Here is a 144,179-nt window from a genome sequence, read left to right as displayed (position 1 = left end):
GATGGACTGTTATGGACGAAAACCAGACGGACATATTAAATAATCCAGGACAAAGGACAATTAACCCATGGGCATAAAACTAAAATCAACACGTCAAACATCATGATTACGGAAGTTTAAATAAGCATAATTCTTTTATTTCATATTTAATTTCCTTTATTTTATATTTAATTGCACTTCTAATTATCGCATTTTTATTTATTGTTATTTAATCGCACTTTTAATTATCGTACTTTTTAATTATCGCAATTTTATTTTATCGCATTTTTATTATTCGCAATTTCATTATCGTTATTTACTTTACGCTTTAATTTAAGTCTTGTATTTATTTTATATTTTACATTAGGTTTTAACTGCAACTAAAATCTTAAAATCGACAAACCGGTCATTAAACGGTAAAACCCCCACTTTTATATATTATTATATATATATTTATATATTTTTGTACAAATATAATTATATAAAAATAAGTGTTTCATAAGCCCGTCTCCCTGTGGAACGAACCGGACTTACTAAAAACTATACTACTCCGCGACTAGGTACACTGCCTATTGTGTTGTAGCAAGGTTTTGGTATATCCCACTCGATAAATAAATAATTAAAACTTGTCATAATTTGTAGCATTCCGTATTAAAAATATAGTATATTTCGTAACCCCACGCTACGACATCAAGTTTTTGGCGCCGCTGCCGGGGAGTCGGCGAAATATTTATTTACATTTTTAGAAAAACAATATAAAATCTAAAAAAAAAAAAAAAAAAAAAAAAAAAAATTTTTAAAACCGAAAAAAAAATATACTTATATATATTTTTAAGATTTTTATTTACAAAATTATCAAATATTTCTATTTTTAGTTTTATAAAAATATAAGTTTTTATTTAAACTATATAAATATTTTATATTAAATTTTAAAACAGAAAAATTAAAAAATAGAAAAACAGAAAAAAAAAATAATAAGTAATCGGGCCAAGGTACTGTAGCAGCCCAACTTTTGGCCTGGATCCGAACACCATGCGAGTCGCATGATATTTCAACTGAACCCCATGCGAGTCGCATGAGGTCTTCTGACAGGCCACCATTCTACCCTAATTTCGCATTTATTACGGATTTTATTATTATTATTATTATAAACCCTAATCTATTTATTATTATTATATTTCAGTTTTTAATTAGTTATTATTACTTATAATTAGTTTTATTTTATTTAAAATTAATACTTTTATAATATAAATATAAAAATAATATTTTTATAAAAATATATAATTTTATCAACTTTTTATTTTCCTTTATATTTTGTATCTTTTATTTATTTTTAGCGTAATTTTTGTATTTTTATCATTCGTGCTTAGTTTTAAGTCTAGTTTTTGCCGTAGTTTCATTTTTATTTCTAGAATTTTTAGACTTTGCCGTAAAATCCCTTAAGTGCTTATTCCTTAGACTAAGATTTAGGTGCTTTAGAATTTTGCGACGCCGTTTTTATATTTTAGTACCTTTTTAAGTTATTACCATTTGGGATATAGTTTTTCTTTTAAGCTTTAATATTTTTAGACGCAACTTTTAATTCTTAGTTTTTAATTCCTTTTTAAGTTACGCCGCGCTATTTTCTTATTTTTATTTTTCGACGTTTTTCGACACGCATTCTTTTTCTTTCTTATTTCTCGACGCTTTAGTTTTTAGGACTTAGAAATTTTCTCTATTTCTTATCTAATATCTCAAACAGAAAGAAAAATTATTTAAGTGGTTAAATTAATGGACGTTGACAATTTTCTGCTTCGTAGTAATAGTTGGATTTGTTAGTGGCTGAGTTGTGAGCTTCCGATTTAAAGGGTTCTGGCTCCCTGCTGCATCTTTTGGCTATTCGAAACGTGGGCAAAAGCAGAAAAGTCTATTAATTGGACAACTTATTTAAGTTTTTCTATTTTTATAACTAATAGGAATTGCGCAAAACTGTAGCTAAAATTTGGCCATCGCAATAAAATGGAAAATTTTGAAAACAAGGCCTTGGAAACTCTTTTTGAACTCCAAAATCAATTAAATCAATACTCTCAAACGAGTGTTGATGACAATTCGGTCAGTCAATCTTGGATCGCGAACGACGAAACAATAACTGGTTGTGAAATCTGTGGAGATTATCACTCAACATGGGAATGTTACTATTACGTTCCTATGGAAAATTACGCACCCACGGAACCTGAATGGAACGATTATGAAGAACACAATTCAAATTGGGATTATTCCCAAGAATATATCCAAACTCAACAACCAGAAGACGAGGAAAATTACGTGTCCGAAAATTCTTTAGATTATATGAGAATCAAACTCGAAGAACTTGATGCTCAAAAGGAACAAATGAGAGAGTTTGTAAACCGGCAAGCTGAAACTCTATCAGATTACACACCTGTTGATCTGAGGAGTCGTGTGCAAGAAAATCTCAAATCATCGAATTTTGATGAATTCGGGAGCTCCGAAATCACCAACTATCCCGATGATACTTTTTATTCAGTCTTACCAAATTCACAACATATCGACACATTAGCCTCTACCGACGAAATAATCAATCCATCAATGGAGGATGAAGAAGAAGAAAGGGTGACAAATTGGTACTCTTGGGAAAACGATAACGTTGAAAATTTTACCCCCGAGGCCAAACCGAACTTTACCATCCCACAACTTTCCAACCCAATATTCTCAATAGACGAGTCATCTACTGAAGATGAACTTCGAGCTGTAATAGATAATGACACCTCAGATTTCACCCAATTGGGTAATAGAGGTGAAAACTTTAATCCCGAGAATAAACGGAAGGACACTTTTGGAATTGACCACCCTATAGATATAAGTATGTCGGTGTATATCGATCCATTTGACCAAGAACCAGAAAAGAGACATATCCATTTACTAAAAGCTACACTTAAAAAAGAATTAAGTAGTGACGATCGGGTGAGTCTAAACTTTAAACCCATTGATATATTATACACCACCCGAGATGCAAATAACTGGCTCACTATTTTAATTCGTGGAACTTATTCCACCGATTTCACATGTCGTCAGCTAAGTGTGGGGAAGTCTAACCCCACTTAACGTTAAATTAGGGGTTCGGGTTAGTGCATAACTCGTTAATAAACATGCATAATAAATTAGGGTAAAAGATGCATTTTCAAAGATTAGCAAACAGTTCAGAAAAGCAACCATTTTTGAAGAAAAACATGTGTGATAATACAAGAAGGAATGAACGATGAGGCGCGCCATCTATCATTCGTCGAGCTTTGTAAGTACAAACTAGGTATTCTTAATCACTTTTCTACACTAATCACCCTCATGAATTTATAATTAGAGTCTGATTTCATGCAAATGAGGGCATTGCATGATCTCAAGTGTGGGGAAGGGTTATAAATTCTCTCGGGTTTACACTTGGTTTATTTGCCAAATTTTGTGAAAATTTGAAAAAAATTTCAACTAAATGAATTTAAAATCATGTTTATACATATTTATGAACGATGAAAACTAGGTGTTAATACCGAAATTATCGTTACCTTAAAAAGGACATAAATTGAGAAACAACCCAAAACGCTTGAATTCATTTAAGAATGGAATAGAAGAGAATAAAAAGGCAAAGAAATAAACTAAGTGTGGGGAGAATGTACCAAGTTATTCAATTAAAAATTATCTATCACATGTTTCTGTAAAGTTATTGCAGGTGCTTTTGTTTTGAACTAAATTAATAGTTTTACCCGGTTTATTGTGATACTTTTGAAAGAAAGATGGATCTACACGATGAATCAATTCCATCATTAGAAGGAAGTAAAGTCTTCCGAAAAAGACACGCGCTTCTTGATTTAGGTCATGAAGTTGTCGTCCAGACCAGCTGTAGGTTGACGAAAAATCTAGAAAAGTCATCACTAAAATCGGCTGGAAATCCACGGACCTCAGCATCAAACAGGGTCGCCAAGTGGTCAGATTTATCCTAACCATGAGAAGGATTTATCTCGTACAATGGGGGGGCACCGTGCAAATTAGCTTGATAAGACTAATGAATCAGATCCCCAGAAAGGATAATCTCCTTAAAGATTAAAAATCAGCTTTTAAGACTGATATTACTCAATCCTTGAGATTGACCTTAAAGATTGAGAATTCAAACTCATGGAATTCAATGATATCTAAACTCGAGCTTGAACGAGAAAATATTTTGATCAAAAATACAAACCGATTTGTTTTCTGAAAATCCATTTTCAATGCGTTCATTACCATTGAACGTTAAATCCTAGGAATTCACCTGGAATTCATTAGGTCACCTGAACCAAATCGGGTGTCAACCGTAAGAACGGTGGTTGCATAGCATGGTCGGAGACTGGACCTTGTGCCAGACCGAAAAATCATAGGATGATCTTTACTATTGCTCCTACCAAGGATAGTACTAGCATCCGACATGTAATTAGACCATGAACAAATGCATGTCATTAGACATTGCCTTAACAGTTTCTTGTTCATCGCTTTCCTTTACAACCGGACGGTAGTTTATCGAAAGGTAATATACGGAACAAGTAAACTGGATGTGTGCTTTCCGATACCGGGATAGCAGTGGATTACACGAGCCTAAATGTTTTTAGCCAAAATATTGATCCACAAATATATTTTGCAACACCAATGGTGGGTTAAATCAGAAAACTTGTCTAGGGTAAAATCTAGCTTGAATTTTCAAAAGATCAAATGTTTTCATAAAGATCCAATTTCCTTAAGGATCTACATTTTTATAGTCATGTGGGACTGTAAACCGCCTTTCAAATGTGCACTTTGCTTTGGAAACCGAAAGTAAATCGGCTATTTGATTGCAAGTGTCATTGACCTAAACCCGAGGCAACTGTGGATGACACACCCACCTTTAAACCACATCGTTACTATCATTGTTTATACCGCCATATCAAAATCACTAATGTATAAAGTGTGAAGAATAAAGAAGTGATTTGTGTGATGTATTATATTATTTCAAGACTGTATTGCTTGAGGACAAGCAACGCTCAAGTGTGGGGATATTGATAAGGCTAAAAAGGAACATATATTTCATAACATTATCCCCCAAGAAAGACAAGATTTTAGTTGCAATTGTTCCATATTCAAGTAATATTCGTTTATATTAAATAAGTGCGAAGACAAAAGGCGAAAATGAAGATTTGAAGACGGAAAGGTCCAAAATGCTCAAATGTACAAGATACAATTAAAATGGTTCAAATTATTGATGAGGAACGTCTAAAAATAACAAGAGTACAAGTTACGAAACGCAAAGTACACGATATAAAATAGTACGCAAGGACGTCCGAAAATCCGGAACCGGGACCCGAGCCAAGAAGAAACGCCCGACGCAATGGACCAAAAATATCTAGTCTACTATGCACATAAATATAATATAATATATAAATAATTATTAAAATTATTTATATTTTATATATATTTAATAAATATGTCGACGAACAAGAAGACAAAAGATATGTGAGCTGTCCAGCGTGGCCATGCGAGTCGCATGGCAAATAGGCATAAACCCATGCGAGTCGCATGAGGATCAGAATCAGGCCTGGTCTATAAATTTGCCAGTTTTCGTTCGTTTTTAACACACACCACATACACAAATACATAATAATACTCCCTAGTATAATATAAATAAATATATATATGTATATATAGTATAGATTAGTGTTATATTAGATTAGAATGGGTTATGTAAAAGTTATTTTTACGGGTTTTTAAAGTCGAAATTCTGTCCGTGTAACACTACGCGATAAATACTCAATGTAAGTTATGTTCTCCTTTTTAAATTAATGTCTCGTAGCTAAGTTATTATTATGCTTATTTAAAACGAAGTAATCATGATGTTGGGCTAATTACTAAAATTGGGTAATTGGGCTTTGTACCATAATTGGGGTTTGGACAAAAGAACGACACTTGTGGAAATTAGACTATGGGCTATTAATGGGCTTTATATTTGTTTAACTAAATGATAGTTTGTTAATGTTAATATAAAGATTTACAATTGGGCGTCCCTATAAATTACCATATACACTCGATCGGACACGATGGGCGGGGTATTTATATGTACGAATAATCGTTCATTTAACCGGACACGGGAATGGATTAATAGCCACTAGAATAATTAAAACAGGGGTGAAATTACATTCAAGGGTAATTGGTGTAATTGTTAACAAAGTAGTAAAACCTTGGTTTACACGCAGTCGATAACCTGGTGTATTCATTAAACAAAGTATTAAAACCTTGTTACAATTCGAATCCCCAATTAGTTGGAATATTTAACTTCGGGTATAATAATAATTTGACGAGGACACTTGCACTTTATATTTATGACTGATGGACTGTTATGGACGAAAACCAGACGGACATATTAAATAATCCAGGACAAAGGACAATTAACCCATGGGCATAAAACTAAAATCAACACGTCAAACATCATGATTACGGAAGTTTAAATAAGCATAATTCTTTTATTTCATATTTAATTTCCTTTATTTTATATTTAATTGCACTTCTAATTATCGCATTTTTATTTATTGTTATTTAATCGCACTTTTAATTATCGTACTTTTTAATTATCGCAATTTTATTTTATCGCATTTTTATTATTCGCAATTTCATTATCGTTATTTACTTTACGCTTTAATTTAAGTCTTGTATTTATTTTATATTTTACATTAGGTTTTAACTGCGACTAAAATCTTAAAATCGACAAACCGGTCATTAAACGGTAAAACCCCCACTTTTATATATTATTATATATATATTTATATATTTTTGTACAAATATAATTATATAAAAATAAGTGTTTCATAAGCCCGTCTCCCTGTGGAACGAACCGGACTTACTAAAAACTATACTACTCCGCGACTAGGTACACTGCCTATTGTGTTGTAGCAAGGTTTTGGTATATCCCACTCGATAAATAAATAATTAAAACTTGTCATAATTTGTAGCATTCCGTATTAAAAATATAGTATATTTCGTAACCCCACGCTACGACATCACCTGCATTAATTACGGTTATTATTAATTAATTATTATTAAAATCTAATTATTATTATTATTATTATTAGTTTTAGTTTTAGTTTTATTTTTACTTTTTATTTAATTTGTTGTATTTAGTTTTAATTAGTTTTTATTAAATTGTAAAATTAGTAGTTTTATTAAATAATTAATATAAAAATAATATTTTTTATAAAAATTGTACTTTTTACAACTTTTTGTATATTTTTATATTTTGTACCTTTTTAATCGTTGTAGCGTAATATTTGTATTTTTTTTAGCTCATTTTTAATTTTAAACTTAGTTTTTGCTATAGTTATTTTTACTCCTAGATTTTTAGGCTTTGCCGTAGAATTCCTTAAGTGCTTTTTCTTTAGACTAAGATTTAGGTGCTTTAGAATTTTGCGACGCCTTTTTAAGTTTTAGTTTCTTTTTAAGTTATTTCCATTTGGGATTTAGTTTTTCCTGTAAGCTTTAATATTTTTAGACCTTTTACTATGTACCAATTATCATTCCAATTAGTAATTTCAATTTGCGATTATAATTTTAAGTTAGTTGTAGTAATAAGGTTAGGTTAGTAAAGTATTTTTTAAAGTTTTTATAAGTTTCTTTTATTTTTCCGTCACCTTTTATTTTTCAACCATTTTTTTCTTTTTCGACCTTTTTCGACGAACTCTTTTTCTCTCTTATTTCTCGCCATTCTAGTTTTTAGGACTTAGAATTTTTTCTACTTCTTATCTAAATTTCTTAAAATTACGAAAATTTATTTTAAGTGGTTAAATTAATAGACATCAAAATTTTCTGGTTCGTAGTAATAGTTGGATTTGTACGTGGACCGGGTTATTGGAGCCAAACAGTCCTCAATTATATTGAGACCAAACGAATCCTGCCCCTCTGCTGCATCTTTTGGCTATTCGAAACGTGGGCAAAATCAGAAAAGTCTATTGATTGGATAACTTATTATAATTTTTCTTTCCTTTTAAAAACTAATAGGATATTCAGTGAATGCACCGAGCAAGACGTTCATCACCTTTTGTACGTTCACCACCTGTAACTCGATCAAGACATCGTTTAACAAATATAACCGCCGTTGATTTTTCTTTAGAATCGTCATCCAGTCGACCAAGTACTTCAGTTCAAATTTCCGATAATCCATTTTTTGAACCCAACCTCACAATTGAGAATCCAGAAAATATTCAGGAACGGTTCATAGATCCTGAACCATTAAACTTTCCTCCGGAACCACCAATCATTCAAACAGAGATTGTTGAGGAACGAACTATTAAATCAGAATCATCTATTGATACCGAGTCAACAAATTCAATTATGGAGAATCTGGAACCTTTAAGTATGGAAGACCGAATGAGAGCTAAACGCACTGGCCAAGGTCACGCAATTACTCATCCAGACATTAATGCGCCAGATTATGAAATCAAAGGACAAATTCTACACATGGTGACTAATCAATGCCAATTTAGTGGTGCGCCGAAGGAGGATCCAAATGAACATCTACGTACCTTTAATAGGATCTGCACACTATTTAAAATCCGAGAAGTGGAGGATGAACAGATATATCTCATGTTATTTCCCTGGACTTTAAAGGGAGAAGCCAAAGATTGGTTGGAATCGTTACCTGAAGGGGCGATCGATACATGGGATGTTTTAATTGACAAATTTCTTAAACAATTCTTTCCTGCATCTAAAGCCGTAAGACTTCAAGCAGAAATTGTTACGTTCACACAAAAGCCAAATGAAACTCTATATGAGGCGTGGACAAGATATGGAAAGTTATTAAGAGGATGTCCGCAACATGGTTTAGACACCTGTCAAATAGTACAAATATTCTACCGAGGATGCGACATCACTACAAGAAAAGACATAGATATAGCAGCTGGTGGTTCTATTATGAAGAAAACCGAAACTGATGCTTACAAAATTATTGATAACACTGCTTCCCACTCACATGAGTGGCACCAAGAAAAAGACATCATTAGATCATCTAAAGCAGCTAGAGCCGATTCTAGCCATGACTTAGATTCCATTTCGGCAAAGATAGATGCTTTCGAGAGACGAATGGAAAAGATGACTAAAGATATTCATGCAATACGAATTAGTTGTGAGCAGTGTGGAGGACCACATTTGACAAAAGATTGTCTCAGTATTGAATTAACAATGGAACAAAGAGAGAATATTTCATACATAAACCAAAGGCCTGGAAATAATTATCAGAATAATTATCAACCGCCAAGACCAATTTACAATCAGAACCAGAATTATAACCGAAATATTCCATACAACAACCAACAAGGTCCTAGCAATCAACAAGTATCCAATAATACTTACAATCAGCAAAGACCGAATTTTCAAAACAAACCACCACAACAAACCGATGATAAAAAGCCGAATTTAGAAGATATGATGACGAAGCTAGTTGAAACTCAAACACAGTTTTTCACATCTCAAAAACAAACAAATGAACAAAATGCTCAAGCATTTAGAAATCAACAAGCTTCTATTCAAAATCTGGAACAAGAAGTAAGTAACCTAGCAAGGTTAATAGGTGAAAGAAAACCGGGAAGTCTACCTAGTGATACAAATGCTAACCCCCGGAATGAAACAGCTAAAGCCATTACCACAAGAAGTGGTACAACACTTAAATCACCTGAAATACCTGTAACTTCTGAGGAAACTATTCCTACTCCACAAGAACCACAACCTGATCAAGATAAGGAAAAAGAACCGGTAGTTGAAAAGGTTAATGAAGATAACACAGTTAAGGATAAACCTTATGTTAAACCATACCAACCACCACTTCCTTATCCGAGTAAAATGAAGAAAGAAAAACTTGAAGCCGAGCAATCCAAATTTTTGGATATGTTTAAACAGATAAATGTAAATCTTCCTTTCATTGATGTGATTTCAGGAATGCCAAGATATGCTAAATTCTTGAAAGATCTAATCTCAAATAGAAAGAAAATGGAAGAACTCTCGGCTGTTACTATGAATGCTAATTGTTCAGCAGTGCTGTTGAATAAGATACCAGAAAAATTATCTGATCCAGGAAGTTTCACAATTCCATGTTTTCTGGGTAGTCTTAGTTCAATAGAAGCATTGGCAGACTTAGGTGCTAGTATAAATCTAATGCCGTATTCACTATACGCTAAACTAGACCTCGGAGAATTAAAACCAACCAGAATAAGCATACAACTAGCCGATAGATCAATAAAATATCCTAGAGGGATAATGGAGAACATGCTAGTTAAAGTTGGTACTTTAGTATTTCCAGTAGATTTTGTTGTTTTAGACATGGAAGAAGATTCTCAAGTTCCTCTCATATTAGGAAGACCATTCTTAAACACGGCTAAAGCAATGATAGACGTGTTCGGTAAGAAACTGACCCTAAGTATAGAGGATGAGAGTGTTACCTTTTCAGTGGATAGAGCCATGCAACAACCACAATCTGCAGATGATACATGTTATTATATTCAAACTATAGATGCACATGCAGAATTATTAGAAGAATTTCCAGAATTACAAGGAACAGGAGAATGTTCTTTAGGAGAAGGTAATGAACCAATTGATGAAGCTGAAATGTTAGCTACACTTATAGCTAATGGATATGAACCAACAACAGAAGAAATTCAAATGCTAAAAGAAGAAGACAGATATCGATACAAATCATCGATAGAAGAACCTCCGAAATTAGAATTAAAGCCACTTCCAAACCATTTGGAATACGCTTATTTACATGGTGAATCTGAACTACCTGTAATAATATCGTCTTCTCTTACTGAAAATGAGAAATCACAGCTCATTTCTGTGTTGAAAGCTCATAAACCAGCCATTGCATGGAAGATTCATGATATTAAAGGAATAAGTCCTTCGTATTGCACACATAAAATCCTTATGGAAGAAGGTCATAAAACGTATGTGCAACACCAACGAAGACTAAATCCTAATATGCAAGATGTTGTTAAGAAAGAGATTATTAAACTGCTAGATGCAGGTTTGATATATCCAATTTCTGATAGTCCATGGGTAAGCCCAGTTCAATGCGTACCTAAGAAGGGTGGCATGACTGTCATTACAAATGAGAAAAATGAGCTTATTCCTACTAGGAATGTAACAGGATGGCGTGTATGTATTAATTATAGAAAATTAAATGACGCCACCAGAAAAGATCACTTTCCCTTACCTTTCATAGATCAAATGTTGGAAAGATTAGCCGGAAATAGTTACTATTGTTTTCTAGATGGATTTTCCGGATATTTTCAAATTCCAATAGCACCCGAAGATCAAGAAAAAACCACATTCACGTGCCCTTATGGTACTTTTGCTTACAAAAGAATGCCATTTGGACTTTGCAACGCCCCTGCAACCTTTCAAAGGTGTATGATGGCGATTTTTCACGACATGATAGAAGAATGCATGGAAGTATTCATGGATGACTTTTCAGTCTTCGGTGATACATTTAAATCATGTCTAGTTAATCTGGAACGAATGCTAATTAGATGCGAAAAATCAAATCTAGTACTTAATTGGGAGAAATGCCATTTCATGGTTAAAGAAGGCATTTTCTTGGACATAAAATTTCAAAAGAAGGAATCGAAGTGGATAGAGCTAAAGTAGATGTAATTGCTAAACTTCCACATCCCACCAATGTTAGAGGAGTTAGGAGTTTTCTAGGGCATGCCGGTTTTTACCGACGTTTTATAAAAGATTTTTCTAAAATTGCCACTCCTATGAATAAACTCCTAGAAAAGGATGCTCCATTCATCTTTTCAGATGAATGTATCAAATCTTTTAATATTCTTAAAGAGAAACTCACTAATGCGCCGATCATGATAACACCAAATTGGAATCTACCATTTGAACTAATGTGCGATGCAAGTGATTTTGCAATGGGAGCCGTTTTAGGACAAAGGATTGAAAAACGATTTCAACCTATATATTATGCTAGCAAGACATTACAAGGAGCACAAACGAACTATACAACTACTGAAAAAGAACTCCTTGCTATTGTCTTTGCTTTTGACAAATTTCGATCATATCTCGTTCTAGCAAAAACGGTGGTCTATACAGACCATTCTGCTCTTAGATACCTATTTTCAAAACAAGATGCTAAACCAAGATTAATCCGTTGGATCTTACTCTTACAAGAGTTTGATATTGAAATCCGAGATAAAAAAGGAGCAGAAAATCTCGCCGCTGATCATCTTTCTCGTCTTGAAAATCCCGAATTAGAAGTTCTGAATGAATCGGCCATACAAGACAACTTTCCTGATGAATATCTATTGAAGATAGATTATAAAGAAATCCCATGGTTTGCAGACTATGCAAACTACTTAGTTTGTGGATTCCTTGAAAAAGGATTATCGTACCAAAGACGAAAGAAATTCTTCAGTGATATAAAACACTATTTCTGGGAAGATCCACATCTGTTTAAAAGTTGTCCCGATGGAATAATACGCCGATGTGTATTTGGAGATGAAGCTAGTAAAATTTTAAACCATTGTCACACAGGACCAACAGGAGGGCATTATGGGCCTCAACTAACAGCAAGAAAAATTTATGAAGCTGGATTCTATTGGCCTACAATTTACAAAGACGCACACCTTCTTTGCAAATCCTGTGATGCATGTCAAAGGGCCGGAAGAATAAGTCAACGTGATGAAATGCCACAAAATGTCATCCAAGTATGTGAAGTATTTGACATTTGGGGTATTGACTTTATGGGTCCATTTCCAAAATCTCATAATAATCTATATATACTCGTAGCCATTGATTATGTATCTAAATGGGCGGAAGCACAAGCTCTCCCAACTAACGATGCACGAGTTGTAGTCAACTTTTTAAAACGTCTTTTTGCAAGGTTTGGAACACCGAAAGCTTTAATAAGTGATCGGGGTACTCATTTCTGTAATAATCAACTTGAGAAAGTTCTTAAAAGATATGGAGTAACTCATAAAATCTCCACCGCTTATCATCCACAAACAAGTGGACAAGTTGAAAATACCAACCGAGCTTTAAAACGTATTCTAGAGAAAACCGTAGGATCAAATCCGAAGGAATGGTCCATTAAATTGGAGGATGCACTCTGGGCTTTTAGAACAGCCTACAAAACTCCAATTGGAACCACACCTTTTAGACTTGTTTATGGAAAAGCATGTCATCTTCCAGTAGAAATTGAACACAAAGCATTTTGGGCTTTGAAAACATGTAATCTTGATTTACACGAAGCCGGACGTCTACGATTAAGTCAACTAAACGAATTAGAAGAATTAAGACATGAAGCATACGAAAATTCGTTAATCTATAAAGAAAGAACGAAGAAATGGCATGATAAAAGAATCAGAAGTTCAAAAGAATTTAAAGAAGGAGACAGAGTTCTTCTTTTCAATTCACGATTCAAGCTATTTCCTGGAAAATTGAAATCAAGATGGTCTGGACCATTCATAGTCAAAAGAGTTTTCCCATACGGAACGATAGAATTGATAAATTCAAATGGGATTGAATTTAAAGTTAATGGTCACAGAGTTAAACATTACATACATGGTCCGATGGAAGTCGACAACGAAGTTAATCACAATTTCAATACCACAGCTAACTAAGTGTGGGGAGAATCAAGTCTTTTAAAGGATAATATATATTTCTGTTAGAGTTAGATTGTCTGTTTTCGTGTAGTTCTCGAAAATGGAACACGTATGGTCTTTCCCTAGCAGACCCTAAAGAACTAGTCTTCTCCCCCCATTCTGAATTTTTATTTTTTTTAGGTTTTTACAAAATGAAGACTGCCTGTGAACTAAACCATGGTCTAATGCTACACGCTTTGATCACTAAACGTAATAATGACATACTACCGAGTGAATTAGTATCAGTAATCAGAGAAAGAATGGACGGAGTTAGAAAAGGATCCAGATGCGAAGATAATAAGTTACAATTTGGTAAAGGAAAATCAAAATCCGCAGCGAAAAGAAGAGCACGACACCTAGAAAGATGTCACAAATGCGGAAAATGGTCACATGGAGGTAAATGTTCAAATAATCAAACCTATTCAAATACCAAATTTGTTACTTTATGCAGAGACGGACCGTTCATATGTTTAGAAGAAAAGACAATGAATGCTCGAGGTTACGCCTATGCAGCCATGGAAAATCAATTAAACCGACTATCTTATGAATATAATAGATCATATAACTAAGAAGTCTATTTCACAGGTATGTCTGTACAGTTTTTATTTATTTTTAACCTTTTGATAATAAACGCTAATTTGTTCGCTAAAAAGTATTAAATTGGTATTAAATAAAATTAGGTTTGGCGACCGAAATTATTGATATCCTTCAAAAATTTATTACATCACTGCGAAATTTAACGTTTATTCTTAAGGTATAAATATCTTTAATCAATCAACCCAAAATATTTCAAAAATTCGTCATGAGTTAAATTAGGTCTTTGAACCGAAATTACTTTACCGAAAAGAGGGGCGCATATTTTTGATAATATTTGATTGATTAAAGTGGGATAAAAAGACAAAAAGATTTTTAATTTTATTATGTTTTTAAAATTAATATTTAAATCTTAAATTAATATTGTAAATTTTGTAAAAACAATATATTTAAAATTGTAAATATTTGAAAAATTAATATAAGTTTGGTATGAATTTATAATATGAATTTTTAAATTAAGTTTGGTGTGAATTTCTAATTTTTAAAATATGAATTTTTAATTTTATGCATTTCAAATTTTGAGTTTGGTGTGAATTTTTAATATTAATTTTGAATTTTATATTTAAGTTGTGTGAATTTAAAAACAAAAATTTACTTTATCTCATTAAGTTAAAAAATATGATTTTTAAAATTCGTCGTAAGTTGAAGACTAGGTCTTTGAACCGAAATTGCTTTACCCGAGGAAGGGACGAGAACTTTTATTATCATTATTTTTAATCTTACTGAATTAGAGTATGCCAAAAACATTGAAAAAACCCAAAAATCTTAGCTTTTAAAACAATCGCTACAAAAAGACAAATTTTAAAATTTTGTCGAAGGACGGACTAGGACATCGATCCGAAACGACCTCGTCCTAAATAACAAGGGAAACAAAATTTTAAAATTAAATACTTAATTGTTTTATAAGTTAAAGATTATTTAAAAAAAAAAAAAAAAAAAAAAAGCAAACTCCGCGACTCGCGGAGTTTGAAGTGCAAACCTCCGCGACTCGCGGAGGGACCAAAACACAGAAAAAAAAAAAATAAAAGAGCTGCACGAACTGATCAGTTCCACACACAAAAACAACTCGAAAACACTGCGAAAAACCCACGAAAAACCACCCAAAAACACCCCAAAAATCCCAATTTTTAACCGTTAATCACCAAATTTTTTGCTAAAATCATGTTGAGAAGGATGCTATCTAAGAATTACTCAAGAAAAACGGTAAATTTCTACACCTAAACACCATTAATTCGAAATTAGGTGTTCTTGAGCTATTTTTTCCCCAATTTGATTTTGATGCTTTTTAGTGTAATTAGACTTAAATTGTTTATGTATTATGCTTGTATAACCTAGATTGATGCTGTTTAACATGATTAGAAGCCTTAAACTTCAAATTTTGAATAATCTAGGGTTTGTGTTCTTGAGCAATTTGGGGCTTTTTGATATAAACAGGTTATGGCCGATTTTTGTCATGAATTGTTGCTAAATTGAGTAGTGTAACATGTCTAGGTAGTTAAATGATCCAAACTTTGAGCCTAAACATGATTTTGAAAATTAAAGTGGACTTTTTCAAGTCCAAAATTCATGAACTTGATTTTTGAAAGATAATGCCATTTGAGACTTGTTTATTTGCTAGTAATGATTATTTTGACATGTTATTTGAGTTGAATGCTTATGAACTTGGCGAAAATTTTCGTATATGCTTATTTGAAAAAGTGTAGATTTGATAAAAATGTGAAAATAAGCTTAAGTTTGATATAAATTGATAATGTCATTGTAATTATTTTGATTGATGATTTTGCTGACACTAATGCATATTTGGATGCACAAAATTTGTGTTTGATGTGTTTTGCAGAATGAAAGGGGTGAATCTTCATCCCAAGCCCGCCATGCTCCTGCTGAGAATTTGGAACAACAGGAGGTAGATAACTACTACAAGCAGGATGTACCTCATCCAGTCATGACCTTTTCAGATATGCATTTGGAAGAGTTGCACCCGAACCTGAGATTTGACAGACTTTGGATAGATTATCCAAAATATCAACGGGGTTTGCATACTCTTCACTCTAAGGTTGTTGAGGTACCGAGGGTCATAGAATGGGGACCCTTAGAAGCTGTAGAATTGGCCGGGCCAATTAGGGAATTACTTGTACAGAGGTATGGTAATTCTTCTTTTAATGACTGGATATGTTTATTCACCATACGCAGACCTGTATATAAAGTATGGTGTGAAGAGTTGTTATGTAGTATAGAGTTGAATGATCGGGTAGCTAGTTTAACCGATCGTTCTTTTATTAGATTTTTGTTAGGCGGTTCGATGCGCCACATGTCTTTACTGGACATGGCTCAGGCTTTACGTATATATACGCCTGAGGAATTAGCGTCTGCCGATTGTAGAGGATTGATACTAAACGGTAGAAAGATAGATGAGAATTTTGATACACACGGTGTGTGGAGTCAAATGACAAGCCATCACCGTTTCAAAGGGGGAAACTACTCTTATTTGGATATAGATAGAGCCGAATTAAGAGTGATACATAGGTTTTTAGCTAATTCGATTACACAAAGGGGTAAGAACAAAGAAAAAGTAAATGAACAGGATTTGTTTTACCATATGTGTATTCGAGACCCACACAGCGCTGTAAGTATACCATATTGTGTGGGTTATTATTTATCAGCTATGGTTCGGGGGATGCGTCCACATAACATAATAGGAGGTGGTATTTTTATTACTTTGATTGGTGAATATCTCGGTGTGGATATAAGTTGGGGGGGATTATTAGTAGAAGAGCCGGAACCCCGCGACACTATAGGTTTAAATGTATACCATGGTGCGAAAGTTTTGAAGCGGCGAAATAACGCCGCAGTACGATACCATAGTAGACATCCACAGGTGGAGAGAAACCAGGAACAAGGTAATGTAGGAGGGGGGAATGAGATGCAAGAAATGCATAGGTTTATAGCTTCTCAGGAATACGAAAATGCTAGACAGAGAGCATTTGAAGATTGGCAAGTTCATCAGAACCAGATCATAGCGCATTGCCAACATATAGGTAGAAACTATATTCCTACACCGAAACCCGTCTTCCCTCCTTGGTCGATAGAGATGCAGCCACCATATCCTACGTATGACCCTGCCGAAGCATTCTATAGGACTTATGGTTATGCGTGGAACCCCTATTGGTACCAATATCATCCTTAGTTTACTTATTTTTTTTTATTTTGTAATTTGTAATTATTGATATGTTTAATACTTTTGTTAATATTGTAATCATTTTTATAATTATCTAACTTTTATTCTTAGATTTTAATAATTTTTGAATGTGGGGTAATAAACCAAACTTCAAAAATATGTATATATGTTTGCAGTTTATCTTATGTACACAACAGGGTAAAACAACGCATTTTCAAAGACTGGCATTAAGTTCAGCAAAAGCAACTAATTTTGACGACAAGATGCAAAATATATGTGAAATAACAACAAGACGGAATGAACAAATGATGTGCACCATTTATCATTCAGCAAACAAACGCCAATATATTTGGAAACTTTGGTAAAAATTTAATCATTTTCACACAAATCACCCTCAATAATTTAAATTGTTACTGATTTCTTGCAAATGAGGGCATTGCAAGATCTTAAGTGTGGGAAGGGGTTAAATTCTTTCGGATTTTAAAAATTTTTACTTTATACACTTGGTTACCATTAAAAATACTAGTAAAGCAGTAGTTGTATTAGAATCTAGTGCTCTCTGATAAAAAAGAACAGCCCTAGTCTTATATACTGACTACCCAATTCTAGTAAAATTTTTCAATTAAATGAATTCAAATCATGTTTATACATATTTATGAACGATAAAACTAGGTTTTAACACCGAAATTATTGTTACCTCGGAAAGGACATAAATTGAGAAACAAACTAAAATGTTAAAATTCATTTAAAATGGAATAGAGGACGATAAAAAGAAAAATAAAAAGCCAAGTGTGGGAAAATTTACCAAGTTATTTTAAACATATGCCACATATATTTGTAACAAATAACTGAAAATACTTTTGCTTTGGACTAAACTAAACTGTTTTACCCAATGAAAGAAAAGAAGAGATGGATCTACACGATGAATCAATTCCATCATTAAAAGGAAGTAAAGTCTTCCGAAAAAGACACGCGCTTCTTGATTTAGGTCATGAAGTTGTCGTCCAGACCAGCTGTAGGTTGACGAAAAATCTAGAAAAGTCATCACTAAAATCAGCAGGAAATCCACGGACCTCAGCATTAAACAGGGTCGCCAAGTGGTCAGATTTATCCTAACCATGAGAAGGATTTATCTCGTACAATGGGGGGGCACCATGCAAATTAGCTGGATAAGACTAATGAATCAGATCCCCAGAAAGGATAATCTCCTTAAAGATTAAAAATCAGCTTTTAAGACTGATATTACTCAATCCTAGAGATTGACCTTAAAGATTGAGAATTCAAACTCATGGAATTCGATGATATCTAAACTCGAGCTTAAACGAGAAAATATTTTGATCAAAAAAATTACAAACCGATTTGTTTTCTGAAAACCCTATTTTCAATGCGTTCATTACCATTGAACGTAAAATCCTAGGAATTCACCTGGAATTCATTAGGCACCTGAACTAAATCGGGTGTCAACCGTAAGAACGGTGGTTGCATAGTGGTCAAAGACAGGACCTTGTGCCAGACCGAAAAAATTATAAGGGTGAGCTTTACTATTGCTCCTACCAAGGATAGTAATTGCGTCCGACACGTTATAGACCATAATCAAAAGCATGTCATGGGACATTGCCTTAACAGTTGCTTGTTCAACGCTTTCCTTTACAACCGGACGGTAGTTTACCGAAAGGTAATATACGGGACAAGTAAACTGGACGTGTTGCTTTCCAAATACAAGGTTAGCAAGTGGGTGACACAAAACCGGAAGTTTTGAGCTAAAATTTTCAAATCTGAAACCCACCAAACCCACAAAAATATTTTGCAAACACCGGTAAAGGGTTATTCCGGAAAACTTATCTAGGGTAAAAACTAGATTTAATTTTCAAAAGATCAAATGTTTTCATAAAGATCCAATTTCCTTAATGGATCTAAATTTTTATAGTCATGTGGGACTGTAAACCATATCGTTACTACCATTGTTTATACCGCCATATAGAAATCACTGATGTACAAAGTGTGAAGAATAAAGAAGTGATTCTAGTATTTCAAGACAATATTGCTTGAGGACAAGCAACGCTCAAGTGTGGGAATATTTGATAATGCTAAAAACGAACATATATTTCATAGCATTATTCCTCAAGAAAGACAAGCTTTTAGTTGCAATTGTTCTATTTACAAGTGATATTCGTTTAAATAATAAAAGGTGAAGACAGAAGACAGATTCGACGATTTGAAGACGCAAACGACCAAAAAGCTCAAAAGAACAAAAGACAATAAAAAAGGTTCCAATTATTGATAAGAAACGTCTCGAAATCACAAGAGTACAAGATTCAAAACGCAAAGTACAAGATATTAAATTGTACGCGAGGACGTTCGAAAATCCGGAACCGGGACCAGAGTCAACTCTTAACGCTCGACGCAACGGACTAAAAATTACAAGTTAACTATGTATATAAATATAATATAATATATAATTAATTATATTAATTATATATATATTATATATATATATTAAAAACCGTCGGCAGCAAGAAACTCCAAGGGTGTGAGCTGTAAATACATCTCCGCGACTCGCGGAGTTTTAAGGGCATTTTGCCGCGAGTCGCGGAGCCCCAATTTTCAACTCTGGCTATAAAGCCAACCGAATTCTGATCAAATTTATATCTTATTTTTCAATCTCTCTCTCAATATATACGTAATATATATATAATTTATATTTTAATTTTAATTTTAATTTTAAATCCTAATAATAAGGGTATGTTAGCGAATGTTGTAAGGGTGTAAGTCGAAATTCTGTCCGTGTAACGCTACGCTATTTTTAATCATTGTAAGTTATGTTCAACCTTTTTATATTAATGTCTCGTAGCTAAGTTATTATTATGCTTATTTAAAACGAAGTAATCATGATGTTGGGCTAATTACTAAAATTGGGTAATTGGGCTTTGTACCATAATTGGGGTTTGGATAAAAGAACGACACTTGTGGAAACTAGACTATGGGCTATTAATGGGCTTTATATTTGTTTAACTAAATGAAAGTTTGTTAATGTTAATATAAAGATTTACAATTGGGCGTCCCTATAAATTACCATATACACTCGATCGGACACGATGGGCGGGGTATTTATATGTACGAATAATCGTTCATTTAACCGGACACGGGAATGGATTAATAGCCACTAGAATAATTAAAACAGGGGTGAAATTACATTCAAGGGTAATTGGTGTAATTGTTAACAAAGTAGTAAAACCTTGGTTTACACGCAGTCGATAACCTGGTGTATTCATTAAACAAAGTATTAAAACCTTGTTACAATTCGAATCCCCAATTAGTTGGAATATTTAACTTCGGGTATAATAATAATTTGACAAGGACACTTGCAATTTATATTTATGACTGATGGACTGTTATGGACAAAAACCAGACGGACATATTGAATAATCCAGGACAAAGGACAATTAACCCATGGGCATAAAACTAAAATCAACACGTCAAACATCATGATTACGGAAGTTTAAATAAGCATAATTCTTTTATTTCATATTTAATTTCCTTTATTTTATATTTAATTGCACTTCTAATTATCGCACTTTTATTTATTTTTATTTAATCGCAATTTTATTTTCTCGCACTTTTATTATTCGCAATTTCATTATCGTTATTTACTTTACGCTTTAATTTAAGTCTTGTATTTATTTTATATTTTTCATTAGGTTTTAACTGCGACTAAAATCTTAAAATCGACAAACCGGTCATTAAACGGTAAAAACTCCCCTTTATAATAATAATATTACTTATATATATATTTGTATTTTTATAAAAGTAAACTAATATAGCGTTGAGCTTTGTTTAAAGATTTCCCTGTGGAACGAACCGGACTTACTAAAAACTACACTACTGTACGATTAGGTACACTGCCTATAAGTGTTGTAGCAAGGTTTAAGTATATCCATTCTATAAATAAATAAATATCTTGTGTAAAATTGTATCGTATTTAATAGTTTTTCCTAGTAAAATATAAGCTATTTTATATACACCTCGCATAACATCAGGATTTTTTTATGGTTTTATGATTTTTATGGTTTTTTTAATTTAACAAGAAAACAAATAAAATAAGAGCTTACAATCAAGCGCACACTTCCCCGACAGCGGCGCCAAAATTTGATCAGTGTCGAAGGGCCGGTCAAAAAATAGCCTAATTACTCTACTTTAGATAGGGTAAGCAGGATTCGTTCCACGGAAAGTTATGGTTAACTAGCAAGCAATTTCAAGATTGGTTTGTTTGTGATTAACTAAGATTAACTAAAGTAAAGACTAAATTAACAATTACTAAGCAAGTGCAAACTTTGAGTATTTAAGAGCATAAACAATGAACTAAATGAAAAGGTTGTAATCGATTGGATAAAAGCCTTTATTCCTTTACAATCCCAATTATGCATGCACTAGTTCAACAAATCCTTATGCTATCAATTTATCAACTAAACCTCATAGACAAGACTTCTTCAGTTTTCCAATTTATGATTATCTTGGGCACAAACAATGCTACTTACACACGTTGTCTTTATCCTATACTAAATTATAACTAGGTTGCATTAAGCACAAGATGTTAAATAACAATCACTTGTCTTGCAACAATCAATAACTTCCAAACTTGCGTTAATTGGTAATTTAAAAGATTCAATGAAGTTATAAACCAAAAGACATAAGGATTACAAAATCAAGAATCACATAAATAAATGAAGAACTAAGCATACAATAATTGTTCGTGCAAGGAATAAAGTAAAAGAGACTAGCCAAGCATGTTGGTGATGATGATCATAGTTGTTTCTTTAAGTTGCATGATGAACACCACTTAAATCCTAGCTTGAATCTTTGATTGATGATGATTGATGATGATTGATGATGTGATTTTGTGTGTTTTTAGCTCTCAAAACTGATGAAAAAGGTATCCAAATCGTAGCATAGGGTTTACTATATATAGGGATGAAGTAGGGTGTTTCCCCAAGTATGAAATTTCTCAAATCCGGGTCATTATCCAAAAATACGTCTAGCCGCAATTTGTGCCCAACGGCCGCAATTTACGCCCAGCCGCAAAAAGTGGGCGCCTCCTTATGCCCATTTCCTACCTGAAGAAATTCCTGACCACCTACCAGGCGCAATTTGCACCCCCAGCTTTTTCTCGTTTAAATTCCCTTTTCGCGTGTTTGTCTCGAATCGTTACTCGTTATGAAAACCTTATAAAATAGCTTTTTAAACCTCGAATACACCCATAAAATTCATCTCTTAATATCAAACATGATCGGCATTTATGAACTGATCAGTTCTCAAAATGACTCAACTCTCAATATATGGAACTTCAGGCGCTTCAAGCACAAAATAAGAAGCTACAACAAGAGAATGATTAGCTCAAGGCAAAAAAACGTTCTTTCAACTCAGAAAATTCCAAATCTTCAAGCTGAAAATAGTCATCTCAATTCCGTTCTTGAGCATGATTCAAGGACCATTCTACAACTTCGGAATGCTTTCGGTCATGTTCATATTCTTAACCAAACATTAACTCGTGACTTTGAAAAACACATTTTCGATTTTTGATGTTAATTCAACACTAATTTTAAAACAACAATGGTGTCAATGAGTACACAAGTTGAAATTATGGAGTGTACCAAGCTACATATTTCGTAATCAAAATGTTCGTCTATTACAATTTTGAAGAAGGTTTCTTCACCAAAGATCACTAAGGTTTCTAAACCTTGCAACCAAATCAACATAAATCGTCTGTTTCTGCAAACCTTTTTATGGAAAGATGGGGAACTCATAGTGTAACACCCCGTTTTTCATAACTTGTTGCTTGTGGTGGTGTTTAGGTTCCTAGACTCGAAGTTGGGTTTGTAAAACGTTAAAACTTGGACGTCATTTAAGTTACAAGGTATGTAATCGTATCTTTTAACCCCAAATAAAGTGTGAGTTAATGATTAAAAACCTTACCATTGGAAATCAGACCTTATTACGTTTCCAACGATATTTGATTCATAAAAAATGGAGTTACGGTCTAATAGATACGAACAAAACAAGTGTCAGAAAAATGGGAAAAATGGACCAGCCGCAATTTGTGGCTGGTAGGCGCATTTAGGGCGGCTGAGGTTCGACAGCAGCTAAATGGGCGCATTTTTGCAGCTCACTATTGCGGCCCGGCCGCAATTTGCGGCTGGAGCGTATTTTTGGTGGTTTTCTTGATATTTTGAGTTTTAATGAAGGGCTTTTTGGTAATTTCGCAAGGAGGCCGGATTTGAGGCCACAAATCTGATTCCACCTCATTTTTATCCTCATTTCATCTGATCCTCACCCTATCAAACTCTCTCATCTTTCTAGAGAGAGGAAACCCTTTTAGAGTGAGAAAGCTCAAATCAAGGAAGAAGAAGAGTGAGCCGGGTGAAAGTGCAAGTGTTAAGGTTGCTCATCTTGTTCCTAGCTACATTTTGATAGTGGTGGTAAGTTCTAACTCCGAATTTCAATTGTTTGATTTGATGTTCATGTTAGGGTTTGAACTTGTATGTTCTTGAGAAAACCCATCTAGCTCATTAATGGAAGTTTGAAGCTAGTAATTGGTGTTGTTGACCCTCGTTCGTAGATTTTGGGTTGGTTGATGATTTATCCATGTTTAGGACTTGTAATTCGGGTTTAATCACTAGATTTGGTGATTATGGAAGTATTGGAACCCATTTAGGTGTATTTGAAAGACTAATTTTGAAATGGGTCAAAATTAAGGTTTATGGGTCAAATTAGGGAAGACAAGTATTTAATACTTGTGTTTTGGTTTAATTGGCGTTATAGGACCATTTTCACTAGCGTTAAGTGATTATTGGTTACTTTGAGCTTTGGTTGTGCTTGGAAGTTCAATTGGGTCAAAATTGCACTAAGTGTCAATTTTGGTTGGTTTGTAATCCACCCTAATTGTGTTGTAATGTGATAAATGGAATAGGTACTTTCCATTTACGGTTGTGGATTATTTGGTTTGCATTCATCAAGGCGACAAGGTGAGTGTAAATATATTATATGCATATGTATGTGTAGGATGAATGTGGGTGGATAGAGTGATCTTCGTGTATTCGGGTTCACTCTACATATGTGTGGGAGAATGGACTTCCTGTATTCGGGTCCAATTGGCACGGTTGTACGTTTTGGGTTACCACCCTTGGTGTTGTGAATTCCGTGTGTATACGGTTTCACATTGGCTTGTGATTTGGGTAGTGAACCTCGTGTAGTCCAGATTCACTAAGGCACGTGTAGTACGGCCAACCCTATTATTTTTTGTTGATGTTGTTGTTATGGCTTAAGGTATGAATCTCTTGTAGTCTGGATTCACTAAGGCACGTGTATTCCGGGCAACCTTATAGTCGTGTAAATTGGGGTATGAATCTCGTGTAGTCCGGATTCACTAGGGCTCGTGTAGTCAGGCCATCTTCAATTCTAGTCGGGATGAAGGTAGCGAATCTCGTGTAGTACGGATTTACTAAGGCGCGTGTAGTCCGGCCAACCTTCATGTGTTTAAGGTTAAGGGGTTAACCTTGGTGTATTGTGTAAGTGTGTATTTATACACACACACACACACACACACACACATTTAAGAATAAATAGTTTGTTATATGTATGCATTTATATAAAAATGTTAATATATTTGATATATAGTTATATAAAATATTTATAAAATTATAGTATATATTATAAGTATATTTTATGTACAAAATCTTTATTTGTTGTAATATAATAATAATAATGATACTTGTAGTAAAAATGATATTAATAAAATTATAGTTGTAAAAATAATAATTTTTAATAATAACAATACTAATAATGATAATAATGTGTTATATATATATATATATATATATATATATATATATATATATATATATATATATAACATTATTATCATTATTAGTATTGTTATTATTAAAAATTATTATTTTTACAACTATAATTTTATTAATATCATTATATATTGTTGTGATGTAGCTATTCTTGCGAGTTTGTCTTGGTGGTACGTTATGTATAGCTTTGCTTAGTTATACAAGGATGCGGTATGTGTTTATTACTTGTGTTGGTGATACGTATTCATTTTATGCATATGTTTGTATATAGTATGTTTATCCTCACTAAGCTTTATAGCTTACCCTCTCGTTGTTTATAATTTTATAGATTCGCAAGGAAGAGGTGGCAAGGGTAAGCGTGGGGATTAGTGGATTATTGCGGGTTGCTTTGAAGACTTTGCTTTTGGATTCGATTTAGGATTGGGTAATGTTTTCCCAATCACCATGCTCGATCTTGAGTTGAACGCTTTGGGTCGAAAGTGTCTTTTGGTCGTGTTAAACGGGTCGTGGGATGTTATGCCCATTTTGACATCTAAACTTATGTAATGTATAAACTAAAGTTGTTTAAATTTGTTAAGTATTGGAAATGTTTTTTGAACATAACTATGGTGTCGTTGTTATCGAGATTAATGCGTTAAATGAAAGAATTTTTTTTCCGGTCGGTATAATGAAGGGTTGGGTCGTTTCACATAGGAATTGTGATCAATATGGATGGTTTGCTCATAAACCAAAACAACTAACTTCAAAGAAATTATTTGTTGGCTCGAGCAAAACATCATTTGTTAAAGTTGATCTTGTTGATTTATCATCACATGCTACCTCTTCAAAACCATTTAAGTACCGATTCAAAGAGTTACTTTCCCTTCAGCCACGATGTGTGATCAAACCTCGATGAAATGCAAGGTCAATTAATCAAATCGGCCGTGCCTACAAATGGTATGCCAACAACGATTTCAAATCGATTTGATTACATGATGACATATACACATATCAGAGTATGCCCATGACTTCAAAGTTGTAATTTGCTATATCAACCTAGGTTAATATTCACCTACCACTCAAGCTTCCACGATAAATCAATCAAAGTAGTAAAATAACCCGTGCTTTATGAAGGGAGAGCAAACAAAGACTCAACTTCCTAGGGGGAGAATGCATAAGTTGATATTAGACATTTCAACAATAAAAATTCCTTAGTGTCAACAAAATAAAGAATTTGCAAAGAGCGTTGTTTGTAGAATTATTCATGTAAAACAAAGGACTTGCAATGAGCTTTGCTTGGAGAATTTTTTCTTGCAAGTAAAGAAGCTTCCACAAGAAGAAGTTTCTACACGTTTAAATCATCAACTACAGCTATTTCAAGGGAGTGATTTCAAGACTTCAAAGAAATCTCCAGAGCTTAAGATTACAAAGATAATCTACCACAACACAATAATGGGAGAGAATGTTAGGACTTAAATATTGATGTGTATTGTAAGTAAAATTAGTGATGTAAGGGGGATGATATGGTAGTATAAATACCATCACCTCATTTGTTTAAGCTAAGCCATTAGTCACAATTGATACACAAAAAGTGCGATCGCTTCCCCTGTCCCAATCTCCCAACACATGTAACAAACTTACACTTGATGAACTATGGCACATAGTTCAACTCCATATTGTATTCATCTTCATCATAACAACTCATATGACCAGCCTTCATATACTTCCACATATTCATATACATACACACTTATACATCAATATATACACTCTATTATACTTCTAATTTGAACATATAAACATGAATTCAGTGAAATGATAGAATTACAGTACTAAACCTTTCCCCCATGTAATTGAAGATCGGATATAATCATGTAAAAATTTTGTGTCATTTTCTTTACCTATCTTATTGTATGCGTGTTTAGCATTCGATTTTTGTTGTGTGGGGTGATGATTAACTATTAATTCTATTAGAGTGATTAACTAGTAGGTTTGTTAGTTGGTGGAACTGCTTCCACAAGCGCGTAAATCCTAACAAGATTGATATTCAATTTGTTCAATATCTTATTGCCACGGGTCAAGCACGAGTTTAATTGCTTCTCGCTATCAGTGTGCGGATATATTTATAAAAGGCATGCTGACTTTGCTTAATGAGATTCTTATCAACTGCAGTGGGCTGTTAACAGAAGTTATCAAGATTTATTATTAGCTAGGCTCATTCTTGGGATAAACCCGTCTAATCTCCTTTATATGGACATGCTTGTACTCATTGGTCACTAAGCAAACATAGCTAAATAATGCAGGGTATGTTCATTTGGAGCAGTAGCAATTTAGGCTATTGAATCACAGGCTTTGGAAGTATTGGAATACAAATGGTCAATATACAAGACAACCATTTCATATCGAATCACATGTTAAGATTTCATAATTTTACCTTTATTATTCATCCATAAATATACATAATACTACCAACGTATTATATAATACTGCCAACGTATTAAATCATGAGTTACTTAATTATACATATAATCATTTCGCAAAAGCAAGTGTTACTCTTTAACTTGGATAAAATGGTAAACATCAATTTTACTTATTATATTAAAAGCTTTAGAAAAACAGATTATTAAGTGAAAAGTAAACAGATACTTACTGTTTAAAAATATAATGTGTAAAACATATTACAAAGTCATAGTAGTTCAGCAGTATTGCATCGCTTTAACAAATTAATCAATTAAAGTTCAAAAAGGACGTACTCCGATATAGTTACTTTAAGTTGGATGTACTCCAATATAATTTATATTTATATCCCTTGGATTGGAGTAACCAACATTGATAGTACATGAGATTTTGTCACATCCGGACATCCATGCCCATCTCCTTCCCGGTACATGAACTGAGCCATTCTTGAAAGGTTTGTTGCACACTCGATAAATTCTTTTGAAAATTTCGACTAGGCACCTGCTCCTGCTTCGTTAAGTTTCTTCCACGTCTTGTTGATTAACGTTTTAATATAACTTCTAGCTTCGTCTTCAGAAGCGCCACTCTCGTGCATATAGCATTGGATCGATTTTGGAACATCCCCTCTTGCCATTTCATCCTTAAACAAAAAAGGTTTCAAAATTTACTTATTATTATAATTAGTAATTAGAATGGATGCATTGAAACATTTTAGATTTATATGTAATTGAATTAGTCTATGAAATTTTCACATTGTGTAATCAAAATATGCCAAAATTAATGAGTATATACGTACCGAGGATGTCCCCAAATCATCAGCTAGTCTTAAAATCAGAGATGAGTAACGAACAATATTATCAGCTCGTTCCGTAAACTGTAAGATCTCTTCACTTGAAGTAACAGATGTTAAAAAGTAAACATGCGTGAGTATTACAGGCGCCGATATCGATACACAAGCATTGTCCAAGTATTCATCTAGCGTTGGCGTATATCCACTGTGGTACCATTGTGCTTCTACTAGGTATGATTTGCATAAATTTGCCCACTACAATTATTTTCAGCATTCCAAATTTAAAAAATTTAGATTCCTATCATCACAACTTTAACATCAAATAAATAGGTATTAAACAAAAAAAGGATTCATTACTGCTTTCTTTAGGTATGGAAGAATATGGAATCCTGTTTTTGTCAATGTGTTATAAGCGATGTGATTAATCGAGTTGTACAATCCAAAGAAACATATCTTCATATAATCTGGTAGTTCTTCAATCGCATTGATATCCCATCTATGTATTATAAACGTCCAACTCAAGAAATTTGTATAATTAATCTATTAATTAAAAGCATGCATGTATTTTTCTAGCAAAATATAGAATATTTTACCTGTGAATAACATCCGTAAATATTTAAGTTCGTCCAAAGTACCATACACATCATAGACATCATCAATTGTAGTAATTAAAGCGTTAACCTTTGTTAACGTTCTCCTTCCAAGACTAAACCGGGGTAGATAATTAACACCAGTAGTCCATAGAAAATTCTCCACCAATCGGTCACGAGCAAAGCTAAATTTCGTATCCCAGCATGTATTTTTCCACCAACTATCCAAGGTATAATAAATTTATAACACCCATATTAATGACGTACTACTACAAATAGAATGAATGAACAAAAATCTTATTGCTTTTACGTAAGTTAGTTACTTTATGGCATATATATATATATATATATATATATATATATATATATATATATATATATATATATATATATATATATATATATATATATATATATATATATATATATACTTGGTTTTTGAGCCCATGCGTTGCACGAGTGTGTAAAAAATCGTGCAAAAAGTGTAATTTGCAGTTTATATTGGTATGTAAATAGCGATACTAAAAAACAGGAAAAATATAAGAATTATTTAAGACCAGCGGTGTTGACAAATTTTAAAAATTCTTTTGAGTTTAAGAGCCCGTGGTGTTGATAAATTTTGAAAATTCCTTTTGAGTTTAAGAGTCCGTAGTGTTAACGAATTTTAAAAGTTCTTTTGAGTTTAAGAGCCCGTATTGTTGACAAATTTTAAAAAATGATTTTGGGTGGTGTTAGTAACTTAATGTCTACAATTATTTTTCTCACTATTATTATTTTTTTAACATTTTTTTGGGTAAAGGGTTACCCCGGTAAATATTATTAAAAATAATAAAAGAATGAGTACAATGAGAGTTCAATGTTGTAAGTGCGCCTTACAACCAAACAGCAAACCAACTAGACTAAACATAAATCATGCAAAATCTAGACCCCACTACCAAAACAAGATTAGGTTATGGCACTTTCCAACACTCCTTCATTACTCGAACAAAGGCATAATTCCGAAACTTGATAGACAATAACTTCATTCGAACTGTTGAGAAGATAACTTCATAGAGCTGGTCCACCGAACGAGCCTTTTGGCCATATAACCGGTTGTTCCTTTCCTGCCATACGTAGTAAACCAAGGCACCAAAAATGAGTTTAGCAACAACACCACGAGCAACATTGCAGTTTGCATAAGGGATTAGAATTTCCCGAAGATTTTTCCAATCGCTACTCCAGTTTGCAATCGCAACCACATGCGTGAACTTCTCGCATAATTGTTTCGAAACGGGGCAATCAAAAAATAAATGATCATGCGAGTCAGGTTGAGACTTGCACAAGGCACACGTCAAATTTACATTCAACTGTAAATTGCGTTCCCATGCCTTTAATTTATCCTGGGTTTTCAACCGTTCACCCATAAGAAGCCAAACAATAAACGCGTGTCGGGAATGCATTGGCTATACCAAATCACGCTACACCACGGGATCGTAGGAGCATGGGGACGAATTGTATCCCATACCACACTAACTGAAAAATCTATCCAATTACCACTACAATCTCGCCATTGAACTATATCAGATTGATCCGTAAGAATGGGAGGCGCAACATCTTGGATAGCATTAAATTCAGTATACCACGTACTCGGCCATTTCAATTCAGAATCATGCATTACATCGCACACCTTCTCATTTAAATTTTACCCTTCACGAACAATGTTCCGACGAGAAACAATTTCTACAATAGTCTCGTGAGGGTGCCAACGATCAAACCAAGCATTAGTGGTAGTCCCATTACCAATCTTATGAACAACATGCATATGAATAATGTCTCTAATATTAAGCATTTTCCTCCAACTCCAACTAGCATCATTAGGCATCATCACATCCCAAAAATTACGATTAGCCAAACTGTAAGTGTGCACCCACTTCACCCATAAAGATTGCTTATGGGATAACAGACGCCAAACATGGGAAGATAATAGCACCACATTCCATAGTTTGAGACGCCTAATACCGAGACCACCCTCTGTTTTTGGAAGGCACACATCATCCCACTTAACCTTAACTTTACCACGTTTCATCTCGCCTTGACACCACAAGAAACCCCTTGTCATTTTCTCGATCTCTTTGACTACCAAATCTGGGATAACAAACACCGAGTACCAATACAGTTGCATAGACTCGATCACCGACGTACTCAGTTGGACCCGACCTGCAAATGATAAAAACTTATTTTTCCAGTCATTAATACGATTTTTCACCATCTCAACCAACGGTTTACAATCACGTATGTGTAATCTTGAAGAAACCAAGGGAACACCCAAATAACGTACAGGAAGATGACCCACTTCAAACGGCATTAAGCTCAGGATTTGAGTTTTCACGTCATTGTTAACATTATCAAAGTAACCGGTGCTTTTAGGAATGCTAGGAGTAAGGCCCGAAACTCTCTTAAATTCATCCAATGAATCAAAAACAACTCTCGCGGATACAACATCTGCATGAGTAAATAAGAACAAGTCATATGCGAAACATAAATTAATGATTTTAAGCCTCTCACACTTTGGGTGATAACGGAAACCTGGCAAACGCCGAATATTCCGTTGTAACATGAGCGAAAGAACTTCCATCACAAGAGTAAATAAATAAGGAGACATTGGGTCTCCCTGTTGTAACATCCCGCCTTTTTCCGTTTAATTATTTAAAGTCCGTTATATGTTTATAACACCTCCCATTAATACGCGCTTTAAATTATCTCGTTTAGGTAATTCACGCACCCGATTAAAACTAGAGGGACCAATCTTGCCATGTGACCAAACTTTTGACTAGGTCAAAGTGGTCAAACCACTCCCATCCATTCATCTTTTTCATTTTCATTTTTCCTTTTCTCTTCATACTTTCCATTTTTCTTTTAATTCTCCAAACAAAGAAATCATCATCTAAATTCGTTCAAGCAAGCTTCAATCAAAACAAATTACATATTTGGAATCCTTGCAACTTCCTCTTCGATTCCATACCGATTTCATTACATTTGGGTAACTTTCTAAAATCACTAGATTTTGTGTTCTTGATGTTTTTAACTTATAAAGTTGTTAATTAGTGTCTATGGATCAAGTCTAACATGAATATATGATTTATTCGATTTTGTTATTTGAAGTAACTAACATGAACATAAACTTTGGTGTGTTTGATTTGGTGATTTGGTTAAATTTGAATGATGTTAAATGTTATAAATGCATGTATTAAATGTGTTCCTAACATCACTAGCTTCAATTTGGTGTGTAGGTTGTTTTAGAAAACTTTGTAAACATGATTAGTGATTTTGGTGAATTTGGGTTAGGGTTTGATAAGCTTGAAATGAATATTTGATGCATTGAATGCCATGAATTATTGTTAGTAAGTAGTTAGTTGTATTGTATGCTCGATTACCTACAAAACGGCGTGTTGTATGTATGCATTAAATGCCTAAATCTTAAATGTGCACTTATCAAATTTGAGTATTAAATGTGTGCATTGATTGATCATTTGATTTGAAAAGTCGGTTATTGCAAATAATGTTTTCGGTTGGTGAAATGTGCTTAGTTGTCTTCCTTGTCAAAAGAGCTTTCCAACGATATAAGGTGCGAGTTCTAAGTGTTTGCGGTTTGTGTTTTGTGCATGAAAAGATTTTGGTTTGAACTTAGAAAAACTAAAACTGGCCAGGTACCAGCTATCGTGTATTGTCGCGGCGCGACAATTGGGGGCCGCGGCGCGGCATAAGCTGTGTCCAGGTTCTGACCTCCTTGGTCAAAATAAGAAAAATATTTGGCACACTATGGACCTCCGATTCACATGAGACTTATTCTAACATGCTTATATATGAATAAAAACCTCAGAAAAATAGTTCGGGACCCGACCCGAACGTGTTGACTTTTTCGTTGACTTTGATCGACTAAAGTTTGACTTTTTGTCAAACTTAACCAAATGATTATGCAATATTTCTAATTTGTTTCTATACTTGTATCTTGCATGAAACTTGACAATTTGATTCACATGCTACATAATCGAGTCGTATTGAGCCATAGGACTAATTGAACATCTTTGACTTATCGCGTTTACCGTTATTGATACGACCTATTTGTTTAGGTCAAGACTAGCATTGTCCTTTGCACACGTTACTTTGTGAAGTCCTTTTCATACGTGCACTCAAGGTGAGATCATAGTCCCACTTTTACTCTTTTGAACTTATATTTTGGATGAGAAAACATAAACGTTCCTTTTTACTAAGTGAACACAAGTACAGGAAAACAAACATTCTACATACGAGTTTAGAACAAAATCCTCAATTAGATTATCATTAGTTACACTTGCCGGGTGTAAGCGAGAACTTATGTTATATGGCCATATGGGTTTGACAAACCCTCATTCGGACGGTTCGCTACCGTTATTCGGATGAAATATATTTTCGAGAAACAGTGTATGTTCTAGCACTATTGTGATGGGGTACTATGGAAGGAAACGTTAAGCTTTGATAATTGGGTGCTCATGAATATTAACTTTTAGAATGTATTACTCTTTTATCAATGTGGCAAATCTTGTGGTTCGACTTACATTTACTCACTTACTTATTTAAACCTATGATTTCACCAACGTTTTCGTTGACAGATTTCCTATATTTTTCTCAGGTCCTTGATCATTAGGTGATACATGCTTCCACACATTTCTTTTTGATACTTGCTTTGGATGTCGTGTATACTTGCATACGTGGAGCGTCTTTTGACTACTTTCAAATTGTGTCGCATATGTTTCATTTGTACTTTAAACTTTGTTATGTAACTAGTTGTCGAACTACTTTGTAAACCTTGAAACATCCATACTTATGAAATGAATGCGACATGTTTTCGGTCGAACGTTGTCTTAAAGACTTATGACCATGTAACGGGACCTAAGTAGTCGGCGCCGTCAAATGTGATTTGGTCGGGTCGCTACACCTGTCTAAGACCCCGTTTGCCCTTGAAGTACCCACATAAGTTACCATTAATGCATATCGAGAAAGAAGTAGATGAAACACACTTCATTATCCACTTTATCATTCTTTTATGAAAACCAAAATGCCCCAATATAGCCCTCAAAAAACTCCAATCATCCGTGTCATAAGCTTTTTGGATGTCAACCTTGAAAGCACACCGAGGTATCCCACTTTACAAGTGATAATTCCTCATTAATTCCTGGCTTAATAAGATATTATCGGCTATATGGTGACCCGGAATAAAAGTCGATTGGTTTTCCTGGACAATATCACAAAAGCACGAAGTAATACGGTTCGTAATAATTTTGCTAATGCATTTATAAATAACATTACAGCATGAAATCGGGCGAAAATCATTAACCTTACTTGGGTGTTGAGTTTTCAGCAAAAGATCAATAATCGTGTGGTTCAGTTCCGAAAGCAACTGACCATTAGTAAAGAAAGCTTTAATAGCTGAACAAACATCCTCTCCAACAATATCTCACGCCTCTTTGAAAAAAACTGAAGAGTACCCATCTGGACCCGGCGCTTTATCATTACCAATATTGAACATAGCCTCCCGAACTTCCTCGCTCGTAATTGGTCTCACCATATGAACAGCTTTGACCGAACTAATGCGTGAAGTAAACAATGAATCAGCATCATCGATGCCATCACAGTTGGCGGCCATACCAAGGAATTGTTCATAATGTTGCGTAAAAACACTAGCAACTCCAAGTAAAGCAAACGTGATAACCACTACACCACAGAAACGTTGTTCTTTTTAATATATAAATTATATACTACGTAATATTTAGAGTACATTGAAAATTTGTCATGGAACGTAACATTAGTAAAGTATAAGTTATATTATTTTGAAATTATTATATACAATTATTTTTTGAATAAAAGTATAACCTGCGAGTTTAATTTTAGAAAAAGTTGTTAGTCATTTCAGCAAAATAATGGTACTCGGGAGAGTCGTCATGTATAGTTAATATTATAATAGTTATATTTGCATGTTCATAAATATTTTAAGGACTTAAACTGTAAATTCAATTCACTTCCATATTTATTGCTAAAAAAGAAATGCTCCATTTATAGTGCATCGAAGCTCCGTTTTGAATACAATTTATGGCGTTTTGTTCGTAAAATTATTTCGAGTTGAACGGTTATGACGGTGGAACCTAACTCGCGACGAACAGAAAGATAGATCCGTTAAAAAAATTTGGCGAATTTTGTATCAGATAGATATACATAAAGACCATACTCATGTTCAATTTTTAGCAAAAATTGAAATAGATTGTATGTTCCAAACTAAATTACAAATTGTATATTCAAGTTGTTTCAGTTTGTGCAATTCACAATAGATAAAAGGAATGGATATTTTCTACTTAGGAAACGGGAATAATTACGTAAAAAAAAATACTAGTATATATAGTTTTATGTATTTAAATTTAATTTAATAATATATATAATATAGATATATAGATATAATATATACATACAAACATCCTAAAATAACTTTCAACCACAATTCAAAAAAAAAATTTGGTTTATATATATATATATATATATATATATATATATATATATATATATATATATGGGTATGATCAATGGGGAAGTACCAATCGGGGGGAAGAGGGGGGAAGCAAAAGTTTTTGTTCCGCTTCCCCCTGATTGGTTACTTCCCCCTTGATCCTACCACTATATATATATATATATATATATATATATATATATATATATATATATATATATATATATATATATATATATATATTTAATATCATAATTTTATATTCTACACATCTTACACCATTATTAATGGTGCCTTGGTGATTGGTTGGTGTGATAGAATTTTTTGTAGGATATAGTGTATCAGTGTTGATGTGACAATTGTAATAGAAAAATAGAGTTTGAAGTGGTGATAGGTCCCACCATTTTATTAATTTGATTGCCAAATATTTTAATTCGTGAACTCTCATTGGTCGAATACACCATCAAGCAAGTTTTTCTTCGTGTGATTAACACCAGTGGTTGTTCCAGGAAATTCGATCGTGGGGGCATAAAATTTACCGCAACAAGGACAAATCGTTAGAGCGACTCAAAAGAATATCATAAACGGTGAGACAAAAGAAAACCTTAATACAGTAAGATCTAAATATCTAAAAACCATTTAAATGGATGACAAAACATTGTAAAATTTTAAAAGAATGTAATAGGATGTTCAACATCAATAGGTGATTATTTTATTAATAAAAATATATTACACTAGTATAACAAGACAACTTGATTAATCATCAGAGCCGTCTCAATAATTTAAAGGCCCTAGACGAAAATAAAAATAAACCCACATATACGTTAAATTTTTTTACTACAAATAAAATAATACTTCAATTCATCTATTTATTTACTTACATTGTATTTAACTATTAAAAACAAAGTATTTTAACGTAGATTGACGATTTTTTATTTGATTTAATTAAATATATTGAGAAAAATATTTACATATTCAAAATTTTGAGCTCTTCTAAATTTTTGGACTCTAAGCGGTTGCCTATATTGCCTATGCTCGAAGACACCCCTGTTAATCATTTTTTACACTAAGTTGATGCTAAATTTAAAAAATATTGCTATATGTATCTAAAAATTTAGATTCAGAATCATGTATATAATTCATCTATTACATAGACTATATGAATTTTTTATTTGTATAGTTACCAATCACCAATAGATAAACGAGGTTAAGAACACATTTAAACATATGTGTTATATATGGCCAAAACTTATGGCCGACAAATTTAATAACACTTTTGATAAAGTGAAGTTTATTCGATTACAAATTCACGGATATTACTGTGCACCTAACTGCACAGTGAATTATTATACTATAAATATGCGATCGATTGTAATCAGTGTTGATACCAATTCACATATATAAAAAATTTTATTCTTCTCTCTTTTATCTATGCTCATATATATATTTATAAGAAGGCTTGTTGCTAAGATCAGCCATAAAGGTAGTTATAAGCCTACTGAATTATAACATGTTATCAGCACGAAGTGCTCCATATAATCAAGGTTTATCTAAGCAAGCACAAGTCACTAATCAAGGTAAGAAATTCTTTAACGATATCTTCTATTATTTATTAGTAAGGTAAATATTATTATCATCATAACTAACATTTATATTTATGTTATATATGGTCGGATATACCGCCTGAATTATATTTATGTAATTAACTTCACTAACATTTATATTTATGTTATATATGGTCGGTTATACCGCCTGAATTATATTTCTGTAATCTAAATATTATTAACTTCACTAACATTTATATTTATGTTATATATGGTCGGTTATACAGCCTGAATTATATTTCTGTAATTAACTTCACTAACATTTATATTTATGTTATATATGGTCGGTTATACCGCCTGAATTATATTTCTGTAATTAACTTCACTAACATATATATATATATATATATATATATATATATATATATATATATATATATATATATATATATATATATATATATATATATATATATATATATATATATATATATATATGTGTGTTATATATGGTCGGTTATACCGCCTGAATTTTATTTCTGTAATCTAACTCTTATTAACTTCACTAACATTTATATTTATATTATCTAACATTTATGATGACTTATGCAATTAATCATTATTTATTTCATGCATACTAACGTTTATTCTTAAATTTATTATTTATGCATAATATGTTTATTCTCTTAGTCTTCGTATTTATACTAAATGTATTTTATAGTAATCATAAAATTCTTTTATTAAAATTATTATTAATATAACGAGTACATAACAGTCGATAACGTCAACTGACGACGTTACAACGACTATATTTTTCAAATATAAAATAAACATCTCCGTTTTTCACATTTTCACAAATAAATCTTCATTTTCTCAGATTACCACTCTCAAAAGTTTTTGTAAAAATGATTCACACGAGGATGATTTTTCCTATTGTATTGGTCATATTAACTATCATCATTATTGCTAATATACCACCGGGTGAACATATATTCTATCCTGCCCTTGTGGTTTTATTATCATACCATTATTCTGTTGTTTGCTACTTATGAATTTAAAATGATTCTAATTTCATGTTGTTAGAAATTGATTATGATTATAATTTATGTTGTTCATTTTTCTGAAAATAGAAAATGTCAAACTTATCAAAACTTGAGTTTGATGCCCTGGACGTATCGGGAACAAACTACACATCATGGGTCATGGATGTAGAAATAAATCTTGGATCATTGGGCATTCTAGAAACTTTAAAAGAAAACAATACTTGTTCTGATCAAGATAAATTAAAATCAATTGCTTTTATTCGCAAACATATTGATATCACCTTAAAACATATGTATCTCACTATCAAAGATCCACATGTTTTATGGGAAAGTATCAAGAGTAGATTCGATAATCAAAAGGAAATATTACTCCCAGCTGCGAGGGAAGAATGGAGAAATCTAAGGTTCCAAGATTTTAAAAAGGTAAGTGAATACAGCTCGGCCATGTTCAAGATCCGTTCAAAGCTTCAATTCTGTGGTCAAGAAATAAGTGATGCTGATATGATGGAGAAAACTTTCTCCACAATGCATTCTGCAAACATAACTATACAAGAAAATTTAAGATTGCAGAATTACAAAACTTTTTCCAAACTTCAAACTTATCTCTTAGTTGCAGAAGTGAATAAAGAATTACTGATGAAGAATCAAGAATCTCGTCCTACGGGTGCGCAAGCATTCCCTGAAGCTAATGCTATTAACAATAATAATAATATAAAAAGAAATGCACCTGGACGAGGACGTGGGCGAGGTCGTGGTCATATTGGCTAAAACCATCATCATGGAAATTACCATAACAATAATAAAAATCATAACTATGTTCGAAATCACCCTTATGGTAATGGTCGTGGTGGTGGTGGTGGTCGTGGTCGTAATGGTTACGGTGGTTGTGGTCGTGGACAAAGAAATAATAATCCCCAAAATTATAAATTTCAACTACCATACAATCCCACAAATCATAATGTTGAAGAAAGCTCTTCAAATAATATTGAAGATTCTTGTTATCGATGTGGTAAAATTGGACATTGGTCTAAGAACTGTCGAACAAATCAATATTCTATTAATCAATATCAAGAATTCCTAAAGGGAAAAGGAAAAGAGGCAAACCTTGTGGATGACCTTGATACAAAAATCACTGAGCCAACAAGTGACTACTTTAATGAATAAATTTTCTATTATATGTCCATATCAAATAAATGGATGTAGATTTACAATCTATACCATATCTACTTTACTATATGTTTCCTTATTATGTACTTTCGTTTATAACATATTTTGAATGTAATATATTGATGAAATATGTACTCATTATTCGTTTCTCATATTTTGAAGTTCATGATGTACACTATTGGAGTGCAAAATCAGTCAAATGGTGGGGATCTTTGTATTGCAGACAGTGGTACCACACACACTATACTCAAATCTAAAAAATATTTCACTAATTTTAAAGCAACAGAAGGAACGGTACATACTATATCAGGTCCTGCGAATTTAATAAAAGGAATGGAAAAGGCAGAATTCATGTTACCAAATGGTACACATTTTCTGATAAAAAAAATGCCTTATTTTCTTCCATGTCAAAGAGAAATTTGTTAAGCTTCTCTGCATATATCAAAATGGATATGATTATCAGTCAGTGACTACAGAAAATGATAAATACTTAAGTATCACTGACAAGAAGCATGTGATTGAAAAACTACCAAGACTTAGTTCTGGTTTACATTATACATATATAAATGTACCAGAAGCACACATGGTAGTTAATGAAAAGGCATGTGATCCTGTAATGATCAATCTGTGGCATGAAAGATTAGGCCACCCAGGATCAACAATGATGAAAAGAATAATTCAAAATACACATTGACATCCATTGACGGATCAAAAGATCCCTCATGATGTACTTATCCCATGTACATCATGCTCACTTGGAAAATTGATAATAAGACCATCACCTCTTAAGGTTGAAAAAGAATCACCATTATTTCTTGAAAGAATTCAAGGTGATATATGTGGACCAATTCATCCACCATGTGGACCATTTAGATATTTCATGGTCCTAATAGACGCATCTAGTAGATGGTCTCATGTATGTCTATTATCAAGTCAAAACATGGCATTTGCAAAATTTCTTTCTCAAATTATTAAATTAAGAGCACATTTCCCTGATTATACTATTAAAAGGGTGAGATTGGATAATGCTGGTGAATTTACATCTCAAGCATTTAATGATTTTTGCATGTCTATTGGGATTGTTGTTGAACATCCTGTTGCCCATGTGCATACACAAAATGGTTTAGCCGAATCACTAATCAAACGATTGCAATTAATAGCTAGACCATTGATAATGAGAACAAAACTCCCAGTATCTGTATGGGGTCATGCAATTTTACATGCTGCATCATTAATTCGCATTAGACCAAGTGCAAGTTATACATATACTCCCTTGCAACTTGCTTTTGGCCATCAGCCAAATATTTCCCACCTTAGAACATTTGGTTGTGCGGTTTATATTCCTATCGCACCACCACAACGCACTAAAATGGGTCCTCAAAGAAGGATGGGAATATATGTTGGATATGAAACATCTTCAATCATAAGATATATTGAACCCATGACGGGTGATGTTTTTACAGCACGTTTTGCTGATTGTCACTTTAATGAAACATTGTTCCCTAGATTAGGGGGATAAATAAAAAATAAAGAAAATGATGTTTCATGGTGTGTGTAGTGACCCGAACTTTTCCATGTTTATATATATTAATTGAGATTGATATTTACATGATTAAATGTTTCCAACATGTTAAGCAATCAAACTTGTTAAGACTTGATTAATTGAAATATGTTTCATATAGACAATTGACCACCCAAGTTGACCGGCGATTCACGAACGTTAAAACTTGTAAAAATGACATGACGATATATATATATGGATATACATATGGTTAACATGAGATTATGATAAGTAAGTATCTCCATAAGTATATTAACAATGAGTTATATACATATAAACAAGACTACTAACTTAAGGATTTCGAAACGAGACATATATGTAACGATTATCGTTGTAACGACATTTAAATGTATATATATCATATTAAGATATATTAATATATCATAATATCATGATAATATAATAATTTAACATCTCATTAGATATAATAAACAATGGGTTAACAACATTAATTGAGATCGTTAACTTAAAGGTTTCAAAACAACACTTACATGTAACGACTAACGATGACTTAACGACTCGGTTAAAATGTATATACATGTAGTGTATTTAGATGTATTAAAATACTTTTGGAAGACTTCAATACATATATCAAAACACTCATACTTAACGAAAATGGTTACAGTTACTTTCCCATTCTTTTCTTTCATCAAGAATTCTAGTCGTATTCTTACCCGTATTATACACAGCTTCAAAACGTACTTACTATGGGTATATACCAATAGGAACTAGCATGAGATTCCACTCTTGATTATGTCATGTATGACTAATCAATTTTAACTTCTACCATGAGCTAGTCAACTAACTAGAACTCCTTTTAACCCCACTCACCACTCACCAATTACCACTCATCATTCACTCTATTTCACTTCCAATTCTCTTTCTAATTCTCTCTCAACACACACACACTATTATGAACGTATTTTTACAGTAGTTAATCATCATCTTCATCAAAAATCACTTCAATAATCAAGCTATAATCATCATAGGAAGAACACTTCAAGAACACTTCAAAAATCCCTTCAAGTTTACTAATTTACTTCCAAGCTTTCTAATCCATTCCAAGTAATCATCTAAGATCAAGAAACCTTTGTTATATACAGTAGGTTATCTTTCTTATTCAAGGTAATATTCATATTCAAACTTTGATTCAATTTCTATAACTATAAACTATCTTAATTCGAGTAAAAATCTTACTTGAACTTGTTTTTGTGTCATGATCCTACTTCAAGAACTTTTAAACCATCCAAGATCCTTTGAAGCTAGATCATTTATTGTCACTTCCAGTAGGTTTACCTACTAAACTTGAGGTAGTAATGATGTTCATAACATCATTCGATTCATATATATAAAACTATCTTATTCGAAGGTTTAAACTCGTAATCACTAGAACATAGTTTAGTTAATTCTAAACTTGTTCGCAAACAAAAGTTAATCCTTCTAACTTGACTTTTAAAATTAACTAAACACATGTTCTATATCTATATGATATGCTAACTTAATGATTTAAAACCTGGAAACACGAAAAACACCGTAAAACCGGATTTACGCCGTCGTAGTAACACCGCGGGCTGTTTTGGGTTAGTTAATTAAAAACTATGATAAACTTTGATTTAAAAGTTGTTATTCTGAGAAAATGATTTTTATTATGAACATGAAACTATATCCAAAAATTATGGTTAAACTCAAAGTGGAAGTATGTTTTCTAAAATGGTCATCTAGACGTCGTTCTTTCGACTGAAATGACTACCTTTACAAAAACGACTTGTAACTTATTTTTCCGACTATAAACCTATACTTTTTCTGTTTAGATTCATAAAATAGAGTTCAATATGAAACCATAGCAATTTTATTCACTCAAAACGGATTTAAAATGAAGAAGTTATGGGTAAAACAAGATTGGATAATTTTTCTTATTTTAGCTACGTAAAAATTGGTAACAAATCTATTCCAACCATAACTTAATCAACTTGTATTGTATATTATGTAATCTTGAGATACCATAGACACGTATACAATGTTTCGACCTATCATGTCGACACATCTATATATATTTCGGAACAACCATAGACACTCTATATGTGAATGTTGGAGTTAGCTATACAGGGTTGAGGTTGATTCCAAAATATATATAGTTTGAGTTGTGATCAATACTGAGATACGTATACACTGGGTCGTGGATTGATTCAAGATAATATTTATCGATTTATTTCTGTACATCTAACTGTGGACAACTAGTTGTAGGTTACTAACGAGGACAGCTGACTTAATAAACTTAAAACATCAAAATATATTAAAAGTGTTGTAAATATATTTTGAACATACTTTAATATATATGTATATATTGTTATAGGTTCGTGAATCAACAGTGGCCAAGTCTTACTTCTCGACGAAGTAAAAAAAAAATCTGTGAAAGTGAGTTATAGTCCCACTTTTAAAATCTAATATTTTTGGGATGAGAATACATGCAGGTTTTATAAATGATTTACAAAATAGACACAAGTACGTGAAACTACATTCTATGGTTGAATTATCGAAATCGAATATGCCCCTTTTTATTAAGTCTGGTAATCTAAGAATTAGGGAACAGACACCCTAACTGACGCGAATCCTAAAGATAGATCTATTGGGCCTAACAAACCCCATCCAAAGTACCGGATGCTTTAGTACTTCGAAATTTATATCATATCCGAAGGGTGTCCCGGAATGATGGGGATATTCTTATATATGCATCTTGTTAATGTCGGTTACCAGGTGTTCACCATATGAATGATTTTTATCTCTATGTATGGGATGTGTATTGAAATATGAAATCTTGTGGTCTATTGTTACAATTTGATATATATAGGTTAAACCTATAACTCACCAACATTTTTGTTGACGTTTAAAGCATGTTTATTCTCAGGTGAATATTAAGAGCTTCCGCTGTTGCATACTAAAATAAGGACAAGATTTGGAATCCATGTTTGTATGATATTGTGTAAAAAAACTGCATTCAAGAAACTGATTTCGATGTAACATATTTGTATTGTAAACCATTATGTAATGGTCGTGTGTAAACAGGATATTTTAGATTATCATTATTTGATAATCTACGTAAAGCTTTTTAAACCTTTATTTATAAAATAAAGGTTATGGTTTGTTTTAAAAATGAATGCAGTCTTTGAAAAACGTCTCATATAGAGGTCAAAACCTCGCAACGAAATCAATTAATATGGAACGTTTTTAATCAATAAGAACGGGACATTTCAGTGTGAACCTCAATTAATGTATCTTGATCCTCGCACAAAAGAATGCGAGATCGAAGTTCAAAAAATAATGCATATGCAAGAACTTGCGAATAAACTGCCTGATGCATTTACAGATACAAAAAGAGTGACTAAATCATATATACCAGCAGCAAATGTTCCAACTCGAATTGAAATTCCAAAAACTGGCAATAATATCTCTCTTGAGTCTTTGCCACGCCAAAAACGTGGGAGACCAATTGGTTCCAAAGATAAAAATCCTCGAAAAAGAAAATCAGCTGATAATGAGGTAAAAGAAAGTGTTCAAGAAGAACCACAAATCAATACTCCTTCTGCAGAGGAGATTGATGATGTAAATACGGAATTTTCAATCAATTATGCACATTCAAAAATAGTATGGAACCGAAATGAAATGAAAAATCTTGATGAGATATTTTCATATAATGTTGCATATGACATCATGATTGATGATGATGATCCAGAACCAAAATCTGTCATAGAATGTCAAAATAGACATGATTGGGATCATTGGAAAGGAGCAATACGAGCTGAATTTGAATCGCTCAATAAAAGAAAAGTTTTCGGATCTATCATTCTCACACCTAAAGATGTGAAACCTGTGGGATATAGATGGGTTTTTGTGCGAAAAAGAAATGAGAAAAATGAAGTTACAAGGTATAAAGCTAGACTTGTAGCTCAAGGTTTTTCTCAAAGACCAGGAATTGATTATGATGAAACTTATTCTCCTGTTATGGATGCAATTACTATTAGATACTTAATCAGTCTGGTAGTTTCTAAAAATTTAGAAATGCATCTCATGGATGTTGTGACTGCTTATCTATATGGATCACTTGATAGTGATATATATATGAAGATACCTGAAGGATTTAAGGTATCAGAAGCAACTAATGCAAAATCCAGAGAAATGTACTCAATCAAGTTGCAAAGGTCTTTATATGGGTTGAAACAATCGGGTTGCATGTGGTATAAACGATTAAGTGATTACTTGATATACAAAGGGTATACCAATAATCTTATTTGCCCATGTGTATTCATTAAGAAAACAACATCCGGATATATAATCATAGCCGTTTATGTCGATGATCTTAACATCATAGGTACAAATAAAGAGATCCATGAAACCATTCAACTTCTAAAGAAAGAATTTGAAATGAAAGATCTCGAAAAAACCAAGTATTGCCTTGGTTTGCAGATTGAGCATATGCCTAATGGTTTACTTGTACATCAAACAACTTATACGGAAAAGATTTTAAAACGTTTCAATATGGACAAGGCAAAACCATTAAGTACTCCTATGGTTGTTAGATCACTTAATGTTGACACTGATCCATTTCGTCCCTGTGAAGATCATGAAGATATCCTGGGACCAGAAGTACCATATCTTAGTGCAATTGTAGCTCTTATGTATCTTACAAATTGTACAAGACCTGACATTTCTTTTGCAGTTAATTTGTTGGCAAGATTCAGCTCAGCTCCTACCAAAAGACACTGGAATGGGATCAAACACATATTTCGATACCTTCGAGGAACTACTGATATAGGATTATTTTATTCTAGCAATTCAAAACAAAATTTAGTTGGTTATGCAGATGCAGGTTATTTATCTGATCCACATAAAGCCAAATCTCAAACTGGATATGTATTCCTAAATGGCGGTACCGTAATATCATGGCGTTCTCAAAAACAAACACTTGTTGCAACATCATCAAATCATGCTGAAGTGATTGCATTACATGAAGCTACTCGGGAATGTTTTTTGTTGAGATCAATGACACAACTCATTACTGATTCTGGTGGACTAGAACGCGATAAAAGCCCAACAACTATCTATGAAGATAGTGCAGCTTGCATAGCACAGATGAAAGAAGGGTATATCAAAAGTGACCGAACGAAACACATACCTCCTAGATTCTTCTCATACACTCAAGATCTCATCAAAGACAACCAGATTGAAATGAGACATGTTCAATCCAGCAAAAACTCTGCCGATCTTTTCACCAAAGCACTTCCAACTGCTATTGGCATGAGGCATGTTCAAAACGTGTGACGACTCAGCGATGTCTACTTGAGGGGGAGTCAACTCTATGCTGCACTCTTTTTCCCTTGGCTAAAGTTTTTTATCCCACTGGGTTTTTCTTTAGCAAGATTTTTAACGAGGCAGTAACATGTAGTTGATTTTTAATAAAACAAAATTGTCGTCCAAGGGGGAGTGTTATATATGGCCAAAACTTATGGCCGACGACTTTAATAACACTTTTGATAAAGTGAAGTTTATTCGATTACAAATTCACGGATATTACTGTGCACCTAACTGCACAGTGAATTATTATACTATAAATATGCGATCGATTGTAATCAGTGTTGATACCAATTCACATATATAAAAAATTTTATTCTTCTCTCTTTTATCTATGCTCATATATATATTTATAAGAAGGCTTGTTGCTAAGATCAGCTATAAAGGTAGTTATAAGCCTACTGAATTATAACAATATGGAGTTAGACATTTAGCATTTTCGTATTTAAATATATGTCTTTAAGTTAAACTATTTATCATTTAACATCAAAACTTCGGCATATTTTTACTTACAAGTTAACTATAAGAATAAGAATATAAATAAATATACGACTCCATATAGTTTTCTTGTATACTTATTAGTTGTAATTGTAATTAATTAGAGAGCCATAAATAACATAAAGGATCCATACCCACTTCACTTCCCACATCGTTGAGAGATGAAATTTTCTATTGAAGAAAATGTTTATATATTACTAGTGAAGAGACCCGTGGAATCACGGGTTTCTAAAAGAAAAATTGTTAAGTGATATGTTATAGTTGAATGTTATTTAACCAAAATAAGAATTTTATATCAATGTATTTTATCTATAAATAAATGAGTTTGTAACTATAAAATCGGCTAAAAACCTTAACAAATGATCATCGTCGTGTTCATCATGTCTTTTCTAAGATACCAACAAAGGAGCACAACACTAATATCAAAATAAAATTTACACTACTATTTGTTGCTACTATATTCTTACATTTATACTACCTATGGATCAGTTCTTACATAACTTAAGGTATACATGGAACTTTATATTCTCAAAAAGTGGTTGCTGGACAACCATTAGAGACATTATCTTCAAAGTATCATCACCCAACTTCTTAATGCAACCTTATTATCAACAACTAAACTAAATAAAATACTAAATAGGTCAACAATATAAAAGATGCCATATGTATCAGTGACAATTAATCAACCATTTACAGATAAATAGTAATTTACCTATTTGTATGTTGTTACCCATTCTGTCATTCAACTTTCATTCCAAATTAAAGCTTCAAACATGGCCAAATAGAATTAAAAAGAATCACAAATCAAGTATACATAAATAAAGCTAAACTTCACCTAGCATTCTGCCATTGACATCACTTATCCAAAAATTAAACTGAAGACATATTTATGAGGGAATCATCTTCATGTTTGCCTTCAATCAAACCACTCTTAAAATTGTTAAAATTTACTAATGACAAAGATTAGCATAACATACAAAAAAGAGTTATATGTGAAATGCAGTAGACCAGTAGTACAAACATCATTATTAAGAAACCTAGAGTAAAGATTTATTCTTTAGCAGTTATTTAATAACTTGATACATTTGACCACATAAAGTAAAACAAATCTTGAGACCAATTTGTGTTTCTTCTTCTCAAAATCAAATTCAGACATCCAAATGATTTATACAAACCCTAGAGAATAAAAACAAATAAAAAACAGAGATAGTAACCAAAACCCAGTGACATCATAGAATATCATGGGTTTTAGCTCTAATGTATAAAAGCTAAGACCAAAACTCACTGACACACACATATATACTATCGAATATAAAAAAGGACATACCTGAACCACGGTGAAATGAAATGTTTCTTCTTCTTCATGTCTAAACAAAATATTATCAACATAAATAACAGTCAAAAAATTATCAACATTATGGCATGCCCAATCTTTTTCTTGTTACACCTACATTTTATCCAACACAAAAGAAACGAAATAGTATATGATGGAACTTAAATCCAAACTTGCAAAATTAGACATCTAAATTTAGTCCCGCTTTGTTGCATAAAATTAGCTACTGAATTATTGCTGTACAATATGAAGTTTAATGATATTTTTTTTTTTTTTTTTTTTTTTGTGATATACTTGCAATCAATCACATGAACAATCTTGTGTTGTTGAACATCTGGGCTGATCTGAAAATCAATATATCATTTATCATATATCTATTTAAAATAATTCAACAATGAAAGCATATATTCATCTCAATTTAATACGGAGTATATGTTACTACATGATTGATTACTCGGCCATTAAAGTAATAATTTCAAAAATGTCAAACACACACCATTAAGAATAATGAATAGTGAGAATACCTGCTACCCTGCTTCAATGATCTTAAGATCTTGGTCAAAGGAACCTCCTAAAATCCAAATTTGTGAAAAACATCGATTCATTTCATGTTATTAGTACAGTTATTATTAAAATTTCATCAACAACTCCATTTAAAACTTCTGTCGAAACCTTAGAAGCGATTCAAAACAAACATGGAAAGAGACATTTAAATAACACGTATCAAATATGAAGTTTAGATAGGCAAATCAAAAGGGTCAAATGTCAAGAAAAAAAAAGTCAATACACACATTTATAAAATGTCAACGGGAGCTTTACCAACCCACAACACAGTTTGTATAACGAAAAATTTTAAACTTATAAAATGATATTTATTGCTCTCTTTACTGCTCTTTACACCAAATAAATTAGCTAAATTGAAAGGAAGCCAACTGATTATCCCAACCTCCCATTGAATCTGTTGGCTATATGCTAGAGATACTCTGATTTATGTACAAAAGGGACAACATTATAGATATGTTTTACTCCATTAACATATAAAAAATACCACACACAAGTCTCACCTTAACATTATGCAAACTATTTCCATCCTTCTTTTTAATATCCAAGTTGCATAGTCAACTAACATAAAAAAATTCTGTCATTTTATCAATCACTTGGCGTGCGTCCATTAAAATAAGAACTGAATTATATTATAGTAAGCATGAAAAATTAGCTAAATTTGAAGATAAGGCAGACAACATAACCATTTTTAGATGATACAGAGGCAAGCAAGCAAATGCATTGTTTTTTCATCGAGTATTACTCCCTGCATCATACACTTACAGCAACCTGTTAGTCTTCAGTTTTAAGATGGTAAAACATAAGAACTTTAATTTTTTAATAACACAAAGTGCTACAAAACATGTCAATTTCTAGTTATAAAAGTTTATGATAACTCATACCATATAGATTCATTTCTCTCAGGCATTTCTTCAAACACCTTACACGCAGATCCATAGTAGCTGTTTTACTTAACTTGCTCCACCTAAATTAATCCAAATAAAAAGAATACAGAGCATGAAATTTCATCTTTCAATTGTGTACTCCACATGTATCTTGCCACATCTAACTCAGGTTGCCACATCTAACACGCTTATGATTCAAAACAAACGTACCTTCGACCTTTAAGCTTATGAAAACCTTTATAATCGGAATGTTCATCCAGAAAGAATATAGATAAAAGAATGATTCAAAACAAACTTACCTTCAATATATTAACCTATAAATTGTATGTTCTTTGTCATCAGCGTCGGTTTAATTTTCTAGGGTTTATGTGAAGAAGACGAAAAGGAACGACCAAATTAAAGAAATCTTACATGATAAAAGAGTTTCTGGATGAAGATTCAATCGTCTGATGAAGATTTCGTCTAGATGCTGATGATTTCATCTGCTTTTGGTCGCCATTCTTTAAGAGGAAGATTCAAATTTTGAATGGAAGGGAAAAGGAGAAACCTTAGAAGCCCTAGCGTGCTTGTGATTTTGCAAATCTCAAAAAAATTGCCTGTCACTTTTCACTGCACGCAAAGTAAATTTTTTTTTTTTTAGATTTTTTTTACTGAAAAGATTTTTTTTTGGCGTGCAATTTTTTTCTTTTAATAATTTTTTGTTAGTTTTTTTTTAATAGAACACTTTAAATTTAATTCTAAGAAAAAACTTTTTATGATATCACCATCCTTGCCTCCTTTTTTTGTTTTTTTTAGGCATGGTATAAGCTTTTTTTATGACATTATTGACTTAGCCTAATATTAGAATAGAATAGAAGATAAAAATCCAAAGTTTGTATTTTTACATGGGTGCTCATATCACTCGGGTCATATACCTCTTGGGCAGAGTGCAAGTACAGAAAAACCTCTATGTAGTACTTACTGTATTATTTATGGGTCATAAGGGGTCATTTGACCCCACTTGCACCCACATGGGTCAGCCCCTGATTGACACCATTACGCCAACTTTTTTCTCCATCATGCCGGGTTAGTGGCGTGATGGAGTGGTGATTCTCTCATCTCCCACCATCACACTAGCGTTAATAAAGGTCTTATGCATTGTGTTTTAATTGTAAGAATATTGATTAATTGAGTACTAAATATTGACATAGTACGTACCTTGAAGCATGTTTTAAATCTTCCTGGTAGATTGCCTGCACCATATTAAAATCCAATTTTGCAAGCTCGATCAATGTAGGATTCACGCTACTCGATCCATTATAGCACTCTTTGATATACCATTTTTGCTTCTATTCTTGGTACTCTCCAATGCAACGGAAGCTCCAAAGCATGAGTTACTAATGATGATATATTTTTGTCCAAGTTTTTCAAATTTTCCATTAAATATTTGGTTGTGAATTCTCTCACATCATCAAAAATGCTTTCATCCTCAAATGAATGATAAGAAGCTTCATACAAGTTCAACATGCTCACCATATCCTTGTATGAGTATGGCTTAAGACTTTGTATTGTATCATTGAAGTCATCCAATATATCTAATTAATATATAAAAAGTTAATTAATTAATGTACTTTTATGGTCCGAAAAAGTAACTTAAATTACCCAATTTAACAATCAAGGTAACCCCCAATTTGTCTAATCTCGAAAAAGATTTAGATTTTTAATTTACTCATGAAAAGGAGTACGATTTGAAAAAAATGTTAAATTGGGGTAATCATCGTTAAATTCATTAACGATCGTTAGTCAAATTATATGGCTCAGCTTGCTATGTTTCAGACTTTGTTCCGTCCATGTTTTGCTTTGTGGTTTTACCAATAACGTTGCATTGAAGTGCCTTGATTTATAATAAAGTTCTTTGTTTTCCATTTAAAAAAGTTCATATTAGGCGTCGATTACTTAATAAATAATCCCTTTTTATATCAGGAAGTCGAAAATAACGGTACTTAAGGTAATCTTTTCTTTCTTCTCACTTTTAACAAACACAAAAATTTATTTACGCAAAATTACTCTTATTATTAAGTGTTAACAAATTAAATTTTACTCCGTTCATTTAAAAAAAACTCTATATCATACTATTTTTATTTTTTCCCGAAAATAATGACCCTTATTAACAGGAAAAAAAAAATCACACGAGTTTCAATTATGCCTCATTTATTTATGGAAACGTGATATTCAGAGGGTGTTTGTTTTTGCGTTTTGAGTTAGATTATTTGATTAGTACGTTTAGAAAACGCAGATAATTGTTTTATAGTGTTTGACAAATTATTATAAAAAGTTGATTATTTGCGTTTTCACCCATTCAAAACGCAGAAATCCTGCAGTAGGTGGCGACTTACTGTTTGCAAACGTGCTTTTCAAAAACCAATTCCGTCAATCAAATTTACCACCGTATACCTATAAAATTTAAAAAGTGTTGTGTATGTTTATTCATTATTCTCGGACTGTACATGTAACTAGCGTACCTTATTGTTTTTCCTACCCTAATAGTATTCAATAAAATTAAATATTTATATGAAATAAAATGTTGATTGTCAGACTTATATAAACAAGGTTCTGTACTCTAGTATACTCGAGTTCACTTTTGTAACTTTTGTATTGCTTTTCGGGAAAAAAAAAAATTTTTGTTTTAATTTATGATATTCGAAGAATGATTTAGGTCTAATTGGAGTATTATATGTTACCGATATGATAGAACAAAATATACTCGTATAAAATTCATCTTTTTTTATTCGTACCATCATTTATAAACATACGATCATATTTGTATTTTATCTGAAAACCGATTATCTGATTATTACGATATTAAACAGCATAATCAAATCCAAACACCATTTATCAAAATCACATTTTTCTACAGCTGATTTTTTTGATTATATTATCCAAAACGCATAATCAATTTTTAAAACGCAAATCCAAACACCCCTCAATATGAAAAATTATTTGTTAATTATACTCCTCATTTATTTATGGAAACGTGATATTCAATATGAAAAATTATTTGTTAATTATACTCGTATTTTATAATCAAACAAAAAGTCAAACGGAACAATAATTATAGTATAGATGCGGTGAAATTTATTTCTCTACTAGCCTTTAAAAGCTCGTGCGTTGCACGGAGGGCCCTATAAAGACTAAGTATAAGATTGGTAGTAACATAATAAGTAGTAACTATATATATGTATGATCGTATCACTATTTTATGCAATATTTTGATCATTAACTGGAGATTAATAGCCAAATCTCCAAATATCATATGCATGCATGTTTGACTTACTGAAATAATACGATCACCTTTCCTTAAATTCACTCCATAACAATTTGGTATACTCACAACCCACAAACAAATGATGGTACCACCTCAAAAAGAAAAAAGAAATAAAGTAACATAGTTAATGGCATAAGAGATAAAACACTAACATCAATAACAACTACTATGCTAGACTAAAAAGAAATGTATTTATAGATAAAAGGACCGCAATGTCTTCCAGCTATAAGCTATTGCGTTACTTGAAGTTAGTAGGTTTTCAACCTTGAATACTACATTTTAAAAGTACTGGTCCAGATTTCCTTGTTCGTTTTTTACAAATTTATAACCCTGCAAATAACATTAAAAGTAAGTGTATGTGTGCTAATAGTTTTATGAGCCCGTCTTTTGAACGAAAGTTTGAACACAATATTAAATAAATTAGAAAGTAATTACCCATATTTCAAATTCAAAAATCATAAAAGTTTTTTATATAAAGAAATGGTAGGAAATAATATTAATTTTAATACTACTTAGAGTAACTTTCAGCTCAGTGTTATGTTCCTTTTTTTTGCAAATCTTTTCAATTTGACTGTAATAAAAAAACATTGACCTAAATTGACCGTTTCATAAGTTAATTGGGGAAAATTGCCACCCAAATGACTCTATACCCCTTTCGTCAACAAAATATGTATGTAATTAATGACATGATATTCAAGATCAACAGCTGCAAAAAAAACATGTCTTTGATGCTCAGATTTCTCACCCGGAAGACCACCCGATCTCAAAATATCGCAAAGAACCTACAAACTATTGCCTTGTAGTATCTTCTCGATCTCGTGTAATACACGATTTACTAACATTTATGTGACTAGTTCTATACCTGCGTTATAATGATGGAATTAAATTAGTAAACAACATTAGCATGTATTTCAATGACCAATTATGATTACAAAAACAATATTCTTATATTAATAATCAAAATCTCTAAAAATTTAGAAGGTTTCCTTGAATCCAAAATAGTAAGGAATAGTTAAGAAATGGCCGCGTGTGATGCCCGGTACTAAATCATCATGTACGGACCATCAACAACAGGATCATTACAAGGTCAAACACTATATGCTATTTCAAAATACGTTTGCATTCATGATAAAAGGTGATGTCTTAACCAACATCAATGTTTAACAACCAAAAGCATGCTTCAATGAATAGAAGCAAGGATAATAGTATGTGACCCATAGGTCGTTACAAATCATAGTTTCAAAAGTAATAATGTTTATGAATGCAAGATAAACGTTCATGCGGTGACATCTCTAAAGCAGCGGGTGTCTACAGCAAGACTACAACAGCAGAAGCGGCTAACCTTAAGCACCTGGAAAAAACATGCTTAAAAACGTCAACACAAAGGTTGGTGAGCTATAGTTTAAGTATAACAGTATGTAAGGTAGGCCACGAGATTTCAGTGCTTCAACAGCGTTTCAAAACAGTATATAAAGTATATGTTTAACCGTGGGCACTTGGTAACTAACTTAACGTTTATAACCCCCTGAAAGTACACTTGGCGAGTGCGTATGATTACGAAGTATTAAACACCCATTAAATGCTAGCGCTACTAGCCCGAGTGGGGATGTCAAACCCTATGGATCCATATCTAAGATTCGCGTTCACCGGTTCAAAAACCAATGACTAAACGTTACCGAGCTAAGGGGAAAGTTTATGCCGTTGTATAACCCACACATATATAAAGTTTAAGTACTCGTGCCTAGTATGTAAAACGTAAAATGCGCATGTATTCTCAATTCCCAAAATAGTTAAAGTAAAAAGGGATGCTATAACTCACAGTGGAAAAGTAGTAGTAAAGTTGACTCGGGAAAAGTAAGCAAGTATGTAGGTCCGGAAAGTCCTCAACCTAAGTCAAAAGTTACTAAGTCAGTAAATCATTCCCGATAGGTTTAAAAGTATGTAAATTAGGTCTTTAGGGTTATCATCATTCATCATCAAACAAAAGTATAAAGTATGTTTCATTCTAGAAAAGAGTTTAAAACAAAGGCTGACTTCGGTCAGTCACCACGGCCTCTATACCTACTGAAATGAGGTGAGACCAGTGGCCATGGCTCCGTATATGAGTCCTTTAGTTGCTTTAAAAATTCTAGAAGCAAACTCGTCTTTGTTTGACCGTGGCGATGGTTTAAGTGCGAGTAGGTCATAATTTTCAGCACAACGTTAAAAGGACATAGTGACGTTCGAAGGGCCATAGATCCTAAACCGTAACTCGGATCAAGACGAGTCTTAAACGAAAAATTATCTACTCGAATAGAGATAACTGAAAATAAACTTTAAAGTAACCCAGGTGGTCGGGTCAAACTCAGAAACAGTAGCTAAAAGTGTTACGGTGGGTTCTTGGTGCTCGATGCTCATAACGGTTCTCATCCTTGATGCATATAGCTTCAAGTATACAGCTCATTGATGTGTTTGTATCATCTTTACCAAGTCTTGACCATCATAACACAAGTTTAGGTCTAAGATAATTAGCACAACTCAATTAAGTGTTGCAAGTAGTTTGATGAACCAAAGTTACATCAAGATCTTAGATCCGACACATATATGAACTCTAAAAGTAATATTGAACTACATGTAGCGACCCGACCAAATCATCATTGACGGCGCCGTCTACTTAGGTCCCGTTACGTGGTCATAAGTCTTTAAAACAACGTTTGACCAAAAGATATGTCGCATTCATTTCAAATGTAAAGGTTGTTCAAGTTTACAAGAATAGTTCCACCACAAGTTACGATACAAAGTTTTAAGTACAAATGAAACTTATGCGACACAATTTAAAAGTATCCAAAAGACGCTCCATGTATGCATATATACTCGACATCCAATGCAAGTATCAAAATAATGAGCGGAAGCATGTATCATGTATCGTTCAAGGACCTGAGAAAAACATAGAAATCTGTCAACGAAAACGTTGGTGAAATCATAGGTTTAAGTAAGTAAGTACAAGTGAACCACAAGATTTGCATCAATGAAATAATAGTAATACATTCCAAAAGTTTGTTTCACGAGCACCCAATTATCAAAGCTTAACATTCCATCCATAGTATACCCCATCCATAGTGCTAGAACAAACACTGATTCTCGAAAATATATTTCATCCGTAGACGGTAGCGAACCGTCAAAGATGAGGGTTGTCAACCCATATGGCCATATAACATAAGTTCTCGCTTACACCCGGCAAGTGTAACTAATGATAATCGAATTGAGGATTTTTGTTCTAAACTCGTATGTAGAATGTTTGTTTTCCCGTTCTTGTGTTCACTTAGTTCAAAAGAATCGTTTATGTTTTCTCATCCCAAATATAAGTTCAAAAAGAGTAAAAGTGGGACTATGATCTCACCTTGAGTGCAAGAGTTAATAAAGTACTTCAACAAGTAGGCGCGTTCAAAGACAAAGCTAGTCTTGACCTAATCATATAGGTTGTATCAATAACGGTAAACACAAATGGTCGAAGATGTTCAATTAGTCCTATGGCTCGTTACGACTCGATTAATATAGCATGTGAATCAATTAGTCAAGTTTCATGCAAGATACAAGTATAGAATCATGTTAGAAAGATTGCATAATTAATTGGTTAAGTTTGACAAAAAGTCAAACTTGGTCGGGTCAAAGTCAACGAAAAAGTCAACATGTTCGGGTCGGGTCCCGGACTATTTTTCTATGCTAATTATTCATATACAAGTATATTAGAACAAGTTTCATGTGAATCGGAGGTCGGTAGCTAGTCAAACATTTCACGTGAAATGGGACAAAGAGGTCAGAATCTGACCAGGCCAATCCGCGCGCCGCGCGGGGATGGGGCGCGTCGCGCCACCATCTGGGCAGAGAATTCTGGTCAGTTTTTCAAAGTATGCACGAACCAAAACCTTTTCCAACCCAACTCTTGACCCGCAACCACTTATAATACCTATCATATATCGTTGGAAAGGCATTTTGACGAGGAATACAACTAAGCACTTATGGTCCAACAATAACATCATTTACAATAGCCGAAATCTCATCAAGCGAACAATAAAAGTCCATTTCCTAAGTTTCAAGTTCATCAATTGCATTTTGAGTTTCGGGAAACCAATTCACACATATGATATGCCGTTTTGAAGGTAATGAAGCATACATTACTACTAAACACTAACAATTAACATTCCATGACATTCAAGCATCCAAAAATTCATGTCAAGAACTATCAAACCCTAGTCAAACATCTCAAAATCAATAATCATGTTTTTGAAGTTTTCTTAATCAACCTACACATCAATTTGAAGCTAATGATGCTAGTAACACATTTAATACATGAACTTTAACAATTAAACAACTTTTAATCATCCAAAATCAAAGATTAAGCAAGCAATTTTCATATTCAAGCTAGTTACTCCAAAAACAACAAATCGAGCATACAAATTACATACACGACATCACAATGAGCCATAGACACTAATTAACACACTTTTAAGTCAAGAACACAAATTTAAAGAAATCTAGTGTTTTAGAAATGTTACCCAAAATCGAAGTAGTTAGCATCAAATCGAAGAGGATGATGAGAGGATCAAGAATATGTAATTTATTTGGTTGCTAGCTCCCTAATCCGGATTTAGATGATGAATGAATGAATTTGGAAATTGGGTGTGTTCTTGCTAGAGAGAAAGAGAGAGAGAGTGAGAGATGGTTGAATGGTGGTAATTGGGGTAGACTAGGTGACCTAGTCAACTAGTTTGCCCCGTGTCAATTTTAGTCCCTCGAGTTTGTAGTCGGGTGCGGAAAATACCTAAACGGAATATTTTAAAACGCGTATTAACGGGAGATGTTATAAACATATAACGGAGTTTAAATTAGTATAACGGAAAAGAAAACGGAAAAAGGTGGGATGTTACATTATCTACTCCTTAAAAGAAATTTCGTCCCGAAATTTAAGTAGGCGTAGTAGTCGTTGTTTCTTCCTCGAGATCTTGCGTTTCTGAATTCACAAATAGATGAGGATACTTCCTTTGCATTTGATCTTGTCTTTCCCAAGTAAACTCGGGTCCTCTTTTGGCATCCCAACGAACCTTGACAATCGGGATTCGGCTTTGTTTCAATGTCTTGACGGAGGTGTCCACAATTTCAACCGGTTCCTCCACAAAATGAAGTTTGTCTTCCATAGTAAGTTCTTCGAGAGGGATGACGATATCGGGTTCGGCAAGACACTTTTTCAAGTTAGATACATGGAAGGTAGGATGAACGGAGTTCAATTGAGGCGGAAGATCTAAACGATAAGCAACGGTTCCAATACGCTCCAAGATTTCGAAAGGACCAATATACCGCGGATTTAGCTTCCCGCGTTTCCCAAAACGGATTACACCCTTCCAAGGTGCGACTTTTAACATTACTCGGTCACCGACTTGAAATTCAAGATAGTTGCGTCGTTTGTCGGTATAGCTCTTTTGACGACTTCGGGCCGTCCTAAGCCTATCTCGGATTTGAACGATTTTCTCGGTGGTTTCGTGAATGAGTTCGGGTCCGGTGATTTGCACGTCGCCTACCTCGGCCCAACAAAGAGGTGAACGACATTTGCGGCCATATAGCGCTTCAAAAGGTGCGGCTTTAATACTCGCGTGATAACTATTGTTGTAAGAGAACTCGGCGAGAGGTAAGTGCTTGTCCCAAGCTTTTCCGAAATCAACCACGCAAGCTCGTAACATGTCCTCTAAGGTTTGAATTGTACGTTCGCTTTGTCCATCGGTTTGAGGATGATATGCGGTGCTCATGTCTAAACGCGTTCCCAACGCTTCTTGCAATGTACGCCAAAATCTAGAAACGAAACGGCCATCTCGGTCGGAGATAATCGATAAAGGTACACCGTGTCGGGCTACGATCTCCTTAATGTAAAGTTGTGCAAGTTTCTCCATTTTGTCCGTTTCTTTCATGGCAAGGAAGTGTGCGGATTTGGTGAGACGGTCAACAATAACCCAAATGGTATCATAACCGCCCGTCGTTTTTGGTAGCTTGGTGATAAAATCCATCGTTATCCTTTCCCACTTCCATTGCGGGATCTCGGGTTGTTGAAGTAGTCCGGACGGTCTTTGGTGTTCGGCTTTGACTTTGGAACATGTCAAACACTTGGAAACATAAGTAGCTACGTCCCTTTTGATGTTCGGCCACCAATATAGTTGTTTAAGGTCGTGGTACATCTTATTGGCACCGGGGTGAATCGAGTATCGTGACTTATGGGCTTCATCTAAAATAAGGCTTCGTAGGTCCCCATAACTAGGCACCCAAATCCTTCCGGCGAAATATCGGAGTCCGGTCTCCCTAATTTCGAATCGAGAGACGAGAATGTTCAAGAGCTCGTGTGAAAGGTTTTCATCCTTGAGAGCCTCATCTTGGGCTACCCGAATTTGACTATTGAGGTTGCTGTGAATGGTGATGTTTAAAGCTCGGACACGAAGAGGCACCGCTCTTTCTTTTCGACTTAAGGCATCGGCTACTACATTTGCCTTCCCGGGATGGTAACGAAGCTCGCAATCGTAATCGTTTAAGGTTTCAATCCACCTTCGTTGTCTCATGTTTAGTTGCTTTTGATCGAAAATGTGTTGGAGGCTTTTGTGGTCGGTAAAGATAGTACTCTTGGTCCCGTAAAGATAGTGTCTCCACATTTTAAGTGCAAAGACAACGGCTCCGAGTTCGAGATCATGTGTCGTATAGTTTCGTTCATGAATTTTGAGTTGTCGAGAAGCATAAGCAATGACTTTCGTTCGTTGCATCAATACACACCCAAAACCATGTTTCGAGGCATCACAATATACAACAAAGTCATCATTGCCTTCGGGAAGTGACAAGATAGGAGCGGTGGTTAGCTTCGTTTTCAAGATTTGGAATGCGGATTCATGTTCGGTCGCCCAGATGAATTTCTTTCCCTTGTGAGTCAATGCGGTTAGAGGACGTGCAACCAAAGAGAAGTTTTCGATGAATCTACGATAGTACCCGGCGAGACCCAAAAATTGACGAATGTGAGTAGGAGTAGTAGGAGTCTCCCATTTGCTAATGGCTTCGATTTTCGTTGGATCGACTTTAATACCTTGGTCACTTACAACATGACCAAGAAATTGAACTTCCTTTAACCAAAATTCACACTTGGAGAATTTGGCATAGAGTTGTTCTTGTCTTAAAAGTTCAAGCACAAGTCGGAGATGTTGTTCGTGCTCTTCTTCATTTTTAGAATAGATCAATATGTCATCGATGAACACAATAACGAATTTATCGAGATACGGTTTGCACACGCGGTTCATAAGATCCATGAACACCGCCGGTGCGTTAGTGAGACCAAATGGCATGACAAGGAATTCATAACTACCATAACGAGTTCGGAAAGCGGTTTTGGAGACATCTTCCCCCTTAACCCTCAATTGATGATAACCCGAGCGGAGATCGATTTTCGAATATACACAAGACCCTTGTAGTTGATCAAAGAGGTCATCGATGCGAGGAAGAGGATATCGGTTCTTAACCGTCAATTTATTTAGTTCACGATAATCAATGCACATTCGTAGGGATCCGTCTTTCTTTTTAACAAACAAAATCGGAGCGCCCCAAGGTGAATGGCTAGGTTGGATAAAACCACGATCAAGTAGTTCTTAGATTTGACTTTGCAATTCTTGCATTTCAGATGGAGCGAGTCTATATGGTGCACGCACTACGGGTGCGGCTCCCGGAATAAGATCGATTTGGAATTCAACCGGTCGATGAGGCGGAAGACCCGGCAATTCGTCGGGAAATACATCGGAATAGTCACTAACAATTGGCACATCATCGATGTGCTTCTCATCGGACTCGACTTTCTTAACGTGAGCAAGGATCGCAAAACAACCCTTACGGAGTAGTTTTCTAACTTTAATACACGAAACGAGGTTGAGTCCGGTGCAACTCTTATCGCCATAGACGATCAAAGGTTCACCATTCTCGATAGGAATTCGGATTGCGTTAAGATCACAAAGAATGTGAGATTTCGTTTTGACTAACCAATTCATACCGATTATTACATCAAAGCTTCCTAGTTCCATGGGTATCAAGTCAATTTCAAATTCCTTACCCAAAATGTTCAAAGTACACCCCCGGTAATATGTGTCGACACTTAAGAGTTTTCCGTCGGCCACTTCGATGGAATAAGTAGTATCTAAAGGGTGTGGTGGAGTGCAAAGGGTAGGAGCTAAAGTCTTGGACACAAAACATTTATCGGCACCCGAATCGAATAAGCAAGTAACATAAGAGTTGTTGAGAAGAAACGTACCCGTGACTAGTTCATTGTCATCTCGGGCTTCCTCGGTGTTGATGTTAAAGGCTCGGCCTCGGTTGTTGGGGTTGGCTTTCTTCTTTGGGCATGCATTTCTATAATGACCCGTTTGACCACATTCGTAACAAGTGCCCGTCTTTGGTGCATTGGGCCACTTTCGAGCAACGGGAGTGGCACTTTTACAATCGTTGGCCTTATGACCAACTCCTTGGCACCGGTGGCAAATTAACTTGCCACATTCACCAAAGTGATGTTTGTTGCATTTGTTGCAAAGAGGTAGGTTCCCGGCATAACCCCTCTTGCCGTCGTTGTTGAAGGGCTTTTTGGTGAAGGTGTTGTTGTTGTAGTTGGTTGATGGAGTGGCTTCCCATTTCCTTTTGTTGCCACCCGACTTGTCCTCGGCCTTAGGAGCCGGCACTACGATTTCGTCAACCGTTTCAATTAGTTGGCGAGCCATGTTCATAGCGGCTTGATGAGTAGTGGGTTTGGATGACATCACCCCTTGTTTGATGCTTTTTGGAAGACCGAGCATGTAGAGCTCAATCTTTTGAGATTCGGGGTTAACAAGATTAGGACACATCAAGGATAGTTCGGCGAAGCGTTGATTATAAGCTTTAAGATCGTTTCCGACCGCTTTCAAAGCTCTTAGTTCTTCCTCAAGCTTTCGGGTTTCTTCGCGCCGAAAATATTCAACAATCATCTTTTCCTTTAGATCGGCCCAAGAGAGGGCATGAGCTTCATCGGTACCCACCGATTGAACATAGGTGTTCCACCATGTTAGAGCAATTCCGGAGAAAGTGTGAGTGGAGTATTTGACCTTGTCTTGATCCCGGCAACCGCTTATGCTAAAGACGGCCTCGGTTTGTTCAAACCAACGAGTAAGCACAACCGGTCCCCCGGTTCCATCATAAGTGTGAGGTTTGCACCCCATGAAAGCTTTATAGGAGCATCCCTCGTTTGAGTTTCCGGCTCCATTGTTGTTGTTGTTGTTGTTGTTGTTGTTGTTGTGGTTGTTATTATTATTGTTGTTGGATGAGTGACCGGCCATGGCCGCATCTACGGCTGATAATGCTAAAAACGAACATATATTTCATAGCATTATTCCTCAAGAAAGACAAGCTTTTAGTTGCAATTGTTCTATTTACAAGTGATATTCGTTTAAATAATAAAAGGTGAAGACAAAAGACAGATTCGACGATTTGAAGACGCAAACGACCAAAAAGCTCAAAAGTACAAAAGACAATCAAAAAGGTTCCAATTATTGATAAGAAACGTCTCGAAATTACAAAAGTACAAGATTCAAAACGCAAAGTACAAGATATTAAATTGTACGCGAGGACGTTCGAAAATCCAGAACCGGGACCAGAGTCAACTCTTAACGCTCGACGCAACGGACTAAAAATTACAAGTTAACTATGTATATAAATATAATATAATATATAATTAATTATATTAATTATATATATATTATATATATATATTAAAAACCGTCGGCAGAGAAAACTCCAAGGACTGAGCTGTAAATACTATCTCCGCGACTCGCGGAGTTTGAAGGGGTTTTTGCCGCGAGTCGCGGAGCCCCAATTTTCAACTCTGGCTATAAAGCCAACCGAATTCTGATCAAATTTCATCATCTTTTTCTTCCTCTTCATACGTAAAATTTATATTTATATTTATAATTTATATTTTAATTTTAATTTTAAATCCTAATAATAAGGGTATGTTAGCGAATGTTGTAAGGGTGTAAGTCGAAATTCTGTCCGTGTAACGCTACGCTATTTTTAATCATTGTAAGTTATGTTCAACCTTTTTATATTAATGTCTCGTAGCTAAGTTATTATTATGCTTATTTAAAACGAAGTAATCATGATGTTGGGCTAATTACTAAAATTGGGTAATTGGGCTTTGTACCATAATTGGGGTTTGGACAAAAGAACGACACTTGTGGAAATTAGACTATGGGCTATTAATGGGCTTTATATTTGTTTAACTAAATGAAAGTTTGTTAATGTTAATGTAAAGATTTACAATTGGGCGTCCCTATAAATTACCATATACACTCAATCGGACACGATGGGCGGGGTATTTATATGTATGAATAATCGTTCATTTAACCGGACACGGGAATGAATTAATAGCCACTAGAATAATTAAAACAGGGGTGAAATTACATTCAAGGGTAATTGGTGTAATTGTTAACAAAGTAGTAAAACCTTGGTTTACACGCAGTCGATAACCTGGTGTATTCATTAAACAAAGTATTAAAACCTTGTTACAATTCGAATCCCCAATTAGTTGGAATATTTAACTTCGGGTATAATAATAATTTGACAAGGACACTTGCAATTTATATTTATGACTGATGGACTGTTATGGACAAAAACCAGACGGACATATTGAATAATCCAGGACAAAGGACAATTAACCCATGGGCATAAAACTAAAATCAACACGTCAAACATCATGATTACGGAAGTTTAAATAAGCATAATTCTTTTATTTTATATTTAATTTCCTTTATTTTATATTTAATTGCACTTCTAATTATCGCACTTTTATTTATTGTTATTTAATCGCACTTTTAATTATCGTACTTTTTAATTATCGCAATTTTATTTTATCGCATTTTTATTATTCGCAATTTCATTATCGTTATTTACTTTATGCTTTAATTTAAGTCTTGTATTTATATTTTACATTAGGTTTTAACTGCGACTAAAGTCTTAAAATCGACAAACCGGTCATTAAACGGTAAAAACCCCCCTTTATAATAATAATATTACTTATATATATATTTGTATTTTTATAAAAGTAAACTAATATAGCGTTGAACTTTGTTTAAAGATTTCCCTGTGGAACGAACCGGACTTACTAAAAACTACACTACTGTACGATTAGGTACACTGCCTATAAGTGTTGTAGCAAGGTTTAAGTATATCCATTCTATAAATAAATAAATATCTTGTGTAAAATTGTATCGTATTTAATAGTTTTTCCTAGTAAAATATAAACTATTTTATATACACCTCGCATGACATCAACGGCGGTGGCTATCATCCGTTCGAGAGCTTGTTCGGGAGTTTCATTGCGGCGTACACGACGAGGAGCCATTGTTCCTTCAAGACACCAGAATATCATTGATTAGAATTCTTGATAATACTAACCGTGATATAGAATAAAGATAAAGAGAAGTTTTTCCTCGACTCGCCTTAAATTCTTTATGTCATAATGTCGGAACGTTCATATGAGTCACCGTAATATAATCCCGGAAATTATATTACCCTGATTCATATGTGCATTCGACATCATTTCATATAGTCAAGGTGGCGTGTCAATCAAATTAAACAACGTGAGATTAAGATGAACTAAGAGTAGATATGAGTAGAAGCGTTCGAGTATAAATGCACAAGTAGTCAAGTAATTCCTACTTCGAGTCTATATGCCGGTTGTAGTCTAGACTCACCAATGTACCCTATGACTCGGGGTTGACACTAATGAACTCTAAATCCCTACAACCAACGCTCTGATACCATCTGTAGCGACCCGACCAAATCATCATTGACGGCGCCGTCTACTTAGGTCCCGTTACGTGGTCATAAGTCTTTAAAACAACGTTTGACCAAAAGATATGTCGCATTCATTTCAAATGTAAAGGTTGTTCAAGTTTACAAGAATAGTTCCACCACAAGTTACGATACAAAGTTTTAAGTACAAATGAAACTTATGCGACACAATTTAAAAGTATCCAAAAGACGCTCCATGTATGCATATATACTCGACATCCAATGCAAGTATCAAAATAATGAGCGGAAGCATGTATCATGTATCGTTCAAGGACCTGAGAAAAACATAGAAATCTGTCAACGAAAACGTTGGTGAAATCATAGGTTTAAGTAAGTAAGTACAAGTGAACCACAAGATTTGCATCAATGAAATAATAGTAATACATTCCAAAAGTTTGTTTCACGAGCACCCAATTATCAAAGCTTAACATTCCATCCATAGTATACCCCATCCATAGTGCTAGAACAAACACTGATTCTCGAAAATATATTTCATCCGTAGACGGTAGCGAACCGTCAAAGATGAGGGTTGTCAACCCATATGGCCATATAACATAAGTTCTCGCTTACACCCGGCAAGTGTAACTAATGATAATCGAATTGAGGATTTTTGTTCTAAACTCGTATGTAGAATGTTTGTTTTCCCGTTCTTGTGTTCACTTAGTTCAAAAGAATCGTTTATGTTTTCTCATCCCAAATATAAGTTCAAAAAGAGTAAAAGTGGGACTATGATCTCACCTTGAGTGCAAGAGTTAATAAAGTACTTCAACAAGTAGGCGCGTGCAAAGACAAAGCTAGTCTTGACCTAATCATATAGGTTGTATCAATAACGGTAAACACAAACGGTCGAAGATGTTCAATTAGTCCTATGGCTCGTTACGACTCGATTAATATAGCATGTGAATCAATTAGTCAAGTTTCATGCAAGATACAAGTATAGAATCATGTTAGAAAGATTGCATAATTAATTGGTTAAGTTTGACAAAAAGTCAAACTTGGTCGGGTCAAAGTCAACGAAAAAGTCAACATGTTCGGGTCGGGTCCCGGACTATTTTTCTATGCTAATTATTCATATACAAGTATATTAGAACAAGTTTCATGTGAATCGGAGGTCGGTAGCTAGTCAAACATTTCACGTGAAATGGGACAAAGAGGTCAGAATCTGACCAGGCCAATCCGCGCGCCGCGCGGGGATGGGGCGCGCCGCGCCACCATCTGGGCAGAGAATTCTGGTCAGTTTTTCAAAGTATGCACGAACCAAAACCTTTTCCAACCCAACTCTTGACCCGCAACCACTTATAATACCTATCATATATCGTTGGAAAGGCATTTTGACGAGGAATACAACTAAGCACTTATGGTCCAACAATAACATCATTTACAATAGCCGAAATCTCATCAAGCGAACAATAAAAGTCCATTTCCTAAGTTTCAAGTTCATCAATTGCATTTTGAGTTTCGGGAAACCAATTCACACATATGATATGCCGTTTTGAAGGTAATGAAGCATACATTACTACTAAACACTAACAATTAACATTACATGACATTCAAGCATCCAAAAATTCATGTCAAGAACTATCAAACCCTAGTCAAACATCTCAAAATCAATAATCATGTTTTTGAAGTTTTCTTAATCAACCTACACATCAATTTGAAGCTAATGATGCTAGTAACACATTTAATACATGAACTTTAACAATTAAACAACTTTTAATCATCCAAAATCAAAGATTAAGCAAGCAATTTTCATATTCAAGCTAGTTACTCCAAAAACAACAAATCGAGCATACAAATTACATACACGACATCACAATGAGCCATAGACACTAATTAACACACTTTTAAGTCAAGAACACAAATTTAAAGAAATCTAGTGTTTTAGAAATGTTACCCAAAATCGAAGTAGTTAGCATCAAATCGAAGAGGATGATGAGAGGATCAAGAATATGTAATTTATTTGGTTGCTAGCTCCCTAATCCGGATTTAGATGATGAATGAATGAATTTGGAAATTGGGTGTGTTCTTGCTAGAGAGAAAGAGAGAGAGAGTGAGAGATGGTTGAATGGTGGTAATTGGGGTAGACTAGGTGACCTAGTCAACTAGTTTGCCCCGTGTCAATTTTAGTCCCTCGAGTTTGTAGTCGGGTGCGGAAAATACCTAAACGGAATATTTTAAAACGCGTATTAACGGGAGATGTTATAAACATATAACGGAGTTTAAATTAGTATAACGGAAAAGAAAACGGAAAAAGGTGGGATGTTACACTACAAACTTGAAAGTAAACTAAATAATCAAGATCTTAAGTTGTAGAACATAGTTCTTAGTTAGATCTTGAAGATCCTAGACCCAAAAGTCTAGATCTAAAGTTACTAAGTTAAATTCTAAGTTATAACACTTGAATCTTTACTTTCATGAAACCATAAGTTATGAAACTTAGATTTTCATCTTGTAAAGTGTATGTAAGCTTATGAGCTCTTGATTATAACAAAATTAGAAGACCATAAGCTATAGAAACTTAGATCTTTCATAAGTATATGAAGTTATAACTAGAAAGTTATACTTCCATGTTCTTGAACTTACAAAGTTAACTTTAGTTCAAGAAAAGATGAGATCAAGATTAACTTGTAATATTTGACCATTATCCACAAATCACGAATTCAAAGTGCAAGGAAAAGAAGAAATAAACTAAGTTTACAAGTGACAAGTTCATGGTTGTTCATACTTTAAAGATTCAAGCCAAGGCTTTGATCTTTAAGAAAGTAAACCTTAAGTTTACAAACATGAATACAAGTAATGATTTTACAACTCATGAACTTTCTTTCTTTAAAACATTAAGTGTAGAACCATAACTAGAAAGTTAGGTTCTTGTATGTTCTTGTATGAACAAGATAAAATGAAGAACAAACTAGAGAGTTTGATTCTTAATAACTAGTAAGTAACAACTACAACAACAAGTAAGTAATCAACAAACAAGAACAAGTAACAAAACAACAATCAAAGAATGATGATGATGAGTGTTTGCTACGGTTTTTAGGACAAGAAAAAGAGAAGAAAAGTCTTGAAAGAAACTCACAATTTGAGAGAGAATTTTGAGAGAAAAATGTGAAGTAAGTTTGTGTGTGTAAAAGTGTAGAAGTATGAGTGAATAAGTAACCAAAGTTTGAAACAAAACACTCCCTCCTCTACAAGTGTGGCCGACGGTTTTCAACAAAGGGGGAGAGGGAAGTGTCCACTAGTTACTTGCATGTAAAGGTGAAAATTCTAGCTAAAAATGGTATTAAAGTAAGTTTGCATGGGAAAGATGTGTAATGATACTTGTAACTAGTCTTTCATTCACCAACTAAACTAGTTTAAGCCTTAATGGACTACTTGTAACAAAAGGGCTCCTAAATTAATCCATTAAGATAAGTAGGGTGGGCTTCTAAGTCCATTAACATTAATAAAAGCCCAAGTTCAAGTGATTAACAAATTAATCCAATAAAGCCCAAGTAATTAACTAGTAACCTTAGTTAATTAAAAATGATTAATAAAAATTAATCATGAATGTAAATAATATTCGAAATATTATTCGTGAAAAGTTCGTGTGTCACTAAGACGTGTCGGGACATGTAAAGTCAAGTACGGTAACAAGTAAATGTATAGAAATACATTCATTAACACGTAAGCATTAATAATAAACATTATTAATTAAACGTTGAAAAATCCAGGGTCGTTACACCGCGCGTTGTTGCGGGTGCGTTTTAACTGGTATGTTTTTGTAGTCGATTAGTAGTGGGTCATAAGTTAATATTATTCGATAGCGTTACGCGTAGCGCTGAGTATTTATATCAAAAAAATGGCTACGCTCGCGCGTTGCAGCAAGTAAAATCACGTGTTATCTTTGAAAATCAATAACGATGAATAAAAAAATTTCAATATAAAACCAAAAACAAATATTAATAAAAAACAATTTAAGAAAAATAATGATAATGTTGCAACAAAAAATTATTCTTTTCCTGTTAATATTAGTTAGTATATTTATTTATTATATTAGATAGTTGCTTGTGTATATTAAGATTTTGAAATCTTAAAAAAAAAATGAAAGCAATCACAAAGAGAGAAAAATTGTCGTTTTAGCTACTCAAACTACAAATTTTTGAGTCCTTTAGTACAATAAGGAGTAATGAAATAATGGTGGTATATATTGACCCTATAGGGAGATTTTATCGGATTCGTTCAAGGACTTCTACCCGGAACACTGTCCGAATGGATGTGTTCCGGGTACCGTCGATTGAGTTCGGGTTTTCGCCCGAACGTGTGTGTTACATGCAAATGATGATTGTTGTTGAAATAAGTATTCTACTGATGCTAAAAAATCGCCGTTTATAAAATAAAAAAGAAAAGAAAAATATAATAACATCTTAAAAAGCCTAATAATAAAAAGATCATAAAACTATTGTGAATATGGCTTTTAAAACAATATAAAAACCAAGTGTGAAACCAGAAGCAAAACTACAATTCTTATGTACTAAAACTACAAAAAATTTGGCGGTTATTAGTATGTAAGAGTAATAATTTCTCTACCACATGTAACAAACAACATTTAAAATCGAAAAAGAAAAAAAATCAAGTCGGGTTAAAACAAACTAAAAAAGGCGGTCAGAAAGGAGGAAAGAGATAAAATCTGGTAGCATACTATGCAGGTTCATCAACGTTATCGTATAAACAAACCGAAACTCTTATCAGAGCGGCAGAACAAATTAGTGGTTACCGATCTACATACCTGCATATTTTTAATAGCTCGATGACTTCATAAGAAATAGCCAAAGCAGCTACAACAACCCTAATCAAAAAGAATAAAAATTAAGTAGACACGTAAAATCATAATAAGCGTAATCATAATAGACTGTTGTGATCATAGAAATTTTAATTAGTGTTATCACTACATGCATATTGTTTCCCCATTGGTGTTCCACTCCTTCATTAGATTTTAAGAGCTCGTGTGTTGCACGATAGCTCTAAAAAATAGTTTTCATAACTTTCCATCATCTTATAAGAAAAAAATACAATACATTAATGAGAATCTAACTTCTATATATACACAAATTCTTAAAACACTTACTTCTATTTACAACAAATTCCACAACCCATATCAGTTCTATAAACCTTTATACATATACATTCAGCAACATAAGTTTGTTCTAACACGTGTATTTTAGGATTAAACACAATTAGAAGCAAAAAATATATAAAGAGCCTAGCAAATTAAACATAACCTTATGTGCAGGTATCTTTTCTCATTTTTCAACTGAATTTCAAAACTGATCAGTAACGACTAAACTAACCCGATGCAACCTTATTTGAGCAACTTCTAGTAAACCTACAATGAGGAGACAGACTTACATTTTCATATAAGCTTTGCACAACTTACTTCTTCAACTAAATGCTATTAGTCTGGGAAACAAACTTCGGTATAATTATCTTTACTCGGTTATATACTATCTCAAGTAAGTAAAAATAGAGAAATTAGGTAAAAGAAACATAGCAAATGGGACAAATTATAATGTATAATGTATACTAAAACATTGTACTCACAAAATTATTACATTGACTTATGATTCTGTTCTAAAGATAGATCATTAACTTACTATTAAAATCACACAATTTTCATGATCAAATCTAACCATTACAACTTGTAAACAATATGTAAGGTATGGGCAAAATGAGTTTACTTCAACCTTAACCAATAACACCCGTACCATAATCCCAGGGGCGGAGCCAGAGTTCCAAGTTACTGGGTGCACTAAATAAAACGTATATATAATTCCATTACACCTATAGTTAAAAGAAGAAGCTAAAGCCACAAACATTTTTACAAAAAGAACATATGGGTAATACTTATTAATTAAAATCAAATAACAATTATTAATTACATCATAAAATATGTATTACCTTATTTTATATAATTATACATACAAACTGTTTAATACATTATAATTAGGAGAAATGGAATTGTTAGATACGAACTCTTTTAAATTTGAAATTGTTTATATGTTTCAACTTTAATGGTCAAAGGTCAATACTTATAATTTCCTACGGAAGACACGTGTTCATTTAAGTTATTTGTGATAATTGTAAACAAGTTGAGGGCTAGTTTGTAAAACTAATACATAGTAGAAGGGCTAATATGAAATAATAGTCATCTCTCTCATATTCTTATCTAGCCGTCCCCTATTTCTCCTCTGTTTTCTTTACATTCTATTTCTTCAACATTTTATGATATAACTACATAATACATACAAAGGCTCCCCTAATCTAACGCTCCTTGTATTTTGGTGCACCATGTAATCACTCGCACAGCCCAGTGTGAACGTCGTCGCTGGGTGCACTAGTTAAAAAGCACACACTTTTAACCTCATTTTAATTCACTGGACAACCCGTTAGACAATTCTTGGACTGGTGACTGGTGGCACGTGCCACCATAGTCTATATGGTGGCTCCGCCTCTGCACAAGCCACCCTTTTAACCTACATAACCTACAACCGACCCGCTCATGATGACACCCCAGGTATAAAAGGTTACAAACTATTCCAATACTTGTAAAATATTGAATAGTGTTTCAAGACTTATTGAATATTGTGTATTCACAAAGTGTTTTTGTGCAGGTGTATATGAAGTTTGGTTCACCATGAATCCAACTTTATTATCAAAGCAAGAATGCCAATCTGATTTCATGTCTTTTAGACGGACATAGTCATGAAATTTGCCAAAAGAATATTTAATAATTTGTTGATAAACATTGTATAGAACAACACTAATGCATGACCTGTTGAACATGGATACTAAGACCTGCAACATACAAAAGCATATATAGATCTTCACCAATATCAGTTGACAAAAAGATTATTTTGTTGGTAAAAAACTTACCTGAATATCGGTATTGAACTTCTCTTGTCTTCTAACGAATAAAAACCGAAAATAATAAACGACTATAACACTAAATAATAAAAGAGATATACCACCTCGTCGCCAGTCTCTTCATCATCCTCAATTAAGCATTTATCACACCAATTTCCTCTTAAATGATCTCTTATCATCCTCATCTATATCATTCTCGTCAACGATCCCTATAATGTCACCCAATGCTTGAACGCAAGATTATATACTCAACATAATTGCAGAGTGGCCCAGTAGAGATCAAACAAATTTATTCAAATCAAAACCCACAAATCAAGAATGCATCATCAACCTTATTCTGTTGCATAATCTATTAGCATAAAATAAATTGAAGAAAGATGGTACCAAGTCATTAACACATGGTCGGATATAGCTCTTCTCACCATTACTTTCTTAGAACTCGTGATCCAGCAAACCCTGTTAACAAACATTACTTTGTTCAATTCTAAAAAAAAAAACCTTTTCCTTTAAGTAATGAAAGTTGAAACACATTCAGAAGCACACTACTCTATATATCAAACAAAGAACTCAAAAAAAGTTACATGATTAATTTCCCATTCAAGAGATAGAGTACCAAAAGGTTCATCTTCGTAATAGTCTTTGATATATACAAATTTAGTCCTATAATTGCAACATATAAACTATTACTACAACAACTAAAGAATTAGATGACTTCACCATTTTTCCAATGAAGATCCAGATAACCAAAGAAATTGCACTTCTATAAAGCACTTAACTTATGGCAAAGTTGTTCTAAACATGAATATTCTACCAAACCACAGTTGGATTGTATACTAACAGAAGTTGTTTGTTAAACCTTAAATGTTAAACAAACACAAACAACATCTGCTATAACTACACCTGGCAATCGGGTCGGGTCGGGTTGGGTTTGGGTCGGGTCGAAACGGGTTTGGGTTTGAACGAGTCCGGGTCTAAACGGGTCAGAAATTTTGAACGGGTCCAACGGGTCGGGTCAAGAGCGGGTCGGGTTGGGTCGAGATCCATTTTCCCCGGGTTGGGTCGGGTCAAGACCCTTTTTCTTAAATTTTTTTTTATGTTTCCGATTTCCGTTTTCATTTTCAAACTCGCGTTCCCAAATGAAGTTTTCGGATTCGCAATGCGAAAAAAAAATTAAAAAAAAAAAAGCTTCGAAATAAAATTTAAAAAAAATAAAAAATTGGAAAAAAAAATTTTGAAAATTTTTTTCGAAAAAAAAAAATTTGAATTTTTTTTTTTATGTTTCCGATTTCCGTTTTCATTTTCAGACTCGCGTTCCCAATTGAAGTTTTCGGATTCGCAATGCGAAAAAATAAAATTTTAAAAAAAAATTTCGAAAAAAAATTTGAAATTTTTCTCGAAAATTTTTTTTCCTGAAATTTCTTGTTTTTCAATCGTATGTGATTTTCACGCCACATGTCGCGCTCTCATTGATTCCTTGAATCTCAACTTAATTTATGAATTCAAATGAATATTTTTTTTTAGAAAACGCGCGTTGAAAACATTCGACGAAAACGCCATGCAAAAACCGCGCTGAAAACGCGCGCCGAAAACGTCTACCAAAAACGCGCTGCGAAAAACTCGCGCCGAAAACGCCTGCGAAAATGCGCTGCGAAAACAGGCGTTGAAAACGCCCTGCAAAAACCGCGCCGAAAACGCGCGCTGAAAACCGCCTTTGAAAAACGCGCTACGAAAAACTAGCGCCAAAAACGCGCGCCGAAAACGGGCAATGAAAACGCGCGCCGAAATCTTGTGGTGAAAACGGGCATAAAAAACGTAGGACCCATTAGACCCGAACATAGGACCCGTTGGACCCGTCACTTTTTCCTTGTGATATAAGTAGTTCAATTTTAGACCCACAAGATATCTTATCCTTTATAAATTGAGACCCTATTGGACCCTAATATTAAGACCCAATGAACCCATTTTTTAGACTATGGGTTTGATTTGCCAGACATAGCTATAACCAAATCATGTTGGGTTTACACACCAAATTTAGTGGTGCACCAAAAACATCTATAGTTTCTATTATATTGTTAAAATGATAATGTCATTATTATGTTAATTCCTTTGTTAAGAAAAAATCAAAAAGAAAAAGAAAAAAATCTAAGCATGGTGAGTGATGTCATTAATCAAAATAATTTTGAATTAAAATTAAATTTAATTAATTAATTATTATTATTAAATCTTATTAATAATTATTTTAATTATTAAAATTAAATAGTTTTAAATTATTTTAATTAATTATTTTGAATTGAGTACGAAAAGGTATAAAAGTTAGGCAGAGGAAACCAATTCTACATTTATATTTTGATTTACACTTTTAAAATAAAATGGCGACCAATATTATCTCTTATGATTAAATGTGAATTGTTAAATATGCATTTTAGGTGTTTGATGAAATGCTTAGCTGGCGAGTTTCTTAGTCGGACTATGTGGTTCCACGGGTCATAAAACTAAATAACTTTAGCATTTACGTTCACTTAATACCTATCATTAAGCTGTTTCGTTTAAACAAACCCGTGGTTCCACGGGTCATTTCACTAATATAAAAATATAAAGTTAAAAGGTTAGTCATAATAACGAATCGATAAGAATTACTAATCTGGATTTGTGTTTCATTAAAGCAACTTAATGAGAATTTTTCGATTGAAAAAAAATAAAAAATACTTGTATAAGCATGTTCTTCTTCATTTCATGAAGTAGTCACAACCCCTACTTCAAACAAAAGAAATGGAAAAAGACAAAAAAATATTGTAATGCAAAAATGAGGGTTATACAACTAAGACACTCACTACACCAATTGATTAACACCTTTTGTCCAAACTACTGTATGAGGCTACACTTCACCGGTCATTTCACTTAAGGGACTTTAAGATACCGTTTATTTATTCATAAGTAAAAAATTTCTATTGTCGATTAGTCGGACTCTGATGTCCTTTTAAAAGACCCGTGAATTCACGAGATTGTTTAACGCAAATATATATAAAAAAATTATTAAAAATTACATTTGTATATTCACTAAATACAATAACATATAAAATTTATGAGTATATCTATGACAAATAAAATAAATTAATGAGTATATCTATTTAGGTGCTTTAGAATTTTGTGACGCCTTTTTAAGTTTTAGTTTTTTTTTTTAAGTTATTTCCATTTGGGATTTAGTTTTTCCTTGTAAGCTTTAATATTTTTAGACACCTTTTACTATGTACCAATTATCATTCCAATTAATAATTTCAATTTACGATTATAATTTTAAGTTAGTTGTAGTAATAAGGTTAGGTTAGTTAAGTATTTTTAAGTTTTTATAAGTTTCTTTTATTTTTCCGTCACCTTTTATTTTTTTTAAAACCATTTTTTTCTTTTTCGACCTTTTTCGACGAACTCTTTTTCTCTCTTATTTCTCGCTATTCTAGTTTTAGGACATAGATTTTTATTCTACTTCTTATCTAAATTTCTTAAAATTACGAAAATTTATTTTAAGTGGTTAAATTGATAGACATCAAAATTTTCTGGTTCGTAGTAATAGTTGGATTTGTACGTGGACCGGGTTATTGGAGCCAAACAGTCCTCAATTATATTGAGACCAAACGAATCCTGCCCCTCTGCTGCATCTTTTGGCTATTCGAAACGTGGGCAAAATCAGAAAAGTCTATTGATTGGATAACTTATTATAATTTTTCTTTCTTTTTTAAAACTAATAGGATATTCAGTGAATGCACCGAGCAAGACGTTCATCACCTTTTGTACGTTCACCACCTGTAACTCGATCAAGACATCGTTTAACAAATATAACCGCCGTTGATTTTTCTTTAGAATCGTCATCCAGTCGACCAAGTACTTCAGTTCAAATTTCCGATAATCCATTTTTTGAACCCAACCTCACAATTGAGAATCCAGAGAATATTCAGGAACGGTTCATAGATCCTGAACCACTAAACTTTCCTCCGGAACCACCAATCATTCAAACAGAGATTGTTGAGGAACGAACCATTAAAACAGAATCATCTAGTGATACCGATTCAACAAATTCAATTATGGAGAATCTGGAACCTTTAAGTATGGAAGACCGAATGAGAGCTAAACGCACTGGTCAAGGTCACGCAATTACTCATCCAGACATTAATGCGCCAGATTATGAAATCAAAGGACAAATTCTACACATGGTGACTAATCAATGCCAATTTAGTGGTGCGCCGAAGGAAGATCCAAATGAACATCTACGTACCTTTAATAGGATCTGCACACTATTTAAAATCCGAGAAGTGGAGGATGAACAGATATATCTCATGTTATTTCCCTGGACTTTAAAGGGAGAAGCCAAAGATTGGTTGGAATCGTTACCTGAAGGGGCGATTGATACATGGGATGTTTTAATTGACAAATTTCTTAAACAATTCTTTCCTGCATCTAAAGCCGTAAGACTTCAAGCAGAAATTGTTACGTTCACACAGAAACCAAATGAAACTCTATATGAGGCGTGGACAAGATATGGAAAGTTATTAAGAGGATGTCCGCAACATGGTTTAGACACCTGTCAAATAGTACAAATATTCTACCAAGGATGCGACATCACTACAAGGAAAGATATAGATATAGCAGCTGGTGGTTCTATTATGAAGAAAACCGAAACTGATGCTTACAAAATTATTGATAACACTGCTTCCCACTCACATGAGTGGCACCAAGAAAAAGATATCATTAGATCATCTAAAGCAGCTAGAGCCGATTCTAGCCATGACTTAGATTCCATTTCGGCAAAGATAGATGCTGTGGAGAGACGAATGGAAAAGATGACTAAGGATATTCACTCAATACGAATTAGTTGTGAGCAGTGTGGAGGACCACATTTGACAAAAGATTGTCTAAGTATTGAATTAACAATGGAACAAAGAGAGAATATTTCATATATAAACCAAAGGCCTGGAAATAATTATCAGAATAATTATCAACCGCCAAGACCGATTTACAATCAAAACCAGAATTATAACCGAAATATTCCATACAACAACCAACAAGGTCCTAGCAATCAACAAGTATCCAATAATACTTACAATCAGCAAAGACCTAATTTTCAAAACAAACCACCACAACAAACCGATGATAAAAAACCGAATTTAGAAGATATGATGACGAAGCTAGTTGAAACTCAAACACAGTTTTTCACATCTCAAAAACAAACTAATGAACAAAATGCTCAAGCATTTAGAAATCAACAAGCTTCTATTCAAAATCTGGAACAAGAAGTGAGTAACTTAGCAAGATTAATAGGTGAAAGAAAACCGGGAAGTCTACCTAGTGATACAAATGCTAACCCACGAAATGAAACAGCTAAAGCCATTACCACAAGAAGTGGTACAACACTTAAACCACCTGAAATACCTGTAACTTCTGATGAAACTATTCCTACTCCACAAGAACCACAACCTGATCAAGATAAGGAAAAAGAACCGGTAGTTGAAAAGGTTAATGAAGATAACACAGTTAAGGATAAACCTTATGTTAAACCATACCAACCACCACTTCCTTACCCGAGTAAAATGAAGAAAGAGAAACTTGAAGCCGAGCAATCCAAATTCTTGGATATGTTTAAACAGATAAATGTAAATCTTCCTTTCATTGATGTGATTTCAGGAATGCCTAGATATGCTAAATTCTTGAAAGATCTGATCACGAATAGAAAGAAAATGGAAGAACTTTCGGCTGTTACTATGAATGCTAATTGTTCAGCAGTGCTGTTGAATAAGATACCAGAAAAACTATCTGATCCAGGAAGTTTCACAATTCCATGTTTTCTGGGTAGTCTTAGTTCAATAGAAGCATTGGCAGACTTAGGTGCTAGTATAAATCTAATGCCGTATTCACTATACACTAAACTAGACCTTGGAGAATTAAAACCAACCAGAATAAGCATACAACTAGCCGATAGATCAATAAAATATCCTAGAGGGATAATGGAGAACATGCTAGTTAAAGTTGGTACTTTAGTATTTCCAGTAGATTTTGTTGTTTTGGACATGGAAGAAGATTCTCAAGTTCCTCTCATATTAGGAAGACCATTCTTAAACACGGCTAAAGCAATGATAGACGTGTTCGGTAAGAAACTGACCCTAAGTATAGAGGATGAGAGTGTTACCTTTTCAGTTGATAGAGCAATGCAACAACCGCAATCTGCAGATGATACATGTTATTATATTCAAACTATAGATGCACATGCAGAATTATTAGAAGAATTTCCAGAATTACAAGGAACGGGAGAATGTTCTTTAGGAGAAGGTAATGAACCAATTGATGAAGCTGAAATGTTAGCTACACTTATAGCTAATGGATATGAACCAACAACAGAAGAAATTCAAATGCTAAAAGAAGAAGACAGATATCGATATAAATCATCGATAGAAGAACCTCCGAAATTAGAGTTAAAGCCACTTCCAAACCATTTGGAATATGCTTATTTACATGGTGAATCTGAATTACCTGTAATAATATCGTCTTCTCTTACTGAAAATGAGAAATCACAGCTCATTTCTGTGTTGAAAGCTCATAAACCAGCCATTGCATGGAAGATTCATGATATTAAAGGAATAAGTCCTTCGTATTGCACACATAAAATCCTTATGGAAGAAGGTCATAAAACGTATGTGCAACGCCAACGAAGACTAAATCCTAATATACAAGATGTAGTTAAGAAAGAGATTATTAAACTGCTAGATGCAGGTTTGATATATCCAATCTCTGATAGTCCATGGGTAAGCCCAGTTCAATGCGTACCTAAGAAGGGTGGCATGACTGTCATTACAAATGAGAAAGATGAGCTTATTCCTACTAGGACTGTAACAGGATGGCGTGTATGTATTGATTATAGAAAATTAAATGACGCCACCAGAAAAGATCACTTTCCCTTACCTTTCATAGATCAAATGTTGGAAAGATTAGCCGGAAATAGTTACTATTGTTTTCTAGATGGATTTTCCGGATATTTTCAAATTCCAATAGCACCCGAAGATCAAGAGAAAACCACATTCACGTGCCCTTATGGTACTTTTGCTTACAAACGCATGCCATTTGGACTTTGTAACGCCCCTGCAACCTTTCAAAGGTGTATGATGGCGATTTTTCATGACATGATAGAAGAATGCATGGAAGTATTCATGGATGACTTTTCAGTCTTCGGTGATACATTTAAATCATGTCTAGTTAATCTGGAACGAATGCTAATTAGATGCGAAAAATCAAATCTAGTACTTAATTGGGAGAAATGCCATTTCATGGTTAAAGAAGGCATCGTTCTTGGACATAAAATTTCAAAAGAAGGAATTGAAGTGGATAGAGCTAAAGTAGATGTAATTGCTAAACTTCCACATCCCACCAATGTTAGAGGAGTTAGGAGTTTTCTAGGGCATGCCGGTTTTTACCGACGTTTCATAAAAGATTTTTCTAAAATTGTCACTCCTATGAATAAACTCCTAGAAAAGGATGCTCCATTCATCTTTTCAGATGAGTGTATCAAATCTTTTAATATTCTTAAAGAAAAACTCACTAATGCACCGATCATGATAACACCAAATTGAAATCTACCATTTGAACTAATGTGCGATGCAAGTGATTTTGCAATGGGAGCCGTTTTAGGACAAAGGATTGAAAAACGATTTCAACCTATATATTATGCTAGTAAGACATTACAAGGAGCACAAACAAACTATACAACTACTGAAAAAGAACTCCTTGCTATTGTCTTTGCTTTTGACAAATTTCGATCATATCTCGTTCTAGCAAAAACGGTGGTCTATACCGACCATTCTGCTCTTAGATACCTATTTTCAAAACAAGATGCTAAACCAAGATTAATCCGTTGGATCTTACTCTTACAAGAGTTTGATATTGAAATCCGAGATAAAAGAGGAGCAGAAAATCTCGCCGCTGATCATCTTTCTCGTCTTGAAAATCCCGAATTAGAAGTTCTAAATGAATCAGCCATACAAGACAACTTTCCTGATGAATATCTATTGAAGATAGATTATAAAGAAATCCCATGGTTTGCAGACTATGCAAACTACTTAGTTTGTGGATTCCTTGAAAAAGGATTATCGTACCAAAGACGAAAGAAGTTCTTCAGTGATATAAAACACTATTTCTGGGAAGATCCACATCTGTTTAAAAGTTGTCCCGATGGAATAATACGCCGATGTGTATTTGAAGATGAAGCTAGTAAAATTTTAAACCATTGTCACACAGGACCAACAGGAGGGCATTATGGGCCTCAACTAACAGCAAGAAAAGTTTATGAAGCTGGATTCTATTGGCCTACAATTTACAAAGACGCACACCTTCTTTGCAAATCCTGTGATGCATGTCAAAGGGCCGGAAAAATAAGTCAACGTGATGAAATGCCACAAAATGTCATCCAAGTATGTGAAGTATTTGACATTTGGGGTATTAACTTTATGGGTCCATTTCCAAAATCTCATAATAATCTATATATACTCGTAGCCATTGATTATGTATCTAAATGGGCGGAAGCACAAGCTCTCCCAACTAACGATGCACGAGTTGTAGTCAACTTTTTAAAACGTCTTTTTGCAAGGTTTGGAACACCGAAAGCTTTAATAAGTGATCGGGGTACTCATTTCTGTAATAATCAACTTGAGAAAGTTCTTAAAAGATATGGAGTAACTCATAAAATCTCCACCGCATATCATCCACAAACAAGTGGACAAGTTGAAAATACCAACCGAGCTTTAAAACGTATTCTAGAGAAAACCGTAGGATCAAATCCGAAGGAATGGTCCATTAAATTGGAGGATGCACTCTGGGCTTTTAGAACAGCCTACAAAACTCCAATTGGAACTACACCTTTTAGACTTGTTTATGGAAAAGCATGTCATCTTCCAGTAGAAATTGAACACAAAGCATTTTGGGCTTTGAAGACATGTAATCTTGATTTACATGAAGCCGGACGTCTACGATTAAGTCAACTAAACGAATTAGAAGAATTAAGACATGAAGCATACGATAATTCGTTAATCTATAAAGAAAGAACGAAGAAATGGCATGATAAAAGAATCAGAAGTTCAAAAGAATTTAAAGAAGGAGACAGAGTTCTTCTTTTCAATTCACGATTCAAGCTATTTCCTGGAAAATTAAAATCAAGATGGTCTGGACCATTCATAGTCAAAAGAGTTTTCCCATACGGAACGATAGAATTGATAAATTCAAATGGGATTGAATTTAAAGTTAATGGTCACAGAGTTAAACATTACATACATGGTCCGATGGAAGTCGACAACGAAGTTAATCACAATTTCGACACCACAGCTAACTAAGTGTGGGAAGAATCAAGTCTTTAAAGGATAATATGTATTTCTGTTAGAGTTAGATTGTCTGTTTTCGTGTAGTTCTCGAAAATGGAACACGTATGGTCTTTCCCTAGCAGACCCTAAAGAACTAGTCTTCTCCCCCCATTCTGAATTTTTTTTTTTTTTAGGTTTTTACGAAATGAAGACTGCCTGTGAACTAAACCATGGTCTAATGCTACACGCTTTGATCACTAAAAGAAATAATGACATACTACCGAGTGAATTAGTATCAGTAATCAGAGAAAGAATGGACGGAGTTAGAAAAGGATCCAGATGCGAAGATAATAAGTTACAATTTGGTAAAGGAAAATCAAAATCCGCAGCAAAAAGAAGAGCACGACACCTAGAAAGATGTCACAAATGCGGAAAATGGTCACATGGAGGTAAATGTTCAAATAATCAAACCTATTCAAATACCGAATTTGTTACTTTATGCAGAGACGGACCGTTCATATGTTTAGAAGAAAAGACACTGAATGCTCGAGGTTACGCCTTTGGAGCCATGGAAAACCAATTAAACCGACTATCTTATGAATGGAATAGATCATATAACTAAGAAATCTATTTCACAGGTATGTCTGTACAGTTTTTATTTTTATTTTTATTTTTAACCTTTTGATAATAAACGCTAATTTGTTCGCTAAAAAGTATTAAATTGGTATTAAATAAAATTAGGTTTGGCGACCGAAATTATTGATATCATTCAAAAATTTATTACATCACTGCGAAATTTAACGTTTATTCTTAAGGTATAAATATCTTTAAACAATCAACCCAAAATATTTCAAAAATTCGTCATGAGTTAAATTAGGTCTTGGAACCGAAATTACTTTACCGAAAAGAGGGGCGCATATTTTTGATAATATTTGATTGATTAAAGTGGGATAAAAAGACAAAAAGATTTTTAATTTTATTTTTACCATGTTTTTAAAATTAATATTTAAATCTTAATTTAATATTGTAAACTTTGTAAAAACAATATATTTAAAATTGTAAATATTTGAAAAATTAATATAAGTTTGATATGAATTTATAAATTTTTAAATTAAGTTTGGTGTGAATTTTTAATTTTTAAAATATTAATTTTTAATTTTATGCATTTTAAATTTTGAGTTTGGTGTGAATTTTTAATATTAATTTTGAATTTTATATTTAAGTTGTGTGAATTTAAAAACAAAAATTTACTTTATCTCATTAAGTTAAAAATATGATTTTTAAAAATTCGTCGTAAGTTGAAGACTAGGTCTTTGAACCGAAATTGCTTTACCCGAGGGAGGGACGAGAACTTTTATTATCATTATTTTTAATCTTATTGATTTAAAGTATGCCAAAAACATTGAAAAAACCCAAAAATCTTAGCTTTTAAAACAATCGCTACAAAAAGACAAATTTTAAAATTTTGTCGAAGGACGGACTAGGACATCGATCCGAAACGACCTCGTCCTAAATAACAAGGGAAACAAAATTTTAAAATTAATTACTAAATTGTTTTAATAAGTTAAAGATTATATTAAAAAAAAAAAAATACCAAACTCCGCGAGTCGCGGAGTTTGGAGGGTAAATCCCCGCGACTCGCGGAGGGACCAAAACCCAGAAAAAAAAATAAAAGAGCTGCACGAACTGATCAGTTCACTCTCCCACACAAAACACAGCAAAAATACTGCGAAACTGCACCCGAAAAAACCCGAAAATCACCCCCAAAAATCCCAATTTTTAACCGTTAATCACCAAATTTTTTGCTAAAATCATGTTAAGAAGGATGCTATCTAAGAATTTCTCAAGAAAAACGGTAAATTTCTACACCTAAACACCATTTAATCCGAATTTTGATGTTCTTGAGCTATTTTTTCCCCAATTTGATTTTGATGCTTTTTAGTGTAATTAGACTTAAATTGTTTATGTATTATGCTTGTATAACCTAGATTGATGCTGTTTAACATGATTAGAAGCCTTAAACTTCAAATTTTGAATAATCTAGGGTTTATGTTCTTGAGCAATTTGGGGCTTTTTGATATAAACAGGTTATGGCCGATTTTTGTCATGAATTGTTGCTAAATTGAGTAGTGTAACATGTCTAGGTAGTTAAATGATCCAAACTTTGAGCCTAAACATGATTTTGAGAATTAAAGTGGACTTTTTCAAGTCCAAAATTCATGAACTTGATTTTTGAAAGATAATGCCATTTGAGACTTGTTTAATTGCTAGTAATGATTATTTTGACATGTTATTTGAGTTGAATGCTTATGAACTTGGCGAAAATTTTCATATATGCTTATTTGAAAAAGTGTAGATTTGATAAAAATGTGAAAATAAGCTTAAGTTTGATATAAATTGATAATGTCATTGTAATTATTTTGATTGATGATTTTGCTGACACTAATGCATATTTGGATGCACAAAATTTGTGTTTGATGTGTTTTGCAGAATGAAAGGGGTGAATCTTCATCCCAAGCCCGCCATGCTCCTGCTGAGAATTTGGAACAACATGAGGTAGATAACTACTACAAGCAGGATGTACCTCATCCAGTCATGACCTTTTCCGATATGCATTTGGAAGAGTTGCACCCGAACCTGAGATTTGACAGACTTTGGATAGATTATCCAAAATATCAACGGGGTTTGCATACTCTTCATTCCAAGGTTGTTGAGGTACCGAGGGTCATAGAATGGGGACCCTTAGAAGCTGTAGAATTGGCCGGGCCAATTAGGGAATTACTAGTACAGAGGTATGGTAATTCTTCTTTTAATGACTGGATATGTTTATTCACCATACGCAGACCTGTATATAAAGTATGGTGTGAAGAGTTGTTATGTAGTATAGAGTTGAATGATCGGGTAGCTAGTTTAACCGATCGTTCTTTTATTAGATTTTTGTTAGGCGGTTCGATGCGCCACATGTCTTTACTGGACATGGCTCAGGCTTTACGTATATATACGCCTGAGGAATTAGCGTCTGCCGATTGTAGAGGATTGATACTAAACGGTAGAAAGATAGATGAGAATTTTGATACACACGGTGTGTGGAGTCAAATGACAAGCCATCACCGTTTCAAAGGGGGAAACTACTCTTATTTGGATATAGATAGAGCCGAATTAAGAGTGATACATAGGTTTTTAGCTAATTCGATTACACAAAGGGGTAAAAACAAAGAAAAGGTAAATGAACAAGATTTGTTTTACCATATGTGTATTCGAGACCCACAGAGCGCTGTAAGTATACCATATTGTGTGGGTTATTATTTATCAGCTATGGTTCGAGGATGCGACCACATAGCATAATAGGAGGTGGTATTTTTATTACTTTGATTGGTGAATATCTCGGTGTGGATATAAGTCGGGGGGGATTATTACTAGAAGAGCCGGAACCCCGCGACACTATAGGTTTAAATGTATACCATGGTGCGAAAGTTTTGAAGCGGCGAAATAACGCCGCAGTACGATACCATGGTAGACATCCACAGGTGGAGAGAAACCAGGAACAAGGTAATGTAGGAGGGGGGAATGAGATGCAAGAAATGCATAGGTTTATAGCTTCTCAGGAATACGAAAATGCTAGACAGAGAGCATTTGAAGATTGGCAAGTTCATCAGAACCAGATCATAGCGCATTGCCAACATATAGGTAGAAACTATATTCCTACACCGAAACCCGTCTTCCCTCCTTGGTCGATAGAGATGCAGCCACCATATCCTACGTATGACCCTGCCGAAGCATTCTATAGCACTTATGGTTATGCCTGGAACCCCTATTGGTACCAATATCATCCTTAGTTTACTTATTATTTTTTTTATTTTGTAATTTGTAATTATTGATACATTTAATATTTTTGTTAATATTGTAATCATTTTTATAATTATCTAACTTTTATTCTTAGATTTTAATAATTTTTGAATGTGGGGTAATATACCAAACTTCAAAAATATGTATATATGTTTGCAGTTTATCTTATGTACACAACAGGGTAAAACAACGCATTTTCAAAGACTGGCATTAAGTTCAGCAAAAGCAACTAATTTTGACGACAAGATGCAAAATATACGTGAAATAACAACAAGACGGAATGAACAAATGATGTGCACCATTTATCATTCAGCAAACAAACGCCAATATATTTGGAAACTTTGGTAAAATTTAATCATTTTCACACAAATCACCCTCAATAATTTAAATTGTTACTGATTTCTTGCAAATGAGGGCATTGCAAGATCTTAAGTGTGGGAAGGGGTTAAATTCTTTCGGATTTTAAAAATTTTTTACTTTATACACTTGGTTACCATTAAAAATACTAGTAAAGCAGTAGTTGTATTAGAATCTAGTGCTCTCTGATAAAAAAGAACAGCCCTAGTCTTATATACTGACTACCCAATTCTAGTAAAATTTTTCAAAATTTTCAATTAAATGAATTCAAAATCATGTTTATACATATTTATGAACGATAAAACTAGGTTTTAACACCGAAATTATTGTTACATCGGAAAGGACATAAATTGAGAAACAAATTAAAATGTTAAAATTCATTTAAAATGGAATAGAGGACGATAAAAAGAAAAATAAAAAGCCAAGTGTGGGAAAATTTACCAAGTTATTTTAAACATATGTCACATATATCTGTAACAAATAACTGAAAATACTTTTGCTTTGGACTAAACTAAACTGTTTTACCCGATGAAAGAAAAGAAGAGATGGATCTACATGATGAATCAATTCCATCATTAAAAGGAAGTAAAGTCTTCCGAAAAAGACACGCGCTTCTTGATTTAGGTCATGAAGTTGTCGTCCAGACCAGCTGTAGGTTGACGAAAAATCTAGAAAAGTCATCACTAAAATCAGCAGGAAATCCACGGACCTCAGCATTAAACAGGGTCGCCAAGTGGTCAGATTTATCCTAACCATGAGAAGGATTTATCTCGTACAATGGGGAGGCACCATGCAAATTAGCTGGATAAGACTAATAAATCAGATCCCCAGAAAGGATAATCTCCTTAAAGATTAAAAATCAGCTTTTAAGACTGATATTACTCAATCCTAGAGATTGACCTTAAAGATTGAGAATTCAAACTCATGGAATTCAATGATATCTAAACTCGAGCTTAAACGAGAAAATATTTTGATCAAAACTACAAACCGATTTGTTTTCTGAAAACCCTATTTTCAATGCGTTCATTACCATTGAACGTAAAATCCTAGGAATTCACCTGGAATTCATTAGGTCACCTGAACTAAATCGGGTGTCAACCGTAAGAACGGTGGTTGCATAGTGGTCAAAGATAGGACCTTGTGCCAGACCGAAAAATTATAAGGGTGAGCTATACTATCGCTCCTACCAAGGATAGTAATTGCGTCCGACACGTTATAGACCATAATCAAAAGCATGTCACGGGACATTGCCTTAACAGTTGCTTGTTCAACGCTTTCCTTTACAACCGGACGGTAGTTTGCCGAAAGGTAATATACGGAACAAGTAAACTGGACGTGCTGCTTTCCAAATACAAGGTTAGCAAGTGGGTGACACAAAACCGCAAGTTTTGAGCTAAAATTTTCAAATCTGAAACCCACCAAACCCACAAAAATATTTTGCAAACACCGGTAAAGGGTTATTCCGGAAAACTTATCTAGGGTAAAAACTAGATTTCAAAAGATCAAATGTTTTCATAAAGATCCAATTTCCTTAATGGATCTAAATTTTTATAGTCATGTGGGACTGTAAACCATATCGTTACTACCATTGTTTATACCGCCGTATAGAAATCACTGATGTACAAAGTGTGAAGAATAAAGAAGTGATTATAGTATTTCAAGACAATATTGCTTGAGGACAAGCAACACTCAAGTGTGGGAATATTTGATAATGCTAAAAACGAACATATATTTCATAGCATTATTCCTCAAGAAAGACAAGCTTTTAGTTGCAATTGTTCTATTTACAAGTGATATTCGTTTAAATAATAAAAGGTGAAGACAAAAGACAGATTCGACGATTTGAAGACGCAAACGACCAAAAAGCTCAAAAGTACAAAAGACAATCAAAAAGGTTCCAATTATTGATAAGAAACGTCTCGAAATTACAAAAGTACAAGATTCAAAACGCAAAGTACAAGATATTAAATTGTACGCGAGGACGTTCGAAAATTCGGAACCGGGACCAGAGTCAACTCTTAACGCTCGACGCAACGGACTAAAAATTACAAGTTAACTATGTATATAAATATAATATAATATATAATTAATTATATTAATTATATATATATTATATATATATATTAAAAACCGTCGGCAGAGAAAACTCCAAGGACTGAGCTGTAAATACTATCTCCGCGACTCGCGGAGTTTGAAGGGGTTTTTGCCGCGAGTCGCGGAGCCCCAATTTTCAACTCTGGCTATAAAGCCAACCGAATTCTGATCAAATTTCATCATCTTTTTCTTCCTCTTCATACGTAAAATTTATATTTATATTTATAATTTATATTTTAATTTTAATTTTAAATCCTAATAATAAGGGTATGTTAGCGAATGTTGTAAGGGTGTAAGTCGAAATTCTGTCTCTGTAACGCTACGCTATTTTTAATCATTGTAAGTTATGTTCAACCTTTTTATATTAATGTCTCGTAGCTAAGTTATTATTATGCTTATTTAAAACGAAGTAATCATGATGTTGGGCTAATTACTAAAATTGGGTAATTGGGCTTTGTACCATAATTGGGGTTTGGACAAAAGAACGACACTTGTGGAAATTAGACTATGGGCTATTAATGGGCTTTATATTTGTTTAACTAAATGAGAGTTTGTTAATGTTAATGTAAAGATTTACAATTGGGCGTCCCTATAAATTACCATATACACTCAATCGGACACGATGGGCGGGGTATTTATATGTATGAATAATCGTTCATTTAACCGGACACGGGAATGAATTAATAGCCACTAGAATAATTAAAACAGGGGTGAAATTACATTCAAGGGTAATTGGTGTAATTGTTAACAAAGTAGTAAAACCTTGGTTTACACGCAGTCGATAACCTGGTGTATTCATTAAACAAAGTATTAAAACCTTGTTACAATTCGAATCCCCAATTAGTTGGAATATTTAACTTCGGGTATAATAATAATTTGACAAGGACACTTGCAATTTATATTTATGACTGATGGACTGTTATGGACAAAAACCAGACGGACATATTGAATAATCCAGGACAAAGGACAATTAACCCATGGGCATAAAACTAAAATCAACACGTCAAACATCATGATTACGGAAGTTTAAATAAGCATAATTCTTTTATTTTATATTTAATTTCCTTTATTTTATATTTAATTGCATTCTAATTATCGCACTTTTATTTATTGTTATTTAATCGCACTTTTAATTATCGTACTTTTTAATTATCGCAATTTTATTTTATCGCATTTTTATTATTCGCAATTTCATTATCGTTATTTACTTTATGCTTTAATTTAAGTCTTGTATTTATATTTTACATTAGGTTTTAACTGCGACTAAAGTCTTAAAATCGACAAACCGGTCATTAAACGGTAAAAACCCCCCTTTATAATAATAATATTACTTATATATATATTTGTATTTTTATAAAAGTAAACTAATATAGCGTTGAACTTTGTTTAAAGATTTCCCTGTGGAACGAACCGGACTTACTAAAAACTACACTACTGTACGATTAGGTACACTGCCTATAAGTGTTGTAGCAAGGTTTAAGTATATCCATTCTATAAATAAATAAATATCTTGTGTAAAATTGTATCGTATTTAATAGTTTTTCCTAGTAAAATATAAACTATTTTATATACACCTCGCATGACATCAACGGCGGTGGCTATCATCCGTTCGAGAGCTTGTTCGGGAGTTTCATTGCGGCGTACACGACGAGGAGCCATTGTTCCTTCAAGACACCAGAATATCATTGATTAGAATTCTCGATAATACTAACCGTGATATAGAATAAAGATAAAGAGAAGTTTTTCCTCGACTCGCCTTAAATTCTTTATGTCATAATGTCGGAACGTTCATATGAGTCACCGTAATATAATCCCGGAAATTATATTACCCTGATTCATATGTGCATTCGACATCATTTCATATAGTCAAGGTGGCGTGTCAATCAAATTAAACAACGTGAGATTAAGATGAACTAAGAGTAGATATGAGTAGAAGCGTTCGAGTATAAATGCACAAGTAGTCAAGTAATTCCTACTTCGAGTCTATATGCCGGTTGTAGTCTAGACTCACCAATGTACCCTATGACTCGGGGTTGACACTAATGAACTCTAAATCCCTACAACCAACGCTCTGATACCATCTGTAGCGACCCGACCAAATCATCATTGACGGCGCCGTCTACTTAGGTCCCGTTACGTGGTCATAAGTCTTTAAAACAACGTTTGACCAAAAGATATGTCGCATTCATTTCAAATGTAAAGGTTGTTCAAGTTTACAAGAATAGTTCCACCACAAGTTACGATACAAAGTTTTAAGTACAAATGAAACTTATGCGACACAATTTAAAAGTATCCAAAAGACGCTCCATGTATGCATATATACTCGACATCCAATGCAAGTATCAAAATAATGAGCGGAAGCATGTATCATGTATCGTTCAAGGACCTGAGAAAAACATAGAAATCTGTCAACGAAAACGTTGGTGAAATCATAGGTTTAAGTAAGTAAGTACAAGTGAACCACAAGATTTGCATCAATGAAATAATAGTAATACATTCCAAAAGTTTGTTTCACGAGCACCCAATTATCAAAGCTTAACATTCCATCCATAGTATACCCCATCCATAGTGCTAGAACAAACACTGATTCTCGAAAATATATTTCATCCGTAGACGGTAGCGAACCGTCAAAGATGAGGGTTGTCAACCCATATGGCCATATAACATAAGTTCTCGCTTACACCCGGCAAGTGTAACTAATGATAATCGAATTGAGGATTTTTGTTCTAAACTCGTATGTAGAATGTTTGTTTTCCCGTTCTTGTGTTCACTTAGTTCAAAAGAATCGTTTATGTTTTCTCATCCCAAATATAAGTTCAAAAAGAGTAAAAGTGGGACTATGATCTCACCTTGAGTGCAAGAGTTAATAAAGTACTTCAACAAGTAGGCGCGTGCAAAGACAAAGCTAGTCTTGACCTAATCATATAGGTTGTATCAATAACGGTAAACACAAACGGTCGAAGATGTTCAATTAGTCCTATGGCTCGTTACGACTCGATTAATATAGCATGTGAATCAATTAGTCAAGTTTCATTCAAGATACAAGTATAGAATCATGTTAGAAAGATTGCATAATTAATTGGTTAAGTTTGACAAAAAGTCAAACTTGGTCGGGTCAAAGTCAACGAAAAAGTCAACATGTTCGGGTCGGGTCCCGGACTATTTTTCTATGCTAATTATTCATATACAAGTATATTAGAACAAGTTTCATGTGAATCGGAGGTCGGTAGCTAGTCAAACATTTCACGTGAAATGGGACAAAGAGGTCAGAATCTGACCAGGCCAATCCGCACGCCGCGCGGGGATGGGGCGCGCCGCGCCACCATCTGGGCAGAGAATTCTGGTCAGTTTTTCAAAGTATGCACGAACCAAAACCTTTTCCAACCCAACTCTTGACCCGCAACCACTTATAATACCTATCATATATCGTTGGAAAGGCATTTTGACGAGGAATACAACTAAGCACTTATGGTCCAACAATAACATCATTTACAATAGCCGAAATCTCATCAAGCGAACAATAAAAGTCCATTTCCTAAGTTTCAAGTTCATCAATTGCATTTTGAGTTTCGGGAAACCAATTCACACATATGATATGCCGTTTTGAAGGTAATGAAGCATACATTACTACTAAACACTAACAATTAACATTTCATGACATTCAAGCATCCAAAAATTCATGTCAAGAACTATCAAACCCTAGTCAAACATCTCAAAATCAATAATCATGTTTTTGAAGTTTTCTTAATCAACCTACACATCAATTTGAAGCTAATGATGCTAGTAACACATTTAATACATGAACTTTAACAATTAAACAACTTTTAATCATCCAAAATCAAAGATTAAGCAAGCAATTTTCATATTCAAGCTAGTTACTCCAAAAACAACAAATCGAGCATACAAATTACATACACGACATCACAATGAGCCATAGACACTAATTAACACACTTTTAAGTCAAGAACACAAATTTAAAGAAATCTAGTGTTTTAGAAATGTTACCCAAAATCGAAGTAGTTAGCATCAAATCGAAGAGGATGATGAGAGGATCAAGAATATGTAATTTATTTGGTTGCTAGCTCCCTAATCCGGATTTAGATGATGAATGAATGAATTTGGAAATTGGGTGTGTTCTTGCTAGAGAGAAAGAGAGAGAGAGTGAGAGATGGTTGAATGGTGGTAATTGGGGTAGACTAGGTGACCTAGTCAACTAGTTTGCCCCGTGTCAATTTTAGTCCCTCGAGTTTGTAGTCGGGTGCGGAAAATACCTAAACGGAATATTTTAAAACGCGTATTAACGGGAGATGTTATAAACATATAACGGAGTTTAAATTAGTATAACGGAAAAGAAAACGGAAAAAGGTGGGATGTTACACTACAAACTTGAAAGTAAACTAAATAATCAAGATCTTAAGTTGTAGAACATAGTTCTTAGTTAGATCTTGAAGATCCTAGACCCAAAAGTCTAGATCTAAAGTTACTAAGTTAAATTCTAAGTTATAACACTTGAATCTTTACTTTCATGAAACCATAAGTTATGAAACTTAGATTTTCATCTTGTAAAGTGTATGTAAGCTTATGAGCTCTTGATTATAACAAAATTAGAAGACCATAAGCTATAGAAACTTAGATCTTTCATAAGTATATGAAGTTATAACTAGAAAGTTATACTTCCATGTTCTTGAACTTACAAAGTTAACTTTAGTTCAAGAAAAGATGAGATCAAGATTAACTTGTAATATTTGACCATTATCCACAAATCACGAATTCAAAGTGCAAGGAAAAGAAGAAATAAACTAAGTTTACAAGTGACAAGTTCATGGTTGTCCATACTTTAAAGATTCAAGCCAAGGCTTTGATCTTTAAGAAAGTAAACCTTAAGTTTACAAACATGAATACAAGTAATGATTTTACAACTCATGAACTTTCTTTCTTTAAAACATTAAGTGTAGAACCATAACTAGAAAGTTAGGTTCTTGTATGTTCTTGTATGAACAAGATAAAATGAAGAACAAACTAGAGAGTTTGATTCTTAATAACTAGTAAGTAACAACTACAACAACAAGTAAGTAATCAACAAACAAGAACAAGTAACAAAACAACAATCAAAGAATGATGATGATGAGTGTTTGCTACGGTTTTTAGGACAAGAAAAAGAGAAGAAAAGTCTTGAAAGAAACTCACAATTTGAGAGAGAATTTTGAGAGAAAAATGTGAAGTAAGTTTGTGTGTGTAAAAGTGTAGAAGTATGAGTGAATAAGTAACCAAAGTTTGAAACAAAACACTCCCTCCTCTACAAGTGTGGCCGACGGTTTTCAACAAAGGGGGAGAGGGAAGTGTCCACTAGTTACTTGCATGTAAAGGTGAAAATTCTAGCTAAAAATGGTATTAAAGTAAGTTTGCATGGGAAAGATGTGTAATGATACTTGTAACTAGTCTTTCATTCACCAACTAAACTAGTTTAAGCCTTAATGGACTACTTGTAACAAAAGGGCTCCTAAATTAATCCATTAAGATAAGTAGGGTGGGCTTCTAAGTCCATAAACATTAATAAAAGCCCAAGTTCAAGTGATTAACAAATTAATCCAATAAAGCCCAAGTAATTAACTAGTAACCTTAGTTAATTAAAAATGATTAATAAAAATTAATCATGAATGTAAATAATATTCGAAATATTATTCGTGAAAAGTTCGTGTGTCACTAAGACGTGTCGGGACATGTAAAGTCAAGTACGGTAACAAGTAAATGTATAGAAATACATTCATTAACACGTAAGCATTAATAATAAACATTATTAATTAAACGTTGAAAAATCCAGGGTCGTTACACCGCGCGTTGTTGCGGGTGCGTTTTAACTGGTATGTTTTTGTAGTCGATTAGTAGTGGGTCATAAGTTAATATTATTCGATAGCGTTACGCGTAGCGCTGAGTATTTATATCAAAAAAATGGCTACGCTCGCGCGTTGCAGCAAGTAAAATCACGTGTTATCTTTGAAAATCAATAACGATGAATAAAAAAATTTCAATATAAAACCAAAAACAAATATTAATAAAAAACAATTTAAGAAAAATAATGATAATGTTGCAACAAAAAATTATTCTTTTCCTGTTAATATTAGTTAGTATATTTATTTATTATATTAGATAGTTGCTTGTGTATATTAAGATTTTGAAATCTTAAAAAAAAAATGAAAGCAATCACAAAGAGAGAAAAATTGTCGTTTTAGCTACTCAAACTACAAATTTTTGAGTCCTTTAGTACAATAAGGAGTAATGAAATAATGGTGGTATATATTGACCCTATAGGGAGATTTTATCGGATTCGTTCAAGGACTTCTACCCGGAACACTGTCCGAATGGATGTGTTCCGGGTACCGTCGATTGAGTTCGGGTTTTCGCCCTAACGTGTGTGTTACATGCAAATGATGATTGTTGTTGAAATAAGTATTCTACTGATGCTAAAAAATCGCCGTTTATAAAATAAAAAAGAAAAGAAAAATATAATAACATCTTAAAAAGCCTAATAATAAAAAGATCATAAAACTATTGTGAATATGGCTTTTAAAACAATATAAAAACCAAGTGTGAAACCAGAAGCAAAACTACAATTCTTATGTACTAAAACTACAAAAAATTTGGCGGTTATTAGTATGTAAGAGTAATTTCTCTACCACATGTAACAAACAACATTTAAAATCGAAAAAGAAAAAAAATCAAGTCGGGTTAAAACAAACTAAAAAAGGCGGTCAGAAAGGAGGAAAGAGATAAAATCTGGTAGCATACTATGCAGGTTCATCAACGTTATCGTATAAACAAACCGAAACTCTTATCAGAGCGGCAGAACAAATTAGTGGTTACCGATCTACATACCTGCATATTTTTAATAGCTCGATGACTTCATAAGAAATAGCCAAAGCAGCTACAACAACCCTAATCAAAAAGAATAAAAATTAAGTAGACACGTAAAATCATAATAAGCGTAATCATAATAGACTGTTGTGATCATAGAAATTTTAATTAGTGTTATCACTACATGCATATTGTTTCCCCATTGGTGTTCCACTCCTTCATTAGATTTTAAGAGCTCGTGTGTTGCACGACAGCTCTAAAAAATAGTTTTCATAACTTTCCATCATCTTATAAGAAAAAAATACAATACATTAATGAGAATCTAACTTCTATATATACACAAATTCTTAAAACACTTACTTCTATTTACAACAAATTCCACAACCCATATCAGTTCTATAAACCTTTATACATATACATTCAGCAACATAAGTTTGTTCTAACACGTGTATTTTAGGATTAAACACAATTAGAAGCAAAAAATATATAAAGAGCCTAGCAAATTAAACATAACCTTATGTGCAGGTATCTTTTCTCATTTTTCAACTGAATTTCAAAACTGATCAGTAACGACTAAACTAACCCGATGCAACCTTATTTGAGCAACTTCTAGTAAACCTACAATGAGGAGACAGACTTACATTTTCATATAAGCTTTGCACAACTTACTTCTTCAACTAAATGCTATTAGTCTGGGAAACAAACTTCGGTATAATTATCTTTACTCGGTTATATACTATCTCAAGTAAGTAAAAATAGAGAAATTAGGTAAAAGAAACATAGCAAATGGGACAAATTATAATGTATAATGTATACTAAAACATTGTACTCACAAAATTATTACATTGACTTATGATTCTGTTCTAAAGATAGATCATTAACTTACTATTAAAATCACACAATTTTCATGATCAAATCTAACCATTACAACTTGTAAACAATATGTAAGGTATGGGCAAAATGAGTTTACTTCAACCTTAACCAATAACACCCGTACCATAATCCCAGGGGCGGAGCCAGAGTTCCAAGTTACTGGGTGCACTAAATAAAACGTATATATAATTCCATTACACCTATAGTTAAAAGAAGAAGCTAAAGCCACAAACATTTTTACAAAAAGAACATATGGGTAATACTTATTAATTAAAATCAAATAACAATTATTAATTACATCATAAAATATGTATTACCTTATTTTATATAATTATACATACAAACTGTTTAATACATTATAATTAGGAGAAATGGAATTGTTAGATACGAACTCTTTTAAATTTGAAATTGTTTATATGTTTCAACTTTAATGGTCAAAGGTCAATACTTATAATTTCCTACGGAAGACACGTGTTCATTTAAGTTATTTGTGATAATTGTAAACAAGTTGAGGGCTAGTTTGTAAAACTAATACATAGTAGAAGGGCTAATATGAAATAATAGTCATCTCTCTCATATTCTTATCTAGCCGTCCCCTATTTCTCCTCTGTTTTCTTTACATTCTATTTCTTCAACATTTTATGATATAACTACATAATACATACAAAGGCTCCCCTAATCTAACGCTCCTTGTATTTTGGTGCACCATGTAATCACTCGCACAGCCCAGTGTGAACGTCGTCGCTGGGTGCACTAGTTAAAAAGCACACACTTTTAACCTCATTTTAATTCACTGGACAACCCGTTAGACAATTCTTGGACTGGTGACTGGTGGCACGTGCCACCATAGTCTATATGGTGGCTCCGCCTCTGCACAAGCCACCCTTTTAACCTACATAACCTACAACCGACCCGCTCATGATGACACCCCAGGTATAAAAGGTTACAAACTATTCCAATACTTGTAAAATATTGAATAGTGTTTCAAGACTTATTGAATATTGTGTATTCACAAAGTGTTTTTGTGCAGGTGTATATGAAGTTTGGTTCACCATGAATCCAACTTTATTATCAAAGCAAGAATGCCAATCTGATTTCATGTCTTTTAGACGGACATAGTCATGAAATTTGCCAAAAGAATATTTAATAATTTGTTGATAAACATTGTATAGAACAACACTAATGCATGACCTGTTGAACATGGATACTAAGACCTGCAACATACAAAAGCATATATAGATCTTCACCAATATCAGTTGACAAAAAGATTATTTTGTTGGTAAAAAACTTACCTGAATATCGGTATTGAACTTCTCTTGTCTTCTAACGAATAAAAACCGAAAATAATAAACGACTATAACACTAAATAATAAAAGAGATATACCACCTCGTCGCCAGTCTCTTCATCATCCTCAATTAAGCATTTATCACACCAATTTCCTCTTAAATGATCTCTTATCATCCTCATCTATATCATTCTCGTCAACGATCCCTATAATGTCACCCAATGCTTGAACGCAAGATTATATACTCAACATAATTGCAGAGTGGCCCAGTAGAGATCAAACAAATTTATTCAAATCAAAACCCACAAATCAAGAATGCATCATCAACCTTATTCTGTTGCATAATCTATTAGCATAAAATAAATTGAAGAAAGATGGTACCAAGTCATTAACACATGGTCGGATATAGCTCTTCTCACCATTACTTTCTTAGAACTCGTGATCCAGCAAACCCTGTTAACAAACATTACTTTGTTCAATTCTAAAAAAAAAAACCTTTTCCTTTAAGTAATGAAAGTTGAAACACATTCAGAAGCACACTACTCTATATATCAAACAAAGAACTCAAAAAAAGTTACATGATTAATTTCCCATTCAAGAGATAGAGTACCAAAAGGTTCATCTTCGTAATAGTCTTTGATATATACAAATTTAGTCCTATAATTGCAACATATAAACTATTACTACAACAACTAAAGAATTAGATGACTTCACCATTTTTCCAATGAAGATCCAGATAACCAAAGAAATTGCACTTCTATAAAGCACTTAACTTATGGCAAAGTTGTTCTAAACATGAATATTCTACCAAACCACAGTTGGATTGTATACTAACAGAAGTTGTTTGTTAAACCTTAAATGTTAAACAAACACAAACAACATCTGCTATAACTACACCTGGCAATCGGGTCGGGTTGGGTTGGGTTTGGGTCGGGTCGAAACGGGTTTGGGTTTGAACGAGTCCGGGTCTAAACGGGTCAGAAATTTTGAACGGGTCCAACGGGTCGGGTCAAGAGCGGGTCGGGTTGGGTCGAGATCCATTTTCCCCGGGTTGGGTCGGGTCAAGACCCTTTTTCTTAAATTTTTTTTTATGTTTCCGATTTCCGTTTTCATTTTCAAACTCGCGTTCCCAAATGAAGTTTTCGGATTCGCAATGCGAAAAAAAAATTAAAAAAAAAAAAAGCTTCGAAATAAAATTTAAAAAAAATAAAAAATTGGAAAAAAAAATTTTGAAAATTTTTTTCGAAAAAAAAAAATTTGAATTTTTTTTTTTATGTTTCCGATTTCCGTTTTCATTTTCAGACTCGCGTTCCCAATTGAAGTTTTCGGATTCGCAATGCGAAAAAATAAAATTTTAAAAAAAAATTTCGAAAAAAAAATTTGAAATTTTTCTCGAAAATTTTTTTTCCTGAAATTTCTTGTTTTTCAATCGTATGTGATTTTCACGCCACATGTCGCGCTCTCATTGATTCCTTGAATCTCAACTTAATTTATGAATTCAAATGAATATTTTTTTTTTAGAAAACGCGCGTTGAAAACATTCGACGAAAACGCCATGCAAAAACCGCGCTGAAAACGCGCGCCGAAAACGTCTACCAAAAACGCGCTGCGAAAAACTCGCGCCGAAAACGCCTGCGAAAATGCGCTGCGAAAACAGGCGTTGAAAACGCCCTGCAAAAACCGCGCCGAAAACGCGCGCTGAAAACCGCCTTTGAAAAACGCGCTACGAAAAACTAGCGCCAAAAACGCGCGCCGAAAACGGGCAATGAAAACGCGCGCCGAAATCTTGTGGTGAAAACGGGCATAAAAAACGTAGGACCCATTAGACCCGAACATAGGACCCGTTGGACCCGTCACTTTTTCCTTGTGATATAAGTAGTTCAATTTTAGACCCACAAGATATCTTATCCTTTATAAATTGAGACCCTATTGGACCCTAATATTAAGACCCAATGAACCCATTTTTTAGACTATGGGTTTGATTTGCCAGACATAGCTATAACCAAATCATGTTGGGTTTACACACCAAATTTAGTGGTGCACCAAAAACATCTATAGTTTCTATTATATTGTTAAAATGATAATGTCATTATTATGCTAATTCCTTTGTTAAGAAAAAATCAAAAAGAAAAAGAAAAAAATCTAAGCATGGTGAGTGATGTCATTAATCAAAATAATTTTGAATTAAAATTAAATTTAATTAATTAATTATTATTATTAAATCTTATTAATAATTATTTTAATTATTAAAATTAAATAGTTTTAAATTATTTTAATTAATTATTTTGAATTGAGTACGAAAAGGTATAAAAGTTAGGCAGAGGAAACCAATTCTACATTTATATTTTGATTTACACTTTTAAAATAAAATGGCGACCAATATTATCTCTTATGATTAAATGTGAATTGTTAAATATGCATTTTAGGTGTTTGATGAAATGCTTAGCTGGCGAGTTTCTTAGTCGGACTATGTGGTTCCACGGGTCATAAAACTAAATAACTTTAGCATTTACGTTCACTTAATACCTATCATTAAGCTGTTTCGTTTAAACAAACCCGTGGTTCCACGGGTCATTTCACTAATATAAAAATATAAAGTTAAAAGGTTAGTCATAATAACGAATCGATAAGAATTACTAATCTGGATTTGTGTTTCATTAAAGCAACTTAATGAGAATTTTTCGATTGAAAAAAAATAAAAAATACTTGTATAAGCATGTTCTTCTTCATTTCATGAAGTAGTCACAACCCCTACTTCAAACAAAAGAAATGGAAAAAGACAAAAAAATATTGTAATGCAAAAATGAGGGTTATACAACTAAGACACTCACTACACCAATTGATTAACACCTTTTGTCCAAACTACTGTATGAGGCTACACTTCACCGGTCATTTCACTTAAGGGACTTTAAGATACCGTTTATTTATTCATAAGTAAAAAATTTCTATTGTCGATTAGTCGGACTCTGATGTCCTTTTAAAAGACCCGTGAATTCACGAGATTGTTTAACGCAAATATATATAAAAAAATTATTAAAAATTACATTTGTATATTCACTAAATACAATAACATATAAAATTTATGAGTATATCTATGACAAATAAAATAAATTAATGAGTATATCTATTTAGGTGCTTTAGAATTTTGCGACGCCTTTTTAAGTTTTAGTTTTTTTTTTTAAGTTATTTCCATTTGGGATTTAGTTTTTCCTTGTAAGCTTTAATATTTTTAGACACCTTTTACTATGTACCAATTATCATTCCAATTAATAATTTCAATTTACGATTATAATTTTAAGTTAGTTGTAGTAATAAGGTTAGGTTAGTTAAGTATTTTTAAGTTTTTATAAGTTTCTTTTATTTTTCCGTCACCTTTTATTTTTTTTAAAACCATTTTTTTCTTTTTCGACCTTTTTCGACGAACTCTTTTTCTCTCTTATTTCTCGCTATTCTAGTTTTAGGACATAGATTTTTATTCTACTTCTTATCTAAATTTCTTAAAATTACGAAAATTTATTTTAAGTGGTTAAATTGATAGACATCAAAATTTTCTGGTTCGTAGTAATAGTTGGATTTGTACGTGGACCGGGTTATTGGAGCCAAACAGTCCTCAATTATATTGAGACCAAACGAATCCTGCCCCTCTGCTGCATCTTTTGGCTATTCGAAACGTGGGCAAAATCAGAAAAGTCTATTGATTGGATAACTTATTATAATTTTTCTTTCTTTTTTAAAACTAATAGGATATTCAGTGAATGCACCGAGCAAGACGTTCATCACCTTTTGTACGTTCACCACCTGTAACTCGATCAAGACATCGTTTAACAAATATAACCGCCGTTGATTTTTCTTTAGAATCGTCATCCAGTCGACCAAGTACTTCAGTTCAAATTTCCGATAATCCATTTTTTGAACCCAACCTCACAATTGAGAATCCAGAGAATATTCAGGAACGGTTCATAGATCCTGAACCACTAAACTTTCCTCCGGAACCACCAATCATTCAAACAGAGATTGTTGAGGAACGAACCATTAAAACAGAATCATCTAGTGATACCGATTCAACAAATTCAATTATGGAGAATCTGGAACCTTTAAGTATGGAAGACCGAATGAGAGCTAAACGCACTGGCCAAGGTCACGCAATTACTCATCCAGACATTAATGCGCCAGATTATGAAATCAAAGGACAAATTCTACACATGGTGACTAATCAATGCCAATTTAGTGGTGCGCCGAAGGAAGATCCAAATGAACATCTACGTACCTTTAATAGGATCTGCACACTATTTAAAATCCGAGAAGTGGAGGATGAACAAATATATCTCATGTTATTTCCCTGGACTTTAAAGGGAGAAGCCAAAGATTGGTTGGAATCGTTACCTGAAGGGGCGATTGATACATGGGATGTTTTAATTGACAAATTTCTTAAACAATTCTTTCCTGCATCTAAAGCCGTAAGACTTCAAGCAGAAATTGTTACGTTCACACAGAAACCAAATGAAACTCTATATGAGGCGTGGACAAGATATGGAAAGTTATTAAGAGGATGTCCGCAACATGGTTTAGACACCTGTCAAATAGTACAAATATTCTACCAAGGATGCGACATCACTACAAGGAAAGATATAGATATAGCAGCTGGTGGTTCTATTATGAAGAAAACCGAAACTGATGCTTACAAAATTATTGATAACACTGCTTCCCACTCACATGAGTGGCACCAAGAAAAAGATATCATTAGATCATCTAAAGCAGCTAGAGCCGATTCTAGCCATGACTTAGATTCCATTTCGGCAAAGATAGATGCTGTGGAGAGACGAATGGAAAAGATGACTAAGGATATTCACTCAATACGAATTAGTTGTGAGCAGTGTGGAGGACCACATTTGACAAAAGATTGTCTAAGTATTGAATTAACAATGGAACAAAGAGAGAATATTTCATATATAAACCAAAGGCCTGGAAATAATTATCAGAATAATTATCAACCGCCAAGACCGATTTACAATCAAAACCAGAATTATAACCGAAATATTCCATACAACAACCAACAAGGTCCTAGCAATCAAAAAGTATCCAATAATACTTACAATCAGCAAAGACCTAATTTTCAAAACAAACCACCACAACAAACCGATGATAAAAAACCGAATTTAGAAGATATGATGACGAAGCTAGTTGAAACTCAAACACAGTTTTTCACATCTCAAAAACAAACTAATGAACAAAATGCTCAAGCATTTAGAAATCAACAAGCTTCTATTCAAAATCTGGAACAAGAAGTGAGTAACCTAGCAAGATTAATAGGTGAAAGAAAACCGGGAAGTCTACCTAGTGATACAAATGCTAACCCACGAAATGAAACAGCTAAAGCCATTACCACAAGAAGTGGTACAACACTTAAACCACCTGAAATACCTGTAACTTCTGATGAAACTATTCCTACTCCACAAGAACCACAACCTGATCAAGATAAGGAAAAAGAACCGGTAGTTGAAAAGGTTAATGAAGATAACACAGTTAAGGATAAACCTTATGTTAAACCATACCAACCACCACTTCCTTACCCGAGTAAAATGAAGAAAGAGAAACTTGAAGCCGAGCAATCCAAATTCTTGGATATGTTTAAACAGATAAATGTAAATCTTCCTTTCATTGATGTGATTTCAGGAATGCCTAGATATGCTAAATTCTTGAAAGATCTGATCACGAATAGAAAGAAAATGGAAGAACTTTCGGCTGTTACTATGAATGCTAATTGTTCAGCAGTGCTGTTGAATAAGATACCAGAAAAACTATCTGATCCAGGAAGTTTCACAATTCCATGTTTTCTGGGTAGTCTTAGTTCAATAGAAGCATTGGCAGACTTAGGTGCTAGTATAAATCTAATGCCGTATTCACTATACACTAAACTAGACCTTGGAGAATTAAAACCAACCAGAATAAGCATACAACTAGCCGATAGATCAATAAAATATCCTAGAGGGATAATGGAGAACATGCTAGTTAAAGTTGGTACTTTAGTATTTCCAGTAGATTTTGTTGTTTTGGACATGGAAGAAGATTCTCAAGTTCCTCTCATATTAGGAAGACCATTCTTAAACACGGCTAAAGCAATGATAGACGTGTTCGGTAAGAAACTGACCCTAAGTATAGAGGATGAGAGTGTTACCTTTTCAGTTGATAGAGCAATGCAACAACCGCAATCTGCAGATGATACATGTTATTATATTCAAACTATAGATGCACATGCAGAATTATTAGAAGAATTTCCAGAATTACAAGGAACGGGAGAATGTTCTTTAGGAGAAGGTAATGAACCAATTGATGAAGCTGAAATGTTAGCTACACTTATAGCTAATGGATATGAACCAACAACAGAAGAAATTCAAATGCTAAAAGAAGAAGACAGATATCGATATAAATCATCGATAGAAGAACCTCCGAAATTAGAGTTAAAGCCACTTCCAAACCATTTGGAATATGCTTATTTACATGGTGAATCTGAATTACCTGTAATAATATCGTCTTCTCTTACTGAAAATGAGAAATCACAGCTCATTTCTGTGTTGAAAGCTCATAAACCAGCCATTGCATGGAAGATTCATGATATTAAAGGAATAAGTCCTTCGTATTGCACACATAAAATCCTTATGGAAGAAGGTCATAAAACGTATGTGCAACGCCAACGAAGACTAAATCCTAATATGCAAGATGTAGTTAAGAAAGAGATTATTAAACTGCTAGATGCAGGTTTGATATATCCAATCTCTGATAGTCCATGGGTAAGCCCAGTTCAATGCGTACCTAAGAAGGGTGGCATGACTGTCATTACAAATGAGAAAGATGAGCTTATTCCTACTAGGACTGTAACAGGATGGCGTGTATGTATTGATTATAGAAAATTAAATGACGCCACCAGAAAAGATCACTTTCCCTTACCTTTCATAGATCAAATGTTGGAAAGATTAGCCGGAAATAGTTACTATTGTTTTCTAGATGGATTTTCCGGATATTTTCAAATTCCAATAGCACCCGAAGATCAAGAGAAAACCACATTCACGTGCCCTTATGGTACTTTTGCTTACAAACGCATGCCATTTGGACTTTGTAACGCCCCTGCAACCTTTCAAAGGTGTATGATGGCGATTTTTCATGACATGATAGAAGAATGCATGGAAGTATTCATGGATGACTTTTCAGTCTTCGGTGATACATTTAAATCATGTCTAGTTAATCTGGAACGAATGCTAATTAGATGCGAAAAATCAAATCTAGTACTTAATTGGGAGAAATGCCATTTCATGGTTAAAGAAGGCATCGTTCTTGGACATAAAATTTCAAAAGAAGGAATTGAAGTGGATAGAGCTAAAGTAGATGTAATTGCTAAACTTCCACATCCCACCAATGTTAGAGGAGTTAGGAGTTTTCTAGGGCATGCCGGTTTTTACCGACGTTTCATAAAAGATTTTTCTAAAATTGTCACTCCTATGAATAAACTCCTAGAAAAGGATGCTCCATTCATCTTTTCAGATGAGTGTATCAAATCTTTTAATATTCTTAAAGAAAAACTCACTAATGCACCGATCATGATAACACCAAATTGAAATCTACCATTTGAACTAATGTGCGATGCAAGTGATTTTGCAATGGGAGCCGTTTTAGGACAAAGGATTGAAAAACGATTTCAACCTATATATTATGCTAGTAAGACATTACAAGGAGCACAAACAAACTATACAACTACTGAAAAAGAACTCCTTGCTATTGTCTTTGCTTTTGACAAATTTCGATCATATCTCGTTCTAGCAAAAACGGTGGTCTATACCGACCATTCTGCTCTTAGATACCTATTTTCAAAACAAGATGCTAAACCAAGATTAATCCGTTGGATCTTACTCTTACAAGAGTTTGATATTGAAATCCGAGATAAAAGAGGAGCAGAAAATCTCGCCGCTGATCATCTTTCTCGTCTTGAAAATCCCGAATTAGAAGTTCTAAATGAATCAGCCATACAAGACAACTTTCCTGATGAATATCTATTGAAGATAGATTATAAAGAAATCCCATGGTTTGCAGACTATGCAAACTACTTAGTTTGTGGATTCCTTGAAAAAGGATTATCGTACCAAAGACGAAAGAAGTTCTTCAGTGATATAAAACACTATTTCTGGGAAGATCCACATCTGTTTAAAAGTTGTCCCGATGGAATAATACGCCGATGTGTATTTGAAGATGAAGCTAGTAAAATTTTAAACCATTGTCACACAGGACCAACAGGAGGGCATTATGGGCCTCAACTAACAGCAAGAAAAGTTTATGAAGCTGGATTCTATTGGCCTACAATTTACAAAGACGCACACCTTCTTTGCAAATCCTGTGATGCATGTCAAAGGGCCGGAAAAATAAGTCAACGTGATGAAATGCCACAAAATGTCATCCAAGTATGTGAAGTATTTGACATTTGGGGTATTGACTTTATGGGTCCATTTCCAAAATCTCATAATAATCTATATATACTCGTAGCCATTGATTATGTATCTAAATGGGCGGAAGCACAAGCTCTCCCAACTAACGATGCACGAGTTGTAGTCAACTTTTTAAAACGTCTTTTTGCAAGGTTTGGAACACCGAAAGCTTTAATAAGTGATCGGGGTACTCATTTCTGTAATAATCAACTTGAGAAAGTTCTTAAAAGATATGGAGTAACTCATAAAATCTCCACCGCATATCATCCACAAACAAGTGGACAAGTTGAAAATACCAACCGAGCTTTAAAACGTATTCTAGAGAAAACCGTAGGATCAAATCCGAAGGAATGGTCCATTAAATTGGAGGATGCACTCTGGGCTTTTAGAACAGCCTACAAAACTCCAATTGGAACTACACCTTTTAGACTTGTTTATGGAAAAGCATGTCATCTTCCAGTAGAAATTGAACACAAAGCATTTTGGGCTTTGAAGACATGTAATCTTGATTTACATGAAGCCGGACGTCTACGATTAAGTCAACTAAACGAATTAGAAGAATTAAGACATGAAGCATACGATAATTCGTTAATCTATAAAGAAAGAACGAAGAAATGGCATGATAAAAGAATCAGAAGTTCAAAAGAATTTAAAGAAGGAGACAGAGTTCTTCTTTTCAATTCACGATTCAAGCTATTTCCTGGAAAATTGAAATCAAGATGGTCTGGACCATTCATAGTCAAAAGAGTTTTCCCATACGGAACGATAGAATTGATAAATTCAAATGGGATTGAATTTAAAGTTAATGGTCACAGAGTTAAACATTACATACATGGTCCGATGGAAGTCGACAACGAAGTTAATCACAATTTCGACACCACAGCTAACTAAGTGTGGGAAGAATCAAGTCTTTAAAGGATAATATGTATTTCTGTTAGAGTTAGATTGTCTGTTTTCGTGTAGTTCTCGAAAATGGAACACGTATGGTCTTTCCCTAGCAGACCCTAAAGAACTAGTCTTCTCCCCCCATTCTGAATTTTTTTTTTTTTAGGTTTTTACGAAATGAAGACTGCCTGTGAACTAAACCATGGTCTAATGCTACACGCTTTGATCACTAAAAGAAATAATGACATACTACCGAGTGAATTAGTATCAGTAATCAGAGAAAGAATGGACGGAGTTAGAAAAGGATCCAGATGCGAAGATAATAAGTTACAATTTGGTAAAGGAAAATCAAAATCCGCAGCAAAAAGAAGAGCACGACACCTAGAAAGATGTCACAAATGCGGAAAATGGTCACATGGAGGTAAATGTTCAAATAATCAAACCTATTCAAATACCGAATTTGTTACTTTATGCAGAGACGGACCGTTCATATGTTTAGAAGAAAAGACACTGAATGCTCGAGGTTACGCCTTTGGAGCCATGGAAAACCAATTAAACCGACTATCTTATGAATGGAATAGATCATATAACTAAGAAATCTATTTCACAGGTATGTCTGTACAGTTTTTATTTTTATTTTTATTTTTAACCTTTTGATAATAAACGCTAATTTGTTCGCTAAAAAGTATTAAATTGGTATTAAATAAAATTAGGTTTGGCGACCGAAATTATTGATATCATTCAAAAATTTATTACATCACTGCGAAATTTAACGTTTATTCTTAAGGTATAAATATCTTTAAACAATCAACCCAAAATATTTCAAAAATTCGTCATGAGTTAAATTAGGTCTTGGAACCGAAATTACTTTACCGAAAAGAGGGGCGCATATTTTTGATAATATTTGATTGATTAAAGTGGGATAAAAAGACAAAAAGATTTTTAATTTTATTTTTACCATGTTTTTAAAATTAATATTTAAATCTTAATTTAATATTGTAAACTTTGTAAAAACAATATATTTAAAATTGTAAATATTTGAAAAATTAATATAAGTTTGATATGAATTTATAAATTTTTAAATTAAGTTTGGTGTGAATTTTGAATTTTTAAAATATTAATTTTTAATTTTATGCATTTTAAATTTTGAGTTTGGTGTGAATTTTTAATATTAATTTTGAATTTTATATTTAAGTTGTGTGAATTTAAAAACAAAAATTTACTTTATCTCATTAAGTTAAAAATATGATTTTTAAAAATTCGTCGTAAGTTGAAGACTAGGTCTTTGAACCGAAATTGCTTTACCCGAGGGAGGGACGAGAACTTTTATTATCATTATTTTTAATCTTATTGATTTAAAGTATGCCAAAAACATTGAAAAAACCCAAAAATCTTAGCTTTTAAAACAATCGCTACAAAAAGACAAATTTTAAAATTTTGTCGAAGGACGGACTAGGACATCGATCCGAAACGACCTCGTCCTAAATAACAAGGGAAACAAAATTTTAAAATTAATTACTAAATTGTTTTAATAAGTTAAAGATTATATAAAAAAAAAAAAAATACCAAACTCCGCGAGTCGCGGAGTTTGGAGGGTAAATCCCCGCGACTCGCGGAGGGACCAAAACCCAGAAAAAAAAATAAAAGAGCTGCACGAACTGATCAGTTCACTCTCCCACACAAAACACAGCAAAAATACTGCGAAACTGCACCCGAAAAAACCCGAAAATCACCCCCAAAAATCCCAATTTTTAACCGTTAATCACCAAATTTTTTGCTAAAATCATGTTAAGAAGGATGCTATCTAAGAATTTCTCAAGAAAAACGGTAAATTTCTACACCTAAACACCATTTAATCCGAATTTTGATGTTCTTGAGCTATTTTTTCCCCAATTTGATTTTGATGCTTTTTAGTGTAATTAGACTTAAATTGTTTATGTATTATGCTTGTATAACCTAGATTGATGCTGTTTAACATGATTAGAAGCCTTAAACTTCAAATTTTGAATAATCTAGGGTTTATGTTCTTGAGCAATTTGGGGCTTTTTGATATAAACAGGTTATGGCCGATTTTTGTCATGAATTGTTGCTAAATTGAGTAGTGTAACATGTCTAGGTAGTTAAATGATCCAAACTTTGAGCCTAAACATGATTTTGAGAATTAAAGTGGACTTTTTCAAGTCCAAAATTCATGAACTTGATTTTTGAAAGATAATGCCATTTGAGACTTGTTTAATTGCTAGTAATGATTATTTTGACATGTTATTTGAGTTGAATGCTTATGAACTTGGCGAAAATTTTCATATATGCTTATTTGAAAAAGTGTAGATTTGATAAAAATGTGAAAATAAGCTTAAGTTTGATATAAATTGATAATGTCATTGTAATTATTTTGATTGATGATTTTGCTGACACTAATGCATATTTGGATGCACAAAATTTGTGTTTGATGTGTTTTGCAGAATGAAAGGGGTGAATCTTCATCCCAAGCCCGCCATGCTCCTGCTGAGAATTTGGAACAACAGGAGGTAGATAACTACTACAAGCAGGATGTACCTCATCCAGTCATGACCTTTTCAGATATGCATTTGGAAGAGTTGCACCCGAACCTGAGATTTGACAGACTTTGGATAGATTATCCAAAATATCAACGGGGTTTGCATACTCTTCATTCCAAGGTTGTTGAGGTACCGAGGGTCATAGAATGGGGACCCTTAGAAGCTGTAGAATTGGCCGGGCCAATTAGGGAATTACTAGTACAGAGGTATGGTAATTCTTCTTTTAATGACTGGATATGTTTATTCACCATACGCAGACCTGTATATAAAGTATGGTGTGAAGAGTTGTTATGTAGTATAGAGTTGAATGATCGGGTAGCTAGTTTAACCGATCGTTCTTTTATTAGATTTTTGTTAGGCGGTTCGATGTGCCACATGTCTTTACTGGACATGGCTCAGGCTTTACGTATATATACGCCTGAGGAATTAGCGTCTGCCGATTGTAGAGGATTGATACTAAACGGTAGAAAGATAGATGAGAATTTTGATACACACGGTGTGTGGAGTCAAATGACAAGCCATCACCGTTTCAAAGGGGGAAACTACTCTTATTTGGATATAGATAGAGCCGAATTAAGAGTGATACATAGGTTTTTAGCTAATTCGATTACACAAAGGGGTAAGAACAAAGAAAAAGTAAATGAACAGGATTTGTTTTACCATATGTGTATTCGAGACCCACAGAGCGCTGTAAGTATACCATATTGTGTGGGTTATTATTTATCAGCTATGGTTCGGGGGATGCGTCCACATAACATAATAGGAGGTGGTATTTTTATTACTTTGATTGGTGAATATCTCGGTGTGGATATAAGTCGGGGGGGATTATTAGTAGAAGAGCCGGAACCCCGCGACACTATAGGTTTAAATGTATACCATGGTGCGAAAGTTTTGAAGCGGCGAAATAACGCCGCAGTACGATACCATAGTAGACATCCACAGGTGGAGAGAAACCAGGAACAAGGTAATGTAGGAGGGGGGAATGAGATGCAAGAAATGCATAGGTTTATAGCTTCTCAGGAATACGAAAATGCTAGACAGAGAGCATTTGAAGATTGGCAAGTTCATCAGAACCAGATCATAGCGCATTGCCAACATATAGGTAGAAACTATATTCCTACACCGAAACCCGTCTTCCCTCCTTGGTCGATAGAGATGCAGCCACCATATCCTACGTATGACCCTGCCGAAGCATTCTATAGCACTTATGGTTATGCCTGGAACCCCTATTGGTACCAATATCATCCTTAGTTTACTTATTATTTTTTTTATTTTGTAATTTGTAATTATTGATACATTTAATATTTTTGTTAATATTGTAATCATTTTTATAATTATCTAACTTTTATTCTTAGATTTTAATAATTTTTGAATGTGGGGTAATATACCAAACTTCAAAAATATGTATATATGTTTGCAGTTTATCTTATGTACACAACAGGGTAAAACAACGCATTTTCAAAGACTGGCATTAAGTTCAGCAAAAGCAACTAATTTTGACGACAAGATGCAAAATATACGTGAAATAACAACAAGACGGAATGAACAAATGATGTGCACCATTTATCATTCAGCAAACAAACGCCAATATATTTGGAAACTTTGGTAAAATTTAATCATTTTCACACAAATCACCCTCAATAATTTAAATTGTTACTGATTTCTTGCAAATGAGGGCATTGCAAGATCTTAAGTGTGGGAAGGGGTTAAATTCTTTCGGATTTTAAAAATTTTTTACTTTATACACTTGGTTACCATTAAAAATACTAGTAAAGCAGTAGTTGTATTAGAATCTAGTGCTCTCTGATAAAAAAGAACAGCCCTAGTCTTATATACTGACTACCCAATTCTAGTAAAATTTTTCAAAATTTTCAATTAAATGAATTCAAAATCATGTTTATACATATTTATGAACGATAAAACTAGGTTTTAACACCGAAATTATTGTTACATCGGAAAGGACATAAATTGAGAAACAAATTAAAATGTTAAAATTCATTTAAAATGGAATAGAGGACGATAAAAAGAAAAATAAAAAGCCAAGTGTGGGAAAATTTACCAAGTTATTTTAAACATATGTCACATATATCTGTAACAAATAACTGAAAATACTTTTGCTTTGGACTAAACTAAACTGTTTTACCCGATGAAAGAAAAGAAGAGATGGATCTACATGATGAATCAATTCCATCATTAAAAGGAAGTAAAGTCTTCCGAAAAAGACACGCGCTTCTTGATTTAGGTCATGAAGTTGTCGTCCAGACCAGCTGTAGGTTGACGAAAAATCTAGAAAAGTCATCACTAAAATCAGCAGGAAATCCACGGACCTCAGCATTAAACAGGGTCGCCAAGTGGTCAGATTTATCCTAACCATGAGAAGGATTTATCTCGTACAATGGGGAGGCACCATGCAAATTAGCTGGATAAGACTAATAAATCAGATCCCCAGAAAGGATAATCTCCTTAAAGATTAAAAATCAGCTTTTAAGACTGATATTACTCAATCCTAGAGATTGACCTTAAAGATTGAGAATTCAAACTCATGGAATTCAATGATATCTAAACTCGAGCTTAAACGAGAAAATATTTTGATCAAAACTACAAACCGATTTGTTTTCTGAAAACCCTATTTTCAATGCGTTCATTACCATTGAACGTAAAATCCTAGGAATTCACCTGGAATTCATTAGGTCACCTGAACTAAATCGGGTGTCAACCGTAAGAACGGTGGTTGCATAGTGGTCAAAGATAGGACCTTGTGCCAGACCGAAAAATTATAAGGGTGAGCTATACTATCGCTCCTACCAAGGATAGTAATTGCGTCCGACACGTTATAGACCATAATCAAAAGCATGTCACGGGACATTGCCTTAACAGTTGCTTGTTCAACGCTTTCCTTTACAACCGGACGGTAGTTTGCCGAAAGGTAATATACGGAACAAGTAAACTGGACGTGCTGCTTTCCAAATACAAGGTTAGCAAGTGGGTGACACAAAACCGCAAGTTTTGAGCTAAAATTTTCAAATCTGAAACCCACCAAACCCACAAAAATATTTTGCAAACACCGGTAAAGGGTTATTCCGGAAAACTTATCTAGGGTAAAAACTAGATTTCAAAAGATCAAATGTTTTCATAAAGATCCAATTTCCTTAATGGATCTAAATTTTTATAGTCATGTGGGACTGTAAACCATATCGTTACTACCATTGTTTATACCGCCGTATAGAAATCACTGATGTACAAAGTGTGAAGAATAAAGAAGTGATTATAGTATTTCAAGACAATATTGCTTGAGGACAAGCAACACTCAAGTGTGGGAATATTTGATAATGCTAAAAACGAACATATATTTCATAGCATTATTCCTCAAGAAAGACAAGCTTTTAGTTGCAATTGTTCTATTTACAAGTGATATTCGTTTAAATAATAAAAGGTGAAGACAAAAGACAGATTCGACGATTTGAAGACGCAAACGACCAAAAAGCTCAAAAGTACAAAAGACAATCAAAAAGGTTCCAATTATTGATAAGAAACGTCTCGAAATTACAAAAGTACAAGATTCAAAACGCAAAGTACAAGATATTAAATTGTACGCGAGGACGTTCGAAAATCCGGAACCGGGACCATAGTCAACTCTTAACGCTCGACGCAACGGACTAAAAATTACAAGTTAACTATGTATATAAATATAATATAATATATAATTAATTATATATATATTATATATATATATATATATTAAAAACCGTCGGCAGAGAAAACTCCAAGGACTGAGCTGTAAATACTATCTCCGCGACTCGCGGAGTTTGAAGGGGTTTTTGCCGCGAGTCGCGGAGCCCCAATTTTCAACTCTGGCTATAAAGCCAACCGAATTCTGATCAAATTTCATCATCTTTTTCTTCCTCTTCATACGTAAAATTTATATTTATATTTATAATTTATATTTTAATTTTAATTTTAAATCCTAATAATAAGGGTATGTTAGCGAATGTTGTAAGGGTGTAAGTCGAAATTCTGTCCGTGTAACGCTACGCTATTTTTAATCATTGTAAGTTATGTTCAACCTTTTTATATTAATGTCTCGTAGCTAAGTTATTATTATGCTTATTTAAAACGAAGTAATCATGATGTTGGGCTAATTACTAAAATTGGGTAATTGAGCTTTGTACCATAATTGGGGTTTGGACAAAAGAACGACACTTGTGGAAATTAGACTATGGGCTATTAATGGGCTTTATATTTGTTTAACTAAATGAAAGTTTGTTAATGTTAATGTAAAGATTTACAATTGGGCGTCCCTATAAATTACCATATACACTCAATCGGACACGATGGGCGGGGTATTTATATGTATGAATAATCGTTCATTTAACCGGACACGGGAATGAATTAATAGCCACTAGAATAATTAAAACAGGGGTGAAATTACATTCAAGGGTAATTGGTGTAATTGTTAACAAAGTAGTAAAACCTTGGTTTACACGCAGTCGATAACCTGGTGTATTCATTAAACAAAGTATTAAAACCTTGTTACAATTCGAATCCCCAATTAGTTGGAATATTTAACTTCGGGTATAATAATAATTTGACAAGGACACTTGCAATTTATATTTATGACTGATGGACTGTTATGGACAAAAACCAGACGGACATATTGAATAATCCAGGACAAAGGACAATTAACCCATGGGCATAAAACTAAAATCAACACGTCAAACATCATGATTACGGAAGTTTAAATAAGCATAATTCTTTTATTTTATATTTAATTTCCTTTATTTTATATTTAATTGCACTTCTAATTATCGCACTTTTATTTATTGTTATTTAATCGCACTTTTAATTATCGTACTTTTTAATTATCGCAATTTTATTTTATCGCATTTTTATTATTCGCAATTTCATTATCGTTATTTACTTTATGCTTTAATTTAAGTCTTGTATTTATATTTTACATTAGGTTTTAACTGCGACTAAAGTCTTAAAATCGACAAACCGGTCATTAAACGGTAAAAACCCCCCTTTATAATAATAATATTACTTATATATATATTTGTATTTTTATAAAAGTAAACTAATATAGCGTTGAACTTTGTTTAAAGATTTCCCTGTGGAACGAACCGGACTTACTAAAAACTACACTACTGTACGATTAGGTACACTGCCTATAAGTGTTGTAGCAAGGTTTAAGTATATCCATTCTATAAATAAATAAATATCTTGTGTAAAATTGTATCGTATTTAATAGTTTTTCCTAGTAAAATATAAACTATTTTATATACACCTCGCATGACATCAACGGCGGTGGCTATCATCCGTTCGAGAGCTTGTTCGGGAGTTTCATTGCGGCGTACACGACGAGGAGCCATTGTTCCTTCAAGACACCAGAATATCATTGATTAGAATTCTCGATAATACTAACCGTGATATAGAATAAAGATAAAGAGAAGTTTTTCCTCGACTCGCCTTAAATTCTTTATGTCATAATGTCGGAACGTTCATATGAGTCACCGTAATATAATCCCGGAAATTATATTACCCTGATTCATATGTGCATTCGACATCATTTCATATAGTCAAGGTGGCGTGTCAATCAAATTAAACAACGTGAGATTAAGATGAACTAAGAGTAGATATGAGTAGAAGCGTTCGAGTATAAATGCACAAGTAGTCAAGTAATTCCTACTTCGAGTCTATATGCCGGTTGTAGTCTAGACTCACCAATGTACCCTATGACTCGGGGTTGACACTAATGAACTCTAAATCCCTACAACCAACGCTCTGATACCATCTGTAGCGACCCGACCAAATCATCATTGACGGCGCCGTCTACTTAGGTCCCGTTACGTGGTCATAAGTCTTTAAAACAACGTTTGACCAAAAGATATGTCGCATTCATTTCAAATGTAAAGGTTGTTCAAGTTTACAAGAATAGTTCCACCACAAGTTACGATACAAAGTTTTAAGTACAAATGAAACTTATGCGACACAATTTAAAAGTATCCAAAAGACGCTCCATGTATGCATATATACTCGACATCCAATGCAAGTATCAAAATAATGAGCGGAAGCATGTATCATGTATCGTTCAAGGACCTGAGAAAAACATAGAAATCTGTCAACGAAAACGTTGGTGAAATCATAGGTTTAAGTAAGTAAGTACAAGTGAACCACAAGATTTGCATCAATGAAATAATAGTAATACATTCCAAAAGTTTGTTTCACGAGCACCCAATTATCAAAGCTTAACATTCCATCCATAGTATACCCCATCCATAGTGCTAGAACAAACACTGATTCTCGAAAATATATTTCATCCGTAGACGGTAGCGAACCGTCAAAGATGAGGGTTGTCAACCCATATGGCCATATAACATAAGTTCTCGCTTACACCCGGCAAGTGTAACTAATGATAATCGAATTGAGGATTTTTGTTCTAAACTCGTATGTAGAATGTTTGTTTTCCCGTTCTTGTGTTCACTTAGTTCAAAAGAATCGTTTATGTTTTCTCATCCCAAATATAAGTTCAAAAAGAGTAAAAGTGGGACTATGATCTCACCTTGAGTGCAAGAGTTAATAAAGTACTTCAACAAGTAGGCGCGTGCAAAGACAAAGCTAGTCTTGACCTAATCATATAGGTTGTATCAATAACGGTAAACACAAACGGTCGAAGATGTTCAATTAGTCCTATGGCTCGTTACGACTCGATTAATATAGCATGTGAATCAATTAGTCAAGTTTCATGCAAGATACAAGTATAGAATCATGTTAGAAAGATTGCATAATTAATTGGTTAAGTTTGACAAAAAGTCAAACTTGGTCGGGTCAAAGTCAACGAAAAAGTCAACATGTTCGGGTCGGGTCCCGGACTATTTTTCTATGCTAATTATTCATATACAAGTATATTAGAACAAGTTTCATGTGAATCGGAGGTCGGTAGCTAGTCAAACATTTCACGTGAAATGGGACAAAGAGGTCAGAATCTGACCAGGCCAATCCGCGCGCCGCGCGGGGATGGGGCGCGCCGCGCCACCATCTGGGCAGAGAATTCTGGTCAGTTTTTCAAAGTATGCACGAACCAAAACCTTTTCCAACCCAACTCTTGACCCGCAACCACTTATAATACCTATCATATATCGTTGAAAAGGCATTTTGACGAGGAATACAACTAAGCACTTATGGTCCAACAATAACATCATTTACAATAGCCGAAATCTCATCAAGCGAACAATAAAAGTCCATTTCCTAAGTTTCAAGTTCATCAATTGCATTTTGAGTTTCGGGAAACCAATTCACACATATGATATGCCGTTTTGAAGGTAATGAAGCATACATTACTACTAAACACTAACAATTAACATTACATGACATTCAAGCATCCAAAAATTCATGTCAAGAACTATCAAACCCTAGTCAAACATCTCAAAATCAATAATCATGTTTTTGAAGTTTTCTTAATCAACCTACACATCAATTTGAAGCTAATGATGCTAGTAACACATTTAATACATGAACTTTAACAATTAAACAACTTTTAATCATCCAAAATCAAAGATTAAGCAAGCAATTTTCATATTCAAGCTAGTTACTCCAAAAACAACAAATCGAGCATACAAATTACATACACGACATCACAATGAGCCATAGACACTAATTAACACACTTTTAAGTCAAGAACACAAATTTAAAGAAATCTAGTGTTTTAGAAATGTTACCCAAAATCGAAGTAGTTAGCATCAAATCGAAGAGGATGATGAGAGGATCAAGAATATGTAATTTATTTGGTTGCTAGCTCCCTAATCCGGATTTAGATGATGAATGAATGAATTTGGAAATTGGGTGTGTTCTTGCTAGAGAGAAAGAGAGAGAGAGTGAGAGATGGTTGAATGGTGGTAATTGGGGTAGACTAGGTGACCTAGTCAACTAGTTTGCCCCGTGTCAATTTTAGTCCCTCGAGTTTGTAGTCGGGTGCGGAAAATACCTAAACGGAATATTTTAAAACGCGTATTAACGGGAGATGTTATAAACATATAACGGAGTTTAAATTAGTATAACGGAAAAGAAAACGGAAAAAGGTGGGATGTTACACTACAAACTTGAAAGTAAACTAAATAATCAAGATCTTAAGTTGTAGAACATAGTTCTTAGTTAGATCTTGAAGATCCTAGACCCAAAAGTCTAGATCTAAAGTTACTAAGTTAAATTCTAAGTTATAACACTTGAATCTTTACTTTCATGAAACCATAAGTTATGAAACTTAGATTTTCATCTTGTAAAGTGTATGTAAGCTTATGAGCTCTTGATTATAACAAAATTAGAAGACCATAAGCTATAGAAACTTAGATCTTTCATAAGTATATGAAGTTATAACTAGAAAGTTATACTTCCATGTTCTTGAACTTACAAAGTTAACTTTAGTTCAAGAAAAGATGAGATCAAGATTAACTTGTAATATTTGACCATTATCCACAAATCACGAATTCAAAGTGCAAGGAAAAGAAGAAATAAACTAAGTTTACAAGTGACAAGTTCATGGTTGTTCATACTTTAAAGATTCAAGCCAAGGCTTTGATCTTTAAGAAAGTAAACCTTAAGTTTACAAACATGAATACAAGTAATGATTTTACAACTCATGAACTTTCTTTCTTTAAAACATTAAGTGTAGAACCATAACTAGAAAGTTAGGTTCTTGTATGTTCTTGTATGAACAAGATAAAATGAAGAACAAACTAGAGAGTTTGATTCTTAATAACTAGTAAGTAACAACTACAACAACAAGTAAGTAATCAACAAACAAGAACAAGTAACAAAACAACAATCAAAGAATGATGATGATGAGTGTTTGCTACGGTTTTTAGGACAAGAAAAAGAGAAGAAAAGTCTTGAAAGAAACTCACAATTTGAGAGAGAATTTTGAGAGAAAAATGTGAAGTAAGTTTGTGTGTGTAAAAGTGTAGAAGTATGAGTGAATAAGTAACCAAAGTTTGAAACAAAACACTCCCTCCTCTACAAGTGTGGCCGACGGTTTTCAACAAAGGGGGAGAGGGAAGTGTCCACTAGTTACTTGCATGTAAAGGTGAAAATTCTAGCTAAAAATGGTATTAAAGTAAGTTTGCATGGGAAAGATGTGTAATGATACTTGTAACTAGTCTTTCATTCACCAACTAAACTAGTTTAAGCCTTAATGGACTACTTGTAACAAAAGGGCTCCTAAATTAATCCATTAAGATAAGTAGGGTGGGCTTCTAAGTCCATTAACATTAATAAAAGCCCAAGTTCAAGTGATTAACAAATTAATCCAATAAAGCCCAAGTAATTAACTAGTAACCTTAGTTAATTAAAAATGATTAATAAAAATTAATCATGAATGTAAATAATATTCGAAATATTATTCGTGAAAAGTTCGTGTGTCACTAAGACGTGTCGGGACATGTAAAGTCAAGTACGGTAACAAGTAAATGTATAGAAATACATTCATTAACACGTAAGCATTAATAATAAACATTATTAATTAAACGTTGAAAAATCCAGGGTCGTTACACCGCGCGTTGTTGCGGGTGCGTTTTAACTGGTATGTTTTTGTAGTCGATTAGTAGTGGGTCATAAGTTAATATTATTCGATAGCGTTACGCGTAGCGCTGAGTATTTATATCAAAAAAATGGCTACGCTCGCGCGTTGCAGCAAGTAAAATCACGTGTTATCTTTGAAAATCAATAACGATGAATAAAAAAATTTCAATATAAAACCAAAAACAAATATTAATAAAAAACAATTTAAGAAAAATAATGATAATGTTGCAACAAAAAATTATTCTTTTCCTGTTAATATTAGTTAGTATATTTATTTATTATATTAGATAGTTGCTTGTGTATATTAAGATTTTGAAATCTTAAAAAAAAAATGAAAGCAATCACAAAGAGAGAAAAAATTGTCGTTTTAGCTACTCAAACTACAAATTTTTGAGTCCTTTAGTACAATAAGGAGTAATGAAATAATGGTGGTATATATTGACCCTATAGGGAGATTTTATCGGATTCGTTCAAGGACTTCTACCCGGAACACTGTCCGAATGGATGTGTTCCGGGTACCGTCGATTGAGTTCGGGTTTTCGCCCGAACGTGTGTGTTACATGCAAATGATGATTGTTGTTGAAATAAGTATTCTACTGATGCTAAAAAATCGCCGTTTATAAAATAAAAAAGAAAAGAAAAATATAATAACATCTTAAAAAGCCTAATAATAAAAAGATCATAAAACTATTGTGAATATGGCTTTTAAAACAATATAAAAACCAAGTGTGAAACCAGAAGCAAAACTACAATTCTTATGTACTAAAACTACAAAAAATTTGGCGGTTATTAGTATGTAAGAGTAATTTCTCTACCACATGTAACAAACAACATTTAAAATCGAAAAAGAAAAAAAATCAAGTCGGGTTAAAACAAACTAAAAAAGGCGGTCAGAAAGGAGGAAAGAGATAAAATCTGGTAGCATACTATGCAGGTTCATCAACGTTATCGTATAAACAAACCGAAACTCTTATCAGAGCGGCAGAACAAATTAGTGGTTACCGATCTACATACCTGCATATTTTTAATAGCTCGATGACTTCATAAGAAATAGCCAAAGCAGCTACAACAACCCTAATCAAAAAGAATAAAAATTAAGTAGACACGTAAAATCATAATAAGCGTAATCATAATAGACTGTTGTGATCATAGAAATTTTAATTAGTGTTATCACTACATGCATATTGTTTCCCCATTGGTGTTCCACTCCTTCATTAGATTTTAAGAGCTCGTGTGTTGCACGACAGCTCTAAAAAATAGTTTTCATAACTTTCCATCATCTTATAAGAAAAAAATACAATACATTAATGAGAATCTAACTTCTATATATACACAAATTCTTAAAACACTTACTTCTATTTACAACAAATTCCACAACCCATATCAGTTCTATAAACCTTTATACATATACATTCAGCAACATAAGTTTGTTCTAACACGTGTATTTTAGGATTAAACACAATTAGAAGCAAAAAATATATAAAGAGCCTAGCAAATTAAACATAACCTTATGTGCAGGTATCTTTTCTCATTTTTCAACTGAATTTCAAAACTGATCAGTAACGACTAAACTAACCCGATGCAACCTTATTTGAGCAACTTCTAGTAAACCTACAATGAGGAGACAGACTTACATTTTCATATAAGCTTTGCACAACTTACTTCTTCAACTAAATGCTATTAGTCTGGGAAACAAACTTCGGTATAATTATCTTTACTCGGTTATATACTATCTCAAGTAAGTAAAAATAGAGAAATTAGGTAAAAGAAACATAGCAAATGGGACAAATTATAATGTATAATGTATACTAAAACATTGTACTCACAAAATTATTACATTGACTTATGATTCTGTTCTAAAGATAGATCATTAACTTACTATTAAAATCACACAATTTTCATGATCAAATCTAACCATTACAACTTGTAAACAATATGTAAGGTATGGGCAAAATGAGTTTACTTCAACCTTAACCAATAACACCCGTACCATAATCCCAGGGGCGGAGCCAGAGTTCCAAGTTACTGGGTGCACTAAATAAAACGTATATATAATTCCATTACACCTATAGTTAAAAGAAGAAGCTAAAGCCACAAACATTTTTACAAAAAGAACATATGGGTAATACTTATTAATTAAAATCAAATAACAATTATTAATTACATCATAAAATATGTATTACCTTATTTTATATAATTATACATACAAACTGTTTAATACATTATAATTAGGAGAAATGGAATTGTTAGATACGAACTCTTTTAAATTTGAAATTGTTTATATGTTTCAACTTTAATGGTCAAAGGTCAATACTTATAATTTCCTACGGAAGACACGTGTTCATTTAAGTTATTTGTGATAATTGTAAACAAGTTGAGGGCTAGTTTGTAAAACTAATACATAGTAGAAGGGCTAATATGAAATAATAGTCATCTCTCTCATATTCTTATCTAGCCGTCCCCTATTTCTCCTCTGTTTTCTTTACATTCTATTTCTTCAACATTTTATGATATAACTACATAATACATACAAAGGCTCCCCTAATCTAACGCTCCTTGTATTTTGGTGCACCATGTAATCACTCGCACAGCCCAGTGTGAACGTCGTCGCTGGGTGCACTAGTTAAAAAGCACACACTTTTAACCTCATTTTAATTCACTGGACAACCCGTTAGACAATTCTTGGACTGGTGACTGGTGGCACGTGCCACCATAGTCTATATGGTGGCTCCGCCTCTGCACAAGCCACCCTTTTAACCTACATAACCTACAACCGACCCGCTCATGATGACACCCCAGGTATAAAAGGTTACAAACTATTCCAATACTTGTAAAATATTGAATAGTGTTTCAAGACTTATTGAATATTGTGTATTCACAAAGTGTTTTTGTGCAGGTGTATATGAAGTTTGGTTCACCATGAATCCAACTTTATTATCAAAGCAAGAATGCCAATCTGATTTCATGTCTTTTAGACGGACATAGTCATGAAATTTGCCAAAAGAATATTTAATAATTTGTTGATAAACATTGTATAGAACAACACTAATGCATGACCTGTTGAACATGGATACTAAGACCTGCAACATACAAAAGCATATATAGATCTTCACCAATATCAGTTGACAAAAAGATTATTTTGTTGGTAAAAAACTTACCTGAATATCGGTATTGAACTTCTCTTGTCTTCTAACGAATAAAAACCGAAAATAATAAACGACTATAACACTAAATAATAAAAGAGATATACCACCTCGTCGCCAGTCTCTTCATCATCCTCAATTAAGCATTTATCACACCAATTTCCTCTTAAATGATCTCTTATCATCCTCATCTATATCATTCTCGTCAACGATCCCTATAATGTCACCCAATGCTTGAACGCAAGATTATATACTCAACATAATTGCAGAGTGGCCCAGTAGAGATCAAACAAATTTATTCAAATCAAAACCCACAAATCAAGAATGCATCATCAACCTTATTCTGTTGCATAATCTATTAGCATAAAATAAATTGAAGAAAGATGGTACCAAGTCATTAACACATGGTCGGATATAGCTCTTCTCACCATTACTTTCTTAGAACTCGTGATCCAGCAAACCCTGTTAACAAACATTACTTTGTTCAATTCTAAAAAAAAAAACCTTTTCCTTTAAGTAATGAAAGTTGAAACACATTCAGAAGCACACTACTCTATATATCAAACAAAGAACTCAAAAAAAGTTACATGATTAATTTCCCATTCAAGAGATAGAGTACCAAAAGGTTCATCTTCGTAATAGTCTTTGATATATACAAATTTAGTCCTATAATTGCAACATATAAACTATTACTACAACAACTAAAGAATTAGATGACTTCACCATTTTTCCAATGAAGATCCAGATAACCAAAGAAATTGCACTTCTATAAAGCACTTAACTTATGGCAAAGTTGTTCTAAACATGAATATTCTACCAAACCACAGTTGGATTGTATACTAACAGAAGTTGTTTGTTAAACCTTAAATGTTAAACAAACACAAACAACATCTGCTATAACTACACCTGGCAATCGGGTCGGCTTGGGTTGGGTTTGGGTCGGGTCGAAACGGGTTTGGGTTTGAACGAGTCCGGGTCTAAACGGGTCAGAAATTTTGAACGGGTCCAACGGGTCGGGTCAAGAGCGGGTCGGGTTGGGTCGAGATCCATTTTCCCCCGGGTTGGGTCGGGTCAAGACCCTTTTTCTTAAATTTTTTTTTATGTTTCCGATTTCCGTTTTCATTTTCAAACTCGCGTTCCCAAATGAAGTTTTCGGATTCGCAATGCGAAAAAAAAATTAAAAAAAAAAAAGCTTCGAAATAAAATTTAAAAAAAATAAAAAATTGAAAAAAAAAATTTTGAAAATTTTTTTCGAAAAAAAAAAATTTGAATTTTTTTTTTTATGTTTCCGATTTCCGTTTTCATTTTCAGACTCGCGTTCCCAATTGAAGTTTTCGGATTCGCAATGCGAAAAAATAAAATTTTAAAAAAAAATTTCGAAAAAAAAATTTGAAATTTTTTTCGAAATTTTTTTTTCCTGAAATTTCTTGTTTTTCAATCGTATGTGATTTTCACGCCACATGTCGCGCTCTCATTGATTCCTTGGATCTCAACTTAATTTATGAATTCAAATGAATATTTTTTTTTAGAAAACGCGCGTTGAAAACATTCGACGAAAACGCCATGCAAAAACCGCGCTGAAAACGCGCGCCGAAAACGTCTACCAAAAACGCGCTGCGAAAAACTCGCGCCGAAAACGCCTGCGAAAATGCGCTGCGAAAACAGGCGTTGAAAACGCCCTGCAAAAACCGCGCCGAAAACGCGCGCTGAAAACCGCCTTTGAAAAACGCGCTACGAAAAACTAGCGCCAAAAACGCGCGCCGAAAACGGGCAATGAAAACGCGCGCCGAAATCTTGTGGTGAAAACGGGCATAAAAAACGTAGGACCCATTAGACCCGAACATAGGACCCGTTGGACCCGTCACTTTTTCCTTGTGATATAAGTAGTTCAATTTTAGACCCACAAGATATCTTATCCTTTATAAATTGAGACCCTATTGGACCCTAATATTAAGACCCAATGAACCCATTTTTTAGACTATGGGTTTGATTTGCCAGACATAGCTATAACCAAATCATGTTGGGTTTACACACCAAATTTAGTGGTGCACCAAAAACATCTATAGTTTCTATTATATTGTTAAAATGATAATGTCATTATTATGCTAATTCCTTTGTTAAGAAAAAATCAAAAAGAAAAAGAAAAAAATCTAAGCATGGTGAGTGATGTCATTAATCAAAATAATTTTGAATTAAAATTAAATTTAATTAATTAATTATTATTATTAAATCTTATTAATAATTATTTTAATTATTAAAATTAAATAGTTTTAAATTATTTTAATTAATTATTTTGAATTGAGTACGAAAAGGTATAAAAGTTAGGCAGAGGAAACCAATTCTACATTTATATTTTGATTTACACTTTTAAAATAAAATGGCGACCAATATTATCTCTTATGATTAAATGTGAATTGTTAAATATGCATTTTAGGTGTTTGATGAAATGCTTAGCTGGCGAGTTTCTTAGTCGGACTATGTGGTTCCACGGGTCATAAAACTAAATAACTTTAGCATTTACGTTCACTTAATACCTATCATTAAGCTGTTTCGTTTAAACAAACCCGTGGTTCCACGGGTCATTTCACTAATATAAAAATATAAAGTTAAAAGGTTAGTCATAATAACGAATCGATAAGAATTACTAATCTGGATTTGTGTTTCATTAAAGCAACTTAATGAGAATTTTTCGATTGAAAAAAAATAAAAAATACTTGTATAAGCATGTTCTTCTTCATTTCATGAAGTAGTCACAACCCCTACTTCAAACAAAAGAAATGGAAAAAGACAAAAAAATATTGTAATGCAAAAATGAGGGTTATGCAAAAATGATTAACACCTTTTGTCCAAACTACTGTATGAGGCTACACTTCACCGGTCATTTCACTTAAGGGACTTTAAGATACCGTTTATTTATTCATAAGTAAAAAATTTCTATTGTCGATTAGTCGGACTCTGATGTCCTTTTAAAAGACCCGTGAATTCACGAGATTGTTTAACGCAAATATATATAAAAAAATTATTAAAAATTACATTTGTATATTCACTAAATACAATAACATATAAAATTTATGAGTATATCTATGACAAATAAAATAAATTAATGTACTGCATTTCAAGATGTGAAAAATCGACACTATTTGAAGATAAATTAATTCATATGAATTGATACACTGAATACAATATTAAAATAAGGAAATTGAAGGTTTACAATGATAACAAATGAAAACCTAGTGTGCAAGCTCTCTTTCAAGCCGACAACGCGTTGACTTCATCACAGCCTGCAATAGTCAATAAAAACATGATTAATCTCCATGTTAAGTTAATTTAAACATTTATGCATTTAAAAAAAATATAAATAAATAAATAATCTTTTTCCAGATTTTGCATATCTTCTATTAAATATTTATTTAATGTGTATGTGAGATTCACAAGTATTTAGTTTTGTATTATTAAGGAATACATTAGGCATTTTATCATTAGAGTAAGACTTCATATACATTCTGAATCTTTAGAGAAATGGAACATAAGAAATCACATAAATCGAAATCCATGTAAGACGCGTGCATCGCAAGCCATTGGAGATCCATTAGCTTGAACGTAATGCAATAAAGTAGGTCGAATGTTGATTCATTTTCTATGAGGTAAATGGAGAAAGTAAGACATACAAAATAAATATTATAAGCTCCAACCATACACATACAAAATGCAAAATAAATATTATAAGCGGCAACTAATTCTGTGCGTACAAACACTTAATTATTAGACAGTGGTAAAAAGTACCTGAAAGCAACTTCAAGAAGGTTGCTCCCACAAAACTGTGTGGTTTCACTGCACAAAGGAAATTTATTAGTTCATAAAAGTAGTCAATTTCCAGAAAAATCACTTCAAAACCTGCTTCAAGATCTAGCATATGAAATTGTCAAACCTGCTTCAAGATGTAGCATCTGAAAAAGCAATGTGATGTTCACGCCAGTTACGACAAAATGATATTCCCACATTGCCCGTACAACTTCCTGCTTTCTAAGAAGTCCTTGGTGTTAGTGTATCTAAGATTGTTATTAGACATTTGTCTTTTGTTATGTAAACTTAATTACTAAGAAAACTTAACTATTAAGTTTTCTTAGCTATTAAGTATTCCTAGCCTTTAAGTATTCTTATCCATTAAGGATACTTAACCATTAAGTATTGTAGGATTCTTATCCATTAAGGATACTTAGCCATTAAGTATTCTTATCCATTAAGGATACATAGATATTTTAGTATCCCTAGTTGTTAAGTAATTATCGATATTCGTGATACTTACCTCTTAAGTTTTCTTAGAGGTTAAGAAAGCTAGTTTTTGTAGTCTATAAATAGGAATTGTAATCAAGAGTTGGAAAATATAACCAACCTTCAAATTATTTCTATTCTACACTTTTATCATGTATTCTAATCTACTTAGCAATAAAGTCTTGCTATTTTAATCTTTAGCAACAAAGTCTTGCTAATTTAATCTTTAGCATCAAAGTCTTGCTAATTTAATCTTTAGCAACAAAGTCTTGCTACCTTAATCTTTCAAGTATATATTTCTATTCTATTCTTGAACATTTACAGTGGTATCAGAGCTTTCTTCTTAAGGGGCAGTTATATTCACGATAATACAATTTTAGACTAGACATGGCATCTAGTTCATCTGCTCCAGCAATTCCAACATTTAATGGGTTGCACTATCATATTTGGGCAGTAAAGATGAAGACATATTTGAAGTCTCAAGGTTTATGGAAGGTTGTAGAGACTGATGAAGATCCTCCAGCACTCAGAGCAAACCCAACTGTTGCTCAACTAAAAAATTATGAAGAAGAGTTGCTGAAGAAAGATAAGGCACTTACCAAAAGCTGAAGAAATATAAGGCACTTACCTGTTTACATTCAGGACTTGCTGATCAAATTTTCACCTCAATAATGGACTTGGACATACCAAAAGCTGTGTGGGATAAAATCCAAGATACCTATGAAGGTTCCGATAGAGTAAAAGCTGTCAGATTATTGACTCTCAGACGAGAGTTTGAATTGTTGAAAATGAACTGAAAGATTATTCATCGCGAATAATGGATGTTGTTAATCAGATTAGACTTCATGGTGATAAGATTTCAGACCAGAAAGTGGTGGAGAAGATAATGATAAGTGTCTCTCAAAAGTTTGAAGCCAAAATTTCCGCAATAGAAGAATCTTGTGATATTAGCATGCTTACGGTTTCTGAACTAACCAGTAAGCTTCAAGCACAAGAACAGAGGGTCTCTGTGAGATCCGAAGAAAAGGTTGAAAGTGCTTTTCAAGCTTCTTTCAAAAATAACAAGGCTGGGAATTCAAGACAAAACACATATAAGAAAGGAAATTATAAAGGAAATAAAAGTTCAAACTCACGAAGCTCCTCTTCAACATCAAAGAAAAAAACTTTCCCTCCATGTAAAATTTGTCAAAATACAAATCATCAAGAAGTTGATTGTTGGTTCAAAGATAAACCAAACTTTAAGTGCAATTTTTGCAAAAAGTTTGGACATATTGAAAGATATTGTAGAGCAAAGAAAAATCAAGGCCAAACAAAGGAACTTCAGTTGGCAAATTTCACCGAGGAAAATCAGGAGGAAAATGAACACTTGTTCATGGTCTCACATGTCGATAAAAGTTCAAGAAGACTTACATGGCTTCTTGATAGTGGGTGCACTAGCCATATGACTCGAGAGCTGTCATACTTTTGTAATCTTGATACTAAAATCAATACTAAAGTGAAGCTCGGAGATGGAAGAATTGTTCAAGCTAAAGGGAGAGGCACCATTGCGTTTAAAACAAAGAAAGGTACCAAATATATTTCTGATGTCTTATATATTCCCGACCTTGATCAAAACTTGTTAAGTGTTACAAAAATGACCAAAAATGGCTACGGTGTGAATTTTAAGAATTCTCATTGTTGCATCTCTGACACTACCGGTTCAATATTAGCAAATCTTGATATGGTAGATGATAGTTTCTACTTAAAGCTCGATTTTGTGGATGAAAGTGCTTATCATGTTGTGGAAGATAATAGTATGATATGGCATAAAAGATTCGGTCATTTCAATAACCGAACACTGAAGCACATGTACACCACCCAACTAGTCAAAGATTTGCCTATAGTTACCGAAGTTGATCTTAAATGTGAAGGGTGTGAATTGGGGAAAAATCACAGGTTGCCTTTCTCAAAATCTGGTGTGACAAGAGCCACACACAAGTTAGAAATCATTCATTCTGATATTTGTGGTCCTATGTCTATACCATCCTGGAATGGAAACAAGTATTTTATACTTTTTATCGATGATTACACACGGATGTGTTGAGTCTATTTTCTCAACAATAAAGCTTCAGTTTTTTCTATATTCAAGAATTTCAAGAAACTTGTTGAAGTGCAAAGTGGCAATACTTTGCGTATTTTGAGAACCGACAATGGTGGAGAGTATACTTCAAATGAATTTGAAGACTTCCTTCAACAACAAGGAGTAATTCATCAGGTCACTGTTCCATACTCGCCACAACAAAACGGAGTTTCTGAGAGAAAAAACAGAACTGTTATGGAGATGGCAAGATCGATGATTTTCGAAAAGAATCTAACCAAGACATTTTGGGCAGAAGCCGTTGCAACTTCTGTGTATTTGCTCAACCGATTAGCAACAAAAGCTGTGAGTAATAAGACTCCGGTTGAAGCTTGGTCAGGAATCAAACCTTCAGTCAAACATTTGAAGGTATTTGGTTCTATTTGTTACTATCATATTCCAGATGTCAAGAGGACAAAACTTGATGCTAAAGCTAGAAAAGGAATTTTTGTTGGCTATACGACAGAGTCAAAGGGATATAGAATATACGATTTGACTGATTGTAAAATTGCAATTAGTAGAGATGTGAGTGTTGATGAAGGAGCCTACTGGGATTGGAATACGAAGGAAGTTAAAAGGCATGAAGCTTCTATTTCAAGTCCCCAAAATGTATCTCATTATGATGATCCAGAATTTGATGTCGAAGACACAACTGACACCAAAGTTCTGAGAACCAAAAAAATTGCTGATGTATACGAGTCTTGTAATCATGCTGTTATGGAGCCCGAAAGCTATATTGAAGCTTCCAAACACGATGAATGGAATGAAGCCATGAAAGCAGAGCTTGAAATGATTAAGAAAAATGAAACATGGAAGCTTGTTGATTTACCAAAGGGTAAGCATGCAATAGGTGTCAAATGGGTGTTTAGAACTAAGTTTCAACCTGATGGTTCAGTTCATAAACACAAAGCAAGGTTAGTAGCGAAAGGATATTCTCAAATTGCCGGTGTGGATTTTAGGGAGACTTTCGCTCCAGTTGCTCGTCATGACGTGATCAAGTTATTGTTAGCTGTAGCTGCTCAACGCAATTTGAAAATTCATCATCTTGATGTGAAATTTGCATTTTTGAATGCTGAACTTGAGGAGGAGATTTATGTAAAGCAACCTCAAGGCTTTGAAGTAGCTGGCCAAGAAGATAAAGTATACAGACTATATAAGGCACTTTATGGTCTAAAGCAAGCACCAAGGACTTGGTATTCTAAGATTGATGCTCATTTGATAAATCATAATTTCAAGAGGAGTCCAAATGAGTCAACTCTTTATGTGAAACAATTAAATTCTCAAGAGGTACTGATTATCTCTCTTTATGTTGATGATTTACTTGTGATAGGGAGCAACGATAATCTTGTTGAAGAGTTCAAGAAACAAATGAAATCTGAATTTGAAATGTCAGATTTGGGACTCATGCATTATTTTCTTGGCATGAAAATTAATCAACAAACTAGTGGTGTTTATATTTCTCAGAAAAAGTATGCAAGTGACATGTTAAAGAGATTCAACATGTTTTCATGCAAACCAGTCACATCACCACTTGTTTTAAATTGCAAGTTGTCTAAAGAAGATGGAGATAAGCTAGCTGATCCAACTCTATACAGAAGTATTATCGGGAGTCTATTATATTTGGCAATCTCAAGACCCGATTTAGCTTATGCAGCTAGTTTCTTATCAAGGTTTATGACTTCACCAACTAGTTCTCACTTGGGAGCTGCCAGGAGAGTCTTAAGATACTTAAAACGTTCTCTCGATCTGGGGATTATGTTCGAGAGAAACAAAGATGTGAAACTTGAAGGATATTTTGATAGTGATTGGGCTGGAAGTGTTGATGATATGAAGAGTACTTCTGGTTATGTTTTCAATCTTGGTTCAGGTGCATTTTGCTGGAACTCAAAAAAGCAAAGTGTTGTTGCACAATCTACTGCAGAGACGGAATATATTGCAATCGCGGCTGCTGTGAATCATGTTGTTTGGATAAGAAAGCTGTTGTCCGACTTGGATCTTACACAAGACAGTCCAACAGTCATCTATTGTGATAACAAATCTGCTATTGCTATAGTAGAGAATCTGGTGCAACACGGAAGAACAAAACACATCAATGTCAAATATCATGTTATTCGAGAAGCCGAGAAGAATAGAGAAGTCAAGCTGAAATACTGCACCTCCGATGATCAATTGGCAGATATGCTTACAAAGTCTCTCACGGGAATGAAGCTAGATCAATTGAAGACTCGACTTATGATGTCCAACAACAATCTTAAGGAGGAGTGTTAGTGTATACAAGATTGTTATTAGACATTTGTCTTTTGTTATGTAAACTAATTACTAAGAAAACTTAACTATTAAGTTTTCTTAGCTATTAAGTATTCTTAGCCTTTAAGTATTCTTATCCATTAAGGATACTTAACCATTAAGTATTCTAGGATTCTTATCCATTAAGGATACTTAGCCAATAAGTATTCTTATCCTTTAAGGATACATAGATATTTTAGTATCCTTAGTTGTTAAGTAATTATCGATATTCGTGATACTTACCTCTTAAGTTTTCTTAGAGGTTAAGAAAGCTAGTTTTTGTAGTTTATAAATAGGAGTTGTAATCAAGAGTTGGAAAATATAACCAACCTTCAAATTATTTCTATTCTACACTTTTATTATGTATTCTAATCTACTTAGCAACAAAGTCTTGCTATTTTAATCTTTAGCAACAAAGTCTTGCTAATTTAATCTTTAGCATCAAAGTCTTGCTAATTTAATCTTTAGCAACAAAGTCTTGCTACCTTAATCTTTCAAGTATAGATTTCTATTCTATTCTTGAACATTTACACTTGGTATGTTTTCTGCAGAATATATATAATGTTAAACAAAAACAATTAACATAAGTTAGAAAACTACATTTTTGAATACGTAATCGGAGAGGAAAGGAGATAATATACCGGGAAATTTATGGTATAATACGGTAAGTTCTCCAGCGATATGAACCAACCACCTCTATAAAAAAATATCAGCTTTTAACAACACACAATTTCTGAAGAAAAAAAAAAAAAAAAAAGATCACAAGGAGCATAAAGGAAAATGAGATTTACCGAAAATCAATTGAAGGATCTTTTCCTTGCCAACCCATTTCTTTCCACTGATATAAGATTAAATCCTGAAGTTGCTCTTCAAGAAACGATGCATTCCACAATTCTCTCAATGCTTCCTACAACATCAATATAAGTGCAAATGGGTGAGATTAACCCCTCTATTTTTGACTTAAAACCACACTAACACCAAGTATGTGCGTTTCCTATCGTTTTTTCTTTTAATAAGAAGATCAGATGTAGATGTAATTTACCTGATGTTCTGGAATTGAACTATCATAGGCTATGTCTAAACGGTTTTGCAGCCTTAGAAAGCAATGTTCGTTGCCACACCAACGAAATACGAAAAGTCAGATTCCTGCGCACATAGCAAATTAACTTATATTCGTGCAAATTTCATGTACTGCAGATTATAAATCGTTAAAGTTGGTATGCGGATTAACTTTTAAATATCTCGTTATATTCATATCCCAACACAAAATAACAAATAAAAACCTGGTGTGCAAATTATAACAATGTGATGATGAAAACCCCTGTTCTGCAGATTGTAATAATCGAAACATAATGAAAAAGTGAACAAAATGATGAGTGCAAAATCATTAAAATCTAATGAAAATTCAATAATACTTGAGAAAAATGAATAGCCCTCAAACTCAAGTGTTAAGAAGCATTTACCTCCATACATTAGCTATTAAATGAGATGTTATATTAGTTTCAAAAAGGTGCAAGGTACCTTGTTTAGAAACTGCACATTTGATGAATGGGTTGCAACAACATGCAGACCTAAGTAAGAAGACAAAAATCAGAAAATCCACAGGTTAATTCAGGTCAGAAAATCTAGAAGTTTTGAAATTAAAAAGTAAAATCTAGAAAATGTAGAAGTTTTGTTTAATGGTTGAGAAAAGGAAAACGTTAATCATAACGATAAAAAATGTCTGCCCTAAATGAACAATTGATTAATGATAAATACATGGGATCGATAGGAACTTGAAAGTAGTATTAAAATTCAAAAATCAATCAATTAGATATGGGTAAATTGCATTACCTCAAAACGATTGAATATGACGACAAATAAAACATATGCTTCACAACCGCAACCGATCCAATCTGTTTGCCCTAAATCCACGAATCAAATTAATAAAAAAAAATTCAGAAATCGTTTGAATTAAATGATGAAGATTGTCAACACATATCAAATCAAATCATTAATCATTCGATTTGTTCATTACATATATGTGATTAAACGATGTAAACGAATAGTTGTATGACGGTGACGAATCGTTGATAATATATAAAAAAAAAGTACGTGTTGTTTCGGCAATTAAAGGAATAAACTGATTGAATGTTCAATCCTAATTTGAATTCTCGATTACACAAAGCAATATACCTAATCGAGATTGATAACGCGTGAAGAAGAATTGACAGAGACGAAGGTTACTTCAATGTTATCTTATGCCCTAAACTGTTTTAGATGAAGAATCAAGTTTGATGATTTAAACGCGATGAAGAAGATGAGAATTGCAGAAGATTAAATCTGGTAAACCCTAATCATGAAACACAACATGAAACCGCCGATGAAGGTAGTAGGGTGTTAGGGTTGGAGAAGTGAATATGATTGCCTACAGGACACGTGTCATTTTTTTAAGGGTAGTTTAGGTGTATTAATCCCACTAATCAATGTTTAACATGTGGATTACCATAATTAAGAGGTGATTAGTTGATTGACACATAGGATTAACCTTGTGCTTTATATTATTATACTTAGGTTTTGAGCCCGTACGATACACGGCTATTAAAAAAAACAATTCAAATTAGTTATATTTAGATATAGATTGTATAGTCTATAAAGCGTTGCAAAGATTTTATAGTCTATAAATAGTTGCATCAATTCGGCTCTATTTTTGAGTCAACAGCAAGCGTCGATTTAGTGGCGTCTTGAGTGCCGTTTAGAGTCCAAATTGAATTTCAGGAAGAATTTAAAACCTATAGAAATTTGATTCTACTATTTTCATGGCGTCTCAATTATATTTTTAATTTTATTTTACTATTTTTTTAAATAGAAACAATCTCTTTATCCGTCGAATAGAGAGAGGGATGATTTTTTCTACTTTTGAGAGTGTTTCACTCTGAGTGAAGAAATGACTTGTTTTTATTCTCGAATAGAGGAAGGATTGTCTACATCTCACCTCTCATACTCCACTTGTTGTATTGAGTTTTGTTGTTGTTGTTGTTTAAATAGTTGCATCAATGAAAGACTATATGGCTAACGATATATTATAGTTTAAAACATGTTATATAACGTTTCTTCTGACACTATAATAGCAGTATTATAATTTTTTTTTTTGAAAAGCAAGTTAATATTATAAATCAACACAGGAGTAATACAATAGTTTGGGCCCTATTTCAGCCCACTTGAGTACAGATACACACGAAGTTAAGCAGTTTGCGAGTAAGCAAACATGCAGACTATACAAAACAGAAATACACGATTAAGATAAATTGAGGTACACGCTCGGATTGCATAGCCAAGAGTGCCAATCAATCTTCTTCTTTTTAATTCTCTTTGAAATCCATTCGAAAGACTTGTTTTGAATTTCATTTAGAGAAGCCGGAACGGTACACGATTTATCGCGAAAGACTTTGTTGTTCCGATTTTTCCAAATGAAATACGCGCACACCCATTCGACCGCTTGCCATATTTTTTTCGAGTGATGACATGGAACTAATAGCAGTATTATAATTTGTGAAATTACAAGTATGGTCCATATAAATTTCCTTCATATATGATAAATGTAGAAATAAGCTTTTGTGCAAATAATTAAGGTCACACATGACTCGAATAATAATAATAATCTATAATATAAAGTATGTTGCAAAGTGCATACTCAAAGAAAGTCGTATGAATCCAATGATAATCTATAAAATCTTTAACTATGTGGGAAAGTGAACATCCAAAGAAAGTCATGATCCATTGCTTATATAACCAACCAATCTCCGTTGCAAATTATGTTCCAGATATAACATCAGCTAATATCCTGTATAATCTGTCTTTGTTTACATATCAATTGAAATTTTCGTTCACATTGACTTTTTTAAAAAGTCAAACTGAATTCCCTGATGGTTCAAACGGCCTCCTAACACTTGGATTTGCACTCAATATGTACATCAAACTCGTTAAAACATTCTTGTAGTGACAAAAAGTACTCTACTTGCATATGATATTACATGAAGACAAAAATTCAAGTGTCATATTAAAAACTGAACATGAAACCATATACCATATACCATATACCATAGATATAATACCAGTACCAAATGAGCCATCACTAATTGTCAATATATACAATTGAAATGTCAATGCAATTCACAATTGATGGGAAAACCATATATCCAAACAATTAAAAAGGCCTATTAAAAGATCATAGGCAAAATATTAACCAATAAATAGTCGTGTCTAAAGTGGCATTATAGAAGTTAATTTTGTATAAAGAAAGTATATTTTTAAAGGTTATATCCAAATACATATAGCCAAAACAAAAGACGTCTAACTTTTATCATTCAACTCCTATCAATTTTGTCAATCGCCACGATGAAAAGTCACAACTAAATATTTTACTACTAAATTAAACTAATTATTTAAATATTCATTTTGAAGACACGGTTTTAAAGCTGATAAAAGTATAAAAGAAATATAATTGTTAAATATAAAACGCAATATTCAAGAGCAGTGAATTTAGGGATGAAAAAAACAATGAAATCAAAAACTAAATCAAAAACATGAAGGATTAAGAAATATTGAATACATATTCGATCGGGAATCGTTAAAAACGGGATTGAAAAGATGATCGATATTAGCATACTTATTACTAATACCCACCAAAAAGTAAATCGTTAAAATTATTAAACTAATTCATAATTCCTCGATCGACATAACCACGATGAAATCGATTGGATTAAACCTAAATTGTAAATTTGGTACCTTTTTACACAGCTTGATCGGAGTGAAGTAATCGTATTCATCAATATTTTGTTGTTGGATTGATATCACTGTTCCCATCCCGATTTAATTCGTTTTCACAAAAGCATTAAATTGTGTCTTGCCCATGAGATATCTCCTGAGTAGAATTGGGGCAAAAAAATAGAGATATATTTGGTTGTGATTTAATGTGCTGCAATTATTTACTCTGTATTTATCATCATCGAATACGTATAAAAGGTACTGTGGATGGTACACGTGGAATATACACTTGGCGTATTAACCTGCAATTACGGCCCTAATGACACCTAAACTATTTTAATCTCTTTTTTATTTTTATATAGATATAGATATAGATTATAGATAGATTATATTATATATATATATATATATATATATATATATATATATATATATATATATATATATATATATATATATATATATATATATATACTATGTAATTGTAATAAATAGAATAGACTAGAAATAGATGTCGGTTATAATTTATAAAATAATACCTTTTTAAAAAATTCTAATCATATTCTTGTTAAGGGCTATTTTTAAGACAAATTTTATGTATAAGAAAAATGCTACACTAAGGTTAATTAGTGGGGAAGTTAACACAAAGCTAGTTGTTGGTTATTATCAAAATTCAAATACGTTAACAAAAAAATTAAAGGTAACTTTTGGAGCTATCCTTAGGAATTTAAAAAAAAAAATTATAGTTATAATTAATTTAAAAAGTTTGAATGTGATGAAAAGGAAAAGTTACCAGTAACATTTAGATGCGGAAAAAGAAGTCGAGACATACTTATACCTTGAGGAACATGAAATCTATGTTGTCTCAAGAGTCTAAAACCAAGGGCTTTAAGGTTCATATCCATTGCATTCCACTTGTCTTGAGTTTTGTAATGATCACTATAAATCATCTCCAAAAGATCACTTATTTCATCCACAAAGTGATACGCTATACCAAGTCTTTGCAAGTTATCAATCAATTCAAGGCTACTCAATGGATCTGTCACTTGACGTATCATCTTTTTCACAATTTCCTTCAAACTATATGCTTTTGACTCATATACTTCTCCCTGTGTAGATTTCATTCAAAAATATGTCCAAATCTATAAACGATAATAACCATAGGTTAAAGAGGTTTTTGGGTTTAAGACCATTATTCAGTAAGTCAGTACAACGAAAGGAATTGTTGTCCCACAAAATCCACAACACCCTGTGAGGCTGTTGTGGTAAACATTGTTGTGGTGTTGTGGGTGCGAACAACGAAATTGACAACGGGAAGGAAATATTTGATTGTCCAAATTTATTTTAACTTTTTTTTAATATCTTTATTTACCAAACTACCACATCACTCACGGTACAAACACACCACAATACAACATTTATCACATCGCGTTAGCGCCCCTCAACACTGCCACATCAGCATAATTACACGCACGCACGCGCGCACACACATATATGTATGTATGTATGTATATATGTATTATGTATATATATATATATATATATATATATATATATATATATATATATATATATATATATATATAATTACACGCACGCACGCGCGCACACACATATATGTATGTATGTATGTATATATGTATTATGTATATATATATATATATATATATATATATATATATATATATATATATATATATATATATATATATATATATATATATATATATATATATATATATATATATATATATATATAGGGGCAGGATCAATGGGGAAGTAACCAATCGGGGGGAAGCGGGGGGAAGCAAAAAAAAAAAAATTTCGTTTTTTTTGAATTTTTTTTCCGGCATCAAGATCACACGAAAATATGAACATTTAGAAGAGACACTTCGTGATGAATGTTATTATTTAGGCGGGAAAACGATCGCCAAAAATAACATTTAAGATAATATTGTTCGTGAAGAATATGAACGTTTTTTTTTCATGTTTTGTGAAGTAAAATTTAGCCCGATTTAGAGTTTAGGGTTTAGGGTTTAGTGTCTGGTGTTTTGGGTTTATTCCATAAACCCAAAACACCAAACCCTAAACCCTAAACCCTAAACCCTAAACTCTAAACCGTTCGTGTTAAAAACTCAATCTAAATCTAAATCTAAACCCTAAATCTAAACCCTAAACCCTAAATTTCTAAACCCTAATATCTAAACCCTAATATCTAAACCCAATAGCTAAAACCTCAAAATACGCTCGAAAAACACGATAATTGTTATATATTACTTCTTCGAGCGTTTTTCCGCCAAAATAAAAACATTTATCACAAAGTGTCTCTACTAAATGTTCATATTTTCATCTCATCTATAATGTTCGTGAACAAAGTTTTTTTAAAAAACGAAAAAAAAAAAAAAGTTTTTGCTTCCCCCCGCTTCCCCCCGAATGGTTACTTCCCTCTTGATCCTACCAATATATATATATATATATATATATATATATATATATATATATATATATATATATATATATATATATACATAATACATATGTATATATGTATTATGGATTTGAAACATAATAATTAAAAAATGGCTAATCATATTAAAATGTTAAGTTGCGGCGCATGTACTGTGTATTTGCTAGAGAGGGATTGCACGGAATCATAAGACCATATTGAAGGTTGATAATTTGCTGATCTTCTTGTGATGGTAGTGTCGGTGGTAGCACCGTCCATGAGTTTTGACCGTGGAGAAGAATATAATAGCTTGTTGTTACATAATACAACAACATTTTTTGTAGTTGATATTGATGAACTATTACGAAGCAGAATTGGAGAAGAAAGTGTCCACATTGATGAAGCCATTATGAGAAAATTAGATATGTAGTAATAGATAGATAATTTACGTACAATGTCGTTTCATTTGCTCATGGGCTTGTTTAAAGGTAATGTTGGTCTTTGAAAGGATTCAAGCTATAAATAAGATATATATTTTCACTTTTTTATTAATGTAAGCTATATATATATATATATATATATATATATATATATATATATATATATATATATATATATATATATATATATATATATACCAGTGTAAATTATATAGTTTTGAACAATGTTTTAATGTAGCTATTGGTGACCGGTTACCCACTGAACCGGTAAACTTAATTATTTAACATTCTTTGCATTCTATATGGCTACAAATAACTTATATATACTTTCAATTTTGTTTCGATATAGGCTATATAAAAAGTTGATTTGTTCCGATGTATCACCAACGTCATTCTCCACAAAGATGTCACGTTATCGTTGAGTTTTTTATTCGGTTAATAAGTTTTGTTCATTCATATTATTGCACTTTTTAAAGTATATAGCCTACACTGGTATTTTTGAGGTATATAGCCTACATTGAAATAAAAGTTTAAGTAGTATATAGCCTATTTATAATTTCAAGCGTATATATTCTATATATAACTTTAATCCTATACATTCGGCTTTTTTTTTTGTTAACTTTAATGTTGATGAGAAAATTATGTCAATGGTCCTAATAGTTATATAAATATACTGATTTCATCGTTTAAACTTTTTAATTATGTTACAAGTCCTTTATTTTGTCTAGATAGTCCTCTAGTCTGAATGTGGTTAAAAAGTCAAGTAAACTAAACCATGTATACCAATTATATGAAATGTTTTTTTAAAGTTATATTACATATATGAAATGCTTTTGAATCCTTTTACGAGTATATATTACAAAGTCTATTCTAATTAATCAAATCATATGCTAAAGCATGCCGAGGACGAAGTCCATTAATCGAGCGTATTTATTGAATAGATAGATATCGATACAACAACAACAACAACAACAAAACTCAATCCTATATAAGTGGGGTATGAGAGAGGTAAGATGTAAACAATCATTCCTCTATCTTAAAATAAAGAGAAGTCATTACTCTATCTAGAGTGAAACACCCAAAGAGTATAGAAAGTCCTCCCTCTCAATGTTCTATTAATAGAGAGATTGATTTCGAATAAACCTCCAGCCAATAAGTAGGTTTTTTTTAAAAAAAAAAGAAAAAAAAAATATGATACGTTATGAAAATAGTAGAATCAAATTTTCGTTAATTTATATGACAATATTATGATGTATATTGTATTGCAAGATAGTTATGAGACATATATTTTATCATATGTACATTTATATGATATCAGGCCTAAACCCTATCTCTTTTTCACAATCGCTAACGCATGAAGTCGATTGCAAAATGTATACTATCAAATGGTAACAATGTCGAGGGTAAGAAGAAACAAATGGGATGTCATTTCATTTTTCGTGCCCCTACATATCTTCTCAAAACGGGAAGCTGAAAGAAAAATTCGAGCGATCAATAACATAATTCACAAACTTCTATCCCATGGTTCTATTCCTTTATTCTTTTGGCATCATGGCTCTCCAAATGGCTACTTATCTCTTAAACATAATTCCTAGTACACTTCTCAACTATCAATCTCCCACGTAAGTTCTTTACGATTGTACACCTTTCTATTCTCACTTACGTACCTTTGGTTGTTTGTGTTACCCTTACTTCCGTCTCACACAACTATTAAGCTTTGACAATGCTCAACACCTTGAGTCTTTCTTCGATACCCTCCTAACCACCATGGTTATAGATGTTACAACTTAGAGTCTAAAAAAATCATTATTTCGCTCCATGTCATATTTGATGAATCCAAATTCCCGGTTGCAAACTTGCATCCATCACCTACAAATTACAAACTTCTTACTTATCAAATACACTCCATATTTACCATATCGCTACAATCCCAAAACCCAAGACTTAATAACACTAACACTTCTAATTCCAACTCACCTGATACACTCTAGCCTAACCGTTTCCAATAGTGAGCCCATCTTAGCCGATTCACCGGTGTAAAATAACGAGCCCAATTCATCTTTTGGGCCTCCATCATATTCGTCCAATTCTAGTCACAGTAACTTATCCAGCTCCAATTCGCATGCCACTTCCAACTCTGATCATTACACTTCTAGATAATCACACTTCTAGTCCTCAAAATTCAAACTATTCTTCCACGCATTCAACTCGCCCTCTTACTAGATCCATGACAACTCGAAGCATGACGTGTATTCATAAACAAAAAATCTCGTTTAATCTTTCGTTTATTACAACCATCTCTCCTATTCTTCGTACACCCAAAGATGCGTTGTTCGACCCGCATTGGAATATGGCCATGACTGATGAATATAAATCCCTCTTGGATAATAATACTTGGGTTCTTGTACCACAGTGACTGGAGATGACTGTAATTCGTTGTATATGGATTTTTAGACACAAGTTAAAATCTAATGGATCTCTTGAACATTATAAAGCTAGATTGGTGGGTGATGGTCGTTCACGAACTCGTCAGTATTGACTGTAAAAAGACGTTTAGTCCAGTAATTAATCCCGTCACCATAAGATTGGTTCTTTTTATTTAATTATCTAAATCATGGAACATATACCAACTTGACATCAAGAGCGCGTTTCCCCATGGATCTTTAAAGGAAACATTTACATACATCAACCTTACGATTTTCGAGATTCATTGAAACCTGACCACGAGTGTCTACTTAAATGGTCGTTATATAGATTGAAACAAGCTAGGGCCACATGCGTGCTATCAACGGTTTGCTAACTATGCCTCTTCCATTGGTTTCACACATGGGCGCTCGGATAATTCTTTATTTGTTTACAATCATGGTACATACTGCTTACCTTCTCATTTACGTTGACGATATTATCTTAGTAAACTCGTCTAATGATCTCTACAACTCATTGATGACACTTTTTGCTCGCGAATTCGCTATGAAACATCTTGAGACACTTAGTTACTTCTTGGGCATTTCGGTTACTAGTAACAAACATGGATTATTTATTAGTCAAAACAATCATATGTGCAAGACATTCTTATATGCGTGGGTATGCAGTCATGTAACTGGGAAAATTTTTGGTTGATACAAACATTTATTCAGCTCTTCGTCTCGCAAACCATACTTGAATCCCACCAGTTTCGTAGTCTCGCAGGTGCGCTACAATATTTAACGGTCACTATACCCGACATCTCTTATTTCGTGCAACAAATTTTTCTACACATGCACGATCCAAAGGACATCCATATGCAAGCTCTCCGACGGATTCTACATTTTATTCGTGGTATTATCACCTTTGGATTCCAGCTGATGAAGTCGCCTTTACATTCATTAGTTTCTTACACAGATGAGGACTAGGGTGGATGTCCCTATAAATTAAGATCAACATCCGGTCAGTGTGTATTTTTTGGCAACAATTTAATTTTATGGTCTGCCAAAAGACAGTAGACAACTTTTTGTCAGGTAACCCGGTACAACACAACGTACCAAGCATATTGAAATGGATTCCCACTTTATTCATGAAAATATTGCACGTGGACAGGTTCACATCTTGCATGTTCCCTGTAAGACCCTGAATTTAAAGAAGGTAGGTGCGCCGCACATACTAACAGGTGCGCCGCACCTGTGCCTGGGTTTTGGTGGGGGACCTTTTTGTAAATTATATAAAATAGGGACTTGATTGCAATTATGCATGGATCGGTTTTGAGGCCCCTAAATTAGTTCCCAACTAAACTATTCTTATTCTTATCTCAAAACCAACACACACACTTTGTTAGAGAAAGTTTTAGAGTTAAAGAGCTCAAATTGAAGAAGAAAAGCTTGTTTCAACCCGAGTTAAAGAACAAATCTTGTTGTAGCTGCTATCTAGACTTCTCCTACACTTGAGGTATAACCAAAATCTGAATTTATGTGTTTATTTTCGTGTTTAGGGTTAGGTTTTGGGTTGGTGTTGTGTCTAAGACCCAATTTCTTGTGAAACTATGGTTCTTGAAGTGTGTTTAGAGTGTGTAAACCTTATTTTGTAACATAGGGTTTTGGAGTGACGAATTTGTAAGACTTAGGTCTTTCATGAGCTTGATTATCACTAGAATAATTATAAACTAGTGATATTGTTACTTGTGTGAGCTTGCTTTTGGGTGTAAACCCTTAATTTGGTCAAAAACGTGTTTGTGGTTAAAATGGGTCAAGGAGTACTTCAAGAACTTGACCTTGAGTCATAATTTGGTGAACTTGAGTCATAATCACTTGCCATTAGTGATTAGGTGTGTTAAGCTCTTGTTTTGACCTAGTTTGGGTGTTCAAAGTGCAATTTGGGTCAAAAATGCACTTGTGTGATTGGGTCAAGCTATTGGTGTCCATGGCTTGATGTTGTGATAAATGCTAGGTGATTTTATTTCGGATTACTTGTGAAGCTCTGGTTCGTGTTTAGCTCATCAAAGTTAATCAGGTGAGTGGAGTATTTATATGTGTATGTATATAAGTTGGTTGCTTGCAGGTGATGTGGCGAGTGACATTCGGGGTGAGGATTCACTCTTTGTTGGCCACTTGGTGTAAAGTGGTAAGTGTTATCCGTAAGAATTCACTTTTTGTTGGCCACGTTTGCAATTGTGACATGTGGTAGGTGCTATTTGTAAGAATTCACTCTTTGACGACCACATTTGTGTGATGTATGTGGTGAGTGTCTTCCGTAAGGATTCACTCTTTGTCGGCCACATACATGCATTGAATAGTGTTATATCATTTGATGAGTAAAATTATTGTGTATGGTTAACCATATTGATGTGTTTGTAGTGTAGCATATTATATTGTAATTATATGCGTTTGTGATGCTAGCGTTGTATGCGGTTTGTGTAAGTTTGTGCAAGTAAGTAAGTTATGTATTGAAATGGCCAAATACGTATGAATATCGTGTATATTGATATGAATGTTGAGAGAATTAGTCAAAGAGTCAAGATTGACTAATTCCACAACTCTCTTGAACTCTCTTAGGTACTTTGGCTATGTGTGATGACTCACTTCTAAGGATGCCTTGGTAGGATATTTATAGCCCTCGTCATATCCCACCACTCTAAAGCTTGGCACACTATCTATGCAATTCCTAGGGTTCTAATAATCTCCCTATTTTCATCGATTGTATGCAAAAATTTAGCATCCTTACTAATTACATACAAAAAATCTAAAACTACTAGCCTAGTATTCGATTTATGTATGTTGCCGTTGTTTGAATCTTCTTCAATTCTTGAATTCTTGGATCTTCAATGGAGTTCTTGATAATCTTCTTCAAATTGCAACTTGCTGAAGACCTCGTACTTTCCTTTATATCTCTTCCTCAAAATGTGATTAAACCTCGTAAGCATATTTTGATCTGAGAGGAAAAGGGTATCATAGCCTACGCAAAGACAATCGGCATTGAATCCTCATGCATAGCTTATAGTGACCCGAACTTTTCCATGTTTATATATATTAATCGAGATTGATATTTACATGATTAAATGTTTCCAACATGTTAAACAATCAAACTTGTTAAGACTTGATTAATTGAAATATGTTTCATATAGACAATTGACCACCCAAGTTGACCGGTGATTCACGAACGTTAAAACTTGTAAAAACTATATGATGACATATATATGGATATATATATAGTTAACATGATACTATGATAAGTAAACATATCATTAAGTATATTAACAATGAACTACATATGTAAAAACAAGACTACTAACTTAATGATTTTTAAACGAGACATATATGTAACGATTATCGTTGTAAAGACGTTTAATGTATATATATCACATTAAGAGATATTCATACATGATAATATCATGATAATATAATAATTTAAAATCTCATTTGATATTATAAACATTGGGTTAGCAACATTTAACAAGATCGTTAACCTAAAGGTTTCAAAACAACACTTACATGTAACGACTAACGATGACTTAACGAATCAGTTAAAATGTATATACATGTAGTGTTTTAATATGTATTTATACACTTTTGGAAGACTTCAATACACTTATCAAAATACTTCTACTTAACAAAAATGCTTACAATTACATCCTCGTTCAGTTTCATCAACAATTCTACTCGTATGCACCCGTATTCGTACTCGTACAATACACAGCTTTTAGATGTATGTACTATTGGTATATACACTCCAATGATCAGCTCTTAGCAGCCCATGTGAGTCACCTAACACATGTGGGAACCATCATTTGGCAACTAGCATGAAATATCTCATAAAATTACAAAAATATGAGTAATCATTCATGACTTATTTACATGAAAACAAAATTACATATCCTTTATATCTAATCCATACACCAACGACCAAAAACACCTACAAACACTTTCATTCTTCAATTTTCTTCATCTAATTGATCTCTCTCAAGTTCTATCTTCAAGTTCTAAGTGTTCTTCATATATTTTTCAAGTTCTAGTTACATAAAATCAAGAATACTTTCAAGTTTGCTAGCTCACTTCCAATCTTGTAAGGTGATCATCCAACCTCAAGAAATCTTTGTTTCTTACAGTAGGTTATCATTCTAATACAAGGTAATAATCATATTCAAACTTTGATTCAATTTCTATAACTATAAACTATCTTAATTCGAGCAAAAATCTTACTTGAACTTGTTTTTGTGTCATGATCCTACTTCAAGAACTTCGAGCCATCCAAGGATCCATTGAAGCTAGATCCATTTTTCTCTTTTCCAGTAGGTTTATCCATGGAACTTAAGGTAGTAATGATGTTCATAATATCATTCGATTCATACATATAAAGCTATCTTATTCGAAAGTTTAAACTTGTAATCACTAGAACATAGTTTAGTTAATTCTAAACTTGTTCGCAAACAAAAGTTAATCCTTCTAACTTGACTTTTAAAATCAACTAAACACATGTTCTATATCTATATGATATGCTAACTTAATGATTTAAAACCTGGAAACA

At 33.4% G+C, this 144,179-nt stretch overlaps 3 long non-coding RNA genes and 1 pseudogene across 4 annotated transcripts; all 4 read right to left on the bottom strand.

Annotated features, from left to right (window-relative positions):
* Positions 1–28,056: 28,056 nt before the first annotated feature.
* Positions 28,057–137,154, bottom strand: LOC139889575 (R-linalool synthase QH1, chloroplastic-like; annotated as a pseudogene).
* On the bottom strand, positions 47,549–50,100 carry LOC139886507 (uncharacterized). 2 transcript variants are annotated; one of them, XR_011772482.1, is made up of 7 exons: positions 49,959–50,100; positions 49,545–49,627; positions 49,164–49,439; positions 48,624–48,670; positions 48,398–48,443; positions 48,094–48,133; positions 47,549–47,942 (listed from the first exon to the last, which is right to left on the bottom strand). It is a non-coding gene; the product is annotated as an uncharacterized lncRNA (long non-coding RNA). The 2 variants fall into 2 exon arrangements; XR_011772481.1 differs by having other exon boundaries at positions 49,164–49,408.
* Positions 120,484–124,919, bottom strand: LOC139886506 (uncharacterized). Its single transcript, XR_011772480.1, has 4 exons — positions 124,809–124,919; positions 124,664–124,711; positions 124,111–124,161; positions 120,484–121,342 (listed from the first exon to the last, which is right to left on the bottom strand). It is a non-coding gene; the product is annotated as an uncharacterized lncRNA (long non-coding RNA).
* LOC139886508 (uncharacterized) lies at positions 130,196–131,910 on the bottom strand. The gene is made up of 5 exons (XR_011772483.1): positions 131,730–131,910; positions 131,388–131,458; positions 130,597–131,125; positions 130,346–130,461; positions 130,196–130,250 (listed from the first exon to the last, which is right to left on the bottom strand). It is a non-coding gene; the product is annotated as an uncharacterized lncRNA (long non-coding RNA).
* Positions 137,155–144,179: the final 7,025 nt, after the last annotated feature.

The sequence above is a fragment of the Rutidosis leptorrhynchoides genome, chromosome 1 (genome assembly GCF_046630445.1).
Source record: "Rutidosis leptorrhynchoides isolate AG116_Rl617_1_P2 chromosome 1, CSIRO_AGI_Rlap_v1, whole genome shotgun sequence".
In the NCBI taxonomy this organism is placed as follows: domain Eukaryota; kingdom Viridiplantae; phylum Streptophyta; class Magnoliopsida; order Asterales; family Asteraceae; genus Rutidosis; species Rutidosis leptorrhynchoides.
The sequence above is the reverse complement of the archived record's forward strand: the minus strand, read 5'-3'. Positions and strand labels throughout refer to the sequence as shown.